Source organism: Dendrobates tinctorius, unplaced genomic scaffold, assembly GCF_039654945.1.
Source record: "Dendrobates tinctorius isolate UK_male_01 unplaced genomic scaffold, ASM3965494v1 ptg000223l, whole genome shotgun sequence".
NCBI lineage: Eukaryota > Metazoa > Chordata > Amphibia > Anura > Dendrobatidae > Dendrobates > Dendrobates tinctorius.
The window spans coordinates 6,416,045-6,560,223 of NW_027361890.1; the positions used below are offsets into that span (position 1 = coordinate 6,416,045).

At 44.4% G+C, this 144,179-nt stretch overlaps 1 protein-coding gene across 3 annotated transcripts; it reads right to left on the reverse strand.

Moving 5' to 3' along the window:
- Nucleotides 1-20,875: 20,875 nt before the first annotated feature.
- Nucleotides 20,876-94,412, reverse strand: RPN2 (ribophorin II). 3 transcript variants are annotated; one of them, XM_073555286.1, is made up of 18 exons: nucleotides 94,228-94,412; nucleotides 86,129-86,322; nucleotides 84,662-84,757; nucleotides 84,402-84,577; nucleotides 38,120-38,195; nucleotides 37,406-37,540; nucleotides 37,127-37,303; nucleotides 36,627-36,745; nucleotides 30,493-30,598; nucleotides 29,885-29,976; nucleotides 29,695-29,809; nucleotides 26,141-26,335; nucleotides 25,438-25,524; nucleotides 24,346-24,441; nucleotides 24,108-24,183; nucleotides 23,893-24,022; nucleotides 23,551-23,621; nucleotides 20,876-21,303 (listed from the first exon to the last, which is right to left on the reverse strand). In XM_073555286.1, exons 2-17 carry the CDS (start codon nucleotides 86,192-86,194, stop codon nucleotides 23,570-23,572), a joined length of 1,794 nt encoding a protein of 597 aa, XP_073411387.1. In that variant the 5' UTR covers nucleotides 86,195-86,322; nucleotides 94,228-94,412; the 3' UTR covers nucleotides 20,876-21,303; nucleotides 23,551-23,569. The 3 variants fall into 3 exon arrangements, with proteins under 3 accessions (XP_073411387.1, XP_073411385.1, XP_073411386.1); XM_073555284.1 differs by having other exon boundaries at nucleotides 94,171-94,412; XM_073555285.1 differs by lacking the exon at nucleotides 23,551-23,621 and having other exon boundaries at nucleotides 94,171-94,411.
- Between the last annotated feature and the right edge of the window lie 49,767 nt (nucleotides 94,413-144,179).

Sequence of the window (144,179 nt, forward strand, 5' to 3'; positions counted from 1 at the left end):
TAATTTTGCATAGCTCCCGAAGGATGGTATAATTACAGTTGTGGCCAAAAGTATTGACACTCCTGCAATTTTGTCAGGTAATACTCAGTTTCTTCCTTAAAATGATTGCAGTCAAAAATTCTTTGGTATTATTATCTTCATTTAATTTGTCTTAAATGAAAAAACACAACAGAAAATGAAGCAAAACATTGATCATTTCACACAAAACTCCAAAAATGGGCCAGACAAAAGTATTGGCACCCTCAGCCTAATACTTGGTTGCACAACCTTTAGCCAAAATAACTGCGACCAACCGCTTCCGGTAACCATCAATGAGTTTCTTACAATGCTCTGCTGGAATTTTAGACCATTCTTCTTTGGCAAACTGCTCCAGGTCCCTGATATTAGAAGGGTGCCTTCTCCAAACTGCCATTTTTAGATTTCTCCACAGGTGTTCTATGGGATTCAGGTCTGGACTCATTGCTGGCCACCTTAGAAGTCTCCAGTGCTTTCTCTCAAAACATTTTCTAGTGCTTTTTGAAGTGTGTTTTGGGTCATTGTCCTGCTGGAAGACCCATGACCTCTGAGGGAGATCCAGCTTTCTCACACTGGGCCCTACATTATGCTGCAAAATATGTTGGTAGTCTTCAGACTTCATAATGCCATGCACACGGTCAAGCAGTCCAGTGCCAGAGGCAGCAAAGCAACCCCAAAACATCAGGGAACCGCCGCCATGTTTGACTGTAGGGACCTTGTTTTTTTCTTTGAATGCCTCTTTTTTTTCTCCTGTAAACTCTATGTTGATGCCTTTGCCCAAAAAGCTCTAGTTTTGTCTCATCTGACCAGAGAACATTCTTCCAAAACGTTTTAGGCTTTTTCAGGTAAGTTTTGGCAAACTCCAGCCTGGCTTTTTTATGTCTTGGGGTAAGAAGTGGGGTCTTCCTGGGTCTCCTACCATACAGTCCCTTTTCATTCAGACGCCGACGGATAGTACGGGTTGACACTGTTGTACCCTTGGACTGCAGGGCAGCTTGAACTTGTTTGGATGTTAGTCGAGGTTCTTTATCCAACATCCGCACAATCTTGCGTTGAAATCTCTTGTCAATTTTTCTTTTCTGTTCACATCTAGGGAGGTTAGCCACAGGGCTTTAAACTTCTTGATGACACTACGCACGGTAGACACAGAAACATTCAGGTCTTTGGAGATGGACTTGTAGCTTTGAGATTGCTCATGCTTCCTCACAATTTGGTTTCTCAAGTCCTCAGACAGTTCTTTGGTCTTCTTTCTTTTCTCCATGCTCAATGTGGTACACACAAGGACACAGGACAGAGGTTGAGTCAACTTTAATCCATGTCAACTGGCTGCAAGTGTGATTTAGTTATTGCCAACACCTGTTAGGTGCCACAGGTAAGTTACAGGTGCTGTTAATTACACAAATTAGAGAAGCATCACATGATTTTTCGAACAGTGCCAATACTTTTGTCCACCCTCTATTTCATGTTTGGTGTGGACATATATCCAATTTGGCTTTAGGACAATTCTTTTTGTGTTTTTTCATTTAAGACAAATTAAATGAAGATAATAATAACAAAGAATTTGTGTTTGTAATAATTTTCAGGAAGAAACTGAGTATTATCTGACAAAATTGCAGGGGTGTCAATACTTTTGGCCACAACTGTATCCAAATGGCTCCCAACAGAAAAATGGTTCCCCACCCCTGATTTAGCTGACGGAAACCAGCACGGATACACCCCTAGTCATCTCATCCCTGGCCGCACTTCCAACTATTCTTTTTTTCAAATGCCAGAATAAAACATAGATGGTTTTCATGCAGGAGTAGTCTGTGATTCCTGCTGCCCATGGTTCAGGCATCAAGAATCAGCGGACACTTTCTTCTTAAGTATAATTTCAGTCCAAACAACATATTCCTGTAGCAAATCTCCTTTGCTGTAATGTTATAGTTTCTGAAAATATGCAAAACTTTAAGGTCTTGATGTTCCCAGTTCCACAAGTGATGCATAAAGTAAACCTGTATATTCAAGCACTAATGCACATTTATGGCACATGGTTGAGAAAGAACATTTCACACCAAAGTCATCACATTTCAAGGAAACAAAATTCCCAGAATTTTCAACTTGAAAAAGTCTATTAAAGCCAATCTATCAGCAGGATTACACTGATGAGAATAAGGATTACACTCCAGTTCAAAACCCTAACCATGACGTACAAAACCATCCACACCCTGCGTCCTCCATACACCTGTAACCTGGTCTCCCGGTACTTACCCGCACGAAACCGTCGATCCTCACAAGATCACCTTCTGTACTCCCCTTTTATCTCCTCTTCCCACAATCGCATACAAGACTTCTCCCGCGCATCCCCCCTACTCTGGAACTCTCTACCACAACATATCAGACTCTCGCCTACCATGGAAACCTTCAAAAAGTACAACAACCTGCAGTAACCACCGATCCACCAAACCGCTGCACGACCAGCTCTACCCTCGCCTATTGTATCCTCACCCATCCCTTGTAGATTGTGAGCCCTCACGAACAGGGTCCTGTCTCATCCTGTACCAGTCGTGACTTGTATTGTTTAAGATTACTGTACTTGTATGTATTATGTATACCCCTCTTCACATGTAAAGCGCCATGGAATAAATGGTGCTATAATAATAAATAATAATAAGTTTGCATCCAGTATAAGGACTCTGTTCACATTGCGGTTTAGCCTATGGTCAATGGCTCCATCAGGGCTTTTGTCTGAAGCCCTGGAAAAACAGGATTCAGTCATATGGACTGATGGGGCCATTTACTGTAATGATACTAACAAATTCATTGTGTACAGTGTCAAAAATAATTTTGGCCATATGCACATATTTGTGATGGGCACCAAAGACGCTGTAAATGCGTGTAACCATGCCTTGGAGACCGCTACAAATACATGTATATGGCTGAAAATGTTGTACAACAGAGCACTCAGTGACTCCGATTGCATGATTACTGTAAATGGCCTTGTCAGCCCATACACCCATTCCCGTTTTCTAGGACTACAGACATAAGCCCCAACAGAGCCAATGACTGTAGACTAAAGCTTAGGATGCATGTAAGAAATGGTGGTGGTCTCAAACAGGACAGCAATTCTACATGGTTATTTGAGGCATGTGTAAGGGGAGGGTGGTGTATGTTATAGAAGTTATACATATGTTTAGCCTGAGCATTCTTACAGTTTTATACTTAGACTTAAAGTCATAAAATCAATCTGTCACCGGCTTTTTTAACACAATGATGGTAAACACGGACACGGTACTATTTTTTCACGTACGTGTTTAAACACAGAATGACTGCTGAAACCAAGTACAGGCACTCGGGTGCTTCATGGTTGGGCCAAACATTTAAGTCCTTGTTTTCAATATATCTCCACCATTCACTTGCTCTATGAAGCTAGAAATGTCAAAGATGAGGGATAGAGAAAGAGGGAAAACAAGTTGAGGTGTATATAAAAGATATGCCCCGCCGTGATGTACCGAGCGCCTGTGCTTGGTTTGAACAGTTATTATGTGCTGACAGAGTCCTTTTAATTTGTAATCTAAGCCATCTCTCCATGACTTACATGCATGACGTCTCATGTGTCACTCAGTCTTCTGCCCAGATCTGCCTACACACAGATAGGGATTGATGCATCTGTCTATAACTGGGAGTTCCCAATCTGCATGCATGACTCCCAATTTATAGAAGACTGTAGATGACATAAAAAGCGATATCTACATCAGTCATCAAGATGGGTTGGGTTAATAATAATAAATTTTATTTTTATAGCGCCAACATATTCCGCAGCACTTTACATTTCAGAGGGGATTTGTACAGACAATAGACATTACAGCATAACAATAATCACATAGATCATAACAGATACCAAGAGGAATGAGTGTCCTGCTCGCAAGCTTACAGTCTATGAGGAAAAAGGTAGACACGAAAGGTGGGTGGTAACAATTGCCCTGATTGTATGGACCAGCCATAATGTTAAGTGTGTAACAGTACAGACACAGAGGGCTAATGGATGCATAAAGCATGTGGGAACATGATGCGGGGAACCTGGTTATGGCAAAACTTTTGGCTGTGCCACACAGGGATAGATTAGGTTACAGATTAACGACACTTCCAAGCAGCGTATACACCCATCGGACACTTTAGCCCTCCTTTACAAATGACGTAGAAACGAAGGAATGTACTAAAGTATATTAAAGCAAATTATGTATACATGTAAAAGCATAGGAGTATACATATTAGTCCATGAATAACCTATACTGCAAGGTTACACTCCGTATCACACTACATTTATCAGAACCCAAAGAAAACAGAGAACATGGAGTGAAGAGAATAACGAAAATTTTATTACACATAAAAAGACAATTAAAAGGATGCCTCACGTCAGACTAAAGGCACATCAACCAACTGACAACCCTTATGTGGTCACATATGTTTGCTTTAAGCTATGTGGGCCTTTAATATAATTTTGTATTCCTTAGTATACAATTTTAAATAACCACTATTGAGATTGGTATATATGCAAAAAAGAACGTAAAGAAATGTTCCCACTTTGGTTGCACCAGTCCAACATTTTCTTGTCACCTAACCCCCTTCCCATGCATGCGTTGACCCACACTCATACATATGCACACACTGACTCTCACACACGCACACTCAACACACTTTTCCTTTTCTCTGTCCACCTTCCCATCCCACTCACTTACCACTCCACAAAGCTACCATTCTCTTACATCTGCACTTATATATATCATATTGATGTGGTCCCTTGTTTTTTTTATACTATATATACTTGGTAACACCGAATGTGCAAGGTTTCACAATATGGAGTTTAAATCCTCTGACCATTCATTTAAGTATGAATGCAAAACTGGTTCTCTTTCCACTATTCCTTTTATTATTTTTATTTGCCTCAGTTTTTCAATCACTAATATGCCAACCATTTCTTATACAGCGACACATGATTAGCACCATATCCTTGCACTAACTTAGTTATCCTATTTACTACATTTCCAGGATCACCACCAACACACCTCCAGCATTAGGGTCTCCACAATGTCCTCTCCTTACTCGTGACTAGTCATAGTCAGTGCCCATGCACCACCGGTGTCACGCCTCTGGCACTCGATGGTAGCGGTGACTTCTGCCCAGCTTAGGCAGAGTGGAATGCATGCGTTCCATTGAAACTGAAAGTGGGAGGTTCCTTGTGGTGACACCAGCACAGGATGCGCCATAAATTCCCTGCACCAAGGAACACAGCGAGCATGCATAGAATGACGATGTCAATATTACATATTCTTACATAGACATCACATGTCCACAAGGCACTTTTGGATTGGTCCACGGGCATTTCAGAAGAAGAATCGGCGAAACACGTTGGGGTGGGAGACACAACAACCTCTGACTCACAGCCCAGGTACAATTAACTGCCCTAAGCATTACTCTATGTGGTTCAAATTTGTTTTCTACAATGCTTTGTATACACATATGCATCTGAGCACTTTAGTTTTGCTGCTATTAGCACTTGTTTATATCTTTCTCCGTGCATATAAATGCATCTCCACATAGCTTAATACACAACACTTCGTGGGATCATTTGCACTTAGGCACTTTAGCACTGCGGCCATTGATTTACATCCTTCTTTGTGCATATATGAATGCATTTCTTTATAGCATAAGACACAACCATTTGTAGGATCATGGGCACTTAGACACTTTAGCATTGTTGCCATGAACATTGGTTTACTTTCCTCCTGTGTGTATATGAATGCATTTTTGTATAGCACAAGACATTACTTTTCGTTGGATCATTTTTCACCTAGGCACTTTAGCATTGCTGCCACAAGCATTTGTTTACATTCTTTTTTGCAATATATATATATATATATATATATATATATATATATATATATATATATATATATATATAGTTCCCTCTTACCCCGCAATGGGCTATTTTTAATATTCTAGAGGAGACCCCAAGAGTATTACCAAAGCACACCAAGGCCATGTTAGTGATTTGGGCCTCAGCAGTAAGAAAAAGTATATTACATCAATGGTTAAACTCAAATGTTCCATCAAAATCATTACTATTGACAAAAATTAATTTTCCGTTTAAAATGGACTGGTTGGAAACCTTGACTAACAAAGAAAGGTTAACAGAGAAGTTTTCAGCAGATGGTCATTTCTTATTTCCTCCTTGGATACAGAGTCTAGGAACGGACTTAGGAAACAATTCGCGAGAACCAGATGGTACTTGCTACAAAGCATTGGAGGACACGCACCAATTTAAGGAATCTTTTTAAATGATGACATTTGCAGGAAGGGGAGGGGGGTGGGATAAGGAAAAAGTGGGATTATGGTTTAATGTAATGTCATGAACATACTGTAATTGCTTGTACCCCTTTTCCTTGTTAAATTAATAAAAACATTTAAAAAAAAAAAAAGCAGACAAGACCTGAAAGGGGACAATTAGAATAGTAAACTGCAGATTACCTAAACGGAGGTTATTTTTCCCTTGAATGGACTTATAGAGCGGAGAAGCCAGGAGGATGTCTCAATGAAACAATTTATTAGCAATCTTGGTCTTTTCTGCGAGGCAGTGGGAAATTAGCAGTGCTATACGCTGGGTCATAGCGATTTCCAAAAACCATTCCTCCATAGATGGAGCGGTCGCTGATTTCCAGTGATGTGGAATGATCATTTCCACTGCTTGAAGCAGGTGTCTCTAGAGCAATCTTTTAAAGATAGGACCTGACATACAGAATATGAACAATAGAACTGCCTCTGGTCTTTTGGGAACTGTCACTCTGGTAACTTCTAAGATCAGCTCAAACACTCCCTTCCAGAACGATACAAGTGCTGGGTAAAACCACTAGATGTGGGTCATTGTACCCATTAAGTCTATGTTTATTCATTCTGCTATGAATGCTGCGTCCCACGTACTGAAAACCGCACTCACACTCCAGTAAATAAATGACAAAGGATGAATTACAATTCAAAAGTTAACAGGAAAGACCACTCTCGTTACGGTATATTGAAAGTTTCTCCAACCTTGCTTCAGCAAAGTGCAACATAAATGTTTGGCGTTTCCACACTTATAGACCCCCCCCTTAATTCTCAGGAATAGTAGAGACTGACCAGGTGTCTTACCTGGTCTCTTGGTTCCAAGGATACGACTATGGGCAATGTAGTTTTTATACTTCTATTCCTTCTAAAATAATATTGGGAGTTCTGGCAAATTCGTAGCAATAATAGGATTATTCCCCAAAATTAACTAATATTTTTTCAACAGGCCTCTAATGACATCATGGGACTTGATGAAAGTAATTTTGGGAGGTAACCTCTGGAATAAATGGAAATAACTGTTGTCATCCACCTTCTTGAAATGCTTGGACATATAAATCTCACCATCATTGTTTTTTAAGATAACCAGATCAAGGAATTAAATACATTTTATAGAGAAGGTGGCAGAGAATTCCAACCCCCATGGATTTTTGATTAGATTACCAAAGGACTGAGCCTGATGTTGGGTTCCTGTCCAAATGAAGAATAGCTCATCCAGAGATCACCTACAAAAGAGGATATGACCCACCGCCCAATGTGTAGGGACTCAAATCGCCCCATAAATAGGCTGGCATAGCTGGATGCAAATCTCGTCCCCATGACACATAGGATTGTATTTCTGGCCCACGTCCTATGCCAATGTCTTGAGGTATTTTTGGATTTGAAGGAGTTTGTTCATAAACACACTATAAATTGGGAAGGGGCGTTTTGGAGGATTCTAGGATTGAAAGATCTGATTAATGAAGGGGTTAACTATGTCCCCTTTGGGTGTCCCCAAACATGTTGATGAAAGGGGGCGGTCCAAGTTCTATCCTATACACCATCAGGGTAGTCATTTGGATACCATTCATTACCTTATATTAAAAGAACTTTTACCCAAACTAAGGGACAGGATAATCTAACCCCAGTCCAGTGTCAAGCCCTTAGATCCTTGAAATCAAACAAGCAAATTTTGATAAGTGCTGACAAAGGGGGCGGGGTGATTATATTGGATAAAGCATGGTACATTGTGGAGGGACTTCTATTATTGGGTGATGCCAAGTATTACTGTGAATTGGAAAAGGACCCTTCATCCGAGTATTTTGCACAATATAATGAATTAGTGAACAGTGCGGTTGTTAACAATACTTTAAACCAAAGAGAAAAATATTTTTTTCCTGTGTCAAACACTATAAATTGCCATATTTTTATTTTCTGTCTAAGGTCCATAAGAGTCTTACTCACCTCCTTTGGGTGCCTCATTATATCAGGTGTAAAATCCTTTGCCTCGAACCTTTCTCACTACATTGATCTTCTCAAGAAATATGTTACTGAACTTAATAAGGAACGGGAAATTCATTTCCCCGAGGGGCCACATGAGATCGTGACTGTTGTGGAGGGCCGATCCAATAAGCTAAAATTAATTATGCTCAATAGTAATATTAATATACTGTATTTATTATTTTTATAGTAATTGTATCACTTAATATTGAGTATACTGACATACCCCTATATACCGTTTGAGCCTGCCCACAGACCCCTATGTACCATGTGCCAACACACATCCCCATTATACCGTAAGAGCCTACACACAATCCCTATATACCGTAAGTGTCCCCACATAACCTGTTATATACAGTATGAGCCCCACATAGCCTCTGATATACAGCATGTGCCTCACATAGCCTCTTATATACACCATGTGCCCCACATAGCCCCTATGTACAGTATGAGCCCCACATTGTGCTCTATATACAGTGTAGGGATCTGTACTCACTCAGCTGCTCTTGAGGTAGGCACAGGAGACGGTTTTCATGCAATAGTCCAGGCAAGTTTATTTCACTTCATAAACTGCTCCAGGAAAAACAAAATAGAGCCTTTTCTGGCACAAAGTGGAAACAAAACTGAACACAAATAGTTCATGTGGTATTGTGGGACCACCAGCTCAGGTCAGTACCTTTAGCAACACACACAAAAGGTTAACACTAACTGCAGGTAATAGTCCATATAGCCCTCCAGGTCCACCCGCCCAGGTCAGTGTCTTTAACAACACACACTGGAGGTCTCCACACCTCCAGCCACAGACACTGAATGACAGACTTGGCTTCCATTCTTTCTGCCAAACCACGCCTGTGGGGTTGGGATATGTGAGCGGTCATTCCCACCCATCTCCAATGACCACTCGTAAAACACGGCCCTAGAATGGCCCAAATAACTCTCAGCACTATAGGTTCTGGAGCATACTTCCAAGCTCACATCACCGCAGCTATGAGTCACAATGACACATATCGCCCCTCAAGGACATGTCCAGCAGCCTTCTTACATACCCTCACCCTCTGACCAAAGTCTGGGGGCTTGGCACCTTCTGCCAATCTACAGTGGACTCTCGACAGAGCATCAGAATTGCCATGCAGTTTCCTTGACCTATGCTCGACATGGAGGTTAAAATCTTGAAGTGCTAGGAACTACCTGGTCACTCGGGCAATGTTGCCTTTTTTCTCTCTTATCCACTTCAGCGAAGAGTCCAAAGCCCACTTGATGGCTAAACATTCCTTCTCCACTATGGAATAGTTTTACCTTGCAGGATAACAACTTTTGGCTAAGATACATGATGGGGTGCTCTTCCCCGTTAACCTCTTGAGATAGGACAGCGCCCAACCCGACATCCGACGTGTCATGAGCACTGGCTGTTTGCACAGGGCCAGCTTCAGTACCTGGTAGACCGTCTCAGCTTCTGGAGACCACTTAGCCATAGCTGACTCTGACCCATTAAAGAGGTCTGTCAGAGATGCAGCTACCATGGCGAAGTTTGGGATAAACCGGTGGTAATAGCCTACAATGCCCAGGAATACCCTGACCTGCTTCTTTGAAAGGGGTTGTGGCCAGTCCTGAATTGCCTCAACTTTATCTGGGGCTTTATTTTGCCCCTGCCTACAACATAGCTCAAGTATCTCGCTACCTCCATTCCCAAAGCACATTTTTTCAGGTTCTAGAAAACCCCGCCTTCCGTAGAGCATCGAGCACCGCTTGCACTTTGCTCAGATGGCTCCCCCAATCCTGGCTAAGATTACAATGTTGTCCAGGTAGGTCGCTGCGTACCTTTTGTGAGGGGCCAGTATCCGGTCCATGGCTCTCTGGAATGTAGCGGGAGCGCCTTGTAACCCATACGGCATCCTTATGTAATGGAAGCACCCATCTGGCGTTGAAAAGGCAGTCTTCTCCTTGGCATCTTGGGACATAGGGATTTGCCAATACCCTTTTGTGAGGTCAAGTGTAGGAATGTATTGAGCTGGCCCTAGCCTCTCAATCAGTACATCGATCTGGGGCATTGGGTAAGCATCACACTTAGACTTCGTTCAGCTTCCTATACTCAGTGCAAAACCGCCATTCCCCATCTGGCTTTGGCACCAAGACTATTGGACTGGACCTGCCACTTTTGAACTCTTCGATGACTCCCAGGCTCAGCATCCGCTTTACGTCCTTCAAGATTGGCTCTCGACGAGCTTCAGGAATCTGATACGGTTTCATGTTGACCCGGACATGAAACTCCATCAGAACCTCATGCTCTATAATCTTCATACACCCCAGGAGTTCTGAGAACAGGTCTCTGTTCTGCTGCAGTAACTCCAGGCACTGCTGCTTATGCGGGATAAGGTGTCTGCCACCTTGACATCTGTACTGGCCTTGGACTGGGCCAGCAGACATGGGGTTTCATCAGGTTCCCTGTCCTGCCACAGTTTGATAAGGTTCACATGGTACACCTGGTAAGGCTTCCGCTTCCCCGGTTGGTGGATTTTGTAGTTTACCTCCCCAATTTTCTCCAGTACCTCATAGGGACCCTGCCACTTGGCCAGGAATTTGGTCTCAACCGTGGGCACCAGCACTTGATCCCCTGGGTTGAACTGTCTCACCCTCCCACGTCTCTTTTGCTACATCGAGGAGTCCACGTGGGTTCGAGCCATACAACAGTTCAAATGGGGAGAACCCCGTAGATGCCTGCAGGACTTTTCTGCTGGAGATTAAAAGATATGGTAATAGACAGTCCCAGTCCCGACCGTCCTTCTCCACAACCTTCTTCAACATGGCATTCAAGGTTTTGTTGAACCTTTCTACCAAGCCATCCATCTGTGGATTATAGACTGAGGTCCGGAGTTGTGTAATTTGCAGGGTTTTGTACAACTCCATCATCTTTGACATAAACGGGGTCCCTTGGTCTGTCAGGATCTCTTTTGGTAACCCCGTTCTAGAGAAAACCTGGACCAACTCTCAGGCGATACCCTTGGCGGAGGAGTAATGTAGTGGAATGGCCTCTGGGTATCGCGTAGCATAGTCCAGTATCACTACGATATACTGATGCTCTCTGGCAGACTTGACCAGAGTTCCAACTAGATCCATGGCTAAGCGATCAAACGTAACCTCAATAATGGGCAATGGCACCAAGGGGCTATGAACATGGGCCACTGGGGTGGTTAGCTGGCAGGTTGGACATGACCTACAAAAGTTCAGAATATCACTGACAACCAGGCCAGTAGAACCTCTGGAGGATCCGTTCCTGGATATTCTCCACGCCTAGGTGACCACCTAACATGTGTATGGGCCATGTCTAACACTGTGTCTCTACGGCCCTGGCACAGAAACTGCTCAATTACCTCCCGTCAGCTTGTGGACGCGATATATAACCTCCCCATACATGGAAAAATGTTGGCATCGACCGTCAGCCCCCAGCTCTTGATCTACACCATTAAGTATTGTTACATTATTAAATGCCCCTTTTAGAGTTAAATCCCCGAGTTGGGAGATTGCAGTTTCCCCTGGACACCTCCAGCTCAGGGACGCTGGAGTCAGTGGATGTGGCCTCATCCTCATCAAGCACACAAAATGGAAACCTGTCATCTGTAGCCTGCGACAAGGTTTCTTCAGAAGCAACCCAACTGTCGACCGGGCAACCAGACGTCCTCCCTTTTCCCCACAAGTCCCGAAATAACACAAAGTCCCGCCCTATTATAATAAGGTGCAATAGGTCCTTGACCATGCCAACCTCATGGGACTTGGTGCCAGTTTGTGTTTATGACCACCTGGGCTACAGGGTAGTCTATTGCGTTGACATGGATACAGTAGATGCCCACCCTCTTTCCAGGATTCATCTTATATCAACCCTGCCGGCATCACTGCATGGCCTCCCATCCCCCACCTGCCTTACACACCAACTTACTCACTACTCCAGGCCATGCGGTGAGTTCTGTCTTCTGCTGGGTCCATGCTGTATATGCCTCATGCCTGCTCTCTGCATACTTCCTGGCTGTGTGCATATGGGGGTGGTGCCAGAACTCTAGCTCTTATTGAGTGTGCACCTGCCTAATGTGTCCCCGGCAATTTGTCAAGAGGTCTCCAGTACTTAAGGCATCCTCGCCCATAGGTTGATGCCTGAGCAACGCCTTTACTCAGTTAGTGTCTTGCTACTTAGCTGCCATTTCCTGTCCTGTATTTCGCCTTCTCTGGAGGCTTGATTCCCAGACCTGTATCTGTACCTGTCTGTTCTGCCAACCAAGAGGCAGTATATCCTGGTCTCTGTGTCCTTGTTCCTAACCTTGTCTCATACCTGTCCTCTCTGCCCTCCAGGAGGCAGTATATCCAGGTCTCTGTTTTTGTTCCTGCACTTTGCCTCATACCTTTAGGCTGGGTTCACATTGCGTTAGGGGGTATGCGCTGACGGGATGTTACATAGCGGCACTAACGCTATGTAACGGATGCGTTAGCGCACCCATTGCCCGCAATGACAGTAGCGCATCCTAACGCATTCCAAAATCGTTACTTCATGACGCACCCTCGAACGTGGACTGCAGCGTTTTTGGGTGCGTCGGGACTAGCGCACAGCGAACGGACCCATTCGCTGTGCATAGACTGTATGGGCTAACGCATGGTACCGAACTGCTACCATGCGTTAACACATACCGTTAGCGCTAGGGCACAAAAGATGTCAAAAATGACATCAGCGTTAGCTCTTCCGTTTAACGGATGCCTTAACGCAATGTGAATCTAGCCTTACCTTGTCTGAACTCAGTCCTACCTCTGTCTGTTAGTCTCCTTGTCTGTGGCTTCTTTCCCTGCTGTCTATCCTTGTGTCCTCTCCGTCTGCCTGTGCTCCACACCCTCGCGGCTCTGCGTTGCTCCGTTCCTGCTGCAGAACCTCTTGCTGCAGCTCTCTACATACCTTGCGGTTCCGCTTGTTCAGCTCCTGCTGCTGCAGAACCTCTTGCTGCAGACTGCAGCTCCTCTCCGCAGCCTTGCGGTTCTTCTCCGCTACGCAACCCTGCAGTTCTGCTTTACTTCCGTTCCGTGTCTTGTGGATCCTTGTCCTACCCGTCTGTACTGGTTCCTAGTCAGTACCGGCTTCTCCAGTGTGAACAGGTCCAAACCTGTTTCCTCAAACCTGTCTATATTTCCATCCTTCCTGAACCAGTTCCTGCACCTCCCGTGTGAACAGGTCTCTACCTATTCCAAACACCACTCTTTCCTGCCCGTGTCCCTGTGCCTTCCCAGTCAGTTCATGCCCCTTATGTCTCAGCCGTGCCCACCTGCCAGGGTCTCAGCCGTGCCTGCCTACTCATCCGTCTATCAGCCATGCTCACCTGCCTGTCAGTTTTGCCTGTTGCCCGCACCTGTCCTAGCGTTCCATCCCCCAGTGGGACCAGCAGCCAAAGCCAGACACCACCCCGGAGTGGCACCTGGCAGCTCCCTGCCGCACAAGCCTGACCTCACCATCAGAGGCTCCAGTGATCACCAAGGTAGCTGCTTAGTTACACCTCTTCCAGTCTGGTTTGTGGCACAGTGGGCCCATAACCCCCTTGCTCACGCCATCCAGTCAGGATGCGAGCGTGACAGTTTGCTCAGGCCATGGACCCCGCTGAGTCATGTCCTTTCACTTTCAGAGATTAACTTTTTCCTTGCACGTATGAGCAACCTGAACTTTTTTCTGCCAAGGGTAGTTCAGATTATCGATACACCAGACCCAATCATAGTCTCCAATGCAATCTTCAATCAACTCCTGGCTTACGAGAAGCTCGACCCAGCAGATCCACCAACGTTCAATGGGAATCCTAAGGAGTGCCAAGGATTCCTGGAGCAGTGCTTGCGGTACATCGAGTGGAATGCAGCCTGTTTCCCCTCTGATTAGGTCAAGGTGGGATACATAATGTCCTACCTAGCAGGAGATGCTTTGATATGGATCAGCCCCCTCTGGGAAGCAAGGGATGCTATTGTCACGGACGTGGAGGCCTTTCGTAGAGCCTTTGATGTGCCTTGTCCAGCTGCTCCTGCAAAATCTTCCCTTTCTAGATCCGAGTGGCGCTCCAGACGGGCAAAACCTTTAAGGAGACTGCCACGTCAGACCACGACCTTCCGAAAACGCTCCTGTTCCTCTACCTGTTAAGGCAGCTACCCGAGTAAAACCCAAGTGGGCAGGCAAAGCACCAGTCTGAATCCAGTCGTAAGAAGGGCATACAGTATCGCTGCGGTTGTGTGGAACACCTGGACGGTCTCTGTCCAAAGGAGCTAAAGCTCCAGAACCTTGGGCCAGTAGGAGAGGCTGCCCTTGGTGAGAGTACCTCCTCTTCGCTAAACTCAAAGACTGTTTCCGGTCCTTCTGGCAGCTTTGGTGTTTATAAGCAGTCAGCCATACGGAGTCAGTATGTGGTCTGTTTTGCAGTTCCAGAGTCCAGTGAGGGTGTTGCCTGATGACGGCCGAGCCCTACTCAAGAGCAGTCTAGTCCTGCAAGGACAACTACAGCTCCAAGTCGGAGCTCTATACATGGAAAGGTTCATCTTCCACGTGCTGACCGGTATGCCTATCAGTCGTTCTGAGCCAGGTACACTACTGCCCGTTCTGGTCTGGAGACCCAGCGTGGTGCTACGTTTGGAACTACCTAGTCACGGAAGATGTCTCGTTCCAATATGTCAAGGTCAGTCTACAGAATCGTCATCTTCACCAGATCTGATGGTCGTCGAGTCAAGATGTGCCAACATTACTGAAGGAAACTAAGCAGTGGCGCTCTCGCCACACATCTCCAGCGACTATATCAGTGACCAGTTCCCAGGAGCATCCCTGTCACTTGAAAATTTTCCTCTGGACCATGAGCAGAAGATGGATCCTGAGAGGATTCCTTCAGAATGTATTTGGCAGGTGGATGAAGATGTTGAAACAGAAGCTTTTGTATCTGTTTTCCAACAACCTGGAGGAAGAGGTCCAGTTTTCTTTGGATAACGAGCAGAAGATGTATCCTATGTGGGTACCCTCAGCTTCCATGTGGCCGGTTGGTGAAGATACCAAAACGAAAGTTTCATCACCTATGCTTCCCTCTGATCTAGAGGAGGAGGTCCTGTTTTCTTGGGATAACGGGCGGAAGTTGGACCCAGGGCGGGAGTCTTCAGTTTCCAGGTGGCCGGTTGATATAGAGGTCAAAACAGAAGCTTCCAAGTCACTTCTTTCTACCAACCAGGAGGAAGAGGTCCAGGTCCTTGGATCTTCAGTGTTGGGAGCTGACCTCGCCAGGCACAAAGAGACTTTGCAATCTGGGATTCCTGATATCACACCTGCCTCATTCTACCTGAGGGATGTCGTGATGGCTCTGATTGTGTGTGCTCCTATTCTTCTACAGGTCGTTCTGGTGGGCTTGAAGAGGGGGCGTTAAGGGGGGTACTGTAACAACCCTGCAGGCATCACTGCATGGCCTACCATCCCTCACCTGCCTTACACACCAACTTACTCACTACTCCGGGCCATGCGGTGAGTTCTGTCTTCTGCTGGCTCCATGCTGTATGCCACTTGCCTCCTGCCTGCTCTCTGCATACTTCCTAGCTGTGTGCATAGGGGGCGGCGCCAGAACTCTCTGGCTTCTATTGAGTCAGTGTGCACCTGCCTAATGTGCCTGGCCAATTGTCAAGGTCACCAGAACTTAAGGCATCCTCGCCCATAGAAGGATGCCTGAGCAATGCCTTTATTCAGTTAGTGTCTTACTACTGAGCTGCCAGGTCCTGTCCTGTATTTCACCTTCTCTGGAGGCTTTATTCACAGACCTGTATCTGTACCTGTCTGTTCTGCCACCCAGGAGGCAGTATATCCTGGTCTCTATGTCCTTGTTCCTAACCTTGTCTCATACCTGTCCTCTCTGCCCTCCAGGAGGCAGTATATCCGGGTCTCTGTGTCTTTGTTCCTGTACCTTGTTTCGTACCTTTACCTTGTCTGAACTCCGTCCTACCTCTGTTAGTCTCCTTGTCTGTGGCTCCTTTCCCTGCTTTGTCTACCCTTTTGTCCTCTCCATCTGCCTGTGCACCGCACCCTCGCTGCTCTGCCCCTGCAGAACCTCTTGCTGCAAACTGTAGCTCCACTCCGCAGCCTTGCGGTTCTTCTCCGCTACGCAACCCTGTGGTTCTGCTTTACTTCTGTTCCGTGTCTTGTGGATCCTTGTCCTACCCGTCTGTACTGGTTCCTAGTCAGTACCGGCTTCTCCAGTGTGAACAGGTCCAAACCTGTTCCCTCATACCTGTCTATATTTCCATCCTTCCTGAACCAGTTCCTGCACCTCCCGTGTGAACAGGTCTCTACCTATTCCAAACACCACTTTCCTGCCAGTGTCCCTGCGCCGTGGTAGAAGCAAAGGTACTGCAGATGCCACGTACTTTGTCATAAGTAATGAAAAACATTATGGATTCTAAAAGGTAGGTGGTAGAGCAAGGCGGAATAAAACCGGATTGACGACGGCTAAGATCTTAAAAGGACCGATCAACCTGGAGACCCAGTTTCCAAGACGGAACCTTCAGCTTAATGTTCCTCGAGGACAGCCACACCAAGTCACCAATACACAGGTCTGAAGCCACCAAATATCTCCAATCAGCCACATCATGCTTGGAACCCATCTTTCACAAATTATTAGTCACCCCCTGCCAAATGGTAGAAATGGAAGATGAAAACCGTTCCTCCTCCGGTAATCCAGAAGGGTGATTACCATTGAAAGAACTAAACTGCAGATGGAACCCATATGCCCCGAAAAACGGGGACTTACCCGTTGATTGCTGACAATTATTTACAGCAAATTCAGCCAATGGTAAATAGGCAAATTCTGATTAACCCGTTTAGTCTGCCCGTTAGACTGTGGGTGAAATGCAGAAGAAAAAGAAATGGATTCCCCAGACGGGTGCAAAACGCCCTCCAAAATATGGAGATAAAGTGCACCCCCTGATCAGAAACAATATTGGAAGGAATCCCATGCAGTCTAATTATTTCCGATGAAAATTGGCACCAGAGATTTGGCAATAGGCAAAGCAATAAAGTGAGACATTTAACTGAACATGTCCACCACCACCAGGATTACAGTGTTCTCTGCAGATACGGGTAGGTCCGTAATAAAATCAACCGACAAATGAGTTCAAGGTCTGCTGGGAATCTCCAATGGTTGGAGAGCCTCTGACAGATGAGTATGGGAGGTCTTAGAACGCGCACAGATACAGGCAGGTAGGCACATATTCCCAAACATCCTTATGAGCACCTGGCCACCAAAAACGCCAAGTAGATCCGCGGTGGCCTTAATTCCAGGATGCCAAGCCAACACTATCATGATGACCACTAAGGACCCTAAAACAGAGATTGACTGGAACAAACAGCTTACCAAGTGGACAGGTAGCAGGGGTGCCCCCTGAGCGCTAGCAACCTCTCTTTCAAGATTGGAGCATATAGACGCCATCACTACCTCTTTTTTGGAAAATAGGAACTGGTTTGCACTTATCTCCTCCCCGGGAGAGCAACGGGACAAGGCATCTGCCTTAACATTTTTGCTCCCCGGCCTAAAAGTAACAAAAAATTTAAACCTGGTAAAGAATAATGCCCATCTTGCCTGTCGTGGTGTAAGATGCTTCGCCGACTTCAAGTATACCAGATTTTTATGATCTGTGATAACCATCACTGGGTGAACCTCTCCCTCCAAAGAATGACGCCACAAAAGAAAAAAGGCCCCTACCAATCCAAATCAGTGTTGAATCCCCTGAAAGGAAACAAACTTTAAACCGTATTTCAGTGGTCCTTTGTGGTCATAAAAAAAAAAAAAGCAAACTTGTATTTACTTTATTTGCTCACTAATATAGAGAGCAATAAAAAATAAACATGAAAACAAAATTAAAGACCCAAATATCACACCACCATGCAAAAACAATTATCGGAACGATTATTATTATTCTTTTACAGCTCTAAAAGCTGCATGTATGAAAGAATAAAAATGTGCCTGATCATGAACGGGGGCAAATGGCCTGCTCGTAAACTGGTTAAAGACATTTTAATTGGATAACCACTATAGCAAACGTATTTGTAAAAGCTGTATTTCATACATGAACGGATCTTAACATGCAGTCATGGGGCAAAGTCTATGTGCAGAAGGTATGTAAGCTAAATCTATGTCATAACCTAAACTAGCGGTATATTTATAGATATTAATTAGTTCATATGTTTAGGATAGAGCATCATGGATCATTCAGCTTCAAGACTGATTCTTGTTCAGATCCTCGTATTCTTTAATGTGCTTCTTTTACAAAGAGCCATAGTGCACTTACAAGATGTAGGGAATTCTTAGATTTTATTCACAATGCATCTTAGATTTACTTTCTCTGTATCTTGTAACCAGTTCATCATTGAATCTGGTTACCAGCCACAGAGTTAGCATTCAAAACCATGTGTCTGAGATAATAGCTCCCAGACCTTCGTAACATCATTATAGAAATGGGGCAGTTACTGCAATTTTAGACTATTCTCACAGTTCAGTGACATCTCCGCTTCCAGTTCTCAAACCGCACCGTAGTACTGGGCATGTAGGAATCTTACTGCCCGAGATCAGGAATATCAATCTAAATCAGACATGAGGAAATGGATAAAAAAAAGAGTTTTAGGCAGGAGTTGGAGAAATGCTACAAAGCAAAAATATTTTCCAAAATAGAAGTGTTAATATTTTGTATCAATTAACAAAATGGAAAGTGAATGAAGAAAATAGAAATCTAAAATCACATCAATATTTGGTGTGACTGCCCTTTGTATTCAAAACATCATCAACTCACGTAGGTACACTTGGACACAGTTTTTGAAAGAACTCAACAGGGAGGTTGTTCCAAACATCTTGGATCTTAACCCCTTTACGACCTATGAGTCTATGACGCATAGGTACATCATAGGTCATCTCCCTGTTCGATGTGGGCTCTGGAGTTGGCATGACAACCCGGGGTCTGCAGGAGACCCTTGTGGTTGTCATTGCCCGATGAGCATGCTATGAGCATTTTAGCTACACATAGGGCTGAAGCCCTGCTATGCTTAGCAAAGGCGATTGGATAATCGCAGATTCTAGTCTTTCATGGAGACTGTTGAAGCCAGTAAAAAAAAAAAAAGTTTTAAAATTAAAAAAAAAAAAAAAAAAAAATGTATAAAAAAGTTCAAATCACCCACCTTTTGCCCCATTCAAAATAAAATAATGAAAAAATACACATTTGGCATCGCCGAGTTCAGAATTGCCCATTCTATCAATATATAAAAAGCGATAATCAGATCAGTAAACAGCGTAATGAGGAAAGAAAAATCAAAACTCCAGAACTACGATTTTTGATCGCCGCAACATTCCATTAAAATGCAAAACATCGTATTTTTTTCCAGACAAATTTTGTACTTTTTCCAGAACTTAATAAAAAAAAAGATCCTTTAAATGTTTGGTATCGACAAACTCGTAATGACCTGTAGCATCATAACGACAGGTCAGTTTAGCATTAAGTGAACATGGTAGGAAAAAAAAATTGTGGAATTGCACACTTTTTTGGCAATTTCACCGCACTTTGAACTTTTTTTCTCCGTTTTCCAGAACACTATATAGAAAAACCAACAGTTTCTTCCAAAAGTACAACGCGTCTCGCAAAATACAAGCCCTCACATGGTCATATTGACGGAAAAATAAAGTTATGGTTCTGGGAAGAAGGGGAACAATAAACGAAAACTCAAAAGCAGAAAAATCCAAGGTGGTGAAGAAGTTAATGTGGGACCCATATCACTTCCAGGACTCTTGCTCTTGTTCTTCTTTCATGTCACGGGTCATACACAATGGCAAGACTGAATACAGCAAGAAGAGAAAAGGTAGTTATACTGCATCAGCAAGGTCTCTCCCAGGACAAGATTTCAAAGCAGACTGCAGTTTCAAAATGTGCTGTTCAAGCACCAAGAAATGGGCAAAGGGTGGAGATCGGTACAATAATGAGTGTCTGCAGGCTAAACATACGTTTTCCTGATTGAAATGCAAATATCTGTCAGTATTTCTCAGCACTGAATACACCATGAACCTGGACCAAATCCCCAACTACATTTGCTGAAATGCCGCCGCAAAATTGCAAGGAACCTCCACTATGCTTCACTGTTGCCTGAAGATACTCTTATACGCATCTCCAGCTTTTCAGCCGCCCTTCTATTACAGCCAAATTCCTTGAAAAACCTGTGCACCAGTGTACCTAGAATAATTGATGTATTTATGGCATTTTGAAGACAAAGGGTGATCACATCAAATACTGAATTGATTTCTGTTTTGTTCATTCACGGCATTTTATTAATTTCTAACAATTAATACTTTTATTTTGCAAAATATTCTTACTTGTAGCATTTCTTCCACGCCAGACAAACTCTCGTACTGTACTGTGTATATAATGTATGCATATATTATAACTTGAGAATTTTCTTTTAAAGTCTTTTTTTTTTATAGAAACTAAATTTTTTTTAATGTAATACACAACAAAACAGTCCCGTTCACCTTCCATTTTATTAACAAGGGAAGAAGTTTTCAGAAGTCCTATTTCATCTTCTTCCAATTTCGTTCTTCACATTACCCCCCCAAAAAAACATGCTGCCAATTCCCATGCCACCCAAAATCTCGGTTGTCTTTCAGTGTGTGAAAATGCTCAGGCAAAAACATGCCAACAGCTAGTTCACTGCCTGCACCTGGCAGAAAGATGTCAGTGTACGAAATATCTGGAATGGATATCACAGTGGTTTCAATGAAGAGGGGCGGTCACTCAACAAATCAGTGCTTAGGAAACATTCTGGGCACATAAAAAAAAAAATAAAATTAAAAATGGACTGCAATTTTTCAACGTGTACAGATGAATTGACACTGGCATCTTAGGTTGTTTTAACTTTTTATAAACCTGGTCTCACTTCACTTTTCTGACCTGTTGAAACAAAGATGATACTTGTTACACACTACACAAAAGTTCCACATAAGGACAGTCACATTATACACTGCTCAAAAAAATAAGGGAACACTTAAACAACAGAATAAAACTCCAAGTAAATCAAACTTCTTCTGTGAAATCAAACTGTCCACTTAGGAAGCAACACTGATTGACAATCAATTTCACATGCTGTTGTGCAAATGGAATAGACAACAGATGGAAATTATTGGCAATTATCAAGACACACTCAATAAAGGAGTGGTTCTGCAGGTTGAGTCTGGAGATGCAGTGGAGAGCAATCTGCTGCCTGCAACATCCTTCAGCATGACCGGTTTTGTAGGTGGGTCAGTAATGGTGTGGGGTGGCATTTCTTTGGAGGGCCGCACAGCACTCCATGTGCTCGCCAGAGTAGCCTGACTGCCATAAGGTACCGAGATGAGATCCTCAGACCCTTTGTGAGACCATATGCTGGAGCGGTTGGGCCTGGGTTCATCCTAATGCAGCACAATGCCAGACCTCATGTGGCTGGAGTGTGTCAGCAGTTCCGCAAGATGAAGGCATTGAAGCTATGGACTGGCCCACCCGTTTCCCAGACCTGAATCTGAGCACATCTGGGACATCATGTCTCACTCAATCCACCAACATCATGTTGAACCACAGACTGTCCATGAGTTGGCGGATGCTTTAGTCCAGGTCTGGGAGGAGATTCCTCAGGAGAACATCTGCCACCTCATCAGTACCATGCACCCCAGGCATTGTAGGAAGGTCATACAGGCACGTGGAGGCCACACACACACTAATGAGCATAATTTTCCTTGTCTTGAGGCATTTCCCCTGAAGTTGGATCAGTCTTTAATTTGATTTTCCACTTTGATTTTGAGTATCATTCCAAATTGATATCTCCATGGGATATTAAGTTTGATTTATGTTGATCATTTTTATGGTTTTACTGTTCTCAATACATCCCATTATGTAATGAAATAAAGATTTGCAACTGGAATATTTCATTTAGTAATATCCAGGATGCAATATTTTAGTGTTCCCTTTATTTTTGTGAGCAGTGTATATTACAAATATTTAATCACATTTCGTAAAGGTGGTCAAAAAGAAGAGGCGTCATACTGAGTGAGGCCATACATACCTGCTCACGTTTTTATGAGAAAAGGCTTGTTTCCAATAATTTGTTGAGTATGATCACTATAGCCCCTCACTGACTACATTTAATATATTATAGCAATCTAGCAAGTGAACAGTCACAAACCAGTCTGACCAAACTGGATGCAGAAAATAGAGGGAATTGCAAAAAAGATCAACTATCTTTGATTATGGGCCATGTCCGGCTGGAGCACACTTTGTTTTCTTTACAGGGAGCTCATCAATTTAATAAACACAGCCAGCATGAAATCTCAACTGAAAAAAAAAAACAAAAAAAAAAACCCACAACTCTGAAATGTTGTCACAAATATTTTTTAAACTTCCCCAACTGGCTGGGTACACCATTCAATCAAGCCAACCAGACCGGAAAAAGCCTTGCAGCAGAATCTTCTAGTACCAGACTGGCGTCTCATGTGCCTGCCTTAGTACAGAGTCATCTGGTGTAAAATGTACACAATGTATTAGGAGGCACAGCCCTCTTAATGAGATGCATTTTTGATACTTAAACCTAAAAAGGAGCAAATTTTGGTCCAGATTACCATTCTGGAGAAGAGTCAGTGGTAAATTCCTCCCGTATGTTCTCTGAAAAGTAAGAAGTGGCTGTCCGTAAACCAGTGGGCACTGCTGGGATTTCATGCTGTCCATGGTTCAGGCATCAAAAAACTGATGTCACGATTCCTCTTTAATTTTTTTTTTTTTTAAAGAAAATCTAATGTTATTGTACCAATGTTCTTCTGTATTGGCTTGTACATGAACATATTTAGTTCCTTAATAGAAACAATGTATGAAATCGATTCACATTGAGACACAAGTGAAGGCTGTGCTGGAAATGCCGGTGGAGCACGTTAGGAGAGGAAAGTGGGGTGGCTCTTTTGTGGAGCAAGATACACAGTCCATTGCACTTGAGAGGATTAAAGCCACACATAAAGGGAGTGCACCTTGAAATTAATTTCCTATGCAATAGCAACCGACACATGACAGCACGTCGTTAGTCATAAATGTGGACACGAGGTGCGGGTTTTAGGATATGGAGCATGGTTGGCATGCATGTTGGGCAAGTATTAAAATGATTTGGTAAGGCAGCCTTACTTCATGGGACGCCCCCAGATTACCGAAGTGTTCTATACTTTGCCAACCTACTGCTCTGTTCAGCTGCAGTCCTGAGAGAAAGGAGGAAGGAGACAGAAACAGAGGAAGAGAAGGTAAAAGCCTGGGAGTCACAGTGAGGGCTCTCAGTAAAGACAAGATTACAACGGAGCAGGCAGATTATAAAGGAAGATATGTCTTGGATCTGAAATACTCCTGACAGACAAGAATTGTAAAGCAAGTGCTAATTGTACGTATATAAGGAACATAAAAGAAGCCATTTTAGTTTCAGTTTGGCAATCTGGTTCCATCTGAAAGTAAAGAAGATGACAATGATTATTTTACCTTTTGACTGCTTTATGGGCGAGCATGCGGTTTCCAGCCAGGAACGTGACAATTCCCAGTAGGGCCAAATATTTCAATGTCTGGAACATGTTCAGTTGAGTCCAGTAGACATACATCAGGCCCAACATAGCTAGAAAACATAATACAATTATGTAGGAAATGATACGCCTTTTGTATTTGGAACACATTGTAAGTAATAGCATGTGGAAACATACCTGCGTGTCCCAGATGGAAGATCAGTGTGCTTGGAGAAAAGCTGAAGTTGGAAATATTCACACCAATCTTGACCCACTGGAAAAAATAATCTATTACATGACATCTGGGAATTTTTGTGTGTGCGCCACTTGGAAGCTGAGGCATGCTACTATAAATAATCGTGAATGTCCGTTTCTTCAATGTTTAAGCGGTGTGGAACAAAAAGCGTAATTTAATAGAATTAGTATTGTAACTTACAAGAATAAAAAGCAGGAGCAATGGTGCCAGGACCAGGGCGGTGAAAGTATTCGATACAACAGTAGGTGGCCTCTTCTCAGGCTCCCGGAATAAGTGCTGCACATACAAACATATACATTAGACAAGTCATACATACAGACAAAATATATCTAGCAACTCACGCTAGCACTAGAAGAGTACAAAGAGCAATTGGGAAGAGGAAACTGATCTCCAGTGAAGGAAAATAGGACAACATTTCTAAATCTTTTCTTAGGAACCATTTCTTTCTCCCATGATTAAAGGGTTATGCAAACCATAGTAAGTAGTAACACTGCGCTACTGAGTGATCGTCTGCAGTGCTGTGCAAGAGTAGAAAATGAAGAGGTCCAGTAATCATAATGTTAAGTCCTATCCTAGCCTTATGTCAAATGATCGGATGAGAACAACCTTTGAACAGAAACATCAAGAGGATCAGGTTAGTCAGGATGATTTGTTAAGTAGCTATCCGCTTGGCAAATGATTATAAACTACATTCTGAGATTCTATCATGGGTGTCGGTGAAGTGCAGAATTTTATCTACTGTCATTTGTATGCAATATAGTATTCAATTTCTCATTATTGAATAAGTCATCTTGATAAATGTGCTTTCCATTAAATAGCCAGGAAAGTTAACAGACACATTTTCTCTAACAATGTGAACCCATCTAGGTATGTGCATGCGATCAGTAAATGCTGCAGGTTGGACGCTGCGCACTTGTGAAGTGTCCAGATGTTACAGCATAGTGGATGGGAGTTTAAGAAATCCCATGCCCACTATGCGTTCACAAATGCCTGTGGCCCACCCGCAGAGACGGACAGGCGTCATCTCTCTTCAGACTGCAGCATGCCTATTTATCATCCGGAGACTAGAGTCTATGCAAGAGAAATTTCACCAATAGAATGTACTGGATGCGGTAAATCCACACGTTTCAGTGAACACATGCGGATTCACCCGTGTTCAACAGATGGCAGCACTTTGGACGCAATGAACATGCACTGCATCCAAAGTGCTGCCAATTCCGGATTGCCTGCACATACCCTTTGACTTCACTCATATGCCATGAATCCAGTTACCTGAATGTCTGGCTTGGGGGTGAATAGGTTCTTGCTTTGGACAGCGGTTGGGGCATCTTCTTCAGGGAATTTAATGACTACATCAGCCTAAACCAGGATTTAAAAAGATAAATAAATAAAAAACTAAACATTTTATTAAAGGGAATCTGTCACCCCTTTTTTGAGATATCATATAATGATATCATTCAATTGTGTGTCACATAAGGATTCTCTTAGCACTTTTGCTTCCCCCTGACCCCACACCTTTCATGCATAAATACATCTAAACCGATATAAAAAAAGGTATGTAAACTGCCACGGTCTGGTCCGATGAGCGGGGCTTATTCACCTGCTTCCCCCCTCCTTGTCTTGCTCTACACAAGAAGAAATGCGTAGAGCAAGACAGGGAGGGGGGAGGAGCAGGTGAATAAGCCCCGCCCAGCTGACCAGACAGCGGCAGTTTACATACATCTGAACCGATATAAAAAAGGTATTTATGCATGAAAGGTGCGGGGTCAGGGGGAAGCAAAAGTACTAAGAGAATCCTTATGTGACACACAATTGAATGATACCATTATATGACATCTCAAAAAAGGGGTGACAGATTCCCTTTAACATGACACATGTCCTAGCCAGTTAAATGCCATTTCAGCCACCACCTTTTTATTGCTAGACATACAAGGCTATGGTTAATAACTATTTTATAACAGTGCCTACACCATACCATATTCCACAGGATGGGATTCTCCAGAGTGGCATCGCCTACAATCAAGTACAGCGTGTAAGTGCCAGACGCGGAGTCAAACTCTGACTTCCTCTCAGATGGATCAAGCTCAAATCTATATGTGCCCTTATTGTCAGGCTCAGCAACAAACACCACTTCTTGGCTAGTCTTCTGGTTATGAAGGCGAACAAATGTCTGGGAATCAAGCAGAAAAATAAGCTAACATTTACCAAAATGCAATCTGAAATTAGTTGTAAAGATTTCCAGTAGCATATAGTGGCTTTGTCTGTGATTTATAGTATTAATGGGTTAAAGAGGCTTGCCTAACATGTCTGTTTCAGAAAATAACTGCAATCACCATAAAATAGAGCTTCATTTTATAATGTATTGTGATTTACCTTTACTATTACCCCTAGCAATGTATGAATACACTGAAAACTGAGCATGTCTGACACTACCCAGTCAATGTCTGACTGTAGGCACCCTACTGGTAAGGAGCTGCTTTGTATCTCCAATTTTTCAATGAACTTACACATTTACAGGAGGAAGAGCATGAGTCATGAGAGTCAGAGGTCCGCTTTCACAGCACTGAAGACTTAACAACTATAAGCTACACTTAAGAATATCAGATTCAGGATGGGGTGGAGGCTGACATCCTTTCCGATCAACTAGTATTAAAAAGCTATTTCCATCTTTAAGATCCTATCCCAATAGGTAGTAGGTGTAATAATAATAATATTAGCAAATACCTCCAATTAGAAATGTATAGTACTTATGATTTGCTATGTCATGTACCTCATGTAGGGCATTACAGTAGCCAAGGTTAACAACCACAAAGAGCTGTATAACTGTCACTATATGAGTGGCCGTAACCATGGATGGATACCGAAGCTACTGCAATACCCTACATGAGATAAGTGATATAGCAAATCAGAAGAACTATACTACATTTCTAACTGAAGGCATGTGCTAATATAATTACACCTACTACATACTGGGATAGGATCTTGGAGATGAGAATACCCCTTCAAGTTGAAATCTGCAGATCAGCTTGTATACATTGAATGGAACCTGTGCAGCATCACCTCTTTTGCTGTGGCTGCTATATAATATAGTTTTCCCACTCTCTTTTGGTACATTTTGTTTTAGTAGGATCAGACAGATTTGAGTAAATTGGAGAATTGGGCTGAAAAATGGCAAATGAGGTTTAACACAGGTAAGTGTAAGGTTATGCACATGGGAAGGAGAAACAGATGCTACAATTACTTACTAAATGGGAAACTGCTGGGGAAATCAGACATGGAAAAAGACTTAGGCATCTTAGTCAATAAGAAGCTAAATTGGAGTGCCCAGTGTCAGGTAGCTGCCACCAAAGCAAATAGGGTGATGGGATGCATTAGAAGAGGTCTGGGGACACGAGATGAAAACATAATTCTCCCTCTGTACAAATCACTCGTCAGACCACACTTGGAGTATTGTGTGCAATTTTGGACGCCGGTGCTCAAGAAAGACATTACTGAACTTGAAAGGGTTCAAAGGCGGGCTACTAAAATGATAAATGGAGTTGGTTCACTACAATACCCAGAAAGGTTATCAAAATTAGGTCTATTTACTCTAGAAAAAAGAAGACTTAGGGGAGACTTAATATATATGTACAAGTATATCAGAGGGCACTACAGAGATCTCTCCAATGAACTGTTTGTACCAAGGACTGTGACAAGAACAAGGGGGCATTCTCTTCGCTTGGAGGAAAGACAATTTCTGTACCAGCATATAAGAGGGTTCTTCCCGGTAAGAGCAGTGAGGCTCTGGAATTCTCTTCCTGAGGAAGTGGCGAGGGCCAACTCACTGAATGAATTTAAGAAAGGAATGGATGCTTTTCTTGTGAGTAACAGTATAGAAGGTTACGAATAACAGAATATTATAGGTAGATGGTTGACCCAGCTTAGGGGAAGGAATTTTTTTTTCCCTATCGAGAAAATTGGCTTCTACTCTGTGGGTTTTTTGCCTTCCCCAGGATCAACAATGCAGAACAGCTGCACTAAAAATAGGCTGAACTAGATGGACATAAGGTCTTCCTTCAGCCTTCAAAACTATGTTACTAGGTTACCCAACCATTGCTTACATGGGATCACATTAAAAATAAATTTGACACTCTGGAATTGATGCAAAGATTATAGACTTTTATTTTATAATCTTTGCATCAATTCCGGAGTGCCAAATTTATTTTTTACTTATTGTGGAGTGGAATCCTATTTGAGCACCCTTAATAGGAGTGCAGTGCAGCCTTTTTTTATATGTGGGATCAAGACACAAACTTTACTTAATGACTATCCCAAAAATAGGTACCGTATATACTCGTGTATAAGCCGAGATTTTCAGCCCATTTTTTTGGGCTGAAAGTCCCCCTCTCGGCTTATACACGAGTCATATACAGGGGGTCGGCGGGGAAGGGGGAGCGGGGGTGTCAGATCATACTCACCCTTCTCTGCAGCTCCCCTGCTTGTTCCATGTTTGTCGGCGCTGCTCTCTTCCTGCTTCAGCTGTCAAATGGCACCCGCTCATTAAATATGCACATATTTAATGAGCGGGTACCACGTGACCGCTGAACCAGGAAGAGAGCAGCGCCGACAAACATGGAACAAGCAGGGGAGCTGCAGAGACAAGCGCCAGGACCCGGTGAGTATGAATGGGGGGTTGGGAGGCATATTCACCTGTCCCTGCGCTCTGCTGTCTTGCGTCCTCTGCAGTGACATTCAGGTCAGAGAGCGCTATCGCGCTCTCTGCCTGCACAGTCACTGCAGCGCGCAACGCTGATGAGCAGGGGGCAGGTGAGTATACAGTTTTTTTGTTTTTTTTTGTAAGGGAGTCAGGGGCAGCAGCAACATGATGGGGCCACTCACTGTGCATCATAACTGGGGCCACTCACTGTGCATCATAACTGGGGCCACTCACTGTGCATCATAACTGGGGCCACTCACTGTGCATCATAACTGGGGCCACTCACTGTGCATCATAACTGGGGCCACTCACTGTGCATCATAACTGGGGCCACTCACTGTGCATCATAACTGGGGCCACTCACTGTGCATCATAACTGGGGCCACTCACTGTGCATCATAACTGGGGCCACTCACTGTGCATCATAACTGGGGCCACTCACTGTGCATCATAACTGGGGCCACTCACTGTGCACCCTCGGCTTATACACGAGTCAATACGTTTTCCCAGTTTTTTGTGGCAAAATTAGGGGTGGGTCGGCTTATACTCGGGTATATACGGTAGTTAATATTATATGCTCGGACAACTCCTTATAGAAACTATTAATGCATTGATAACCTTCTGTTTTTTCTGTTCTTTTTGTAGCGACTGCCATTGAGGCATAACATTGCATTAATCTCACAGGACTTCACTACATGGATCTTCAGCTTGATGTGTGAAGAAATACTGTATATAGGATGTTCTGGACTGGCTTTTTCCTCAGAAACAATGCCATGTCAGTCAATGTCCTAATTGTTGGTGGCAGCATGGGACAAGTGTTACAGGACATGTACCTGATGAGGTGTCAGGCTGGCTCCTGTGTTCACATCAGTAAGCTGGAAAGACAGTGCAAAATTCTGGTGGCTGTCAGCAGTAAATGGTCCTTTGGCTTTAGAAGGGAATGCCACCCTAAAGAAAGAAATCTTTAGTTTTTTTCTAGTTTCTCACACACCCGATAATACTGTGAACTGATGCTACAATTACCTGGTAGTTTTAGGAGAAATACTCTGGTCTTTATCCACAATGGAGAGATCGACATTGCTGATTCCGACTTCTGTTGACACCTTCACCTTAATCTGTAATAGAGACAGTTTACAGTCCAGTTCACTTTTCTATAATAATGAACTGTTCACACACAGACATTGTGTTCTCCGCAACTGTTTTCATGGCTAAACTTGAAGAGCCACCTAAGGGTTAATACTAATTCATATTATCCATCTCCAGTCTCTGCTCCCATGGCATATAGAATAGCTACAATTTTACCAGTGAAAGACAAACTGCTGCCTTGCACTTATTTAAAATGGAAGAATGAGGGCACAATGTCCCTTAGCCTTGTACAATTTCATTCAAGAGTCTCTTGCTCATCTCAAGGGGCTCAGAACCTGGCAAAGTAAAGATTCAGAACCATCATTTTCTGTTCACGTCTTTCATATGCAGACATTCCAAGTGGATAATTAGGATAATTAGACCCGAGCAATAAAAATGAAAAGGCCCTGGAAAGCTCTACATCACATTATGCAGCACATTTGCTAGATGAGTTGGCACTATTAATTATAGGTCTCCGTGTCAGACAGATTTCAGGTCATACACACCTCCACCTGGCTTGCCAGGAAGCGGCTGTCACCCTCCACGCTCACAGAGAAGTCATAGTAGCCGCTCGCTGGCTTCGAATCCATAAAATTTAGTTGAAACATGTCTCTATAAAAGGAAAAAAGAAGGGAATTATGTTGTATGAGCGTGAATATATTCAGTAGTTAGTGGTTGCTGAGCAGACAAGTCCACAGATCAGAGTGACAGCAGCAGAATAAACAGATTCCGGGGAAATTAACCTATACAGAATATTCATGTCTCGTCCCACCAATTAAGGACACATTGGAAACGTGGAGGAGCGCAGTAAATAATGAAGCCACTCATATTGTCAGCCCAATGTTAACTACATATAGAGAAAACACCGTATGCACTACTGAAGAAGGTGCCAAAGTAGGTTCCTACACTATATATATACTACTTGCTGAACAACATTAACTATTCTGCACCATAAGCTGAGCGCCAAGTCTACTCTTTTCAATGTTAACTACATGACGTCTGACTACCCTTAAAATGGAGGTTTTCTCTTGCTCCGTGTTCAGAAGTTGGTCCCAAATGTTCTCCCATGCTGCAAGCAGAGGCGGCATCGGAGGAGTGCACGCTGGCCAGATCCAGCCAAGTTTAGACGAGTGCTTACAAGCGCTCTAGCAAAGAGCATGTAAGTGCTGTGTTAGTTGCCTAGGAGACTGCCACCGCTGATAGGCTGCAGACGTGGCTGGTAACCTAGTACAATGAGCCATAAACTGTAAAATTACAAATCTCTATTTCTAGAAAATAGAGAGAAGTTTAGTTAGAGGAAAACTGCAATGTTACCCATTTAAGGAGATGAGACAACCCTTTTAAGGATCAGGTGATTTTGTTTTTTTTTTTACTTTCCATTTTCCACCCATTTTTCCCACAGCTATGACTTTATTTACCCGTTGACAGTCGTATGAAGGCTTGTTTTTTACAGAGCAAGTAGTAGTTTTGTCTGGTACTTTACTAGGCTTTTCACACCACATGGGCTTTTTTTTTTTGTTCAGTGCATTACATGGTAAAGTCCACAACTCTACATTTTTTTTTTTTTTAAGAGTTTTGTATTTACAGAGTTCAAAGCTTGGTAAAAATGATGTGACATTTTCTGTGTCAGTATAATTATGGTGCTATCAACCTTGTATAGTTTTATTTCATTCAAGTGGCAAAAAATTGGGGAAATTTGAAAAAGGAATATAAAAAAAAATTGTTTGTATTGCCATTTCCTGAGACCCGTAGTTCATACATTTCCAACAATGGACCTGTATAAGGCCTTTTTTTTTTTTTTTGTCAAGCTGATGGTTTTATTGATATTATTTTAGAGCAGGGGTCCCCAACCGCCGGTCCGCGGCCCAGCACCGGGCCGCTGCAGTGCCCTTGCCGGTCCGCGGACACAAGGGGAGCCAGGGGCGGTCAGTGGCGTAGCGGGGGCTGGGGCGGCGTGCTGCAGTTCTTAGCGGCGGCCAGGGAGCGATCCAAGCAGCTCCGCTGCCTGCAAGAGGGAATAGCAGGAGCGGAGCTGCAAGGACCCGTCCAGCTTCCTGCCCGCCGCCCGCGCTTCCTGTCTGACTGACACAGAGAGGAGAGCGCGGCTGCTGTGTCAGAGCGAGGAAGCGCAGGCGGCGGGCAGGTGAGAGGAGAGAGGTGGTGTCTGTGTGTGTGTGTGTAGCCTGGCCTGTGTGTGTGTGTGTGTGTGTGTGTGTGTGTGTGGCCTGGCCCTGTGTGTGTGTAGCCTGGCCGTGTGTGTGTGTGTGTGTGTAGCCTGGCCCTGTGTGTGTGTGTGTGTGTGTGTGGCCTGGCCCTGTGTGTGTGTGTGTGTGTGTGTGTAGCCTGGCCCTGGAGGAGATGGGGACATGAGGAGAAGGCCATGAGGGGAGTGATGGGGTGAAGGCAATGATGGGGAGAAGGGAGTGATGGGGTGAAGGCAATGATGGGGAGAGGGGAGTGATGGGATGAAGGCAATGATGGGGTGAAGGCAATGATGGAGAGAGGGGAGTGATGGGATGAAGGCAATGATGGGGAGACAGCAATGATGGGGAGAAGGCAATGATGGGGAGAGGGGAGTGATGGGGAGAGGGGAGTGATGGGGAGAGGGGAGTGATGGGGAGACAGCAGTGATGGGGTGAAGGCAATGATGGGGAGAAGGGAGTGATGGGGTGAAGGCAATGATGGGGAGAAGGCAATGATGGGGAGAGGGGAGTGATGGGGTGAAGGCAATGATGGGGAGACAGCAGTGATGGGGTGAAGGCAATGATGGGGAGACAGCAGTGATGGGGTGAAGGCAATGATGGGGAGAAGGGAGTGATGGGGTGAAGGCAATGATAGGGAGAGGGGAGTGATGGGGTGAAGGCAGTGATGGGGTGAAGGCAATGATGGAGAGACGGCAGTGATGGGGTGAAGGCAATGATGGAGAGACGGCAGTGATGGGGTGAAGGCAATGATGGGGTGAAGGCAATGATGGGGAGACAGCAGTGATGGATTGAAGGCAATGATGGAGAGACGGCAGTGATGGGGTGAAGGCAATGATGGGGAGAAGGGAGTGATGGGGTGAAGGCAATGATGGGGAGAAGGGGGTGATGGGGTGAAGGCAATGATGGAGAGATGGCAGTGATGGGGTGAAGGCAATGATGGGGAGACAGCAGTGATGGGGTGAAGGCAATGATGGGGAGAAGGGAGTGATGGGGTGAAGGCAATGATGGGGAGACAGCAGTGATGGGGTGAAGGCAATGATGGGGAGACAGCAGTGATGGGGTGAAGGCAATGATGGGGAGACAGCAGTGATGGGGTGAAGGCAATGATGGGGAGACAGCAGTGATGGGGTGAAGGCAATGATGGGGAGAAGGGAGTGATGGGGTGAAGGCAGTGATGGGGTGAAGGCAGTGATGGAGAGACGGCAGTGATGGGGTGAAGGCAATGATGGAGAGACGGCAGTGATGGGGTGAAGGCAATGATGGGGAGAAGGGAGTGATGGGGTGAAGGCAATGATGGGGAGACAGCAGTGATGGGGTGAAGGCAATGATGGGGAGACAGCAGTGATGGGGTGAAGGCAATGATGGGGAGAAGGGAGTGATGGGGTGAAGGCAATGATGGGGAGAGGGGAGTGATGGGGTGAAGGCAGTGATGGGGAGAGGGGAGTGATGGGGTGAAGGCAGTGATGGGGTGAAGGCAATGATGGAGAGACGGCAGTGATGGGGTGAAGGCAATGATGGAGAGACGGCAGTGATGGGGTGAAGGCAATGATGGGGAGACAGCAGTGATGGAGAGATGGCAGTGATGGGGTGAAGGCAATGATGGGGAGAAGGGAGTGATGGGGTGAAGGCAATGATGGGGAGAAGGGGGTGATGGGGTGAAGGCAATGATGGAGAGATGGCAGTGATGGGGTGAAGGCAATGATGGGGAGAAGGGGGTGATGGAGCACTCATTCAAAACCTATGGTGAGTTGAGTCACATTATAAATGTTATTTAATTATAAGTATGCACTGCTACACTACAACTGCGTCCATAGCCTCGCCCCCTTATGACCAAAGCCCCGCCCCTGCCACACCTCCATCCCCGCCCTGCCGGGCCATGGAAGAATGGTCTTGCTTGAAACCGGTCCCTGGTGCAAAAAAGGTTGGGGACCACTGTTTTAGAGTACCACAATCTCCATTTTATTGCAGTTTTTTGCAGAACCAAAAAAAAAAATAAAAAAAAAAAAATGACAAAACCAAATCATGGTGTTTTATTTCTCCGTTTCAAAGTTGACCATATGGGGTAAATATTTTAATTTTTTACTCATTCAGGCAATTTTCCATAATCAATACCAAATGTGTATTTTTTTTTAGCAATTCACTATTTATATCTTTGTAGCTCTTATTAGTTCATGAAGCTATAATACTAGGAATATATCTACACACGTGGTCAAAATTGTTGGCACCCCATGTTTAATGACAGAAAAACCCACAATGGTGACAGAAATAACTTGAATCTGACAAAAGTAATAAAAAATCTATGAAAATGAACAAATGAAAGTCAGACATTGCTTTTCAACCATGCTTCCACAGAATTTAAAAAAAAAAAAAAATAAAAAATAAACTCATGAAATAGGCCTGGTCTGAAATGATCGTAACCCTGAAAATAATGTGACAAATGGACATGTTAAATCAAGGTGTGTCCACTAATTAGCATCACAGGTGTCTACAATCTTGAAATCAGTGAGAGGGCCTGCATAGAGGGCTACAGATACTCACTGTGATGTTTGGTGACGTGTGTATCACACTCAACATGGACCAGAGGAAGCGAAGGAAAGAGTTGTCTCAGGAGATTAGAAAGAAAATTATAAACAAACATGTTAAAAGTAAAAGTTATAAGACCTTCTCCAAGCAGTTTGATGTTCCTGTGACTACAGTTGCACATATTATTCAGAAATTTAAGCTCCCTGGGACTGTAGCCAACCTCCCTGGATGGGGCCGCAGGAGGAAAATTGATGACAAATCAAAGAGACGGATAATACGAATGGTAACAAAAGAGCCCAGAAAAACTTCTAAACAGATTAAAGGTGAACTTCAAGTTCAAGGAACATCAGTGTCAGATTGCACCATCCGTCGTTGTATGAGCCAAACTGGACTTCAAGGGAGACGACCAAGGAGGACACCATTGTTGAAAAAAATCATATAAAAGCCAGACTGGATTTTGCCAAACTACATATTGACAAGCCACAAAGCTTCTGGGAGAATGTCCTATCCACAGATGAGACAAAAATGGAACTTTTTGGCAAGGCATATCAGCTCTATGTTCACAGACCAAAAAATAAAGCATATTAAGAAAAGAACACTGTCCCTACTGTGAAACATGGAGGAGGCTCTGTTATGTTCTGGGGCTGCTTTTCTGCATTTGTCACAAGGTGTCTAGAATATGTGCAGGGTACAATAAAATCTCAAGACTATCAAGGGATTTTAGAGAGAGATGTGCTGCCCAGTGTCAGAAAGCTTGGTCTCAGTCGCAGGTCATGGGTCTTGCAACAGGATAATGACCCAAAACACACAGCTAAAAGCACCCAAGAATGGCTAAGATTAATACACTGTATTAGTCTGAAGTGGCCTTCTATGACCCCTGACCTAAATCCTATTGAGCATCTTTGGAAAGTGCTGAAACATGCCATCTGGAAAAGGCAACCTTCAAACACGAGACAACTGGATCAGTTTGCTCTTGAGGAGTGGGCCAAAATACCTGTCGAGAGGTGCAGAAGTCTCATTGACAGTTACAGGAATCGTTTGATTGCAGTGACTGCCTCAAAAGGTTGTGCAGCAAAATAAGTTAAGGGTACCATCATTTCTGTACAGGCCTATTTCAGGAGTTTCATTATTTAAAAAATTCTGTGGAAGCATGGTTGAAAAAGAATGTCTGACTTTTATGTGTTTATTTGCATAGATTTTTTGATTATTACTTTTGCCAGATTCAAGTTATTTATATCACCATTGTGGGTTTTTCTGTCATTAAACGAGGGGTACCAACAATTTTGACCATGTCTGTATATTAGGGATGAGCGAGTGGCTTCGGATAAGTCCTTATCCGAATAGCTATAGTGCTTACCGAATAGCTACTTCAGGAACCCAGATAACTGGAGCGCTCCCAATAATCAGCTGTTATGTGTCGCAGCTGTGTGACAGTCACAACACATGCATGAAGAGCCCAATAAACAGGCTCTCCATGCATGTGTTGTGACCGTCACACAGCCACAACACATGCAGCTGCGGCGCCAAACAACATAACATCAGGAGCGCTCCAGGTATCCGGGTTCCCGATGCAGCTATTTGGTAAGCACTATAGCTAACAAGGACTTATCCGAAGCTATTCACTTATCCCTAATCTTTATCTTCTCAGACTGTCCATTTAGGAAGTTAAACTGATGCGACTGGAACCATAAAACACAGTAGCTATCCTTGCTGTTCAGCTTCTGAGCCTGCTCCATACAGCGATGCTACATGACCGCCTTACATTTTCTGGGTGTGTAGCCAAGTGGTTGATGACATCCTTACAGTACACTACGTAATGACAATTGACAAATTAACAAGTTCTCTTGAAGAAAAAAACATATGTAATTAGAATAGATTCAAACTGGGTGCCTGACATGAAGAACTTCTCTTACCCAGACGAAGAAAATGCTGCCTGCTCCAGAATTGTGGCTTTAGTGCTACTAGACTTTGCTTCAATCAATTTCACTTTGGCATCTGTTAATCTTTGCGAGAGAACGTTGGTAACCATAAGCTATGTAGTAGAGAGGAGAAAAAAGGCGTATTTTGGCTAAATTAGTTTAAAACAATATTACAAGCAAAATCTGTTAAAAACTAACTAAAGTTGGATCTTCAATCTATAGTTTCTATGAAATGCTGGAGCAGTTACGCAGCCAGCTCTAATTAATGCTCCCTGTGGTTTGGGCAGCATTAATCATCTGACAGGTTTCCTTTAATTTGGGTCTCACAGCTTCACATCTCTTTTTATTTAACATGGTAAATCTGATGGAATAGAACCACAACACCCACGTGAATAAAACTTAAGACAAAAATTGATCTGGTCTACAGCCTCTACCGTGTTGTAAAATGAACAGACAACTCAGCCAGGTCTTTCAATTCTGGCAAGAATACGTACTTTAAGGAGTGGTTGTTTGTGAGACACAGCAGCAGGTCCATCAGGCACCACAATGAGTGGAAGGTGATAGCGATTGTGGGACAAGGCAGAGGCAGCAAAGGCCACGCTGAAGGCTTCTGAGAGGGAATCAAAGCTCTTCCTGCTGAAGATGGCATTTACCAGCTGGACAATCTGGTCCTGGGAAACCGAAGAGTTATTGTTGAGAAACAAGTCAAAGGAAGCACCCACAAATAGCTAAACAAGATTAGATATAGTACGAATACTTAGAGCTTTTGTTACCTCTTTTAAGGCAGGCTCCACACCAACATGATCGGACAAGCTGTATGTAGCAGCCACAAACAGAGCAGTAGCTTCCAGTCCTTCCTCAAACTGCAGATACTGACCACCCAGGTCATCCAGGCGTGCCACTAGATCCTATGAAAGAAAGAAATCAGTTTCAGCTAGCTTCCAAAAGAAAAAAATAGCAACCATTAATTATGACAATTATAGTTTTAGCTTATTCACTGCACAAAAAAAGTTATCCAATGTGTTTAAATGTATTGATAATTCCCTGATAAGTAGATTCGCTACATGCAGTGCGCACTGACTGACCATTCTGACAGTCTGCATTACACTTTTCAGCCGCTGTCATTTGGTCATGCCACGCTGTGTGTATGTCACTGGCCAACAGAAACCAGGTGACATAAAGGATGGCTTCTCATATGATTTACGGTAGATTAAAAGAAAAAAATACACATGGCGTGACAAGAGCATGGAAGAAATCATGGCACGACCGCAGCTTAATAAAAATGTGTATCAGCAGCTAAAGTCTGTAAAGTGCAATAACAATGAAGCTCAATAAAAGTGATATTAGAAACAGGGAATAATGGAATTTATTGAAGCATTTGTTTTTCCAAAATGTACTTTCCACAAGCAAAACTTCAATAAAAATGTACTACAGCGCAGAACACTATAAAACTTTTCCACATTCCTCTGATATTATGTTGCCGTTACCTCTATTTCCTCCACAATCCCACGTAGGTCAGCTTGTTGGGACAGCATAGAGGCAGTTAAGAGAGCTTCAATCGTTCTACAGAAAAACAGACATGGAAATGAGAACTATTGGGAGTAGTGGGCTTCTGAACTGCAATAACTGTACAACATAACACAAATGGATGAAGAGCAGAATCCAGGCATCACAGATGCAGGAGAAATGAAAGATTAATGCACATCCACACTGGATGAGATACTCACGAATGAGGGAACGGAGAATCCCCATTTCACCATCAAAAGCATTGTACCCCTTCCACAAGGGTGATTAAGAAGTAGCCTTTATATAATATGGCTTTCACAAAACTCTCTTGCTGCTTTAGAGTAAGGCTGGCCATAACCATTACCCTATGTTCACACGTTGCGTTTTTGCTGTGTTTTTTTACATGCAAATTTTAAAGGTGAGTTTCAGCTACTTACAAAAAGCAGGTTTTGCTGAGATTTCCGTGCGTTTATATTGCTGCCTCTTGCGCATGTTGATACACAAAAACTGCCTTAGGTTTGTGCACTGAAAACCCGTCAAAAACTGACACCTACGTTGTTTTGCACTTACCCATTGTTTCCTATAGGTGAAAAAACGCTGAGAGAAGAGACAAGTTGTAGCTTCCAAAAATGCATATTCCCCCCCCCCCCCCCCCCAAGAGAGTCAAGAAAACAAAACCAATGTGTGTGCATGAGATTTCTGAAATCTCAGACTTAGCTGGTACTGTAAAACGCAGCTTAAAATTGACATAAACTCAGCAAAAATGCAACGTGTGAACATAGCCTTAGGCCATGTGCACACGTTGCGGATTCTGCTGCGGATCTGCAGCGTTTCAGGCTCTGCGGGTCCACAGCAGATTTAGCTGCTGCGTTGTACAGTACCATTCTTTGCAATGGTAAACTGAAAAATGCTGTGCAGTGTGCACATGCTGTGGATTTTTCAGCTCGGATTTGCTGCGGGTTCAAATCCACAGCATGTCAATTCTTTGGGCAGAATCCGCAGCGGTTTCACACCTTCTCCATTGCAGAGGTGTGAAACCGCAGGGTTAAGAGCCCGTTACACACAGCGATCTCGCTGGCGAGAACGCTGATTTTGTGACACATCAGTGATCTCTCCAGCGAGATCGCTGTGTGTGACATCCAGCAGCGATCGGCCTCCCCACGGGGTATCGCTGATCGTCCTGGGCCATTTTTTCATCGCTGGTCTCCCGCTGGCCAGCGCGCATCGCTGCGTGTGGCAGCGGGAGCCAGCGATGAACGACACACAGACTGGAGTAGCTCTGCTACTCCAGTCTGTCAGACCGGAGTAGCAGATAGCAGAGCTACGCCAGTCTGTCTGTGCGCCGTTCTGCCTCCACCTTCCGCCCTGCCTGCAGTGCAAGCTGGTATCTAGGGTAAACATCAGGTTTCTAAGGGCCCCGCAGCCCTTAGAAACCCGATGTTTACGTTGGTAACCAGCGTGCTCGCTGGTCCTGATCGCTGGAGGGGCTGTCTAAGTGACAGCTCACCAGCGATCAGCTAACAATGTCCCAGCGACCCCATCCACGTCGGATCATTGGTGGGATCGCTGGGACATCGTTATGTGTAACGGTACCCTTAAACCGCAGGCTAATCCGCAGGTCTTTTGACCTGAGATTTTACCTGTGGATTTTTCCAAATCCGCAGCACCTAAAACTACGTGTGCACATAGCCTTAGATGGCAGTCAGCTGAACCAATTTCAGCCAACACTCCTAACACAGGCTTGCTCCTCTGTTCTCCATGAGACAGCCAGTAACTGACATCGGCTGGCTGCTTATCTCAGGGAGAGCAATGCAATTCGCAATCTGAAATCAGACATGTCTGATCATTATCTCTCCCAACCATCAGTCAGAAAGTGCCTCCATACACATTAGACCTTCACCAACATTAGGCTGGTTTCACATTTGGGGACGGAGGGCTGCGGACTTCCTCCGTGAAGCCCCCCGACTCCTCCGGTTAGCTCCGCCCATTTCTGCATGCGACCTGCGTACCCTATCTTTAACATTGGGTGCGGATGTCGCCGCATGCGTTGTTTTGACGGTGCGGCGACCCGCGTAGATTGCATCATGCTGGAATTTTATGTGGGCGCCGCACTGTCAAAACGACACATGCGGCGGCATCCGCATACTGCAGCACGGACTGCGCACCCAATGTTAAAGATAGGGTACGCAGGTCGCATGCAGAAATGGGCGGAGCTAACCGGAGGTGGGGCAGGGGCGGGGCTTCATGGAGGAAGTCCGCAGCCCTCCGTCCGCAAGTGTGAAACTAGCCTTAGTCTAATGTTTATGGGGGTCTTAAGTGCCCAAAATTACTAAAAAAAAAATGCAAAAACGATCCTATCTGGCAGTTTATCTAATTACTGCACAAGCTGCTGAATGGTGGCTCGCATGCCAGTTCCTGATAATGGTATAAAAAGCAATGCAAGACAAAAGTTAATTTAGACAGGCCAACTATGGCTGTTAAAAGACTACTGAGTAGTTGCCAGATTAGACAGGTGATCCACAGAAAAATCTGATTCTTTCAACTCCAGTAGATGTAACGAGTTGCAGGGCTGAATAGAATTGCTCTGGCTGCTGCTTAGGTTAATAACGTAACAGTGGGGGGTGCCAGGAGTTAGATAATTGGTATTGGATCGGGGGGTCCATCCCGAGGTTAGGTCCTCAATATCATTAGTGAAAGGACGCTTTTTTGCCTACACTACTGCAGTGTGATGTGGGTCAACTCCCAGGTGGCGCCTCTCTATAGATACAATAGGGCCATAGAGTAGAGGGCAGACTGCTGAAAGCACTGGGCAGCCAGGGCTGTGGAGTCAGAGTCGGAGTTAGTTTTGGTTGGAGTCGGAGTCGGTAGAAATGTACCGACTCCAGCTTTAAAAAAAAGGTATTAATATTTCATAATTGAACTTTCATATGAATTTTATAAATGTTACTCAAATATATATGTTCTATCAAACTATGAACAACAGTGATAAGCAGTTCTGCTGGAGATAGAGACATTTCTTACTTCTTGTGTGTCACTGTTCTCCACTGCCCTTATCTAATCTTATGCTTGGTTAACCTCATGCTGCCCCAACCCCCCTACTTACAATGTATGAAACTGAAAGTGAAAATGTGTTGCAAATTCTTAGTAGTAAAGCTCCTCCTCTAGACTAGATCATACTAGGTGTGCATCTTCCAAGCATCTCACAGCTGCCTGCTACTCAGAAGAGGAAGACTGTAAGAAGTATTATCCTTTCAACAAACTTTGCATCAGTTAACTGTGAGTACATGAGGAATAATAACAGTATTATTGACCACTATATATTAGTTGTACGACCTGGCAATAATTTTGTACAATTGTTTTTAGGAAAAACCATTGTCATTTGGATTGTGAATGCAGAATTAAAAACCTGAGAATGTCAAAGAAGCAACACATTAAATCAGCTGTATTTGAACATTTCACCATCACTCAAGATAGAAAACATTATGTCTGTCAGTGTATGACAAATGATCCAGACGAAAACAAATGCTGTGAAGCCAAGATGAGTGCATATTCAGGCAAAGATAAAAATGCTCCTACCAGAGCTTCTAATGTAAAGAGACATTTACAGCGCTTTCATACAGAAGTACTGAAAGCAGTGGATGAGAAAGACTGAATCCAAACCAATGAACCAGTGCCCAGCTCTTCCAGCCAAACAAAGGAGCAGAGAACTTTGCAGCCATCAGTTGCAAGATATTTTGTCAGTGACAAAGTTACTGTGACAATGACAGTAGATACATTTAAAAAACAGATCATAGAGCTTGTTGTAAAGGATAGTGTGCCTATTTCATTATTTTCACGACCAGCTTTTATGTGTCTGAATGGGGAAATGGCCCGCAAGCTTGGTGTTTCTCTGGAGAGAAAGAGTATTAGAAAATTAGTAATCGAAGAAGCTTTTAAACAAAAGGAAGAACTTAAAAAAACTCTCAAGGGACGCTTTCTGTTTCTTAAAATGGATGCCTGCACACGTCACAGAGTGAACTATTTTGCCATCAATGTCCGATTTGTTTGTGACAAAAATGAAATAGTTACCAAGACATTGGCAGTAAAAGACACCAAAGCTCATCACACCAGTGAGTTTCTCCAGGTCTTGGTGGAAAAGGTTCTGCAAGACTATGAACTTAAAAAAGAGCAAGTTCTTTCTGTCGTAACTGACAATGCTTCAAATATGATAAGTACTATTAAGCTAATGAATGAGAGTAATGATGGTGACCAGCAGCTAGAAGAACATTCTGGGTCCACAGACACAGAAATGTTTGAAATAGAGGAACACAGTATTGTAACTGAGGAGCAAACTGAAGTTGCTTCAGATGAACAGCAACATGATAGTTTAGATGATCTTGCTGAAACTGTGTCAATATGTTCTTTCATTCATCACATGCGCTGTGTTGTGCATACGCTACAGCTGGCTATAAGAGACAGTCTGCAAGAAGGACATGCTGCTGCACTGATTGGCAAGGTGAGAAAATTGGCTACTGTTGCCAGAACCCCTAAAGTTGACTCAATTTTGAAGAGACGTGCTGGAAAAGGGGCAATTATTGATCAAGCCACACGATGGGGCAGTACTTAATGATTCAGCGCTTGGTTGAACTGAAAACCTTTCTTGTAGACATGGCTAACCTTCAACTGACGCTAAATGAAAGTCAGTGGAATTAGGTGACTGAGCTGGAAAAATTGCTAGCGCACCCATTTACAGTGACTAAAAAATTACAAGCAGAGGACTTAACTCCAGGTATTTTCTTAAAGGAGTGGAAGAACCTGATGTTTCGCCTGTCCCAAAGAGGAGGGTTAATTGCAAGTGGCATTGCTACATCAATGAAACGGAGAGAGGAGCTACTATTACAAAATAACATTCTTTTGGCAGCTGTTTATGTAGACTCAATGCATCGGATTCTTCTAGATGATCAACAGCTAAGTAAAGGAAAAGAAGCTCTGTTTGAAATAGCAGTAAGGATGAAAGGGTTGCAGAACAGTCAGGAGGAACAAGAAGAATTTGGTCGTCCTGCCACATCTTCACCCTCATCATCAACTGATGAATTTAATTTCGAAAAATATTTGGATCACAAGGACCGTGCAAAGCGTTCCCGCATAGAAGAGTCATCCCCATCAAGGAACACAGCCAGTACATTTCAGCAGAATTTTTCATGTGCACTAAAAGAAATTGAGAAATTTGACCGTTCATCAAAAATAACAGTGCAACAAGCGATTCCTCTGTATCCTGACATTGTCAGAGATGTTGCCCGAGTGGTTACTGCTTTGCCACCAACACAAGTTAGTGTAGAGAGGTTGTTCTCTGCTCTCAAAATAATTAGATCAGATTTGAGGGCATCCATGAAGGAGGATCTGACAGAGGCAATACTTTTTCTGAGGACAAATTTATAGATTTCTTCTTATTAACTGCATAAAAGTGTTTATTGCATATTTACTTACAGTTTAGAAAAGTTTATAACAGTTATTTGCTATATTCTAATTGTATTCTAATAAATGTAGTTTTTGCTCTAAGTGGTCTGATTACTTATATGATGGTGAGAAACTGAATAAGCACGATGTTTAATATTTTACAACAGTAAATTTGTTGTTATGAATTGGCCATTTATGAAGGAGTCGGAGCCTGATAAAATCCAGGAGTCGGAACTGTGGCTTACCGACTCCACAGCCCTGTGTGCAGCAATACAGCGGCGTCACTTGCATTACTGGTTCTGATCACAAGGTTACCTCTGGGTTTGGATTTAGATGAATATATGAATAGAAAATATAGAATGGATTGGATTAATTGAATCCAACATTCCCAATACTAAAGCTATGGATATCCATACGACAGTCAGTCTTGTCTTGGAATTGTCTGGTTTGGCAATCATTACCTAATATGGGGTGGCAGCTTTAGCACAGGACATAAACCTGTAACATGCCCTGCAGCATACAGTCTATGACTAAAAGCTCCAGGCCGAAAGTCATCTCTCCTGACTGCCCCAAACACAGGAACACTTGGCTAACCAGAAGGCTCCAAACAAGCAATGTTTACACCTGCTGACCCAGCTTATGGATCTGTAATAGATTGCACATTATTAGGATGATGTGCTCCAGAGAATGAGAGGTTTTTTGGTACAGCACAAAAGATCATCTTACCATCAAATTAGTATTTTACTCGATCTCCAGCCTATTTAGAACCGCAAGATTAATATGAAGCAATCATAACTAATAATGATTGCTTATGATAATCTTTCAGTGTAAGTGGACAATATTGGCAGATTCAGAGGACTTATCTATTGTGTGTATGACAGACTGCTACTCAATATTATATGTATAGGATAGACATTGTTAAAGTTTTCAACCTCATATCAGTGACAATACATAGGTGTATGCGGAAGACAATTACTTTTTTCTGTTTGCTGCAAAAAGCATTTCCATGCGTATGTGACTTCAACATCACAAAACATTATTAGAAGGGAAATACGCAACGCTTATGTGGGAAGGATCCCACCCAAAAGGGAAATTGTCCTGATCTATACATGACAGCCTCATTTCCATGACAAATGTACTGGGTTCCCCATGGGAAGGGAAGGGGCAGAAGAGATCCGAAGCATTAGCTTGCAAAGAAGTAGAATGACAGTCTTCTCCTGATCCATATACTAAAAGGAAAGCGGCTCGGGCTGTGACAGCTCTCTAGTCACCAGGGGCTTTTTATCACACTACGAGGTGCATTTAAAAGTATCTTGGAAATTGCTTTTTCATTCTTGTTCAGAATTAAACATGTTGTTAGCATTGTCATTTATATGGAGAGTAGCTATTTACATTACAGTCTTGAATCACCCTTAAACACAAAGTGACTCAATTCTAGCACTACCGTTAATGGGGCGCTCTGCGTATGAGGAAATGACTGTATAATACCCTGACAAACCCAGATAGTCAGGACAGGCGTGAGGAACACTGCAGTGACATTACACAGGCAAGACATTGTATCCAACCTAGTAACCCAAGTACACATTTTTACATCAAATCATATGACAGTACCCCAACACCCATTATTTGACTTTGCAGTATGGAGCAACATCGATCCTGAGGCCAACTATAGCAGATCTACTAATGAAAAGTCTAATTATTGCTCAATTTCTATACTAGTGACTTCTCAGAAAAGAAGGATAACAGGTCAAAAATACAAATACATTATGCTCATCAACTGGACAACAACGAGATTTTGACCTTTAACCCCTTATTGACGGAGACAATTTTGGACTTAATGACCAGGCCAATTTTTACAATTCTGACCACTGTCCCTTTATGAGGTTATAACTCTAGAACGCTTCAACGGATCCCGCTGATTCTGAGAAATCTTTTTCGTGACATACTGTACTTCATGATAGGGGTAAAATTTCTTTGATATGACTTGCATATATTTATGAAAAAAATGGAAATTTGGCAAAACTTTTGAAAATTTTGCAATTTTCAAACTTTTAATTTTTGTGCCCTTAAAACAGAGTCATATCGCACAAAATAGTTAATAAATAACATTTTACACATGTCAATTTTACATCGGCACAATTCTGGAAACAATTTTTTTTGTTAGGATGTTATAAGGGTTAAAAGTTGACCAGGGATTTCTCATTTTTCCAACAAAATTAACAAAACCTCTTTTTAGGGATCACCTCACATTTGAAGTGAGTTTGGGGGGGGGGTCAAAATGACAGGAAATACCCAAAAGTGACACCATTCTAAAAGCTGCACCCCTCGGTGCTCAAAATCACATTTTCAAGAAGTTTATTAACCCTTCAGGTGCTTCACGAGCAGTAAAGCAACATGGAAGGAAAAAAAAAAAATGAACATTTTAGTTTTTTCACAAAAAATTTACTTTAGACTCAAAGTTTGTTGTGTAATTTCCAGAGTACACAGATACCCCGTATGTGGGGGAAAGCCACTGTTTGGGTGCATGGCAGGGCTCAGAAGGGAGGGAGCACTGTTTTGACTTTTTGAACACAAAAGATGGATTTTTGGTTCTTACCGTAAAATCTCTTTCTTGGAGCCTTCATTGGGGGACACAGATTACCATGGGTGTATGCTGCTGCTGCTAGGAGGCTGACACTATGCAAAACAAGAAAATTAGCTCCTCCCCGGCAGTATACACCCACCGACAGGCACCAAGCACTTCAGTTGGTGAAAAAGCAGTAGGAGAAGCAACGAGAAAACTCTAAACATATGTACCAACCCAACAAGGGACTCTAAGACCCAACATGGTACAACTTAAACAGGGAGGGTGCTGTGTCCCCCAATGAAGGCTCCAAGAAAGAGATTTTACGGTAAGAACCAAAAATCCATCTTTCTTTATCGCCTTATTGGGGGACACAGATTACCATGGGACGTTCCAAAGCAGTCCCAAGGGTGGGAACAGCAATAAGGAACGAAAGTAACGGAAAGGCTTAGGTCGGCCGGTGAGCCACCGCCGCCTGCAGAACCTTCCTACCAACAACAGCATTAGACGAGGCCTGGGTATGAACCCTGTAGAACCTCGTGAAAGTGTGCAAAGATGACCAGGTTGCGGCCTTGCAAATTTGCATGGCCGAGGCCTGGTGACGAGCAGCCCGCGAAGCCGCCACAGCCCGGGTGGAATGAGCTCTTACTCCCGGAGGGGGTCGCTTTTCCTGAAGACGATACGCCTCCAGAATGGTAGAACGAATCCAGCGAGCGATCGTGGATTTGGAAGCCGGAAGGCCCTTCTGGCGACCTTCAGAGATGATCAGCAAGGAATCGGACCGACGAAAGGAAGAAGTCCTGGCGAGATAGACACGCAGGGCTCTAACTACGTCCAGTTTGTGGAGAGACTTCTCAAGAGGATGAGATGGAGCCGGACAAAAAGAAGGAAGGACGATATCCTCATTGATATGGAAAGCGGAAACCACCTTTGGAAGAAAAGAAGGAACGGGCCTGAGAACGGCTTTGTCCTGATGGAGAATCAGGTAAGGGGAACGACAAGACAAGGCCGCCAATTTAGAAACTCTTCTGATGGATGAAATGGCGATCAAAAAGGTGACCTTCCAAGAGAGAAGGGACAAAGGGATGTCCTGGAGAGGCTCGAACGGCGCCTTCTGGAGAGCGCCAAGAACGAGGTTGAGATCCCACGGGTCTATTGGCGAATGATGAGGAGGAGCCATGTGGGAAACCCCTTGCAGAAAGGTTTTGACCTGTGGTAGAGAAGCTAGCTCTCTTTGGAAGAGGATAGAGAGAGCGGAAACCTGGCCCTTGAGCGTACTGAGGGACAGACCCGCGTCTAACCCAGACTGAAGAAACCCAAGAATAGATGGGATAGAAAAGGACATTGGGAAGACTCATCGCACCAACGGAAAAAAGCCTTCCAGTACCTATAGTAAATGCGGGAAGAGGCTGGTTTCCTGGCTCTGATCATAGTTTGAATAACCTGACTGGACAGACCTGATTCCTTCAGAATTGCGGTCTCAACGGCCATGCCGTCAAACTCAGAGACTGAGAATTCTCGTGGTAAAGGGGGCCTTGCGAGAGAAGGTCTGGACGGTCTGGAAGCCTCCAGGGGACGTCCGCGAGCATGTTGACCAGTTCCGCGTACCAAGGCCGTCTTGGCCAATCTGGAACGACTAGAATCACTGGTACGCCTTCCGATGTTATCTTTTTGACCACTCGAGGGATCAAGGCCAGAGGCGGGAACAGATACGGAAGTTGAAACTGGGACCACGGAGTCACCAGTGCGTCGCATGCGACGGCTAGAGGGTCCCTGGACCTGGCTACGAACTGCGGCACCTTGTGGTTCATCCAAGATGCCATGAGATCGACATCCGGGGTGCCCCAACGGTCGCATATCTGAGAGAAGACTGCGGGGTGCAGGGACCATTCGCCGGACGCTAGGCCCTGGCGACTCAGAAAGTCGGCTGCCCAATTTTCCACCCCTGGAATATGGACGGCGGAGATTGTCGGAACATAACGTTCTGCCCAGCGGAATATCTTGGCCACTTCTGATATTACTTGCTTGCTGCGCGTTCCCCCCTGATGGTTTATGTACGCCACGGCCGTGGCGTTGTCCGACTGAATACGGACCGGCTTGCCGGACAGGAGGGGCTGCCAATGAAGAAGGGCCAGGAAGATTGCTCTGATCTCCAGAAGATTGATTGGGAGGAGTGACTCCTGTGGCTTCCAGCGTCCTTGGGCCGCTTTCTGATGGAACACGGCCCCCCATCCTAGAAGGCTCGCATCGGTGGTGATAACTTGCCACTGAGGCGGAAGGAAGGACCTCCCTTGGAGAACTGACGCTGGCCGTAGCCACCAAGTGAGAGACTGCCTCACTCTGAGAGGAAGCCGAATAGGACGGTCCAAGGACATCGTGGTCTTGTCCCAGGCTGAAAGCAGAGACAGCTGGAGGGGCCGAAGATGAAACTGCGCAAAGGGTACTGCTTCCATGGAAGCCACCATCTTCCCCAGGACCTTCATGCAGAACCGAATGGGAGCAGGCCTCTTGAGAGTCCTGATGCCCTTGGAAAGAGTTGTAAATTTTTCCCTTGGAAGAAAAACACGGGCTAGCTTCGTATCGAATTCCATGCCCAGAAAGGTCAGACGCTGGGTGGGGATCAGAATGGACTTCTCCTTGTTGACTAGCCAACCTAGGCGGCTGAGAGTGTCCAGAGTTATCTGAAGGCTCTGGAGACAGTCCTAGCGAGACGAACCCTTGATCAAAATATCGTCCAGATAAGGGATGATGAGGATCCCTCTGGAGCGAAGGATGGCCATGACGGTCGCCATAACCTTCGTGAAAACATGGGGCGCTGAAGCTAGGCCGAAAGGAAGAGCTGTGAACTGAAAGTGGTCTCCCTGAAACGCAAATCGAAGATACTTCTGATGCTGCGCACAAATTGGAATGTGCAGATAGGCATCCCGAATGTCCATCGAGCAGAGGAATTCCCCGGGTTCCATGGAAGCAATCACCGACCGAAGAGACTCCATTTTGAAATGAAGAATCTTCACGTGGCGATGAGCAATTTGAGGTCCAGAATAGGACGAAGAAAGCCGTCTTTCTTCGGGACTACAAAGAGATTGGAGTAGAACCCGGAAAACCGTTCGTTTGAGGGAACGGGAACAATGACTCCGGCGGAAAGAAGGGAGGAAATGGCCTGCAGAAAACCCGGAATCTGGGCCCGCTGTCGCGGAGGCCGAGACCGGAAAAACCGTCTGTTCGGGAGTGAAGCAAATTCGATCTTGTATCCGGATGCGACGAGTTCTCTGACCCAAGCGTCGTCGACAACGGACAGCCAAGCATCCGCAAAAGAGGAAAGTCTGCCTCCCACCCTGGAAGAAATTCCAGGTGGGGGTGACCCGTCACTTAGATGAAAATCTGCCGGAATTGGCGCCTGCAGATCTGGAAAATTGTTCTCTAGATCTCCAGCGAGGAGCGGGTTTGTAGGAAGGTTTCCTCTGATCCCGCTCCCTGGTGGCGGGCGGCCGATCCTGTTGAGTGGCTCTCTCCGTGGCAGAGAAGGGACGAAAGGGCCTGAATGGTCGAGAACCCTTTCTGTTCAAAAAACGTTTTGGTCGAGATTGGGGAAGCGAAGTACTTTTACCTCCAGTGGCATCGGAAATTATCTGATCCAGCTTTGCTCCAAAGAGTCTAGAGCCATGGAATGGCAGATTGGTAAGCGACTTTTTTGAAGTAGTGTCCGCATTCCATGACTTTAGCCAGAGGACTCGGCGTACAGCTACTATGTTGCTGTTAGCCCTTGCTACGCAGCCGGCCGCGTCCAAGGAGGCGGCCAAAAGGTATTTACCCGCATGGTTAATCTGATCTGCAAGATCCGCCAACTCGTCTTGAGGAGCTGACGCTAAGATGCCTCTGCGAAGAATTTTTGCCCAAGCGGAAATGACTTTCGCCACCCAGGCGGATGCGAAAATAGGGCAGAGAGAGGCGCCAGATGCCTCAAAGATAGATTTAGCTAGAGATTCAATCTGCCTGTCAGAAGGATCTTTGAGCGATGCCCCATCTGGTAGAGAGAGCACCGTTTTTGAGGCTATCCGGGAAACTGGAGGATCCACCTCGGGAGCCTTGGACCACTTTGAGAGCAGTTCTGCGTCAAAGGGGTACAGAACGTCCAAGTACTTGCGGCTTGAGAAACGTTGCTCAGGGCGCTCCCAGTGTTTGGATAAGGTAGTATCGAAATCGTTGTGATTGGGAAAGGTTCGAGACGGAGGTCTTGCTCGTTTAAGGAGAACCGAGCATTCCTGAGGTGGAGCCTCATCCTGTTTAATTTTTAGTGTTTGGAAGATAGCTGCAATAAGACTATCGACCATGTCCCGCGTTTTAGAAACGCTGTTCCCCTCAGAACTAGCTTCCGATTGAGAATCGTCTGACTGAAGGTTGTCATCCGAGGAAGGAGAAGGAGGCCTGGGAGCGGAAGGGCCCTGCGAGCTCGAGGATGAAGTGGACAGAGCCCGCTTCCTAGAAGTCCTACCCTGTCTGTCTCTCTGAAGGTCGCGGTCAGGTGCGGACGACTCACCCCGAGAGGCGGTCGGGGCAGAGGTGGCTGAGGATAGCTGAGGTAATCGTTCTAAGACCTGGACCAGCGACTGTGATACTTTTGTCAAATCAGAAACAGACTGTGACATTGTAACGGCCCACTCCGGGGGGAGAGAGGAGGGAAGAGCGCCCTCAGGCTGGGACTCTGTGCATTCCTGAGATGCTGACATATTTGAAGGACTGCAGGGGGGGCAGAATGGGGACGACCGACCCGATGCCCACTTCTTTTTACAGCGCACAGGCGTAATAGGTAGCGGTGGGCCTGAAGCAGAGATCCCCTGAAGGGTTGGGCATAAGTAAACTGCACTGAATGGCCGCAGGAATTAGGGAATAACTGCCGAGGAGAGCTAATCCTTGCCTCAGAGCAGAGCCTACCGAGATTCTGTGCGAGCAGCAGAAGAAACGCCAAAGTGTCCCCCAAGCAGCGCAGGAAGGAGTGATTAGGAACAGGAGATCCTTGTGCTGGAAGATGGGGGCGGAGCTTAGCGGCTGCGCCGTGAGTGGTTAATAGCGACGGAGAGGGCATGGCAGAAGGGGGAGGCTGGCATCTCAAAGAGAAAGAAGCCCTGTGATGGGCTAGAAAAGGCGCGCTGAAAGGAGCGCGCTAGGAAGGGAGGAGGGAGCAGAAGAATTCCCTGCGCTGAGGGGAAAGTGAAAGCGAAAGTGACGGCGCCGCAGCCCCATGCCGACCCCGACATACCGCGCTAAGGAAGTGGCCATCTGACCGCGGTCCTGCTGCTTGCGACGCTGCGGTGAGTGAGGGGAACCCCAGAGTCTCCCTGACTAGAGCAGGGGAAGGGGAGGACCGCAAGCGGCTGTGTGAGCGCGCGGCAGGCAGAAAGGGCGGGAGATTCAAATGCTGTGGACCTCACCAAGGTCCTTTTTTTTCTTCTCCCATGCACTGAAGCTTATGCGGGGCCGGAGGGAACGTACAGGCACTTACCTGACGTCCCAGAAGAGGATGACCACAGGGGCCCACGGGGAAACGGCAGGCCGCTGGGAGGGGAAGGAGTCCTCTGTACCCGCATCCTGCAGAAGACGGCTTGAAACACCTGCGATCGCCGTCTTCCTCTCAGCCCTGTCCCGAGAAAGGGGTGAGGAGGGGGATTCGGCAAGGACCAGCCACCTGTCCACAACCCTTATCACCGGAAGGTGATAGGGAAAAGTCCTGCCTGCGGTACTGAGAGTTGCGATGTGGGTGACACCACACTGCTCGCTCAGCCGCATGATATAGGAAATCAGGGTGATAACTATACCGTTTCCCACTGGAAAAAACCTAAAAGATAAAAGAAGGAAAAGATTAAAAAGTTCAAGCTAAACCTGAAAGAAAAATTGGATTAAAAACTGCGGATCTGGGGAGATCCCGGTCCGCCTCCTACAGACACTAAACACAAACTGAGGTGCTTGGTGCCTGTCGGTGGGTGTATACTGCCGGGGAGGAGCTAATTTTCTTGTTTTGCATAGTGTCAGCCTCCTAGCAGCAGCAGCATACACCCATGGTAATCTGTGTCCCCCAATAAGGCGATAAAGAAATTGTACCTAACAGTGGAAACCCCCTAATTCTCACTATAACCCCAGCAGCCCAACCCTAACCCCAACCTTAACTGAAAAGAATGGAAAAAAAACAATTTTTTTTTAAAATTTTATTACTTTTACCTAACTGGGGGGGACAAAGGGTGGGTTTGAGTTACTATATATTTTTTTTATTTTGATCACTGTGGTAGAGTCTATCACAGTGATCAAAATGAACCAATAGGAAAAAACTCCTATTGCTGCTGGGTATCGGCCGTCAGATCTCAGCGGGCGCACTGCACATCCATCCGCCATTTTCTACCAGGAAGACTCTGAGGGTTGGGAGAAAGAGCCAGAGGGTCCGGGGATGGTGGAGGTACCCGGGGGGGGGGGGGGGGGGCCACATCCAACCCTTTGGCTGTTCCTTTCCAGACAGTGGACAAGGATGGCTAAAAGCAGACACCATACAGCTGTCCTCACCCGCCCGGCATCTCAATTTCAGCTGTATCTGTATGGTCAGGATGCAGATAATGGTGAATATAATTGTGGAGAAGGAAGTTGCCGGTTCCTCCATTCAACCTGTGTAAATAGAATCAGACAGCGGACGCGATGACGCCACTAGATTAGTGTGCACAGGGAAAGAATGACTGGAGCAGATTGTCAGGGAAACAGGTGCAAAGTTTTTTTTTTTCTTTCTTCAATTGTCACTCAATTTGTAGAATGAACGTGTGGGAGCATCACACTATGTGGTGGAGGACTCATACAGTGTAAGGACGCGCTGGGAGGACTATCATAGCATGTGGAAGGGAGCTGTGAAGACCATTATACTGTGTGTGCATGTGGGGGGGCAATGTGAAGCCCATCATACTGTGTGTGTGTGTGGGAGAAGAGGCTGTAGAGGACCATCATAACGTGTTTGAGGAGTGCTGTGTGGACCATCATACCGTGTAGAGCTATGAAGGCCCTCATACTGTGTGTGGTGACATTATACTGTTTGTGGGAGTGGGCTGTAAGGACATCATAATTGTGTGTGTGGCAGTAGAGCTGTTGAGGTACCAGTACTTAATAACGAGTATACGATTTATAAAAAGCAGAAAATTATATGATTTTGATTAGCTGCTACTAACAAGAATACAGGTTATAGTAAGCTCGATTGCAACATGTGTAAGCCGTAAAAGCCAGTCACACTTATTACTGCTCAACATTAAGTGATACTATCATATAACTAGAACTGTGAGTAGAATCAATATCAGCCTATTGCTTCTGCCCTACACAACAGTCACAGTCTCTCATATGGCTGGATGAGAAAACTAATTGCCCGCCCCTGATTTTTAAGATAGGTCATCAATATCAAACAAGTGGGGAGGTCCAGTGATTAATCCCTGGCTCAAAAACTTCCAAGGGTACTCCCATAGTGGCAGGTCTTGGAAAATGCAAGTAAAAGAAAAACGGACCAATTATTTTGGTCTGAGAGTCATAGTTTTCTCTGGTATACGTGAGTGTGGTCCAATTTTTTTTTTTTCTTTACAGACCTATAGACTGTATTGCTAATTTTGATCCGACATACCTCCGCTTCTTTAAATGGACCACTCTGTCCAACGAAAAGAAATCATACATGTGAACAGTCCCATAGAATATCATATGTATGAATGTTATTCATGAAACCCACGGATAGCACTCTTACGAGAAAAATGGACATTTGAATGAGTCCTTGGGCAAAGATTTGAAGAGTGTATGAAAAAAATATGGTTTCTGATATACTCGTAACACTAGATTTCACGCATCACTCTTGCAAAGTTAAAGGGAGTTGTCTGGTCTTAAGCTACAAGTCTGCTGTCACTCGATGTGACGGCAGACTTAGGAATCCTCACACAGAGCACTGAGAGGATTCTCCGATGCCTAGCAACATGACCGCAAGTAAGCGATTTGCAGAAATGCAGTCGCGTGCAGACTAGACTGGCGCGGCCTCAATCAATGCCAGTGAACTGAGCAAGGCCGGATACAGTCTATTCGGAACAGATGCCCCTTTCAGGGGCGGGGTTGGTCTCTGCTTTTTTTTTTTTTAGCTTGCCGGGTTATCTCCTTACAGTGTGCACCAACAGTGAGCTCTGGTCGGCGCATCACTTCTCTTCAAACTGGTGAGGGTCTGAACGGTCACTGTGCATTGAAAAGAATATTGCACAAGATCCTACTGAAACTATGTCGGAAATGACAACCAACGCATGCCCAGTACAGCAAGGACTAACCCAGCCCCTGAAACAGACATCATTGATGACACTTCATTTCAGGGTGAGGATAAAGAAAGAAGCAGTGAAGCCTCTGTCCTCTGATGACGTCTCATTTGAGCATCCCAGGGTATATACCCCACGAATCTCTAATGGAATGCCATTAAATAAAAGAGTGGTAAAAAATAAAATAGTCAAAGAAGAGAGGGAATGATAGGGAATCATTAATTGAAATATATTAGAAAAGCAATTAGATTATTACATTAACCCCTTTACCCCCGAGGGTGGTTTGCACGTTAATGACCAAGCCAATTTTTACAATTCTGTCCACTGGTCCCTTTATGAGATACTAACTCTGGAATACTTCCATGGATCCCGATGATTCTGAGACTGTTTTTTCATTACATATTGTACTTCATGTTAGGGGTAAAATTTCTAAGATTTCAAACAGAGTTATGTCACATAAAATAGTGAATAAGTAACATTTCCCACATGTCTACTTTACATCAGCACAATTTTGGAACCAATTTTTTTTTTGTTAGGAAGCTATAAGGGTTAAAAGTTGACCAGCGGTGTCTCATTTTACAACACCATTTTTTTTGTAGGGACCACATCACATTTGAAGTCACTTTGAGGGGTCTATATGATAGAAAATACCCAAAGGTGACACCATTCTAAAAACTGCACCCCTCAGGGTGCGCAAAACCACATTTAAGAAGTTTATTAACCCTTCAAGTGCTTCACAGGAATTTTCGGAATATGGAAAAAAAATGAACATTTAACTTTTAACATGGAAAAGGACTTGAGGATCCTAGTTAACGATAAACTTACCTGGACCAGCCAGTGCCAGGCAGCGGCTGCCAAGGCAAACAGGATCATGGGATGCATTAAAAGATCTGGATACACATGATGAGAGCATTATACTGCCTCTGTACAAATCCCTGGTTAGACCGCACATAGAGTACTGTGTACAGTTTTGGGCACCGGTGAGAGCGAGTATAATGGAGGGCAACAAAATTAATAAAGGGGATGGGGAAACAACAATATCCAGAGGGATTAGCAAAATAAGGATTATTTAGTCTAGAAAAAAGACGACTGAGGGGCGATCTAATAACCATGTATAAGGGGACAATACAAATATCTCTCCGAGGATCTGTTTATATAAAGGAAGGTGACTGTCACAAGAGGGCATTCTCTGCGTCTGAAGCAGAGGTTTTTCCACCAACATAGAAGAGGATTCTTTACTGTTAGGGCAGTGAGAACCTGGAATTCCTTGCCTGAGGAGGTGGTGATGGCGAAATCAGTCGAGGGGTTCAAGAGAGGCTTGGATGTCTTCCTGGAGCGTAACAATATTGTATCTTACAATTAGGTTTTTAGAAGGATGTAGATCTGGTGATTTATTATGACGGAATATAGGCTGAACTGGATGGACAAATGTCTTTTTTCGGCCTAAGTTACTATGTAACTTATTTTCACAATTTTTTTTACGTATATACTCGAGTATAAGCCGACCCCCTTAATTTTGCCACAAAAAACTGGGAAAACTTATTGACTCCAGTATAAGCCTAGGGTGGAAAGTGCAGCAGCTACTGGTAAATTTCAAAAATAAAAATAGATACCAATAAAAGTAAAATTAATTGAGACATCTGTAGGTTAAATGTTTTCGAATATCCATATTGAATCAGGAGCCCCACATAATGCTCCATACAGTTCATGATGGCCCCATAAGATGCTCCATACAAAATACACCCCATATAATGCTGCACAAAGGTTAATAATGGCCCTATAAGATACTCCATAGAATAATATGCCCCAAATGCTGCTCCATAAAGGTTATGACTCCATAAGATGTTCCATAGATTATGCCCCATATGATGCTCCCTAGTTTATGCCCCATATGCTGCTCTATAGATTATGCCCCATAGATTATGCCCCATATGCGGCCCCATAAAATGCTCCATAGATTATTCCCCATATGCTGAGCACTACTATGGAGGACAAGTGCCGGTGTCACTGCTGGCTCAGGGCCTCAGCACCTGTGATATTCACCTGTCCCCGTTCCACCGTCGCGCGCCGCTCCGTCTTCTGGGTCCTCTGTCAGTGCCTAACCATGTCATCGTGCCCTCTGACCTGAACGTTACAGAAAGAGGACAGAGAGGCGCGTGGCGGTGGAACGGGGACAGGTGAATAGCGCATATGCTTACCCCCTCCTGGCACCGTCTCTGCAGCCCCCTGCTTCTCCCACGGTCTCCGGCAGCTCTTCCTTCAGCGGTCACACGGTACCACTCATTAAAGTCATGAATATGCGCATATCCATGACTTTAATGAGCGGTACCACGCGACCACTGAACGCAGGCGCCCAAGACCTTGGGAGAAGCAAGGGGCTGCAGAGACGTGCCAGGAGGGGGTATGATCTGAAACCCATGCTTCCCCCCCCCCGCTGATCCCCTGGCGTATATGGCTCGAGTATAAGCCGAGAAAGGCACTTTCAGCCTTAAAAAATGGGCTGAAAATCTCGGCTTATACTCGAGTATACACGGTACTTCAGATCCATTTTTTTTTTTATTTTGACATGGGTAACAGGAAAAAATGGACCCCAAAGTTTGTTTTGTAATTGTACTGGAAAGAGCACCATTTGACTTTTTGAATGCGAAATTTGCTGGAACAATTTGCGGACGCCATGTCGTGTTTGGAGCGCCTCTGATGTGCCTAAACAGTAGAAACCCCCCACAAATGACACCATTTTGGAAACTAGACCTCTCAGGGAACTGACCTAGACATGTAGTGAGCACAATGAACCCTCAGGTGCTTCACAAAAGTTTATAATGTTGAGCAGTAAAAATAAAAAAAATTTTTTTCCCCAACAAATGTTTTTAGCACAAAATATTGCATTTTCATAAGGGCAACAGGAGAAATTGCACCAATTTGTAGTGCAATTTCTCCTGAGTACACAGATACCCAATACGTGGGAGAAAATTACTGTCTGGGAGCACAGCAGGGCTTGGAAGGGAAGAGCGTCATTTACTTTTTGAATGTAAATTTTCATGGAATCATTAGCGGACATCATGTCCCATTTGGAGAGCGCCCCTGATGTGCCTAAGCTATGGATACCCCCAAGTGACCCCATTTTGTAAACTAGACCCCTCATGGAATGTATTTAGATGTGTGGAGAGCACCTTGAACCCCCAGGTGCTTCACAGAACTTTATAATATTGAGCAGTGAAAATACCAAAATCAGATTTTCCTCATAAATGTTATTTTGGCCCCACATTTTGCACTTTCATAAGGGTAACAGGAAAAATTTCAATATACAATTTTTTTGTGGAATTTCTCCTGAGTACGCCTATTCCTCATATTTGCGGGAATACTACTTTTGAGGCAAAGTGCAAAGCTCAGAAGGGAAGAGGCACCATTTTAAAGTTCAGATTTTGCTGAAATAGTTTGAGGGTGCCATGTCACATTGGCAGAGGTGGCAGAAGAACAGAAACCCCCTATATATGTGAACTCTTTTTACAAAATACACTCTCCAATGAATTCATCTAGGGGTGCAGTGATCATATTGACATTATTACATGTGCCTCATAGAATTTTATACCACTGAGCGGTGAAGAAAGAATAAATTACATTTTTAACACTAAAATGTTTTAGCCTCAAGTTTTTCATTTTTCTAGGGGCTAGTAGGAATTTTTTTTTTTTACAACAAATTGAGGCCCATGTTTTCCTGAGTGCACAAATACCCTACATGTAATCGGGAAATATTTTTTAGGCACAATGCAAAGCTCAGTAGGCAAGGAGCGCCAGATTTCACTGTTATGGTTTGCAGGTGCCATGACCCACTGGGAGAGCCCATGAGGTGCCAGAACAGCATAACCCCCCATAAGTGACTCCATTTTACAAACTACACCTCCCAATGAATTCATCTAGGGGTGTAATCATATTGACACTACGAGTGTGTCACAGAATTTTATACCATTGGGCAGTGAAGAAAAAAAATACATTTGTACCAACAAAATTTTGTTTTAGCCCCAGATTTATACTGTCACACAAGTGGGTAAAAAATGGCACCAAAATTTGCCCCACAATTTCCAGTGAACGTGGCAATACCCCATATGTGGCTTTACTGTACTACGGAGAGACTCGGGAGGAATGGAGAGCTATGCACTGCGCATGATCAGCAAGTTTCCTAGATCTGGTGACCCGGATGCTGTCATGACCATGGCAACGATCGGGACTCCATGTCACACCATTGGCTCTCTGATCCAAAGGCAGAGAGGCTCTCTCAGCCCTCTGCTGGCACCTGGAATGCTGTGATCATGTTCAATCGCAGCATTTCGGGGGGATAATGTGTCGGGAGCGGTGTGTGACCACTCCTGGTACTTCGTGCTGGGTGTCAGCGGTCAGAATTAGCACCCGATGGCTATCACCCCGTGCACCACCGGTGTGCGCGGGCGATCGAAATTACGTAATAATCTGTCCCTGGTCAAATAGGCCCAAAGAACAGGGATTATTACCTCTGATGTCAGAAAGGGGTTAATGTACTGTCTAAATTTTATACTATACAATTTTTATGTTATCTGATCATTAGAACAATTTTGCTTTGTGTTTTTTTTTAAACTATACAATTTGTGTTCTGATCATTAGAACAATTTTGCTTTGAGTTTTTTTAAATATATTTTTGCATGTTTGATCATAAATTGACATCTGTCAATCAAAATGACCTTCTCCCAACTAAGCTTTTACTAAAAAGAAAATGGCAATATTTTTGTTTATTTATAGTACCTTTGCTCACGTTGTTGTAGGTTTTACAAAACTGAAGAAAGGGTTCTGTAATCTTTGTAAAGCAATTTTACTTCATAGATATACAATATCTGAACTTGACATCAAGTTTGGAATTCCTTTAATGAAGAATTCGGAATGTCCCTAATGTTTGGGATAGACAATGCCAGTAAGGCCTGTTTCACACTTCAGTTTTTTGACGTCAGTCAAAATCCGCCAGTTTTATAAAAAAACAGATCCGCCCCTTTTTTTGACGGATCAGTTTTTCCCCCCATAGACTTGCTTTAGCGGCGGATTTTTCCTGACGGTCGTCCGTTGCATCCGTTTTTGGACGAATCCGTTTGCATTGTAGCGGATCCCGGGCGGAGCAGACGGACTTTGAAAGGTTTTTTTGTAGTGACGGTCCGCTTTTTGCAAGTGCGCATGCCCGGAAGATTTACTCAGAGAAGCATTTTAACCCTGATTAACGTTCTGGCAGCAGCGTTAAAATATTCTCTGTCTCTCTACAGCGGTTCCTTTAAGTTTCCTGTCCTTTGCAACTTCGGCGGATCCGTCCAAAAAACAGTCCGCTGGCATTCGTTTGATCCGTTTTTTTTTTTCCATCTTTGGCGGATTTCAACTGATCACAAAAAACTGAAGTGTGAAAAAGGTCTAAGTTGTTCAAGTCAGTTACTACTTTATCAATAATCTGATGGGGAGCGCGGCAGACCCCAGCTCACTGACCAACAGGTGTCAGGATGCATACAGTGTGCTGCTCTGTACATTGCTTAGTGGTCAGAACTGCAGATAACCTCCTATTCAAATTGAACTACAGTTTTTGGTTATGGTCACTAAAGCATATACAAGGCTGTGTGTCATGAACTGGGGGTGTGAGGTTGCCTCCAGTTGTCAGGGATTTATTATATCCCACCAATTGTCTCAAATTTACTATTTATTAGTGGTCGTGGGTCCTATAACCACACACAACTTTTGTTTCCACCTTCAGTTCCGGTTTTGGAACTTGCAGCTCTTTGGCGGCCCCCCACCCCCCTTTACCCTCAGGTCAGTCCAGGAACTACACCTAGGATAAGTAGTCGCCAGAAAGGCTGCCTTGCCATGTACTGGCTATTGGGCACTCTGCAGTGAGGGCGGTATGTATGTCCTCAGACCCAGGGCGGATAATACACACACAAAGCCTCCGTCACTGCCAGAGTCACCCAAATCCCCAGAACACTGTGCTGCTGCCACCAGCTCCTCTTTCTACATAAAATGAATATCGAGTCAGGAGCCAAGCGTGGGGAACGTGGCGGTACGTTACAGAGCAAGGAAATCGAAACTGGTAAATTTATAGATTTACTCCAGAAAGTATAAGCAGTGTTTACAAATATATAAAAGGTGTTACAAATGAGACAAGACAATATATACAGGAAATTAGAAAATAAAGTGGATTAAAAGAAGAAACTTACATATCTCAGTCAATGGCGTGCCATGTGGAGGAGGGGGAGGGGAACCTTCCCAGAGCGACAGGTCAAAATGCACAGCTTTCCATAGCTGGTTCCCCGGGCAAAAGACCCCCCCCTTTGTCTGGGCCTCTGAGCTTTAAAACTTTGCCCAAAACTAAGGGTCTTCCCTCTGGATGACCTCACAGGGTGGGCCGAGCTATGAATGTACTCCCCTTTTCATAACTTACTAAAAACTTCTGCGGCCCCTATCTCAGGCTGCGAGTCTCACAGTGTGCACGTAGGAGTGTTATCGTTTTTCTGACAAAATTAGCTTTCATTTAAGTCTAAACATGACGTGGCTGTGTGGCACGGTCAGGTAGAAATCCGTTTCTCGGATACTGGTGCTTGCAGAAGTCGCCAAACGCTGTGTTGAATAGCTTTAATGATGTAGATCCCAAAAATATAAGTTTCCTGCCTCTATGAATATTCTGTGTTAATATATTCGATCCGGAATGAACAAAAGAACTTCCAAAACCATGTGCTGCAGACAGACTGCCTCTATGAATATCCTGTGTTATTATATTAGATCCGGAATGAACAAAAGAACTTCCAAAACCATGTGCTGCAGACAGACTGCCTCTATGAATATCCTGTGTTATTATATTAGATCCGGAATGAACAAAAGAACTTCCAAAACCATGTGCTGCAGACAGACTGGATTTGCCTTTTCAAAAGCCACATTCCTGAGGGAGGGGGAAGAGTGGGGAAGAATTACACAGTGCAGGCATAGAGAACCGCATGCAGTGTACATGGAGAAACGAAAGGGGGGGTGGGGGGGGAAGGGCAGCATGTCCTCTTACAAACCAAGGAGATGCAGCAGAAAGCACAGTATGTGTAGTCGAAATCATGAAAAACGAGTCATTTTCCTGACACTGTTGCTGCTCAGCTTCACACATGGTATGCATCCGCTGCCAGTGGAGCTGATAATATTTATCATCTATTTTCATGATATCAAGAAGAGAAAAAAATATTTTATCCGGCACACCATCCCAGTATGATAAATCAAAAAACCTTCTTTGAGGCATGTCAAGCCATAGTTAAAAGTGCATAAAAAAAAAAAAAATGAGAAACAAACCAATCAGTAAATCGCAAGCTTAATTGAAACCGTATGCACAGAGTGTGCGACGACATAACATGTAGGATATCATCCTGATCAGTGACAGGCACCGTAAGTATTTTTTTTATAATGGATTTAATTTCATGAAATTGTGGACTGTATGTTGTTGATAACGCAACCATGTATTGTGTATTATTAAGGGAAGGAGAAGGCTTATTATGAGAAAAAAAAAAAAAAAGGTTTTCCCCATCCCTGGCTATTCTTTACATGTCAAGGTGGGAGAAATTTACATCTTTACTGAAATTAATCCTTTCTACAATGCCATAAATTGGTCTGGGAGATATGTGGAGAACTGTTGCTTGTATGGCAGGGTGGCATATCCGATGTGGAAAAGTTTAAACACCTACCTGAATTCTAATGAATTAAACTTGAAGTTTACTAGAAGCATTCCTACAATTGAAACTCCATTTTAAGATATTTATCTAACCGGCAACCCTGCTACTCATAAAGTAACAACATCCCTTCCTTGAAAGGATCTTTGAGGCAATACGGTATTATTATCTTCATCTTCCCATCCTCATCACACCATTTGGAGACATACCATACGGGGAATTTAACCGTGTCAAATGAATTTATTCCACAAATAAACTATTTTTTTCAAGAAAGCAAGGTCATTAGTAAACGTCAGACTGAGAGGGGCTACAATAATCTTGACATTAAATATGCTTTTAACAAAGTATCTTACAAATCCAGTTCCTTTTTTTCCCCATAAGCAGCCTTCTCCTTCCCTTAATAATACGTAATCCATGGTTACTTTTTCAACAAAATACAGTCCACAATGTAATGAAATTAAATCCATTATAAAAAAAATACTTACCTGTCACTAAACAGGATGATATCCTCCGTGAAATTACAGATAATGGTTGTAGATATGTGGCCCGGAGGCGTCTTACTCTAGGTAATTCTTTATCCCCAGTTTCATCAAACAACCTAACAACACTGGAACATGGTTATCTGTTGCAGGCTTCCACAAATGTGCCGGCAACAGATGCAACGTTTGCGCATTTACTTTAGATAGAACTAAAATCAATTCGTCTGGCTTCTGGTAGAGTCCAAAATATTACAACTTTCATTAACTGTGACACCAAATATGTCTTATTGCATTAGCTGTCTTTTTTCCCAATTAAAATATATCGGGTACACTACCCGCAAGTTGAAAAAAAAGAACAGCAGAACACAAAATATCAACACTAAAAATGGCTAATATTCAGGAACATCCAAACATTTTGTTAATGTTCACAAAGGGTACACCACTCACCTTGCGTTTTCAGGAAGCTTTTTGGATTTTGAAATTAGATACTAAATAACCGAAATGGATGAATTTCAGAAATGATTTATTCTATAATAAATTTTATTTCTATAGCGCCGACATATTCCGCAGCACTTTACATTTCAGAGGGGATTTGTACAGACAATAGACATTACAGCATAACAATAACCATATAGATCATAACAGATGCCAAGAGGAATGAGGGCCCTGCTCGCAAGCTTACAGTCTATGAGGACAGAGGTAGACATGAAAGGTGTGTGGTAACAGTTGCCCTGATTGTTTGGACCAGCCATAATGTGAAGTGTGTAACAGTACAGACACTGAGGGCTAATGGATGTATAAAGCATGTGGGAACATGATGCTGGGAACCTGGTTATGGTAAAACTTTTGGCTGTGCCACACAGGGATAGTTAGGTTAATATGTTGAGGCGGTAGGCCAGTCTGAATAAATGGGTTTTCAGGGCACGCTTAAAATTGTGGGGATTGGGGACTAATCATATTGACCTGGGAAGTGCATTCCAAAGAATTGGCGCAGCACGTGTAAAGTCGTGGAGACGGGAGTGGGAGGTTCTGATTATTGAGGATGCTAACCTCAGGTCATCAGCAGAACGGAGGGCGCGGGTAGGGTGGTATACTGAAACAAGGGAGGAGATGTAGGGTGGTGCTGAGCCATGGAGGGCTTTGTGGGTGAGGGTAATAAGTCTATACTGAATTCTGGAGTGGATGTTTAGCCAGTGTAATGACTGTCACAAGGTAGAGGCATCGGTATAACGATTGGTGAGGAATATGATCCTGGCTGCAGCATTCAAGACAGATTGGAGAGGGGAGAGTTTGGTAAGAGGGAGACCGATTAGAAGAGAGTTACAATAGTCGAGACGAGAATGAATAAGGCCTGTTTCACACATCCGCTTTTCCCCATCAGTCAAAATCTGCCGTTTTGCAAAAAAAAAAAAAAAACGGATCTGCCATTTTTCTTGGCGGATCCGTTTTTTTCCCCATTGACTTGTATTAACGGCGGATCTTGACGGATGGTCATCCGTTCGATCCGTTTTTTTTACGGATCCACCAAGATTTTGCCGTACGCTGAGCGGACAGGACGGACAATGAAACATTTTTTTCCCCGGCCGGATCCGCATTTTCTATTGTGCATGCCCAGGGCCGGATCCGTTAAAACAACCGTCCGGTGGCAAACGTTGAGGTCAGTCCATAAACAGATCCGCTTTCCACCATTTTAGCGGATTTTAACTGACAGAGAAAACTGATGTGTGAAACAGGCCTAAGAGAAACAGTAAGAGTTTTTGCAGAGTCAAAAGTAAGAAAAGGTCGAATTCTAGAAATGTTTTTGAGGTGCAGATGAGAAGAGCGAGCCAGTGATCGTATGTGGGGGACAAAGGAAAGCTCGGAGTCAAGTATGACCCCAAGACAACAGGCATGTTGCTGGGGAGTAAGTGGAACCACAAACGGAAATGGCAATGTCGGGTATAGGTACATTAGTAGCGGGAGGAAACACAAGGAGTTCAGTCTTTGACAGGTTCAGTTTCAGATATAGTGAGGACATGATGTTAGACACAGTGTTTAGACAATCGCAGGTGTTTTCTAGAAAGGCTGGCATGTTGTCAGGAGAAGAAGCGTATAATTGGGTGTCATCAGCATAGAGATGATACTGGAAACCAAATCTACTGATTGTTTGACCAATAGGGGCAGTGTACAAGGAGAAGAGGAGGGGGCCTAGAACCGATCCTTGAGGAACCCCATCAGTAAGGGGAAGGTGAGAGGAGGAGGAAAAGATACAGTAAAGGAGTGGTCAGAGAGATAGGAGGAGAACCAGGAGAGAACGGTGTCCTTGAGGCCAATGGAACGGAGCATAGTGAGGAGGAGCTGCTGATCCACAGTGTCGAATGCTGCAGAGAGATCCAAGAGAATTAGCATGGAGTAATGACCGTTAGATTTAGCTGTTAGTAGATCATTAGAGAATTTCGTGAGGGCAGTTTCAGTAGCGTGTAAAGAGCGGAAATCGGATTGGAGAGGGTCGAGAAGAGAGTTATCAGAGAGCTAGCGGATAAGATGGGAGTGGACCAGGCGTTCCAGGAGGTTAGAGATGAAGGGAAGATTAGAGACAGGTCTATAGTTAGCGGCACAGTTTTGGTCGAGGGATGTTTTTTAAGTAGTGGATGTATAATGGCATGCTTAAATGAGGAGGGAAAGATACCAGAAGAGAGAGAGAGGTTAAATATTTTAGTTAAGTGAGGGATGACAGCAGGGGAAAGGGACTGGAGGAGATGTGACGGAAATGGGTCACTGATGCAAGTGGTTGGGCGAGAAGATGCAAGGAGCCTGCTTACTACTTCTTCTGTGACTGGTCCAAAATCAGAGAGCGAGCTAGATGCAGTGGGGGATGGAGGACAGTGCATGGTATGAGGTGATTGAGAGATAATTTCCTGTCGAATCTGGTCAATTTTTTCTTTGAAGTAATTATAGAATCATAGAATCGTAGAGTTGGAAGTGACCTCCTGGGCCATCTGGTCCAACCCCCTGCTCAAAGCAGGATTTGCTAAATCATCCCAGTCAGATGTCTGTCCAGCCTCTGTTTGAAGACTTCCATTGAAGGAGAACTCACCACTTCTCGTGGCAGCTTGTTCCACTCATTGATCACACTGTCAAAAAGTTTTTTCTAATATCTAATCTGTGTCTCCTCCCATTTAGTTTCATCCCATTGCTTCTAGTCTTTCCTTGTGCACATGAGAATAAAGTTGATCCTTCTGCAATGTGACAGCCCTTTAGATATTTGTAGACAGCTATTACAGTGCCTACAAGTAGTATTCAACCCCCTGCAGATTTACACATTCGGAATTAACTTGGCATTGTGACATTTGGACTGTAGATCAGCCTGGAAGTGTGAAATGCACTGCAGCAAAAAAGAATGTTATTTCTTTGTTTAATTTTTTTTTAAATTGTGAAAAGTTTATTCAGAGGGTCATTTATTATTCAACCCCTCAAACCACCAGAATTCTGTTTGGTTCCCCTAAAGTATTAAGAAGTATTTCAGGCACAAAGAACAATGAGCTTCACATGTTTGGATTAATTATCTCTTTTTCCAGCCTTTTCTGACTATTTAAGACCCTCCCCAAACTTGTGAACAGCACTCATACATGGTCAACATGGGAAAGACAAAGGAGCATTCCAAGGCCATCAGAGACAAGATCGTGGAGGGTCACAAGGCTGGCAAGGGGTACAAAACCCTTTCCAAGGAGTTGGGCCTACCTGTCTCGACTGTTGGGAGCATCATCCGGAAGTGGAAGGCTTATGGAACTACTGTTAGCCTTCCACGGCCTGGACAGTCTTTGAAAGTTTCCTCCCGTGCGGAGGCCAGGCTTGTCCAAAGAGTCAAGGCTAACCCAAGGACAACAAGGAAGGAGCTCCGGGAAGATCTCATGGCAGTGGGGACATTGGTTTCAGTCAATACCATAAGTAACGTACTCCACCGCAATGGTCTCCGTTCCAGACGAGCCCGTAAGGTACCTTTACTTTCAAAGCGTCATGTCAAGGCTCGTCTACAGTTTGCTCATGATCACTTGGAGGACTCTGAGACAGACTGGTTCAAGGTTCTCTGGTCTGATGAGACCAAGATGGAGATCTTTGGTGCCAACCACACACGTGACGTTTGGAGACTGGATGGCACTGCATACGACCCCAAGAATACCATCCCTACAGTCAAGCATGGTGGTGGCAGCATCATGCTGTGGGGCTGTTTCTCAGCCAAGGGGCCTGGCCATCTGGTCCGCATCCATGGGAAGATGGATAGCACGGCCTACCTGGAGATTTTGGCCAAGAACCTCCGCTCCTCCATCAAGGATCTTAAGATGGGTCGTCATTTCATCTTCCAACAAGACAACGACCCAAAGCACACAGCCAAGAAAACCAAGGCCTGGTTCAAGAGGCAAAAAATCAAGGTGTTGGAGTGGCCTAGTCAGTCTCCTGACCTTAACCCAATTGAAAACTTGTGGAAGGAGCTCAAGATTAAAGTCCACATGAGACACCCAAAGAACCTAGATAACTTGGAGAAGATCTGCATGGAGGAGTGGGCCAAGATAACTCCAGAGACCTGTGCCGGCCTGATCAGGTCTTATAAAAGACGATTATTAGCTGTAATTGCAAACAAGGGTTATTCCACAAAATATTAAACCTAGGGGTTGAATAATAATTGACCCACACTTGTATGTTTAAAATTTATTAAAATTTAACTGAGCAACATAACTTTTTGGTTTGTAAGATTTATGCATCTGTTAATAAATCCTGCTTTTGTGTGAAGTTTGAAGGCTCTAACTTATTTGCATCTTATCAAACCTGCTAAATCTGCAGGGGGTTGAATACTACTTGTAGGCACTGTAAGTCTCCTCTCAGTCTTCTCTTTTGCAAACTAAACATTCCCAAATCCTGCAACCTTTCCTCATAAGACAGGGTTTGCAGACCGGTCACCATTCTGGTCGCTCTTTTCTGAACTTGCTCCAGTTTGTTGATGTCTTTTTTAAAATGTGGTGCCCAAAACTGGACACAATATTCCAGATGAGGTCTGACCAAAGAGGAGTAGAGGGAAATAATGACTTCACGTGATCTAGACTGTATGCTTCTGTTAATACATCCTAGAATTGCATTTGCCTTTTTTGCTGCTGCATCACACTGTTGACTCATATTCAGTCTGTGATCTATTAGTATACCCAAGTCTTTTTCACATGTGCTGTTGCTTAGCCCTATTCCTCCCATTCTGTATATGCTTTTTTCATTTTTATTGCCCAGATGTAGTACTTTGCATTTTTCCCTGTTAAAAACCATTTTGTTAGTTGCTGCCCACCGCTCCAGTTTATTGATATCTTTTTGAATCCTCTCTCTCTCTTCTCTAGAATTAGCTATCCCTCCTAGCTTTGTGTCATCAGCAAATTTAATCAGTTTACCCTCAATTCCTTCATCTAAATCGTTGATAAAGATGTTGAACAATACAGGGCCCAGGACAGAGCCCTGTGGTACCCCACTTGAGACATTCTTCCAACTGGATGTGTGCCATTTACGACAACTCTTTGGGTCCGATCACTAAGCCAGTTATGAATCCACCTAACAGTTGCCTTGTCCATTCCATACTTAGTCATTTTTTTCAATAAGGATTGTATGAGATACTTTGTCAAATGCTTTGCTGAAGTCAAGATATACTATATCTACAGCATTTCCTTGATCCACCCAATCAGTGATTCCATCATAGAAGGAAATTAAGTTAGTCTGACATGACTTATTAGTTACAAACCCATGCTGACTCTGTTTAATCACTTCATTCTTATCCAGGTATTGACATACATGTTGTTTAATAATTTGTTCAAAGATCTTTCCTGGTATAGAAGTCAGACTCACCGGCCTATAGTTGTCTGGGTCCTTCTTTCCCTTTTTGAAGATAGGAACAACATTTGCTCTTCTCCAGTCTTCTGGGACTTCTCCTGTACTCCAAGAATTTTCAAAGATTATGGAGAGGGGTTCAAAAATTTCTTCTGCTATCTCCTTCAGTACTCTGGGGTGTAATTCATCTGGACCTGGAGACTTGAATTCATTTAGGTTAGCTAAGTGTTTCCTCACTATCTTTCTGTTTATAGATATCCTGGATTCTTCAATTCCCTTAATAGGACAGTGAAGAACAGTTGATGTTACATTTCCTTTCTGAGAGAAAACAGATGCAAAATAGGAATTTAAAAGTTCGGCCTTCTCAACATCTTGTCTTACCATTTCATCATTTTCATCCTGTAAAAATCCTATAGCATCTTTGACTTTTCTTTTACTTTTGACATATCCCCAAAAACCTTTATTATTGCTTTTGACATCTCTTGCAAGCCTCAATTCATTGTCAGCTTTAAATAATATGATTTGTGCCCTGCAGGTTCTGCAGACAGCATTATATTCTTCTTTAGATATGCCTCCCTCTTTCCATTTTATAAACATTTTTTTCTTCCTTTTTAGCATGTGCTTAAGTTCTGTGTTCATCCATCCTGGCTTTCTTAAATGCTTCCTATTCTTCCCTCTTTTCGGAATTGTTAACAATACTGCATGGAGAATTTCATTTTTCAAGATTTCCCATCCTTCCTGGACATTTTTGTCTTTAAGGATATCCAGCCATTGGATCCCTCCAATTCTCTTTCTGAATCCCTTAAAATCTGCCTTTCTGAAATCTAACCTTGACATCTGAGTCTTCACAGGTCTTCGTCCTCTAGTTATCCAAAATTCTAAAATAGCATGGTCGCTACCTCCTAGGGTCCCAGCCACTTTTACCTCCTCAACCATTTCCTCCCTGTTTATAAGGATTAGATCCAAGGTAGCAGTTCCCCTTGTTTTCTCCCCTACCTTTTGGAAGATAAATTTGTCAGCAAGAGAGGATAAGAATTTCCTTGACCTGTTAGTTTTGCCTGAGAGAGATTCCCATCAAATGTCTGGATAGTTGAAATCTCCCATGACAACTGTGTCATATTTTTTGGAGAACTTGGCCATTTGATGCATAAAGAGTTCATCCATGTCTTCAGCTTGCACAGGCGGCCTGTAGTAAATGCCTACAATGGTGTCCTTTCCATTGGTCTGTCCTTGTATTCTTACCCAGTTTCCACAGAACTCCCAGTCTCTGAAGCATCAATCTCTGTGCAGATATACGCGTTTCTAACATACAAAGCGACACCTCCTCCTCGTTTATCAAGTCTGTTTCTTGCAAATAAGTTGTATCCTTCTAGTCTTGTATTCCAATCATGTGTATTGTCCCACCAAGTTTCAGTGATTCCAATGACATCATATTTCTTTTCCTGTGTTAGTAGTTCCAATTCTCCTTGTTTGTTGCCCATGCTTTGTGCATTAGTATAGAAACATTTTAGTTTGTGATTGGTTTCTCTTTCTCCAATATTTTTATTAATTAGATTCTTTTGACTTTGTTCTTTCTTTCCACTTCTAATAGCAGAGTTCTCAATAGCATTTGTCAGGTGTATGGCTTTTTCAGGTCTTTTGCTTCCCTTCCCATGTTGTTCTAGTTTAAAGCTCTCCTTACAAGTGTAGCAAGGCGACTTCCAAATACATGTTTTCCAGTCTTCGTAAGGTGCAGCCCCATCTCTAGCAAGTAGTCCATCGTAAAGGTAATTCACTCCGTGATACATAAATCCAAATCGTTGCTGACGGCACCATCGACGTAGCCAGTTGTTCACCTGCTGAATCTTATTCCACCTCCTTGTTCCATGGCCATCCACTGGGAGGATGGAAGAGAAGACCACCTGCGCTCCCAGTTCTTTCACTTTCTTGCCTAAGTCTTCAAAGTCTCTGCAGATGGTTTCCAGGTCATTTCTTGCGGTGTCATTTGTCCCCACATGTAGTAGCAGGAATGGGTAGTCATCTGTAGGTCTGAAGAGTCCTGATATCCTGTCAGCCACATCTTTAATTTTTGCACCTGGAAGACAGCACATCTCTCTTGAAGTTATATCCGGTCTGCAGATAGCGGCCTCTGTTCCTCTCAACAGGGAATCCCCCATGACCACCACTCTCCATTTCTTCTTCACAACATTTTTCTTTCTCCATCCAGGAGGACTCTGAAGGCGTACAAGGTTGCTGTTTGTGGGCAAAGTCTTATCCTGATGTATTTCTTCATCGCTTTCCTGCGTGAGAGCCTGGTACTGGTTCCTGAGAAGTATGGGTGCTGACTGCCTCCTGATCCTCCTGCTTCTCTGGGTCACATGTCTCCATTCCTCTGTTTCTTCAGGTGCACTTCGAATTTCTTCTCTTTCTGTAACATGGAGATAATTCTGCTCTGTCTAAGAACTCTTCACCTTCCATAATGATCTTCAACGTAGCTAACCTCTCTTCGAGATTTTGCAACTTTTCTTCCAACAGGGACACAAGCTTGCATTTGTGGCAAGTGAAGTTTGGCTTTTCCACTGTTAAGTCTGTGTACATGTAGCAAGAAATGCAGCTCACCAAATGGCTCCTGGCCTCTTCCATATTAAGATTTCTTAAAAACGATGAAAGATGAGCCAAAATTCGGTTTTCCGATTTCCTCTTTTCAGCTGTAACGGCCAAAACCCAGTGATCGTTGAGCTCGTGGAGACTCTTCACTTATCCCAGAAGGCACTGGGAATATGCAAATGATCTCAAGACTCTTCCCCTGGTTTTGGCCAGATCGTCAGCTCGGAGCTCCGTGGTTGGGGCCTATACTCTTGGGTTGAATAGAGAATGAAAAGTGTCAAAGAGATGTTTCAGGTTATTGGACAGTGAGGTGATGAGGGTGTTGAAATAGGTTTGTTTTGAGAGGTGAAGGGCAGTGTTGTATGTTCGAAGCATAAACTTATAATGGATGAAATCTTCGTGTAGGTTGGATTTTCCCCACAGACGTTCGGCGCACCTGGAGCACCGCTGCAGGAAACGTGTTTGCAGGGTTTGCCAGGGTGTTCGCCGTCTGTGTTGTGGTGTTCTATTTATAGGGGGTGCAAATTCATCCAGGGTACTTTGAAGTGTTTCATTGTAATGCTTCAGTGCAGAATCAGGACATGAGAGGGAGGAGATAGGGGCCAATGAAGACTGCAAGTTCTTCAGAAGTTTCTGGGTGTTAATGGCCTGTATGTTTCTATAAATATGGACAGTGGGGGTGACCTGAGCAGCCTGGCAGTTCTTGACATATATTAACTAAATTTTGTCTCCTTTGTAACCATCTGTCTCTGTTACGTCAGTGCGGCACACTCTCTGTGCATACTAATGCAATTAGGCTTGCGATTTGCTGATTGGTTTGTTTCTCATATATGGTATATGTTTGTATGCATTGCCATGCATGTATCGCACCAGATGTTTTTTTTTATCCACTTTTAACTATGGCTTGTCATGCCTCAATAAAGGTTTTTTTATTTTATCAAACTGGGATGGTGTGCTGGATAAAATGCTTTTTCTCTTCTTGATATCTGTGGCTGTGCTCACCAGCGGGATCGGCACCCACCTGTATCTCATCGCACTCAGCCTCATTTTGACACATCCACTGCTATGTTGGAAGCTCCCTGACCCTCTCTACTATTTTCATGATAGTCTACTTTGATATTATTAACCTATTTTTTATACTTTATTTGTTTTAGCATTCTGGATTGTCAAACTCTATTTTTACGTCAGTGTGCATAAAAGGGGCTTGTTTTTTGTGGGGCATATTATTCCATTGCGGAGTAATGAAACATTATCGTTTATCAATTTAATCTTGGGGGGACAACCCCCCTCCCCCACCTTTTCACCAAGGTCTTATTTCACACTTATTCACTGATATGACTTATGGGTAATTATTTCAATTCCAGATTGTTACTGATATAACAACAAATATGTGGGGGAAATTTCCAAGTAATATAGATTTTAGTAAAATTTATTATTTTATATTGCTTTTCGTCCCATTCACACGTGGCTATTAGGGCAAACAAGTATATCCTAAAAGGCAAACACGTAAGACACTCATAAGTATTTATTTTTTTTAGATCTGGGTTCTCTTCACTATGACACCAGCCCCAGAGATTTCTTCAGCGAGGGACCGTCTCGAACATACAGTGCTGTGATCATGTAGACTTCAAACTATTTTTTATCACTGGTTTATCTGCCCAGATGTGGACAAATCCTAAAAGCCCTACATATCACAAATAGCACCTACATTTTTGTGCTGCTTGATTGATTTCTAATACATTTCTTGCTGTTGAGCAATAACTGCTATTTAAATGGGTTTTCCTCATCATAAAAAGGTTACAAGTACAAAATTCTTGCAAAAACAAACTTTGAAATTTATACATTATCTAACCCCTTCACAACATATGTGCATTTACATACAAAAGATAGAGGCTGATGAGAATAATTCAGCTAACAGAATAAATTAAAAAAAAAAATTAAAAAATTGTCTGATCATGAAAGGGTTAAAATCCTTTGGTTTCAAGAATGAAAATATATATATTTTTTTTAAACACTCATTGACTAGGATTCTGGCCATTGCTGTAGTCTACTAGCAGTAGCGAGTCTCCTAGGCAAGAAGTGCAGAGCTTACAAGCTCTTTCCAATTGCATGGGAGTGCACACACTATCAATCCAGTAGGAACCCATCACAGAACAGCAGGCAGGAACCCAGGAGGCAGGGAAGCGGAGCATTTCTGAAGACTGATGAGACCATTCCTTCACTAAGTCAAATGGAAATTTGTCATGGCATTATTGAATCTGCACTGAAAATGCCCATCAAATGACAGGACAAAGCATGGCACATTTTAGGCGAGTAGAAACATGCACAACAGATATGATTTTAAGTTCCAAGTTAGTTCTATGTTATGGTGGACATCTACTCAGCAAAATTTATCAGAATCCTGGTTCAATTTGTGCTAAAAAAAAAACCCCAAAAAACAAAACAGGGAATAAAGCACCAGAACACCAGCCCTGATAAAGGTTATCCTCTACTCCTCTTCACTGACTAATGCATGGAAAGGATTGATGAGGTATTCATAATAGAGAGGGAATACAGCATGGAGTGGTGAAAAAAAATATATATACACAATATAGTGTACATACATTAATTTATACACACACACACATACTCTCTCTAATCTCCCCTTCATCTCTAAAATCCTGAACATTTGATCCACTCCCGGCTAATCCATTATCTCTCACATATTTCTCTTCTTGACCCTTCACAATCCGCTCTTTACCCTCTACTGAAACTGCCCTCACTAAAGCCTCTAATGATCTATTAACAGCTATATCAAAGGGCTCTTGTGCATGGCTGTATTCTTGGTCTGAGTGCGATCGGACAAAACATTGGATCGCGCTCGGACTAATGTTATTCTATGGGGGCCGTGGACATGCCCGATTTTCCCCTCAGACAGCTTGTCTGAGGATAAATTTGCATCATGCCAGAGTTTGATGTGATATTCGGATCACACTCAGCCGAGTCAATGAGTCCATGGAAAGCATCTGACTGCACTCGGATGACATCTGAGTACATTCTGATTTCCAAGGACTGACTGAATGGAGAAGATGGAGAAAGTTTTTCCTTCACCTTCTCATCTGAGAGAAATCGGATCACACTTTGCATAATGGACCAGATTCTCTCAGATGAAATAAAATATGCTAGCGCAACCCTTGCCTAATGGTCACTTCTTGTTGCAGATTCTCCTGGATCTCTTTGCTGCATTTGACACTGTGGACCACCAGCTCCTCCTTAATATGCTCCGCTCTATAGGCCTCAAAGCACCTGCCCCCTCTATTCTCCTACCTCTCTGACTGCTCCTTCACTGTATCATTTACCAACCTATCTTCCTGGCATCTTCCCCTTATTCTCGTGGTTCCTCAAGTCTCAGTCCTAGGCCCCCTCCTCTGCTCCCTATATAGTGCCCCTAGTGGACAAACCATTAGAAGATTTGGTTTCCAGTACCATCTATATGGACAGACAGGACACCTTTTCACCTGTCCTGTCTGCCGTGTCTAAAATCATGTCCTTCCTTTACCTGAAGCGGAATCTCTGAACGTACCTATACCCGATATAGCAATTTCCTTGGGTAGTTCAGCCATAACTCCTAAGCATCATGCTGGATGTCTTGGGGTCATATTTAACACAGAACTTTCTTTATTCCCTATATCCAATCACTCATTTGCTCATGTCACCTGCATCTAAAAAACATCTACAGAACACGACACTCTCTCAATTTTGAAACTGCAAAACTTTTATTGTCACTGTTATTCATTCTTGTTAGGACAACTACAACTCTCTACTGATAGATCTCCCTTTTCCCAAATTGTCTCTTCTCCAATCCATACTCAATGCAGCAGCCAGGATAGTGTATCTGTCCAGTCGCTACACCAATGCCTCCACTCTAAGCCAGTCATTGCACTGGTTACCCTTCCACTACAGAATACAATATACACTCCTTGCTCTTGCCTACAAAACTATCCACAGTTCTGCACCACCACACATTCCTCTTTAACCCCTTCATGACCAAGCCTATTTTGACCTTAATGACCAGGCCATTTTTTGCAATTCTGACCAGTGTCCCTTTATGAGGTAATAACTCAGGAACGCTTCAACGGATCCTGGCGATTCTGAGATTGTTTTTTCCTGACATATTGGGCTTCATGTTAGTGGTAAATTTAGGTTGATAATTTTTGCGTTTATTTGTCAAAAAATCAGAAATTTGGTGAAAATTTAGAAAATTTTGCAATTTTCAAATTTTGCATTTTTATTCTGTTAAACCAGAGAGTTATGTGACACAAAATAGTTACTAAATAACATTTCCCACATGTCTACTTTACATCAGCACAATTTTGGAAACAAAATATTTTTTTGTTAGGAAGTTATAAGGGTTAAAAGTTGACCAGCGATTTCTCATTTTTACAATAAAATTTACAAAACCATTTTTTTTTTTAGGGACCACCTCACATTTGAAGTCACTTAGAGGGGTCTATATGGCAGAAAATACCCAAATGTGACACCATTCTAAAAACTGTACCGCTCAAGCTACTCAAAACCACATTCAAGAAGATTATTAACCCTTCAGGTGTTTCACAGGAACTAATGCAATGTGGAAAGAAAAAATGGACATTTTAATTTTTCCAACAAAAATTTTCTTTTAGCATCAATTTTTTCATTTTCACATGGGAAACAGGATAAAATGGATCCTAAAATTTGTTGGGCAATTTCTCCTGAGTACAACGATACCTCATATGTGGTCATAAACCACTGTTTGGGCGCACGGCAGGGCTCAGAAGGGAAGGAGCGCCATTTGACTTTTTGAATGGAAAATATGCTGGAATATTTAGCGGTTGCCATGTCGTGTTTGGAGAGCCCCTGTGTGCATAAACATTGGAGCTCCTCCACAAGTGACCCCATTTTGGAAACTAGACCCCCCAAGGAACTTATCTAGATGCATAGTGATCACTTTGAACCCCCAGGTACTTCACAAATTGATCTGTAAAAAAAAAAATAACACTTTTTTCACAAAAAATTTCTTTTAGCCTCAGTTTTTTCATTTTCACATGGGCAACAGGATAAAATGGATCCTAAAATTTGTTGAGCAATTTCTCCTGAGTGCACAGATGCCTCATATGTGGTCATAAACCACTGTTTGGGCGCACAGCAGGGCCCGGAAGGCAAGGAGCACCATTTGACTTTTTGAATGGAAAATTAGCTCCAATCGTTATCGGACACCATATCGCGTTTGGAGAACCCCTGTGCACCTAAACATTGCAGCTCCCCCACAAATGACCCCATTTTGGAAACTAGACCCCCTAAGGAACTTATCTAGATGTGTGGTGAGCACTTTGAACCCCCAAGTGCTTCACAAAAGTTTATAACAGAGCAGTGAAAATAAAAAATATTTTTTTTTCCTCAAAAATGATTTTTAGCACACTATTTTTAATTTTCACAAGGCTAACAGGAGAAATTGGACCACAAATCTTGTTGTCCAGTTTGTCCTGAGTACGCTGGTACCCCATATGTGGGGGGGAACCACTGTTTGGGCACACAGCAGGGCTCAGAAGGGAAGGAGCGCCATTTGACTTTTTGAAATGCAAATTACTTCCAATCGTTAGCGGACACCATGTCGTGTTTGGAGAGCCCCTCTGTGCCTAAACATTGGAGCTCCCCACAAATGACCCCATTTTGGAAACTAGACCCCCTAAGGAACTTATCTAGATGTGTGGTGAGCACCTTGAACCCCCAAGTGCTTCACAGAAGTTTATAACACAGAGACGTGAAAATAAAAAATATTTTTTTTCCTCAAAAAAAATGAATTTTAGCCAGCAATTTTTTTTTTCACAAGGGTAGCAGGATAAATTGGACCCCAAAAGTTGTTGTACAGTTTGTCCTGAGTACGCTGGTGCCCCATATATGGGGGGGGGGGGGGGGGACTATTGTTTGGGCACACGTAAGGGCTCGGAATGGAAGTAGTGGCGTTTTGAAATGCAGACTTTGATGGAATGGTCTGCGGTCGCCGTTACGTTTGCAGAGCCCCTGATGTGCCTAAACAATAGAAACCCCCCACAAGTGACCCCATTTTGGAAACTAGACCTCCCAAGTAACTTATCTAGATGCCTGGTGAGCACTTTGGACCCCCAATTGCTTCACAGAAGTTTATAACGCAGAGACGTGAAAATAAAAAAAAAAAAAAAAAAAAATTTCCACAAAAATATTTTTTTAGCCCCCAATTTTTTAATTTTCCCAAGGGTACAAGGAGAAATTAGACCCCCAAAGTTGTTGTGCAATTTTTCCTGAGTACGCTGATACCCCATATGTTGGGGTAAACCACTGTTTGGGCACACGTCGGGGCTTGGAAGGGAGGAAGCACCGTTTAACTTTTTGTACGCAAAATTGGCTGGAATCAATGGTTGCACCATGTCGCGTTTGGAGACCCCCTGATGTGCCTATACAGTGGAAACCCCTCAATTCTAACTCCAGCCCTAACCGCAACACACCCCTAACCCTAATCCCAACCCTAACCATAACCCTAACCCCAACATACCCCTAACCCTATCCGTAACCCTAATCCCAACCCTAACCACAAGTCTAACCCTCATTCCAACCCTAACCCTCATTCCAACCCTAACCCTCTTTCCAACCCTAACCCTCTTTCCAACCCTAACCCTCTTTCCAACCCTAACCCTCTTTCCAACCCTAACCCTCTTTCCAACCCTAACCCTCTTTCCAACCCTAACCCTCTTTCCAACCCTAACCCTCTTTCCAACCCTAACCCTCTTTCCAACCCTAACCCTCTTTCCAACCCTAACCCTCTTTCCAACCCTAACCCTCTTTCCAACCCTAACCCTCTTTCCAACCCTAACCCTCTTTCCAACCCTAACCCTCTTTCCAACCCTAACCCTCTTTCCAACCCTAACCCTCTTTCCAACCCTAACCCTCTTTCCAACCCTAACCCTCTTTCCAACCCTAACCCTCTTTCCAACCCTAACCCTCTTTCCAACCCTAACGGAAAAATAAAAATATTTTCTTTATTTTATTAGTTGAGCCTACCTATAGGGGTGATAATCGGGGGGTATATTTACTTTTTCTTTCATTTTGATCACTGTGCGATTGATCAAAATGAAAGAATGGAATCTGCAGCCGGCAGATTCGGGCGGGCGCACTGCGCATGCGCCCGCCATTTTCCAAGATGGCGGCGCCCATCATCCGGCCCCGAGGGACACCGTGAGTGACGGGGGGGATCGGAGGCTGGCGGGGAGCAGAGGGAATGGGAGGGGGGGCAGATGACAGCGGCGGCAGATTGCCGCTGTCATTCAGTTGCGGGGCGGGGGGGGCGATCGCCGGTAGGGGGGGGTGGAATCGGTGTCTCCAGCCATGTCCGATGCTACAGCAGCGTCGGACATGGCTGGATTGTAATATTTCATCCATTTTCATGGATGAAATATTACTATCACTGATTGGCTGTTTCACTTTTAAACAGCCAATCAGAGCGATCGTAGCCACGTGGGGGCGAAGCCACACCCCCTGTGGTGAATTACAAAGCCCCCTGTATCTGCGGGTCGGGTGACATTTCAGTGACCCCGGTCACCCGACCCGCAGGGGGGCTTTAAAGTCATGACGCCACATAGGTGTCACTGGTCAGATTTGTACCAGGTTTCATGACGCCTATGTGGCGTCGTTGGTCGTGAAGGGGTTAACCTCTGTCTATCACTTTACACAAGCTCTCCATTCTGCAACTGATCTAAGACTAGTATCCTGCATAATCCGAACCTCCATCTTCCATCTCCAAAACATATCTAGTGCTGCACCAGTTTTCTGGAATGCACTACCCTGAAACATACTATTAATACCTAGCTCATATATTTTTAAGCGGGCTTTAAAAACATATCTTTTTAGATGGCTTACCACCTCCCTTCACTAATCTAACTCTGCATGTTACCCATTATAATTTTTCCTCAGAATCTGGTCCCTTAGGGTGTTTCCACGGGCTGGAATACTTCAGTATTTGCTGCGGATTGGACGCTACGTACAGGTGCAGCGTCCAAATGTTACAGCATAGTGTAAGGGACTTTATGAAATCCCGTCTCCACTAAGCGTGCAAACACGCAGTAGGCAGACCTGCGTAATTGGACATGCGGCGCGGCTTTCAAGACCGCAGCTTATCTTGCGGAGACGCTCCGTCTCCGCAAGATAAATAACCCAGTCTATGGATACGATGCGGTGATTCCGCATGTGTCCAATGAACACATCTGGAATCACCGCGCATACAATAGAGAGTGGCGCTTTGGGCAGAGCGGGGTATCCGCTGCGTTCAAAGCGCAGGGATTACACCCCGTGGAGACATACCCTTAGGGTATGTGCACATGATCAGGAATGGCTCAGTATTTGCGCATGATTTGACACAGGTGAAATCTGCACCAAATCTGCATCTGAGGTCACTGGCAAATCACCTGCGTTTTTGATGCGTTTTTTTTCATTGCATGCATTTTTTTGTCACTTGAAATAAAGCTAATTGAAAGACGTCTTCTGGGAAGGAAAATAAAAAGTGATTTCCTGTTTGCAGATATATTGGGGTACGTTCCCACGGTCAGTAAACGCTCTGGGTTGGACGCTGCATACATCTGCAATGTCCAACCTGCAGCATCCAGATGTTACAGCATAGGCCTGTTTCACACTTCCGTTTTTTCAAATCCGTCAAAATCCGTTGGTTTCCGTAAAAAAACGGATCCGCCATTTTTTTGCAGGATCCGTTTTTTTTGTCCCATAGACTTCCATTAGTGGTTACCGCGGATCCGTCAAAAAAACGGATCCGTTTTTTAAAAAACGGATCCGTTTGCATCAGTTTCCGTCAAAAAAACGGAAACGGATCCGTTTGGCGGACACAAAAACGGAAGTGTGAAACAGGCCATAGTTGATTTCAAGAAATCCCATGCTCACTATGCATGCACCGATGCCCGCGGGTCACCCGCAGAGACGGACATGCAGCGCGTCTTTCCAGACCGTAGCATGTTAATTTATGTAGCGTTATGTTATGTAAATTACCCATACACTTTCATTAGATGCGGTAAAAAAGCATTGTTTCCAGTAACATGCGTATGAAGTAGCTTACTGCGCATGTGTACTAATTTACATAATGGTGAATCTTGTGATACAGCTGGAAGTACAAGACACAAGAAATGGAGGAAAGCACAGGGACAGGTCGGTCCTCTCCTTTTTAATAAATATTTAAAAAAAAAAAAAAAAAAATGGCGTGGAGTCCCCCTATATTTGTTAACCAGCCAGAGTAAAGCAGACTACTGGGACTGGTATTTCAGGCTGATAAGGATTCAATATCCATTAACATTACCAGCCTAAAACCAGGCGGCAGCAGTCTGCTTACCTTGGATGGTTTGCAAAAATAGTGGGATCCCCTCCAAAAAAAATGGCTTCGGGTCCCCCTATATTTGTTAACCAGCCAGAGTAAAGTAGACTACTGGGACTGGCATTTCAGGCTGGTAAAGATCCAATATCCATGAACCTTACCAGCCTGATAATATAAGGCCGCAACAGTCTGCTTACCTTGGATGGTTAGAAAAAAAAATAGTGGGATCACCTCCAAAAAAAATAACGTGGGGTCCCCCTATTTTTGTTAACCAGCCAAGGAAAAAGCAGACAGCTACTATCTGGCATTCTCAGGCTGGCGAGGCCCATGGATTTTGGCCCTCAGCCTAAAAATAGCAGCCTGCAGCTGCCCCACAATTGGCACATCCAAAGATGTGCCAATTGTGGCACTTTACCTGGATCTTCCTACTTGCCCTGTAGCAGTGGCAAGAGGGGTTCATATTTGTGGGGTTGATGTCACCTTTGTTTTGTCAGGTGACATCAAGCCCACAGCTTAGTAATGGAGAAGCACCTATAAGACAACTATCCATTACTAATCCTACAGTTACAAAATAAAGACACAGCCAGAATAAAGTATTTTAATTTAAATAATGACACGGACTCCTTTAATATATCTTAATTAAACCATACTTACTACTGAACACCAAATCAACCGAAGCCCTCGTTCTACTGTAAGAGAGTGAAGATAAAAAAGCAACAACATACCATACCTGTCCGCCAAGAAGATATGCAAACACGACATGTCCAGCTCTGCTACACCTGGAAGTCATTAAGCCACCATCCAGCCTGACATCCAGACACAGCTGAGCCTGAAGATTATCACCAGAGACAACTCAGCCTCCAGCAGTCACGTGCACAGCAGTTCTCATAATCTGCTGACCGTGAGAACTTGGCTAGTCACCGGAGATAACCCCGTCCCCAGCGGTCATGTGCATGGCAGTTCTGGCGGTCAGCTCAGCTCATCACGAGAACTGCAGTGGACGCAAACTTCCGGCTGTGGCACACACAAGGTACACCTTTATTTATATTAGTACACATGCGTAGTAAGCTGCGTTTCCGCACTTATGTGCATGACTATAAAGATAATGCGGTTTTACCGCATCTAATTAAATCCTATGGGTAAGGGTACCGTTACACCTAGCGACTCACCAGCGATCCCGACCAGCGATATAACGCGGTCAGGATCGCTGGGTGGTCGCTAGTGAGCTGCCACTCAGGCAGATCTCACCAGCGACATTGCTGGGGTCGGGGATCGCTACTTACCTGTCAGACGCGGCGATCCTGCGTCCTCCCGCCCGGCTCCACGTGTCGCTCGTCGTCACAGCAGGAAGCGCCACAGGAAGTGGACAACGAGGAATGGTCCAGCAGCTTCTCGCGCAATCAGCGGGGGAGCCGGTCGGAGGTAAGTATCACATGCAACGATATCGCTAGTAATATCGCTGTAACGTCACAAAATCGGTGACTTTACAGCGATATTGCTAGCGATATCGCAGTGTGTAACGGGGGCTTAATTTACGCTGCGGAGACTGGAAAGACGCTCCACATGTCCGTTTACGCAGGGAAGACGCGGGCGTCTCTGAACGCATAGTGGACATGGAATTTCTTGAAATCCCATCCACTATGCTGTAACATCTGGACGCTGCGGATGTATGCAGTGTCCAACCCGCAGCGTTTACTGACCGTGGGAACATACTCTTATTCATCTGTCTAAACATCTTCCATACACTCAATAGAACTTGGCAGCTGTACTTAGATATTGGCTGATGACCGGATCATACAGCTTTAGATCATAACTCCTAATATAATGATCGTTGGACCATACAATAAAAGCACACTCTTTTATGGCTTTCATATTTCCTCAAAGATTGTAAGCTTGGACCAGAGCCCTCACTCCTCCTGTAACTGTTAAACGCTGTAATTTCTTTGTCTGTACATGTCCCACATAACTATAAAATGCTGCGGAATAGGTTTGTGCTATATAAATAAAATTATTTCTATATTTTACACAGGGGTAGAGCAAGGTGTGCATACATCTACACTGTGTTCCAAATTATGCAAAAAATATTTCCTCATATTTTCTCTAAATTACCTATATGAATTGCAGTCATTGTTATTTTCCAGTCATCTAATATTCTAGTATAATTGCAATGTTTTTGAACAAACTGCCTATGAAAACAGTATATTTTTAAAAATAAACACTCAAAATGCATGTTCCAAATTATTATGCACAGCAGAGTTTTCAACCTATTTTTATTTTGAACAAAAAAAATGGTCAATTGTGAAATTGTAAGTATTATCACCTTATTACAAAATGAAATCAGTTTTCAAGTCAAAACTTTATTCTTGGTGATGTTACATTTGCACATAGGACCCCTTGTTGGAAAGAAGCTTCTGAACTCTCTCGTCCATTGAATTTGTCAGTTTTTGGATGGTTTGTGCTTCAATTGTTTTGCATGTGGACAGAATACCCTCCCAGAGCTGTTGCATACATGTGAACTGCCTCCCGCCATCATAGACACTCCTTTTGATGATGCTCCAGAGGTTCTCAATGGGGTTGAGGTCAGGGGAAGATGGTGGCCACACCATAAGTTTGTCCTCTTTTATGCCCATAGCAGTCAGAGATGCAGATGTGTTATTTGCAGCATGAGACGGTGCATTATCATGCATGAAAATTATCTTGCTGCGGAAAGCACGGTTCTTCCTCTTGAACCATGGCAGGAAGTGCTGTTTTAGAAACTCCACATAGATTATGGAGTTCATCTTTACCCCTTCAGGGATCCTAAAGGGGCCGACAATCTCTCTCCCCATGATTCCAGCCCAAAACATTACTCCACCTCCTCCTTATTGGCACCTTAGCAGTGTCTTCATGGGGTGTCCATCAACCAGCCATCCTCCACTCCATCCATCTGGACCATCGAGTGTTGCTCGGCACTCATCGGTGAACAAAACAGTTTGGAAGTCAGTCTTCATGTATCGTTTGGCCCACTGGAGCCGTTTCTGCTTGTGTGCAGTGGATAGAGGTGGTCGACAGGATGGCTTACGCACAGCTGCAAACCTCTGAAAGACCCTGCATCTTGTTGTTCGGGGGACGTTGGAGGCACCACCAGCTTCAAAAACTTGTCTGCTGCTATGACAAGGCATTTTTGCAGCTGCTCTTTTAACCTGACGCAATTGCCTGTTGGAAAGAGTCCTCAATTTTTCCTTATCAGCACGCACACGTGTGTGCTGGGAATCAGCTACATACTTCTTGATTGTGCGATGATCACGATGAAGTGTCTTGGCAATGTTGATTGTAGTCATGCCTTGACCTAAATACTCCACAATTTGTTGCTTCTCAGCAGCCGACATCCTTTTTCTTTCCCATTTTGGCAAAAAATGTAGGCTGCTTAATAATGTGGAACAGCCTTCTTAAGTAGTCTTGCTTTTATTTGGACACACCTGCCAAACTAATTTGCACAGGTATCTGCAATTGCTTTCAGTGATATAAAGAGCCCTGACACACATCACCATCAATGAGTTTAAATGACAAACCAAAAAATTCTAACCTTATCACTCCTAAACTCTTTTTGCATAATAATTTGGAACACAGTTTACATACACCCTGCTGTATACAGATACAAGGGAGAACTGTTTCTGCATCAGCATGCACAGGAGCAGTGTGCTCTCTGCTGAATGGAGCACCAACCACCCGCAGCAAGCTATGCCCACCCATTTTGAGAGCCAGGAACTCAGGGAGATTTTGACATGACATTATAGGAAGTCAAGAAATTCTAAGCCAGAGATCATTTGACCAGGAGAACAGCTCAGGTTACAGAAGAAATTGAGAAAGCAAGACATTTAATAAAGTGCTTATCTATGGCAGTTAGTTCTCATGAATACGACTTGTAAAATAGTGGTCAATCCTTTTAATTATGCAAATATCTACAATAAGGCAATATGGGAAAGTTAGCTTTAAATTGTTTTGTGGAGATACTTACGCCAGGACATTTTCTTCTTTACCAAGTCTGGTGGTCAGGGCACTGACAACTTCTTGTGAGGCCAGAGGCAGGCCAAAGCCATTGAGTGCCCCTACTGCATGGTAGATTTGGGTGACGGAGGAATCCTCACTGACAGCACCAAGCAGCAGGTCTCTGGTTTCATTAGAGATAGGTACCTAGGAAAATATAGTGGACATCAGAAGCCTGACACAACACTGAAGAATGAAGCAGAATAACCCATCCCACCTCTGATGACCTACCTCACATTGGGATAGGGCTTGACTGGATTGAGCAGCGTAAAACAGTGAATCCACATTACTGGTATCAACGTTGGAGCGAATAAAATTACAGGCAGCCTGTGAGGGGAGTAAAAGTAGATGCTGAAGAACAAATGCTGCACAACACTGCAACCACCAATATACATGTAACTGATGGGTATTACACATTTCAGAAGTACAGCATCATGGTGAATTATGTTAACCCCTTCCCTCTTGGGGAATTTTACTTTTTTTGTGTTTTTCCTCTATATAGCCATACGAGGCACAAAAGCATAGAGACTTGTCCGATACTGATCAGTGTGTTGGCTGAAACAAGTCTATAGGTGACGGAAGAGAGAGAAAAAAAAAACGGACACCACTTGGATGTTTCTCAAGGTTCTCTTATCAAGCAGTCTATGAAAAATGTTGCCCACACGGATGGCTACCATCAGTTACCGTATTTTTATCATCCAACAAACACTAATGAATAGCTGATGAAACTTAGATGGGACAAATTGAAACACTGACCAAAAACATTGCTGGTGAATGACAGTCTGACTAAACTCTGTCCGTTCCTTCATGTACGGGAATAATCAGTGACTTGTGAAGGAGCCGTAACATAGCTAGCATCCAGTGTGTTTGCAGCCGGCTGAGCTCCTGAGCCCGCTCCATACCCAGACACCAGACGTGTGATGTTCATGCATCGGGTTGATGCAGAGCTGACACCAGATGTCAAAAAACTATATATGTTAAATTGATATCTGGTGTACTTACTTTGTATTTCTTATTGAGAAATGTTACATTATGCACATGGAACACATTGCCACACCAGGTCTATACAGATAAAGTATGTAAAGCTACATTTTATACTAGTTTTGTTTTAGGCTTATAGGTGGCCAAATGGATAGGCAAAATCATCTGCATATACTGTATGTGTTAACATATTATAATAATATGTAATCAGTTTCTGTCACACTGTGGAAAACATACTTTGAAAAGCCAGCTAGGGGTTACACAGCTTGGATGACTAGTCCAAAAGGCCGGTACCAGTGCAACTTCTACCAGACAAGCTTCCCTAGACTGATAAGGTCATTCCGAGATGCATAGTCCTGGTCACTTTTTCAAAGTATGTGTTTTCTGAAACGTTGAAGTAACGTCGCTAGTATCCGATTCCATGCCTGTCGTGCTTCAGTTCAGGCAGCAGGCATTTCCTGTCCCGTTCCCTTTAAGCAGCTGGGTCAGTAATGGTAGCTCCCTTTGCACTACTCCACAGGCTCTGTGATTCCTTGGGGCAACTTTCCACTGAGTGACCAGCAAATTCAGAGACAAATTGTTCCAAGGCACCAGAGAGATGATCCTATACCAATATTCATCCAAAATGCATCATAAAAGCAATGATGCGGCCAACAAGCGGCATTTCTCAAGCAGAAACAAAATGACAGATGAAGCTTGGAAATTGCCTAGCCTCACCTTTTCATCTGCTAGACTTGCCCCAAGATGTTTAAAGCCTACAAAGTAGTAATATGCGTTCTCCATGTCAGATAGCGGGTATTTCAAGGCATCTTTTAGTCTCTCCACGTCGGCATGGGTCAGATAATGGCTGGGAGTCAAAGCATGTACGATAGCCAAGAGAGCGAGAACTAACAGGAACGCTGACTGTGAAACTGTAAAGAAAGAATTACATTCATTGTTAGCATGAGCTACAATATTAAAACCACAATACTCCATGTTTCATCACTTTGCTGAAGAAAAAGCAAAAGAATCTGCCTTTTTGGAAAAAAAAAAATAAAACTAAAAAAAGAGATGACTATTAAATATGTACTTAGAGAGTTATTCCCATCTCTATAATCTCATCCCAATATGTAGTAGGTGTAATGATAATATTACCAAATACCTCCAATTAGAAATGTAGTAAAGTTCTTCTGATTCGCTATGTCACTTACCCAATATGCAGAGCATTGCAGTAGGTTAGATAACCATGGTTACGACCAACAACACTTGTCACTATACGAGTGGTCGTAACCATGGATACCTAAGCTACTGCAATAGCTTATCAAAAGAACAATTCTACATTTCTAATTGGAGGAATTTGCTCATATTATTATACATATGCGGATAGGATATTGGAGATGGGAATAACCTTTGAGTTGTTCTTATCGGCCAGGCTATTAAGCCCTGACATCTGACGTACTATCCCGTCCACGGTACCCCGGCCCGTATGACCGGGGACGGGATAGTACGTCACAGGGATCAGCGGCGCTCATGGGGGGAGCGCCGCTGATAGCAGCCGGGTGTCAGCTGATTATCACAGCTGACACACGGCACTATGAGCCAGGGGTGGTCACGCACCGCCCCCAGCAGGGTGGATAAAAATCAATGTTAAAAAAAAAAAAAAAAAAAATCCGATTTTTTTTGTTTAAATCGGATTTTTTTCAATAAACTGCTTTTTGAGGAAAATATTTTACCATCCAAAGGTTCTTCCATCATGAGATAAAGCTGAGTTGTTTAACTCAGTAGAATAAAGGCTGTATGTGTGTAACATTCACAATGCCATGCTCTTCCAGAGGTTTCTGTAGGATTAGTGGGCAGTTTCTCTCCTATATTATCACAGTCGCTCGCTTTACTTACGCAGTTCTCAAAACTGAATTTGACTCCGCAGAGGTCCCAGCCTCTTCTTCAAGGCAAAAATGTTACAACATGAACAGAGTTGAGAAAAGACCTTAATCCTATTGTTCTACAAACCTATGAATACAGAATCAACCCCTTCAGTGCCAAGTCCAAGAAGTTAGACAATATGTTTCTGATTGTTTGGAGTGGAATAGATCTGCACAACACAAGAAGAATGTGAATCTAAGTGTGAGGAGGAGGAAGGGCAAGCAGACAAGAAAATGAAAGTGAAACTTTGAGCACAATACTGCAGCATAGCCACAGACAGACAAGTCTGGATCTGTTTGTGTGTACGATCTGAGGTTGATTACATTCTTTCTTTATAATGGCAGCAGGCCGTAAAAGAGACCCAGTTTGGGAATATTTTAATGAAGCTCCTTTGCCTATCGGTAAGGCAGGCATGCGTGCAAAATGCAAACGATGCAACAAAGAGATGCAAGGCCTGGTGGCGCGAATGAGGAAACATCATGAGAAGTGCGGTGATGAAGATGACCAAAGAAACACTTCTGAACAGGCAGGATCTTCAGGTTGGTAAACATTTTTATTGAATCCTATTTCTAAAGACTGAACTGTCATGTGTGAGAAAAATTATATTTCTTATTATTACTGCATGTTACTGTCATTTGGTAGTTATGAAGAAAAACAAATATTCCTTTTGGGGCAGGGGCAGTGATGTGTTGTGTACAATAAGCAGAAATTGTATAAACAATAAAATAACAGCATTGACTTTTTGTTTAGGGGAATTCATGGATTATGGAAACTATCCACCTCCAAGATCACCATCATCCTGTTCTACAGTTTCAGAGTTATCCATCCAGGATAGTGCTTCATTAGCAGCATCATCATCAGACACCCACAGCCACATATCACCATCACCCAAAAGGAAGAAAAAACCTTTACCTCCTGGAACCACCATAGATAGGTTTGTGATAAGAACTAGCAGATTAGAAAAAGAGTTGATTGATGAAAAAATTGCCCAGTTTATTTATGCAACGAACTCTTCTTTCCGTCTGACTGAGAACCCACATTTCATTAATATGGTTCAGTCACTGAGACCAGGATACAGTCCACCCAGCAGAGCTGATGTTGCAGGGAAACTGCTGGATCAAGTGTATGACAGAGAAATGGAGCAATGTGCAACAGCTCTGGAGGGTAAAATTGTTAACCTAAGTATTGATGGGTGGAGTAATGTCCACAATGATCCTATTGTATGTGCTTGTATAACAACAGAAGAAGGTAAAGTCTTCCTTGCACAAACAACTGATACGTCAGGAAATGCACACACAGCAGAATACTTACAAGAAGTGGCAGTAAAAGCTATAACGACATGTGAACAAAAATTCAAATGTCTAGTACGCAGTTTGGTCACTGACAATGCTGGAAACGTATCCAAGATGAGAAGAGATTTAGAAGAGCAGGGAGGGAATACAAAGCTGCTAATAACATATGGTTGCAGTGCTCATTTGCTGCACCTCTTAGCCAAAGACTTAAGTGTTCCAGAAATAAAGGCTAATGTTGTTGAAATTGCTAAATACTTCCGTAATAATCATTTTGCTGCAGCAGCTCTGAAAAGGATGGGTGGAACCAAGCTAACGCTCCCACAAGATGTTAGATGGAACTCTGTGGTGGACTGTTTTGAGCAGTATATCAAAAACTGGCCTATTCTGATGACACTTTGTGAAGAAAATCGAGATAAAATAGATGGCACTCTCACGGCCAAAATCCTCAACATTGGGCTTAAGAGAAATGTTGAACATATGCTGAGCTTCCTGAAACCCATCTCTCAAGCTTTAAACAAAATACAGAAAAATAGCTGTTTTATTGCGGATGCTGTTGAAATTTGGAAGGAACTGAGTGAACACTTAAAAACAGAACTACACATGGACAGAATTAAATTACAAGCAGTAAACAAACGAATGGGACAAGCACTGACTCCAGCTCATTTTTTGGCAAATATTGTCAATATCCAATATCAGGGTCAAAACCTAAGTGCTGAGGAAGAGGAGTTAGCTATGACATGGGTATCCAGCAATCATCCATCTTTAATGCCAACTATAATAAACTTCAGAGCTAAGGGGGAACCATTCAAGAAATATATGTTTGCTGAAGATATCACACCAGTAAACTGGTGGAAGTCACTTAAGCGCTTGGATTTAGAGACTGTTCAAGTAATGATTTCACTTTTAACAGCAGTAGCTTCTTCTGCAGGCGTTGAAAGAATATTCTCTTCCTTTGGACATTCTAAATTGAGAAATCGGTTGGGACCCAATAAAGCAGGAAAGCTTGTTTTTCTTTTCCAGATTATGAATAGGAACAAAGAAGAAGATGATGATGAAGATGACGACAAGTGAGCTACAGAGGACAGCAGGGACAGTAGTATTTAAGTTTTTCATGTGTCGGCTGGGCTGACAGTCTAAGTTTCTTAAAATATATATATATTTTGTTTAGCCAAATTAGTTAACAAACATGGATGTTTGTTTAAGCAAATGACTTATGCTGTAATGTTGTTATTGTTTCAGTTGAATAAATCTATTTAAATTGTTATTAAGGTCAGGATTATTTTTCTCCTTCCTAAGTACAACAGAACAGTGGTGTCCAAATATGAATGATTAACCCATTAAACTGGGGAGAAAAAAGTAATATAAAAAGTGATTCTAAAAATCTTCATCTACTTGCATGTTAAAGTAGCAAGAACTAGTTTAGGTAGAAACTTTGATTTAAATCACTGATTTAAATCGTGATTTAAATCAGTTAGATTTAAATCAAATCCACCCTGGCCCCCAGCACATTAACCTCCGGCACACTGCGATCAAACATGATCGCAGTGTACCGGGGGGGCACAGGGAAGAATCACGAAGGGAGGGGGCTCCCTACGTGCTTCCCTGAGCCCCTCGGAACAGCACAATGTGATAGCGCTGTTCCGAGGGTCTCCTCCCTGCAGGCCCCCGGGATCCAATATGGCCGTGGGGGCCTTTGGGGTCCTGCAGGGAGGCGTCTTTCTCAGTGCCTGCTGAGAGCAGGCACAAGGAAGCCTGCAGCAGTGGCTGTCAGATCGCTGATCTGACACTGCACTGCAAAGTGTCAGATCAGCGATCTGACACATTACAGTGATGTCCCCCCCTGGGACAATAAATTAAAGTTAAAAAAAAAAAAAAAAAAAAAATCAAGTGTAAAAATAATTATAAAAAATTAAAAAAAAAATCCTGAAATTATCATACCGCTGAACAAAAAGTGCAATAATGCGCGATCAAAAAGACATATATAAATAACCATGGTACTGCTGAAAACGTCATCTCGTCCCGAAAAAAACGAGCCGCCATACAGCGTCATCAGCGACAAAATAAAAAAGTTATAGCTGTCAGAATAAAGCGAAGCAAAATTATTTTTTATATAAAATTGTTTTTATTGTATAAAAGCGCCTAAACATAAAAAAAAAAAAAAAAAAAAAAAAAAAAAGAAATAAATGAGGTATGGCCCTAACCGTACTGACCCGAAGAATAAAGCCGCTATATCACTTTTACCACATGCGGAACGGTGTAAACTTACCCCCCCCAAAAGAAATTCATGAATTGCTGGTGTTTGTTCATTTTGCGTCTCAAAAATCGGAATAAAAAGCGATCAAAAAATGTCACGTGCCCGAAAATGGTACCAATAAAAACGTCAACTCGCCCCGCAAAAAATAAGACCTCACAAGACTCGGTGGGTCAAAGTATGGAAAAATTATAGCTCTCAAAATGTGGTGATGCAAAAACTATATTTACAATAAAAAGCGTCTTTTAGGCTATGTGCATACGTTCGGAATTGTTGCGGAGATTTCCGCAACTCCCTGCTGCGGGAAATACGCATGTGGAATTAGTATGCGTATTCCCGTTAAACACTAGCGTTTTGCAAGCGTAATTAGCTTGCATAATACTAGCGTTTTCCAAGCGATCTGTAGCATCAGTGGGAAATCTGATTGACAGGTTGGTCACACTCGTCAAACACAGTGTTTGACAAGTGTGACCAACTTTTTACTATTGAGGCCGCCTATGCAGCCTCAATAGTAAAAAGATATAATGTTAAAAATAATTAAAAAAAAAAAATTGTGATATTCTCACCTTCTGGCGGCCCCCGCAGCCTTCCCGATCCACGCGATGCTACCAGTAACTCCCGTTCCCAGCGATGCCTTGCGACAATGACCCCAGATGACGTAGCATCATGCGAGACACTGCGTCAAACCCACAGAGGGCAGATGTTACAGCACAGTGGATGGGATTACAAGAAATCTCATGTCCACAGACACCTGAGACTCACCCACAGAGACGAGAGCATCTGTAAGAGAAATTTCACCCATACAATGTACTGGACGCGGTGAATCTGCACGGTACAGTGATCATATGCAGATGCACTTGTGCTCATCAGACGGCAGCACTTAGGACCCAGCGAACATGCACTGTATCCAAAGTGCTGATACTTCCGGGTCGTGTGCACCCAGCCTAAGTCTTCGTCATTAGTCTTATCTTTCTAACATGTTTGAAAACTAATTTTTAAATGAATCAATCAAGAAACTGTGAAACTGGGGAGCATAAGCAAGAATTTGTTATCCCTCTACGACAGATTGTGTTATAAAAAAAAAAAAAAAAAACTGGGCGCAAACGGGTACTTGCAGAAAAAATATTCACACTGGTGTATATAGATGCTACTGGACAGGCGCTGCCATTTTGCTAGAGGAAAATAACGTTATCTCCGCTAAGATGGCACCGGCAGCACAGTAGGATGTATGGGATCACTGATAGATGCTACTACGCAGGTGCCACCGACACCATTTTGAGAGAGAATTTTTTTCTGAATACATCGACAGTATATCACCAAATAAAATAATTACATGGACATCATACATGCGATCATGCTACTTTTTTCCCCAAAACATATTATATTCAGTATGTAAAATAGGGGGCAGGTCAGGGAGGGATCAGTGACCTGTAATAAGCCATATAGATGAATATGTAAGGAGACCCCCACAGGCCGCCCCAGAGCGTGAGCATATCATTAACTGAGAAATTAAAATAAAGATTAAACAACAACCACAAGACGGGTATCATGTTAATCAGTATAACGGTGCCGACCTGACAGTGTGTGTAGGTTACTGAGCATGATCCTGCTGACAGGTGCCCTTTAAGCTAGGCAGTCTAGAGGGGGTTTTACACAGGGATATCGCTATAACGTCACCGATTTTGTGACGTTAAAGCGATATCGCTGTGTGTGATACTTACCTCAGACCGGCTCCCCCGCTGTCCATCGCTGATTGTGCGAGAATGTCCGGCTCCATTTCTCGTCGTCTGCTTCCTGTTGTGTGAGACGAGCGATGCGTGGAGGCGGGCGGGAGGACGTCAGGATCGCTGTGTGTGAAAGGTGAATATCGTGCGCTGTGTCGCTGCTGCATCGCTGTGAGGTCTGCCTGTGTGACAGCTCACTAGCGATCCTGACCGGGTCGGATCGCTGGTGCATCGCTAAATGTAAAGGGGCCTTAAAGAGCCACTGTGATAAATCTGGCGCATTTTACAACTGTACTATTTAGAATTATGCTGCAATTAGATGAGTGGACAATCAGTAAATGTGTGCAAATGATCATTCCTGCAGTCTGTGTAATGATACAAGCCTTATATAGAGCAAATGTGATCAGACCATTCATGTTGGCAAAAAACACTTACGGCGCAGGCTGAGTATGTGCATCTCCTCCCCATTCTTTGTCTGTGGGACTAACAGACATGGCCGAGAGCTGTACTCTGCAGCCCCATAGTCACTTAATGAGGTGCAGGCTGAGTATGTGCATGCCCTCCCCATTCATCGTCTATGGGACTGATGGAAATGGCCGAGACCTGAACTCTGCAGCCCCATAGAGAATGAATGCAGTGCACGCCCTCCCCTTTCATCGTCAATGGGACTGATGGACATGGCTGAGAGCTGTACTCTGCAGCCCCATAGAGACTGAATGAGGCGCAAGCCAAGTATGTATATGCCCTCCCCTTTCATCGTCTATAGGACTGATGGACATGGCAGAGAGCTATACTCTGCAGCCCCATAGAGACTGAAAGCAGTGCACGCCCTCCCCTTTCATCGTCAATGGGACTGATGGACATGGCTGAGAGCTGTACTCTGCAGCCCCATAGAGACTGAATGAGGTGCAAGCCAAGTATGTATATGCCCTCCCCTTTCATCGTCTATGGGACTGATGGACATGGCAGAGAGCTATACTCTGCAGCCCCATAGAGACTGAAAGCGGTGCAGGCCAAGTATGTGCACACCCTCCCCTTTCATTGTCTATGGGACTGATGGCCATGGCTGAGCTGTACTCTGCAGCCCCATAGACTGAATGCGGTGCAGGCCAAATATGTGCACACCCTCCCCTTTCATTGTCTATGGGACTGATGGACATGGCAGAGAGCTGTACTCTGCAGCCCCATAAGTCACTGAATAGAGGCGAGCATGTGCACCTCTGCTCCTGTCAGGATTCTACAGGCTCTCCCCATCCACCCGTGTGCTGAGGAACAACCTAAGTAGATGGACATGACCTCCTGCCTCTGAGCTCCTCAGTAGCACAGGACTAGGCTTTCATTTCCGAGCAAACACAAAGGATGAGAGGAGGCCCGCACACTCAGATGAGGGCTCCTGATCATCTATCGCGATAACGCACAGTGCACAGAGCTTCTATGTAGTCCCGACAGAAGGCTGAGGTGACTGCACAGCCTGGCGGCCCTGTCACACGGGGCGCAGCGCCCGCACACACAGGGCTCGGTGTCCCGCACCGACCTCTCTACACCGCGGTGCAAGGGATTCATTGAATGTCGCCGGGCTGCACTACTCACTCGCTGCCATGTTGCTCGCTCCCGCCCCTCACAGCGTCACTCGCACCGACCACTCACGATTTCCGGCGCTTCCTAGACAGACACGTAGACCGGGCGAAATAGGGGAGCAATTAATGTCTATACGAGAGCCGCGCAGTATATAACACCGTCCTCTGGGCGAGCTCTGAGATACCGAACACTGCGCCAATACAACATAGTATTCTATTGATTGCTACCAGTATGATGGAATATGTATCGGGTATACGAAAGACCTGGAGACCGGTGACCCCCTTTCCGGGCTGTAAATGGTCTCTCCCAAATGAGGCGGGGAAGCGACGCGCATGTGTCTGTGATTCACTGGCTACTTCGTCTGCCAATATTGCTAGTAGGCGGGGCCTATGTGGAGAACACATTTAGATTCGCTCCATGCTGCTGCGCAGCTGTGATTGACAGCCGGTGTGACCAATGATGCATTGTGAGGGAAGAAGTGACAGCCCGCTCTAATGACGCGTATTACTGTCACGTGGCGCCTGAGAGCTGACAGCAATTGTCTGTTCATAGGGAGCTGTGAGAGCCACATTGTTATGTATGGTGGGAATGTGCTGTGTAGTAAGGTGGTTGGGGAGACAGGGGGCGCAGTGGGTGCTCTCCTCTTCTGAACCAGGGCTCATCCCAGTTAGGCCTCTTTCACACATCAGTTTTTTGCCGTCAGGCGAGATCCGGCTTTTTTTTGTAAAACCGGATCTGGCGAAATGCAATGCCGGATCCAGTTTTTCCCCATTGACTTGCATTAGCGCCGGATCGCGCCGGATGGCATTGCGTTTCATCCGTTTTTTGCCGGATCCGGCTACTTGTCTCATTCCGGCGTCTGGAAAAAACGGCTACTGTAACGTTTTTTGTCTCCGGCGAAAAAGCCGGAAGCGCCGGATCCAACGCTTCCGGCTTTTTGCCACAATGAAAGTCTATGGGTGCCGGAATGTGCCGGATCCAGAAAAAGACGGATCCAGCCACCAGATCTGTTTTTTTAAGTCTGCACATGCTCAGATCCAATTGGCCAGCCCCCAGGAAACAGATATAACCTGCTAGACGGATCCGGCATAAAAACGGATCCGTTTCTACAGTTCTCCAAAATTTACGCCGGATCCGTTTTTTCTAAAAATAGCCGGATCCTGCCTGACAGCAAAAAACTGATGTGTGAAAGTAGCCTAAGTCTGCACTCCTTTCATGTGGCAGAGCACTACCCAGACCACACAGGGTGAGAGGAAACTGGGGCAATTACTGAACCACCAAATAGACGAACAGTCCCAACAATTACCCAAGATGGTGCAAATTACTGTCTCACCCTTCCGCTGACTCGTGGAAGGGTGAGGCACGTAAGGGGACTTCTTTTGCCGGGCACCCACAGAGATGAGGTAACGACAAGCCTAGGAGCTGACAGTCCATTGAGGCACGTGGCCAGGTGACTGGAGAGTCACAACCTGGCCTCCCCAAACGTCTCCATGGGTTCAGTAATGGTCAATGGAGCATATCTGTGTTCTCCCAGCTAGGGCCGAGGCCCCTTAAGATGGCACCCTGTAGAATGTCAAATCTGTGTTCCCCTCCATGATGCCTTGGCATTCCTCTAGAGAGCCTTCATTATAGAACCATGGTGTCCTGGCTGTGTTTGCGTAGAGATATAAGGATATAGGTCCTTTTTTTATACCCACACCTGTGGTTCAGGCCATCATCCACGTGTCGGGGGAAGGTGGGATGATGTTCAATTCATTGAGTCTTTGATCAGTCTAATTACACTAACGTTCTCATTCCAGAACCAATACAGCCAAAGAGAAGCATGATAGGAACAAGAACACAGGCTTCTTTACAAAGAGCTAAAAACATCTTTATTATGCGCTATTAAAACAAGGATCCAGGAAATATTTTTGCATTTGAGTCGGCAGGAGGAGGCAAGGGTTTGGATATGTGGCTTGAAAGAGAGGGCAGAGTTGAGGATCACCCCGAGGCATCGACCATGCGGGACTGGGGAAAGAGCACCCATTGACAGATGATAGATAATACCAAGCCCGATATTTAGTAGTAAACATAATAAAATGGTACATAAAGAGTTAAAGACACGCACACACACACGGGTTCACACTTGTGAGAAACTTGTATGAGTCTCGCACCTCAGTACCCAGCACTGCTGCCGGCACTTGGACCGGAGCGTTCAGCTGCAAAGAAATACATGCAGCCGCACACTCCGGTCCCGAGTGTCGATGGCATTGCTGGGTATTGAGGTGCGGGACTCGTGCAAGTTTCTCGCAAGTGTGACCCTGGCCCTAAACGCAATATCTGTTTAATTGAAAAAAAAAATTTCTGTGCCAGAGAGGGAAAGCCAGTGACTGTGGGCTGATGTTTATAGCCTGGGAAGAGGTTAATACCCATGTATCTTCCCAGGCCTTGAATATCAGCCCGCAGCTGTATATTTAGCCTTTACTGGCTGCAAAAATAGGGGGACCCCCAAAAAGACGACATGGAGTCCCCCTAAAATTAATAGCCAGAAAAGGCTACGCAGACAGCTGCGGGCTGATATAGCCTAGGAAGGGGCCATGGATATTGCCTCCCCCTGCTACAAACACCAGCTCATAGCTGCCCCAGAAATGGCGCATCTCTAAGATGCGCCAATTCCAGCACGTAGTTTCTTTCTTCCTACTGCCGTGTAACGGTGGCATATGGGGTAATATTTGTGGGGTTGATGTCACCTTTGTATTGTAAGGTGACGTCAAGCCTGGCTTTGTAATGGAGAGGCGTCAATAAGATACTTATCCATTACTAATCCTGCAGTTGGTAAAGGGATAAATAAACACAGCCAGACTAAAGTATTTTAATGAAATAAAACACTAAACATAGTTTCCCATCTTTATTATTACTCCAAATTCCTGTGACGCCCTCGATCACCTGTAAAAAAAATTAAATAAATCAACAGTATACTCCCTGTTCCGACGTAATCCATTTAATAACAAGTGTCCCACGACGATCTCCCCTATAGAGATGTCATATCAGGAGATGGCTCCAGCAGTGTTATCATTGAGGGTTCACTGGAGTTCATGCTCTCACTTTACGGCAGTGCTGCGTGAGAATTTTCTCACGCAGCGGTGCCGCAAGTGACAGTCTGAACTCCATTGACCTCTGACGGCGGAGTGATACACTGCGGGAGGATACCTGCCATCATTGTATCACCGGAGGACCCTGGAGAGCGGTCACATCTGCCGATGTTACAGCTCTCCATGGGAGATTGTCGTGGGACAATCGTTACTACATGGATTACATTGGAACAGGGCGTATACTATTGCTTTATTATTTTATTTTTTTTACAGGTGATCAAGGTCGCCGGGGATTAGCTGTATGGTGAGTATGTACTGTATGTGTTTTTTTTTACACTTGGAACACACTAGCCAGATGATGGGACTACTACTGTGCCATCATCGGCTAGCTGTAGCAGGCATAGCCGGATTTGATGCAATTCCGCACGTCCAAAAATGCTGCAGAAACATCAAAATCTGCAATGTGTGCACTAGGGTGACCGGATCTCATATGGGGGGGAAAAAATGTCAGAATCTTGTTCGTCTGGACCCCACAAAACGATTCCCCTTTCCAGATATTGAGAGAGCCAAAATTTGAGCTCGATCAATCGACGTTAACCCGTGCCGCTCGTTGCTCAAAGTTTGAAAAAATCCAAATTGAGGTATTTTAAGATTTAGGTATTTTGCTTAGTCTGTTAGACTATAAAGAATGTGACAACAACATTGCAGAAATAGCCCTGACCAAATTTTCGAACCATTTGTGGTATTTGAATGCAGAGTTGGTGGGATTGTCGTTTTTTGATCCCACCATTACAGACAATGAAAAGTTGTTAATGGCTAATAAATTGCTCAGTAGCACAGATGAACCATCAGAGCACGCTAACCTACATGAGTTGATAATTTTACATAGTTATCTAATCTATTCTAGAGCTTTTGTTAAAGTAGTTTTTGAAACGTCAGAATATAATGCTCGGCATTTGCTTACAACTTGCAGGACATATTGCTTTTGTTCTTCATCTTTTGTCAGAAGGTCGTTAAAGTCGGTTACTTCCTACCTCTTTTAATTTTTCTTTCCTAACTTTTGGATTTACAACCCTAGCGTGCTCTGATGGTTCATCTGTGCTACTGAGCAATTTATTAGCCATTAACAACTTTTCATTGTCTGTAATGGTGTGATCAAAAAACGATAATCCCACCAACTCTGCATTCAAATACCACAAATGGTTCGAAAATTTGGTCAGGGCTATTTCTGCAATGTTGTTGTCACATACTTTATAGTCTAACAGACTATGCAAAATACCTAAATCTTAAAATACCTCAATTTGGATTTTTTCAAACTTTGAGCGACGAGCGGCACGGGTTAACGTCGTTTGATCGAGCTCAAATTTTGGCTATCTCAATATCTGGAAAGGGGAATCGTTTTGTGGGGTCCAGACGGACAAAATTCCGACATCGATTTTTTGCGGTCACCCTAGTGTGCACATAGCCTTAGTGTGATTGAAAGGAGGTGTGTTCAATATAATAGCAGTGTGGAGTTCAATTAGTGAGGTCAATCATTCTGTGAAGATACAAGTGTGAATCAGGTGGTCCTTATTTAAGGGTGCAGCCAGGACATGTTGTACATGCATTTCTCCTTGAAAGCCTGAGAAATATGAGTCGTTCGAGACATTGTTCAGAAGAACAGCGTACTTTGAGGGTAAAACTTATAAAGAGATGCAGACAATGATAAGCTACTCAGCTAAAATGATCTCTAATGCTTTAAAATGGAAAGCGAAACCAGAGAGACGTGGAAGAAAGCAGAAGACTACCAGTCGAATGGATGGAAGAATAGCCAGAATTGCAAAGACAGTCTCAAGTTACCTGTGAGGACTGTGACAGTAAGAAGATGCCAATCTATTACCAAGAAGTCCCCACACAGTCCCACTGTTAAAAAAAAGACGTACTGAAGAGGATACAATTTGCCAAAGAACACATCAACTGGCCTAAAGAAAAATGAAGAAATGTTTTATGCACCGATGAAAGTAAAATTGTTCTTTTTGGGTCCAAGGGCTGTCAGATGATTCACAATCTTTGCATTCAAGCCACAGTACACTCTGAAAACAGTTGAGGCATGGTGATTTAAAGGGAATCTGTCACCCCATTTTAGCCCTATAAGCTGCTACCACCGCCATCAGGGGCTTATCTACAGCATTCTGTAATGCTGTAGATAAGCCCCCGATGTAACCTGAAAGATAAGAAAAACAAGTTAGATTATACTTAACGGGGGGGCGGTCCGGTGCGGTGGGTGACGCGGTCTGGCGCCTTCCATCTTCTAGTGATGACGTCCTCCTCCTCCTGCCGAGGCTCCTGCGCAGGCATACTTTATCTGCTCTGTTGAGGGCAGAGCAGAGTACTGCAGTGCGCAGGCGTGGTGAAAGGTCAGAGAGGTCCGGCGCCTGCGCACTGCAGTACTCTGCTCTCAACAGGGCAGATAAAGGATGTCTGCACAGGAGCCGAGGGAGTAGTTAGAAGGAGGATGTCATCGCTAGAAGATAGGAGGCGCCGGACCGGACCGCGACACCCATCGGACCGGACCCCGGGGTGAGTATAATCTATCTTGTTTTTCTTCTCTTTCAGGTTACATCAGGGGCTTATCTACAGCATTACAGAATGCTGTAGATAAGCCCCTGATGGCGGTGGCCGCAGCTTATAGGCCAAAAATGGGGTGACATTTCCTTTAAGCCTCATGATATGGGTACAGTAGCGTAGCTACTGGGGGGACAGAGTTGGACCCGTACCATGAAGGGCCCCACGTGGATCCATGGCTGCTTCTGTCATAAAGCTGCCTTGAAGGTGAGCACGGCAAATTGCCTGCTTTCCTATGTTCCTGGCTAGAACAGTGGCAGAGTCCTCAGTGCAGTGTAATGTGCAGAGGAACTCGCCATTTCTGACAGGCTCCCCTGTCAGTGTTCAGTCAGCTCCTGCTCTGACTCATGCAGGCTGGGGTTCCCTTGGGTCCTATTGCTCACCGTTGAGTTACCTCAGACACTGCCTGGGCCTGACCTCATCGCATGCTGTTAGCCTGCAGCACTTGGATCACAAATTGCTAGGGGCATCTATAACCCCTTAGTGACAGAGCCATTTGGCAGCTTAATGACCAGGCCAGTTTTTACAATTCTGACCACTTTCACTTTATGAGGTAATAACTCTGGAACGCTTTAACGGATCCCGCTGATTCTGAGACTGTTTTTCATAACATATTGTACTTCAAGTTAGGCTATGTGCACCCGCTGCGGATTCTGCTGCGCTTCCGCAGCGTTTTTGGCCCTGCGGAAACACAGCAGTTCCGCAGACATGGTACAGTATCATGTTAGCCTATGGCATTTCAAATCCACTGTGCTCACGCTGCGTTTTTTTCCGTGCGGTTTTGCTGCGGTTTACAAACCGCAGCATGTCAATTCTTTGTGCGGATTCCGCAGTGGTTTCACACCTTTAACATATGTGATAAAACACTCCGGGATCGGCTTTGCTGGGGTCAAAGGTCACGTGCGTTCAGCATGAAACTCAGGCACAGAGCTGGGATTCGGGTGTAACTGACCCTGGGTCAGGTTTATTAAAGGTGAAAGCAATGCAAAAAGGAAATAAGACATAAAACAAATCCTTGCCTGTCCGGCACTAACTAAACAATGGACAACCTAACTACCAACTGGCGGGCTTCTCCCGTCCAGCCAAACCACAGTTTCAGTGGGCACTGCTTCCACTCACGTGTGTCTCTCACACAGACAGGCTCTCTGTGTTCCCAGGCTGAGACACTAACACAACCACCTGGCAACCTTTTATATCCACCTCCCATTATTCATTAGCAAGCAGGTGCAATACTGACCAGACTAGGCCACATAGGAAAGGAATCTGGGCGAGATATACCTGCCCTCATCCACTATTCCCACATGATTCTCACATATCCCCCCCCTCTGCTCAGACCTCTCCGGTCGAGCAATGACACCCGCCAAACAGTGCACTCGGGACAGGGCATCTGCATTTCCCATCTGTACCCCTGGGCGGTGCTCCACCGTAAAAGTGTAGGCCTGCAGGGCAAGGAACCACCGGGTCACCCGGCTATTCCGTTCCTTGTTCAAGTGCATCCACTTGAGAGGGGCATGGTCAGTGATCAGCCTGAACTTTCGGCCCACCAGGTAATATTTGAGGGCCTCTAGAGCCCACTTAATGGCGAGGCACTCTTTTTCTATGACTGCATACCTTTGCTCGTGTTTATCCAGCTTCCTGCTGAGATAGAGGACTGGGTGTTCCACTCCGTCCCTCACTTGTGAGAGTACGGCCCCGATACCGGTATCAGAGGCATCCGTTTGTACCACAAACTCGCTGCGGAAGTCCGGAGTCACCAGTACGGGCTGAGAGCAAAGTGCCCGTTTTAGGCTATGGAAGGCTTCTTCAGCCGCTAAACTCCATTTAATCATGACGGAGTCTTTCCCTTTTGTAAGATCCGTCAGGGGGGTAGCGATGGCTGCAAAATTGGGTATGAACCGGCGATAATAGCCGGCGATCCCCAGGAAGGCTTGCACCTGCTTCTTGTTGACAGGTTGTGGCCAGTCCTGAACTGCCTGAATCTTATCAACCTGGGGTTTAACAACACCCCTCCCAATGACATACCCCAAATACCGGGCTTCTTCTAGCCCGATGTGACATTTCTTGGGGTTCGCGGTTAGACCTGCCTCCCACAGGTTGTCAATCACAGCTTGTACTTTCTGGAGATGAGTCTCCCAGTCCAAACTGTAAATGACAATGTCGTCCAAATAGGCCGAAACGTACTGCCTATGTGGCCTCAGGACTCGATCCATCAGTCTCTGGAAGGTCGCCGGTGCTCCGTGCAGTCCAAACGGCATATACACATACTGAAATAGACCTTCTGGGGTAGCAAATTCGTCTTTTCTCTGGCAGCCTCTGCCAGAGGGATCTGCCAATACCCCTTTGTTAGGTCTAGGGTCGTAATATACCGGGCTTTTCCTAACCGATCTATTAACTCGTCGACCCGGGGCATAGGGTAGGCATCAAATTTTGAGACCGCATTCAGTTTCCTGAAGTCATTGCCGAACCGGATGGTGCCGTCCGGTTTAGGAATTAGCACAATCGGGCTGGACCAAGCACTGTGCGATTCCTCAATGACACCTAACTCTAACATTGCCTTCACTTCTCGGGAAACGGCTTCACGGCGCGCTTCCGGGATTCGGTAGGGCTTTACGTGAATTGTGACACCAGGTTCCGTTACAATGTCATGTTTCATGAGCGTAGTCTGCCCGGGTTTTTCTGAGAAAAACTTTTGGTTGTGAAGTAGAAACTGCCTGACCTCAGTCTTTTGCCGCTCCGAGAGAGTCTCTGCAACCCGTACCTCCGGTACGGTATGCGAGCAGGCGGGACGGGCCAGCTCCGCTGACAAGGCAGACCGATCTTTCCAGGGTTTTATCAGATTTACATGATAAATCTGTTCAAGTTTCCGTTTACCTGCCTGGTATACTTTGTAGTTTACTTCACCAACTCTTTCCTTAATCTCAAAGGGGTCCTGCCACTTTGCCAGGAACTTACTGTCCACCGTGGGGACGAGGATCAACACCCTATCTCCGGGTGCAAACGTACGGATCTTGGCGCCCCTATCATAGATTCTTTTTTGGGCTCCATGAGCCTGTATCATGTGTTCTTTGACGATAGGCATAACAGCCGCAATACGGTCCTGCATTTGTGTGACGTGATCTATCACTGTTTTAAACGGAGTGACCTGACCTTCCCAGGTTTCTTTTGCAACGTCTAACAGTCCGCGAGGACGTCGGACGTACAATAACTCAAAAGGTGAGAATCCCGTGGAAGACTGGGGTACTTCCCTGATGGCAAAAAGCAAATACGGAAGTAAATAGTCCCAGTTCTTCCTATCCTTGTCTATCACCTTTCTCAGCATCTGCTTCAGAGTTTTAATGAACCGTTTGACCAACCCGTCTGTTTGAGGGTGATACACGGATGTGCGTAACGGTTCGATTTGTAACAATCGGCAGAGCTCCTTCATTACCCTGGACATAAAGGGGCTCCCCTGGTCGGTGAGTATCTGTTTTGATATACCGACCCGACTAAACACATGCACCAGTTCCTTGGCAATCGTCTTGGTGGCCGTGTTACCCAAAGGGATGGCCTCCGGGTAACGAGTGGCGTAATCCAAGATGACCAGGATATGTTGGTGTCCACATGCAGACCGTGGAAGGGGCCCAACTAAATCCATCCCAATCCTCTCAAACGGGACTTCAATAATAGGTAGGGGTACCAAAGGGCTACAGAACCGGGGCTTAGGTGCAGAGGCTTGGCAGTCAGGACAAGACTCACAATATACACGAATATCGTGATGCATGCCTGGCCAAACAAAACAGTGTAATATCCTTTCGGTAGTTTTCTGGACTCCCAGGTGACCTCCCATCACATGTCCGTGGGCCAGGTCCAGCACCTGCCGCCGGTAGGGTTTTGGCACGACTAATAGTTGCACCGTATCTTCCCCCTTTTTCTCATCTGATAGAGTAAATCATTCTCCAGAACCATGTAAGGATATGCCAGCCTAGAGCCAGGTTCTACGGGTACCCCATTTATCACTTTTACATTTGTCCTAGCCTGAGAAAGGGTAGGATCCTTTATTTGCTCGCTTTGGAAGTCATCTTTCTGAACTTCTAAATCCGGCAAACGGGGAGGTAGACGGCTGTCGGCCTCCTCCTCTTCCCTGGTCTCCTCCGTATCACCCGCCATGACTGAAAACGGGAACTGCAGGTCATTTCCCGCAGACTCTTCCCCCGAGTCTTCCGGGGAGACCTCTTCCAGGGGTTCTGGACCCACACGCGCCCTGGGAGAAGAACCATGTAGACTATTACCCGAGGGCATCAACTGATTCTCCCACAATTGCCAGAAGTGGGGAAAATCCCGGCCCAGAATAACATCATGCAATAACGCCGGGACGAGTCCCACTTTATGTTGCACAGACCCATAGGAAGTAGTAATGCATATGACCGTGGTGAGGTACGAACAGGTGTCTCCATGCACACACGTTACAGAAAATTTGTCTGATGGTCCAGTCGGGGCTGACACCAGACTGGCCTTCACCAGAGTCACCACACTTCCCGAGTCTAACAATGCCACCACATTTTTGCCATCAACAGTTAAATCACACAAGTGTTTTTCCACATCCTTTTGACCGGCATTCACACTCACTACCCGTGCAACCATAGACATGCGGTTTTTAGAGTCTGTGACGTCGCACTGCACGGGTTCAGTAGTGACCGGACAGTTCGCAGCAATATGTCCCATCTCTTGGCAGCGGAAACACCTAACGGGCCCCTTGCTTAGACCATAGTTCATTACTCTCGGCCTTGCAGTGCGGGCAGTCCCGTTTTCCTCCCCCACCGTCTTAGGGATTTTTCCATCTCCCCTACTCCCTGGAACTGTCTTACCGGTTCCACGTGGAGATGATGAAGAACGAGGTGGGGTAGCATCATCTCGGAGTCCTTCCGCCACGGAGTAACGTTCAACCAGATCCACCAGTTGATCTGCCGTCGTAGGATTTCCATGGCTTACCCACTTCCTCAGGGCTTTCTTCATACGATTCAGTCGCTTCTTTTCCACAACACCCGTGCGGTCGAGGAAAGTGTCGTCGTCGCTGTCGTAGAAATCCTCGGCCTCCCATTCTTTGGCTTTTCTTTTGCGCGACACGGCCTCCTGGCGGAGTAGCCCTCTCATGTCTAGCATGCGGCAGGCCTCCAGAGCGCACAGCCTCATGGCGTCCTTTTTCTTTCCTGAATGTACCACCTCCGCTACCAGCTGCTTCCCAGAAGAATCGTCCACGGGCAGCTTTACACTGCAGAGCCACGACGCAATGCCTCGTCCTTCATATTCGAAGTCCAGCTCTTCTCCTTCTCTATCAAAGAATCCCTGAAGCACCTTCTTAGGATTTCCAGAATACAGCGCTTTCACCACGTCCTCCATGCTCATGCTTGCAACGTGATGCCCGCATTCTCCACCACAATGTGATAAAACACTCCAGGATCGGCTTTGCTGGGGTCAAAGGTCACGTGCGTTCAGCATGAAACTCAGGCGCAGAGCTGGGATTCGGGTGTAACTGACCCTGGGTCAGGTTTATTAAAGGTGAAAGCAATGCAAAAAGGAAATAAAACATAAAACAAATCTTTGCCTGTCCGGCACTAACTAAACAATGGACAACCTAACTACCAACTGGCGGGCTTCTCCCGTCCAGCCAAACCACAGTTGCAGTGGGCACTGCTTTCACTCACGTGTGTCTCTCACACAGACAGGCTCTCTGTGTTCCCAGGCTGAGACACTCACACAACCACCTGGCAACCTTTTATATCCACCTCCCATTATTCATTAGCAAGCAGGTGCAATACTGACCAGACTAGGCCACATAGGAAAGGAATCTGGGCGAGATATACCTGCCCTCATCCACTATTCCCACATGATTCTCACACATAGTAGAGGTGTGAAACCGCAGGGCAAAACCGCAGGCTAATCCGCAGGAAAACCGCAGGTCACTTTACCTGCAGTTTTAACTGCGGATCCGCGCGGAAATACCCACAGGTGAATCCGCAGCGTGTGCACATAGCCTTAGTGGTAAAATTTCTTCTATATGACTTGTGTTTATTTATGAAAAAAATGGAAATATGGGGAAAATTTTGAAAATTTAGCAATTTTCAAACTTTAAATTTTTATGCCCTTAAATCAGAGAGATATGTCACACAAATTTCTTAATAAATAACATTTCCCACATGTCTACTTTACATCAGCACAATTTTGGAAACAAAATTTTTTATTGTTAGGAAGTTATAAGGGTTAAAAGTTGACCAGCGATTTCTCATTTTTACAACAAAATTTACAAAACCATTTTTTTAAGGATCACATCATATTTAAAGTCATTTTGAGGGGTGTACATGACAGAAAATACCCAAAAGTGACACCATTCTAAAAACTAGACCCCTCAAGGTGCCCAAAATCACATTCAAGAAGTTTATTAACCTTTTGCGTGCTTCACAGGAACAAAAGCAATGTGGATGGAAAAAATTAACATTTAATTTTTTTTGCCAAAAAATTTAGTTCAAAACAAATTTTTTTTTATTTTCACAAGTGGTAAAAGAGAAAATGAAACACAAAATTTGTTGTGCAATTTCTCCTGAATACGCCGATACCCCATATGTGGGGATAAACCACTTTTTCGGTGCACGGCAGAGCTCGCAAGGGAAGGAGCGCCGTTTGACTTTTTCAAAGCAGAATTAGCTGGAATTGAGATTGGATGCCATGTTGCATTCGGAGAGCCCCTGATGTGCCTAAACAGTGGAAACCCCCAACAAGTAACCCCATTTTGGAAACTAGACCCCTTAAGGAACTTATCTAGATATGTGGTTAGCACTTTGAACCTCCAAGTGCTTCACAGAAGTTTATAACGTCCCCAAATTTTTATTTTTAAGGGTAACAGGAGAAATTATATGTGGGAGTAAACCACTGTTTCGGCGCATGGCAGAGCTCAGAAGGGAAGGAGCACCGTTTGACTTTTTCAATGCAGAATTGGCTGGAATTGAGATTGGACGCCATGTCGCTTTTGGAGAGTCCCTGATGTGCCTAAACAGTGAAAAACCCCCACAAGTGACACCATTTTGGAAACTAGACCCCTTAAGGAACTTATCTAGATGTGTGGTGAGCACTTTGAACCCCCATGTGCTTCACAGAAGTTTATAACACAGAGCTGTGAAAATAAAAAATCTTTTTTTCCACAAAAGTGATTTTTTAGCCCCCAATTTATTTATTTACCCAAGGTTAACAGGAGAAATTAGACCCCCAAAGTTGGTAAATAGTGGAAACCCAATCTGAAAAATATAATCCTTAAAGGGTTCTCAAATCAAACTCATATATTAAATCCCTAAAACGATACTTTATTGTTTAAAAACCACAAATGTGGTACACACCAGAAAAAATGTGACAGTAAATGAAAAAATAGGTGTTCAAAAATTAGCCCACACTAGGGTCACCCCTATGAGTCCCTATTTGTTTACTGAGCTGTACCCTGCCTGGCTGCGGAGGTTGGCACCCTAAGGGGGGACGTTGTGGCGCCCCCGCTCACGATGGCTATCCCTGGGGGCCCTGACAAACCCTACAGCCACTAGTGGTCCCTTCTACCCGATATAAGGGAACCCCTAGTTCTAGACAGAGATCAAGCCTGCTCTATAGAGGACCCTGTGTCCCAAGAAAAGAGGTTAAAAACAATTTAGAACACACATGGCATGGGGTGGCATGTTAAAGTCCCACAAAAAGATACAAACAAACTTCAAGGCAGCCCAGTGGGGTATCTCAGTTCAGATCATGCCTAATTCTTATACACAAGATAAGGAGAGGCATCTTTTACTCAATTGAAAGCCATAGCTCAAAAATTGATTTAGAAATGGCTAAAAGATGCCATCAATAGTCTCCCACTAATAGAAATATATGGGGAACGCAGAGCTGCAACAGCGGTACTTATCTGCGTTTTTCGCCACCTGCCATCAAATCATGAATGCCTCAACGCGTTTCGCCTTCCAGGGCTCATCAGGAGGCCCGATGCTCCGATAATTCGTGTCCCATAAAGGTGCAAATAGCTTACCGATGTTCCATACTTCTCCACTCTTATAATCTGCCGCGCAGAGCCTAAGCTCCGCCCACTCCAATCCCATTGCCTCTCGCAGCACCACCCATTTGCTGCTGCCCCAATCGGTTAACAGATCTCTGATGCACCGTCATACTGACCAATCACGTGTCCTCACACACAGGGTTCCCCATAGCTCCCCTGTCATCCTGGCTTAGATTGGTTACTGCACCTAGCCTGCATGCAGCGTCACTGCTGACTCACCAATCCCATATCCTTAGACGGAGAGTCTCTCAGCAATCACCAATTACTGCGCCCCAGGCATATTGTCATCTCTGCGATTTAACCCCATATGTGCAGTAAGCGCTCCACAAACCAGGCGTATATACCCACATCGCTACATTTAAGAGCTCATGTCTGACGATCTCATTTAATATGTTACCCACATTATATTGATAATGATAATTAGCGTTTTGCTCGATATATACAAAACCGCATCATCGCCCACAGCAGTGTGAGCAGGCGTCTATAGCTACCTATCTCAATATATGTAAACAACATATGACACTCATACTTCGCAAAAAGATAGATATAAATCGCGTCACAACCTTTAATAATGTGAACAGGCGTCGATATGCAACTACCCCATCAAGTTCAAGGTATCTGCTCTCCCAAGATAGTCACTGTGAGGCAAATATGTACAGATATCTTACTTCTTTCTATCTTCAGATAGTCTACGCATTCTAAAGATGATCCACACCATGGATCACTTAAATAATATGCAACTGCCCCGTCAAAGTAATATATTGGGAGCCTTATTAAGAGGCAACAAGGGTTCAGATTCAAAATGCTCCTGAATCCTATAGGGATATACGTCTGCGGCAGTAAAGAGGGACTTTCTATGTATACAATATTCCACGCCAATACATGGAGATTCCACTATAGCAGGGAACCAATAGAACAAAATCAAGGAGGCTGGTATCCTCTAGAAAAGGAACATATAATTCAATTGTGGCTCATAAGAAGCAGGCATATGACAATTGCTCATTCAGCCCTCTCGGTTCGAGTGACTCCATCCTGAATATCCATTCACACTCTCTCCTAAGCATCACCTTATCCACATTTCCTCCTCTTGGGTTTACATGGACTACTTCTACAGCACAGAATTTTATGTCACCGAGATCACCATTATGATACATCCACATGTGCTTTGCAAGCGGGGTTTCTCTTTTATGTCTGATGTCTCCAAGATGTTCTCCTACTCTTCTTCTGAATTCTCTCCTGGTCTTTCCTATATAATTTTTAGGGCATGAGCATGTAGCCATATAGATGACCCCTGTGGTTTTACAGTTTGAGAAGCCACGATGAAAAAATATCCTACCAGTGCTCGCACTGCAGAAAGACTTCCCCGGTCTCATATAATTGCAAAAGCTGCAGTCCCCACATTTAAAAAAACCACATGGTCGCCTATCCAACCAGGTACCACCAGCCAGTGGTCTCCTATATTGGCTGTGGACCAACATGTCCCTAATAGATCTACCCTTTCTAAAGGTAATGTTGGGACGCTCGCCAATTATATTCTTCAAATCTGGATCCAACCTGAGAACATCCCAATGCTTAGATAGGACCTTTCTGACCTCCTGATGGTTAACGTCAAATGTCCCAATTACTCTTATTACTTCTGTCGAGTCTTTAATCTCACGTTTCTGCAGCAATTTAGCCCTATCTGCTTTTCTTGCAAAATCATATGCAGTGTCTAGAACATGTTGCGGATATCCCTTGTTCTTAAACCGACAAAACATATCCCCAGCTTGCCTTTGGAACAGGTCATTCCTGGAGCAATTCCTCCTCAACCGTAGGAATTGTCCCTTCGGAATACCTCTCTTAAGAGGGACTGGATGGTGGCTCTGCCAATGTAGTAAGCTATTCGTACTCGTAGGTTTCCGAAATATACTTGTAGAGATGCCTCCCATCCTATCTTTTTGGATTTTAATGTCCAGGAATGGTATTTCCGTTTTCTGAATTTCTGAGGTAAATCTCAAGTTAACACTATTTCGATTCAACTCTCTCACAAATTCTTCAAATTGATCTTTATCCCCTGTCCATACCATGAAGACATCATCTATGAACCTATACCACAGGGAAATCAAGCAGTGCCACCACTTCTCCTCTCCTCCAAAAACAATAGTCTCCTCCCACCAGCCCAGAAACAAATTTGCATACGAAGGGGCACAGGGGCACCCCATCGCGGTGCCCCTGAGCTGGTGGTAGAATTTGCCATCAAAGCAGAATGCATTGTGGGTCAATATATACTGCAAAAGGGAGGTCAAAAACCTATTGTGCCCTCTACACGCTATTGACCTCTGACTAAGAAAATGTCCCACGCCTTTAATGCCTACATCATGTGGTATGTTACTGTAGAGTGCTTCTATATCAATGGAGGCCAACCAAGCATTCCCTTCCAGATGAACGCCCTCCAATTTTAGCAGTAAATCTGAAGTATCCCTCAAATATGACGGCAAACAAACCACAAAGGGACGTAATATCTGGTCAATATACAGGCCACTATTCTGTGTCAACGAATCCACACCTGATACAATCGGCCTCCCCTTCAGGGGATTCAGGCCCTTATGTATCTTTGGTAATGCATAAAACGTGGCCACCAGCGGGAACTTAGGAAGAATAAAGTCAAATTCTGTCTTTGAGACCACGCCCTCTGCTAAGGCCCCACTAAGGATCAGTTGCAGTTCCTCTCTATAAGAGGCCATGGGGTTCTCTTTTAGCACCTCATATGTTGAATTGTCCTGCAGGATAGCATAGCACATTTCACGATATTCAATGTGGTTCAGAATTACCATATTGCCCCCTTTATCGGAGGGTTTAACCACTATTTGATCATTTTTCTTTAAAACCTCAAGTGTTAATCGCTCACTGGCCAACAAATTATCCTTCTTTTCCCACTCTGGTCCTGCTAATTTCTTCAGGTCCCTCTCCACCAAGCTGGCAAATATATCGATATTTCCCATATCACCTACAGGCGGCATCCTTTCACTTTTATTTCTCAAGGTAGTAAAGGGGCCCTTCCCAGCAGTGGGAACTCTATCATTTTCATTCAGAAGTCCAATGAGCGCCTCATATCCTTCAATATCCTCCTCATTGAGGCCCTGTTGTTTACAAGCCTCACGGCTATTGTGTCTAAAAAACTTTTTCCACTTGAGTTTTCTACAAAACAAATTCAAATCTTTAACCCATTCGAAGCAGTTGAACCTGTTCACTGGCACAAAGTTTAGGCCTCTAGAGAGGACACTCAGCTCATCTGTAGTGAGGACGTGCGAGGACAGGTTCACAATCTGACCTTTTATTGGTTGAACCGAGTTCTTAATTGGTAACCCGTTCTCGCACCTTGTTCCAAAAAAGAGGTAGAGGAGACAGTAGGAGTATACGACTGAGCAGAACCAGAACCAGATATCGAATTGGGGCCTGAAAAGGGAGTTAACACTCGTGTACCTCCCCTGTGTGGCCCTCTTCCCTTTCTCATGGATCTGCCTCTCCCACCTTGCCATCTCTGTTTCGACAGCGTATCTCTATACTGATGTATACCCCCTGGTGCCCTCTCCGTCCTTTCTGTGTCGGAGGTATCGATATCAGATGACGAAGCCTCAGACTGTCTTTCTTTCTGGTAGTTGAACACCTGATTATCACTAAAGTCCCTCAAATCCCTCTGGAACTGGAGATGCTTTCGTTCTTTTAATAGAGCCTGATATCTCTCAACAGAGGTTTGCAATAGCCCCTCCCTTCTATTAAAATCGGGATCCCCTTTAAACTTCAGGACTCGTTCAATCAATTTATTCAAATCCCCAGTAACCCTCTCAAGTAACTTTTTTTCTTCTGCCAACAGAATTTGCATAAATCTAAGGGATGACTCGATGGATTCCTTCATCCACACACTCATAAGCTCAGGTGAGGAAATTCTAGGGGAAGGATTGATGTTTATCCTCAGGCCTCTTGGAATTATCCGATTTTTTATATAGTTTTCAAGTGTCCTGAGTTCCCACCAGGATTTCAGAAATTCTTTATAACCTCCATATACATCATTGAATAGATTCTTGAGAGCCAAAGGGCCAGTATTGCTCTCAGACGACCCTGCTATGCTAAATGCCTGATTAGCATCTTCCATCCACAGATCTAAATTAATAGGACCTGCAAGGAAACCAGCCATCCCAGATTCGAATATTAACAATCTGAAAAATATAATCCTTAAAGGGTTCTCAAATCAAACTCATATATTAAATCCCTAAAACGATACTTTATTGTTTAAAAACCACAAATGTGGTACACACCAGAAAAAATGTGACAGTAAATGAAAAAATAGGTGTTCAAAAATTAGCCCACACTAGGGTCACCCCTATGAGTCCCTATTTGTTTACTGAGCTGTACCCTGCCTGGCTGCGGAGGTTGGCACCCTAAGGGGGGACGTTGTGGCGCCCCCGCTCACGATGGCTATCCCTGGGGGCCCTGACAAACCCTACAGCCACTAGTGGTCCCTTCTACCCGATATAAGGGAACCCCTAGTTCTAGACAGAGATCAAGCCTGCTCTATAGAGGACCCTGTGTCCCAAGAAAAGAGGTTAAAAACAATTTAGAACACACATGGCATGGGGTGGCATGTTAAAGTCCCACAAAAAGATACAAACAAACTTCAAGGCAGCCCAGTGGGGTATCTCAGTTCAGATCATGCCTAATTCTTATACACAAGATAAGGAGAGGCATCTTTTACTCAATTGAAAGCCATAGCTCAAAAATTGATTTAGAAATGGCTAAAAGATGCCATCAATAGTCTCCCACTAATAGAAATATATGGGGAACGCAGAGCTGCAACAGCGGTACTTATCTGCGTTTTTCGCCACCTGCCATCAAATCATGAATGCCTCAACGCGTTTCGCCTTCCAGGGCTCATCAGGAGGCCTGATGCTCCGATAATTCGTGTCCCATAAAGGTGCAAATAGCTTACCGATGTTCCATACTTCTCCACTCTTATAATCTGCCGCGCAGAGCCTAAGCTCCGCCCACTCCAATCCCATTGCCTCTCGCAGCACCACCCATTTGCTGCTGCCCCAATCGGTTAACAGATCTCTGATGCACCGTCATACTGACCAATCACGTGTCCTCACACACAGGGTTCCCCATAGCTCCCCTGTCATCCTGGCTTAGATTGGTTACTGCACCTAGCCTGCATGCAGCGTCACTGCTGACTCACCAATCCCATATCCTTAGACGGAGAGTCTCTCAGCAATCACCAATCACTGCGCCCCAGGCATATTGTCATCTCTGCGATTTAACCCCATATGTGCAGTAAGCGCTCCACAAACCAGGCGTATATACCCACATCGCTACATTTAAGAGCTCATGTCTGACGATCTCATTTAATATGTTACCCACATTATATTGATAATGATAATTAGCGTTTTGCTCGATATATACAAAACCGCATCATCGCCCACAGCAGTGTGAGCAGGCGTCTATAGCTACCTATCTCAATATATGTAAACAACATATGACACTCATACTTCGCAAAAAGATAGATATAAATCGCGTCACAACCTTTAATAATGTGAACAGGCGTCGATATGCAACTACCCCATCAAGTTCAAGGTATCTGCTCTCCCAAGATAGTCACTGTGAGGCAAATATGTACAGATATCTTACTTCTTTCTATCTTCAGATAGTCTACGCATTCTAAAGATGATCCACACCATGGATCACTTAAATAATATGCAACTGCCCCGTCAAAGTAATATATTGGGAGCCTTATTAAGAGGCAACAAGGGTTCAGATTCAAAATGCTCCTGAATCCTATAGGGATATACGTCTGCGGCAGTAAAGAGGGACTTTCTATATATACAATATTCCACGCCAATACATGGAGATTCCACTATAGCAGGGAACCAATAGAACAAAATCAAGGAGGCTGGTATCGAGCAAAACGCTAATTATCATTATCAATATAATGTGGGTAACATATTAAATGAGATCGTCAGACATGAGCTCTTAAATGTAGCGATGTGGGTATATACGCCTGGTTTGTGGAGCGCTTACTGCACATATGGGGTTAAATCGCAGAGATGACAATATGCCTGGGGCGCAGTGATTGGTGATTGCTGAGAGACTCTCCGTCTAAGGATATGGGATTGGTGAGTCAGCAGTGACGCTGCATGCAGGCTAGGTGCAGTAACCAATCTAAGCCAGGATGACAGGGGAGCTATGGGGAACCCTGAGTGTGAGGACACGTGATTGGTCAGTATGACGGTGCATCAGAGATCTGTTAACCGATTGGGGCAGCAGAAAATGGGTGGTGCTGCGAGAGGCAATGGGATTGGAGTGGGCGGAGCTTAGGCTCTGCGCGGCAGATTATAAGAGTGGAGAAGTATGGAACATCGGTAAGCTATTTGCACCTGTATGGGACACGAATTATCGGAGCATCGGGCCTCCTGATGAGCCCTGGAAGGCGAAACGCGTTGAGGCATTCATGATTTGATGGCAGGTGGCGAAAAACGCAGATAAGTACCGCTGTTGCAGCTCTGCGTTCCCCATATATTTCTATTAGTGGGAGACTATTGATGGCATCTTTTAGCCATTTCTAAATCAATTTTTGAGCTATGGCTTTCAATTGAGTAAAAGATGCCTCTCCTTATCTTGTGTATAAGAATTAGGCATGATCTGAACTGAGATACCCCACTGGGCTGCCTTGAAGTTTGTTTGTATCTTTTTGTGGGACTTTAACATGCCACCCCATGCCATGTGTGTTCTAAATTGTTTTTAACCTCTTTTCTTGGGACACAGGGTCCTCTATAGAGCAGGCTTGATCTCTGTCTAGAACTAGGGGTTCCCTTATATCGGGTAGAAGGGACCACTAGTGGCTGTAGGGTTTGTCAGGGCCCCCAGGGATAGCCATCGTGAGCGGGGGCGCCACAACGTCCCCCCTTAGGGTGCCAACCTCCGCAGCCAGGCAGGGTACAGCTCAGTAAACAAATAGGGACTCATAGGGGTGACCCTAGTGTGGGCTAATTTTTGAACACCTATTTTTTCATTTACTGTCACATTTTTTCTGGTGTGTACCACATTTGTGGTTTTTAAACAATAAAGTATCGTTTTAGGGATTTAATATATGAGTTTGATTTGAGAACCCTTTAAGGATTATATTTTTCAGATTGTTAATATTCGAATCTGGGATGGCTGGTTTCCTTGCAGGTCCTATTAATTTAGATCTGTGGATGGAAGATGCTAATCAGGCATTTAGCATAGCAGGGTCGTCTGAGAGCAATACTGGCCCTTTGGCTCTCAAGAATCTATTCAATGATGTATATGGAGGTTATAAAGAATTTCTGAAATCCTGGTGGGAACTCAGGACACTTGAAAACTATATAAAAAATCGGATAATTCCAAGAGGCCTGAGGATAAACATCAATCCTTCCCCTAGAATTTCCTCACCTGAGCTTATGAGTGTGTGGATGAAGGAATCCATCGAGTCATCCCTTAGATTTATGCAAATTCTGTTGGCAGAAGAAAAAAAGTTACTTGAGAGGGTTACTGGGGATTTGAATAAATTGATTGAACGAGTCCTGAAGTTTAAAGGGGATCCCGATTTTAATAGAAGGGAGGGGCTATTGCAAACCTCTGTTGAGAGATATCAGGCTCTATTAAAAGAACGAAAGCATCTCCAGTTCCAGAGGGATTTGAGGGACTTTAGTGATAATCAGGTGTTCAACTACCAGAAAGAAAGACAGTCTGAGGCTTCGTCATCTGATATCGATACCTCCGACACAGAAAGGACGGAGAGGGCACCAGGGGGTATACATCAGTATAGAGATACGCTGTCGAAACAGAGATGGCAAGGTGGGAGAGGCAGATCCATGAGAAAGGGAAGAGGGCCACACAGGGGAGGTACACGAGTGTTAACTCCCTTTTCAGGCCCCAATTCGATATCTGGTTCTGGTTCTGCTCAGTCGTATACTCCTACTGTCTCCTCTACCTCTTTTTTGGAACAAGGTGCGAGAACGGGTTACCAATTAAGAACTCGGTTCAACCAATAAAAGGTCAGATTGTGAACCTGTCCTCGCACGTCCTCACTACAGATGAGCTGAGTGTCCTCTCTAGAGGCCTAAACTTTGTGCCAGTGAACAGGTTCAACTGCTTCGAATGGGTTAAAGATTTGAATTTGTTTTGTAGAAAACTCAAGTGGAAAAAGTTTTTTAGACACAATAGCCGTGAGGCTTGTAAACAACAGGGCCTCAATGAGGAGGATATTGAAGGATATGAGGCGCTCATTGGACTTCTGAATGAAAATGATAGAGTTCCCACTGCTGGGAAGGGCCCCTTTACTACCTTGAGAAATAAAAGTGAAAGGATGCCGCCTGTAGGTGATATGGGAAATATCGATATATTTGCCAGCTTGGTGGAGAGGGACCTGAAGAAATTAGCAGGACCAGAGTGGGAAAAGAAGGATAATTTGTTGGCCAGTGAGCGATTAGCACTTGAGGTTTTAAAGAAAAATGATCAAATAGTGGTTAAACCCTCCGATAAAGGGGGCAATATGGTAATTCTGAACCACATTGAATATCGTGAAATGTGCTATGCTATCCTGCAGGACAATTCAACATATGAGGTGCTAAAAGAGAACCCCATGGCCTCTTATAGAGAGGAACTGCAACTGATCCTTAGTGGGGCCTTAGCAGAGGGCGTGGTCTCAAAGACAGAATTTGACTTTATTCTTCCTAAGTTCCCGCTGGTGGCCACGTTTTATGCATTACCAAAGATACATAAGGGCCTGAATCCCCTGAAGGGGAGGCCGATTGTATCAGGTGTGGATTCGTTGACACAGAATAGTGGCCTGTATATTGACCAGATATTACGTCCCTTTGTGGTTTGTTTGCCGTCATATTTGAGGGATACTTCAGATTTACTGCTAAAATTGGAGGGTGTTCATCTGGAAGGGAATGCTTGGTTGGCCTCCATTGATATAGAAGCACTCTACAGTAACATACCACATGATGTAGGCATTAAAGGCGTGGGACATTTTCTTAGTCAGAGGTCAATAGCGTGTAGAGGGCACAATAGGTTTTTGACCTCCCTTTTGCAGTATATATTGACCCACAATGCATTCTGCTTTGATGGCAAATTCTACCACCAGCTCAGGGGCACCGCGATGGGGTGCCCCTGTGCCCCTTCGTATGCAAATTTGTTTCTGGGCTGGTGGGAGGAGACTATTGTTTTTGGAGGAGAGGAGAAGTGGTGGCACTGCTTGATTTCCCTGTGGTATAGGTTCATAGATGATGTCTTCATGGTATGGACAGGGGATAAAGATCAATTTGAAGAATTTGTGAGAGAGTTGAATCGAAATAGTGTTAACTTGAGATTTACCTCAGAAATTCAGAAAACGGAAATACCATTCCTGGACATTAAAATCCAAAAAGATAGGATGGGAGGCATCTCTACAAGTATATTTCGGAAACCTACGAGTACGAATAGCTTACTACATTGGCAGAGCCACCATCCAGTCCCTCTTAAGAGAGGTATTCCGAAGGGACAATTCCTACGGTTGAGGAGGAATTGCTCCAGGAATGACCTGTTCCAAAGGCAAGCTGGGGATATGTTTTGTCGGTTTAAGAACAAGGGATATCCGCAACATGTTCTAGACACTGCATATGATTTTGCAAGAAAAGCAGATAGGGCTAAATTGCTGCAGAAACGTGAGATTAAAGACTCGACAGAAGTAATAAGAGTAATTGGGACATTTGACGTTAACCATCAGGAGGTCAGAAAGGTCCTATCTAAGCATTGGGATGTTCTCAGGTTGGATCCAGATTTGAAGAATATAATTGGCGAGCGTCCCAACATTACCTTTAGAAAGGGTAGATCTATTAGGGACATGTTGGTCCACAGCCAATATAGGAGACCACTGGCTGGTGGTACCTGGTTGGATAGGCGACCATGTGGTTTTTTTAAATGTGGGGACTGCAGCTTTTGCAATTATATGAGACCGGGGAAGTCTTTCTGCAGTGCGAGCACTGGTAGGATATTTTTTCATCGTGGCTTCTCAAACTGTAAAACCACAGGGGTCATCTATATGGCTACATGCTCATGCCCTAAAAATTATATAGGAAAGACCAGGAGAGAATTCAGAAGAAGAGTAGGAGAACATCTTGGAGACATCAGACATAAAAGAGAAACCCCGCTTGCAAAGCACATGTGGATGTATCATAATGGTGATCTCGGTGACATAAAATTCTGTGCTGTAGAAGTAGTCCATGTAAACCCAAGAGGAGGAAATGTGGATAAGGTGATGCTTAGGAGAGAGTGTGAATGGATATTCAGGATGGAGTCACTCGAACCGAGAGGGCTGAATGAGCAATTGTCATATGCCTGCTTCTTATGAGCCACAATTGAATTATATGTTCCTTTTCTAGAGGATACCAGCCTCCTTGATTTTGTTCTATTGGTTCCCTGCTATAGTGGAATCTCCATGTATTGGCGTGGAATATTGTATATATAGAAAGTCCCTCTTTACTGCCGCAGACGTATATCCCTATAGGATTCAGGAGCATTTTGAATCTGAACCCTTGTTGCCTCTTAATAAGGCTCCCAATATATTACTTTGACGGGGCAGTTGCATATTATTTAAGTGATCCATGGTGTGGATCATCTTTAGAATGCGTAGACTATCTGAAGATAGAAAGAAGTAAGATATCTGTACATATTTGCCTCACAGTGACTATCTTGGGAGAGCAGATACCTTGAACTTGATGGGGTAGTTGCATATCGACGCCTGTTCACATTATTAAAGGTTGTGACGCGATTTATATCTATCTTTTTGCGAAGTATGAGTGTCATATGTTGTTTACATATATTGAGATAGGTAGCTATAGACGCCTGCTCACACTGCTGTGGGCGATGATGCGGTTTTGTATATATCGAGCAAAACGCTAATTATCATTATCAATATAATGTGGGTAACATATTAAATGAGATCGTCAGACATGAGCTCTTAAATGTAGCGATGTGGGTATATACGCCTGGTTTGTGGAGCGCTTACTGCACATATGGGGTTAAATCGCAGAGATGACAATATGCCTGGGGCGCAGTGATTGGTGATTGCTGAGAGACTCTCCGTCTAAGGATATGGGATTGGTGAGTCAGCAGTGACGCTGCATGCAGGCTAGGTGCAGTAACCAATCTAAGCCAGGATGACAGGGGAGCTATGGGGAACCCTGTGTGTGAGGACACGTGATTGGTCAGTATGACGGTGCATCAGAGATCTGTTAACCGATTGGGGCAGCAGCAAATGGGTGGTGCTGCGAGAGGCAATGGGATTGGAGTGGGCGGAGCTTAGGCTCTGCGCGGCAGATTATAAGAGTGGAGAAGTATGGAACATCGGTAAGCTATTTGCACCTTTATGGGACACGAATTATCGGAGCATCGGGCCTCCTGATGAGCCCTGGAAGGCGAAACGCGTTGAGGCATTCATGATTTGATGGCAGGTGGCGAAAAACGCAGATAAGTACCGCTGTTGCAGCTCTGCGTTCCCCATATATTTCTATTAGTGGGAGACTATTGATGGCATCTTTTAGCCATTTCTAAATCAATTTTTGAGCTATGGCTTTCAATTGAGTAAAAGATGCCTCTCCTTATCTTGTGTATAAGAATTAGGCATGATCTGAACTGAGATACCCCACTGGGCTGCCTTGAAGTTTGTTTGTATCTTTTTGTGGGACTTTAACATGCCACCCCATGCCATGTGTGTTCTAAATTGTTTTTAACCTCTTTTCTTGGGACACAGGGTCCTCTATAGAGCAGGCTTGATCTCTGTCTAGAACTAGGGGTTCCCTTATATCGGGTAGAAGGGACCACTAGTGGCTGTAGGGTTTGTCAGGGCCCCCAGGGATAGCCATCGTGAGCGGGGGCGCCACAACGTCCCCCCTTAGGGTGCCAACCTCCGCAGCCAGGCAGGGTACAGCTCAGTAAACAAATAGGGACTCATAGGGGTGACCCTAGTGTGGGCTAATTTTTGAACACCTATTTTTTCATTTACTGTCACATTTTTTCTGGTGTGTACCACATTTGTGGTTTTTAAACAATAAAGTATCGTTTTAGGGATTTAATATATGAGTTTTAAATAGTGGAAACCCCTCAATTCTTACCCCAACGCACCCCTAACCCTAATCCCAACCCTAATCCTAATCCCAACCCTAATGCCTAATCCTAATTCTAACCCTAATTCTAGCCCTAACCCTAATTCCAACCCTAACCCTAATTCTAACCCTAACTCCAACCCTAACCCTAATTCTAACCCTAGCCCTAACCCTAGCCCTAATGGAAAAATGAAAGAAAAAATATTTTCTTTATTTCATTATGTTTGCTTAACTAAGGGGGTGATAAATGGGGGGAGGTTATTTACTATTTTTTTATTTTGATCACTTTGATAGTTTATCACATTGATCAAAATGAAGGAATGGAATCTGCCAGCCGGAGCCTGTAGATTCACTGGAGGAGGCAGGAGGAACCCTATTTCTCTCTCCTCGCGGCTTTTTTTTTTGCAATGGCCACAAAAGCGGGGTCGTAAAAACCGACCCGATTCATGTTCTCTGGGGTCTCGGATACTCCCAGCAGCCGAGACCCCAGAGAAAATCCGACGCTGGGGGGCGCTATTTACTTACTCCACAGCACTGTTAATTCACGGCGCTGTGGTTTAAGTACCCTTAACTACTGCCGTTAGAAGGTGTATCGGTGGTTATTAAGGGGATAAACTACCTGCAAACTTCATCTGAGGGCGGCCAGAATGTATTATGATAATTAAAGTCAGGTATGTAATGATCTTTGTGGGGTGAATGTGAGAGGATGGGGCAGGGTGGGAATTAAATGAGTAGTGGAGGGAGGACAGGGCGGGGGGCCTTATTATTAGTGTTTACTGTTTTGCTCTACATGCACTACAGGACATGGGCTGTTTGGGGGGCTGATGGGGAGGTAGGGGGCTTATTCTTACAGCCGGGGTCTGATTGTAAGCCCAACCTGTGAGTATAACAAGCCCCCATACAGTAATCATGGCATGAGCTGCATTTTATGTAATACTGTTACAGTAAGTGACTTATAATAAAGTTATTAAACCTCTCCTGACCAGTGATACAGGACTCTCATGGTTTGTGCAGCGTCTATCAGCAGCGGCTGTAGTGTCCCAGCTGGGTATGTTCCCACGGTCAGTAAACGCTGTGGGTTGGACGCTACTTACATTCACAGCACCCAACCTGCAGCGTCCAGATGTTACAGCATTGTGGATATCCCATGTCCACTATGCATGCTGAGACGCCCGCGGATCACCCACGGAGACCGACATGCAGCACGTCTTTCCAGACCGCAGCCTGTCAATTTATCTCATGGAGATACTCAGTCTCCGCAAAATAAATTTCCCCCGACAAGGTATTGGGCGCGGTGATTCCGCACAGTTCAGTGAACACATGTGGAATTGGATCACCCCCTGCCGCGATTAGCAGGGGCAGGGCCGTGGGGTACTCGGTACCGGGCCTCGTCATCTTCAATGGGAGTTGTCACGGTAGCTGTGACCCGGTCCATGGCCCTGGGCGTCCATTGTAAAAGGGGATGTGTTGAGCTTGTAGATGATGAGTAAAGTTTATAAGTGAATGATTTGTGACGCCACCTGTGGTGTTCGGGAATGAAGATGTTAAGCCGACGCTGCAGGCAGATCCTCTGGGACAGATGGTGTGGTGCAGCAGTGATATTATGGCCCTCCACAGGTAGGGCTGTAGTCCCAGGGCAGTGTAGATGAAGGGATAGGGAAGAGACGTAGATGGTGCAGTGTTAAGTACAGAGATGTGGCAGTGTCAAGTGGGTTTGGCGCAGGAATAAGCGGAGGACACCAGGGCATGTAGTTCCAAAGCTTTACTCACAGTCTGTTATGCATACAGGTGCCCACATCCGTGCTGTGTCCTCCAGGTCAGGAGCTCAGTCAACCTCCAGGTCAGATGAAGTACCCCGTTCCAACACTCCGCCAACATGTGCCTTTTCTGAACGTCTCCCTTCTAGCGCCTATGTGAAGTACTCACAGTACTGAATTATACTGGAGTTCCTCCTTTCAGATGTTCCTATGAACTCTACTTGTACGGCAGACAGCTGTAGCCTGCTTCGGGGACTCCTGGCTACTAAGTCCCGGCTCACTCACGATGCAGTTGTGCCCCCAAGTCTTGTGTGGGAATAAAGTGGTGACAACTTCTGTTCCTCCTGTGTCTGCTGCAGGACCATTAGTATCCATACAACCTCGGGGACCGGACCCCGGCCTTGTGCCTAGAACTTGAGGAAGGGTTCTCCTCTAACCCTAATCCTTAGTCCTCTTCTCCTCCTTACGTTCCATACAAAACTATCCTTCTTATGGAAGAATCAGACTTTCTGAATATCTCTTTCCTGTTCCAGCAGACCCAGGTCACTGAGGTCTGCTGCAGCACTTCCTTCATCCATCCCACTCAGGGGATCTTCTCTCACTGACTGACTCTGTCAGACTGACCCCATTCTAATATCTTCCCACTCTTTTGGTGCAGACTAAGCTCCACCCACCTCCCAGCACTCTTCGTGTCCCAAGCAGGGAGCCACCAAAGGATGCTTTGCTACACTACTATCTTGTGTGGGATGCAGGTGTTGGAGTGTGGTCAGGTGTCTCCACCTTACCTGGATGGTGGGGTACCACACCTCAGGAGGAGGTGCAGTACCTCTGTGGCGACTGAACCCTCAGGGGTGCCACAGAATCACCTTCGTTCAATAGACTTCATCGCTTTGGACAGAGCGGACGTGTGCTGTGTCCAAAGCACTGCCAATTACTGACTGTGTGCACCTACTCAAAAGCTGTGGCGTTTCAGAGAAAAACATACTAACTGCTGGGGAGCGAGCGGCGCTGTGCACTACTCCTACAGACAAGTCACTGTCTGCTTCTTCCCGCCCGCTGACAGTGTGGTGCTGTGCACTAGTCCTACAGACAGGTCTCCGGCGGCTTCTCCCCGCCAGCTGACAGTGCAGTGCTGTGCACTATTCCTACAGACAGGTCTCCGGCGGCTTCTCCCCGCCCGCTGGCGGTGCTGTGCACTAGTCCTACAGACAAGTCACCGGCGGCTTCTCCCCGCCCACTGACAGTGCGGTGCTGTGCACTATTCCTAGAGACAGGTCTCCGGCGGCTTCTCCCCCCTGCTGACAGTGCGGTGCTGTGCACTAGTCCTACAGACAGGTCTCCGGCGGCTTCTCCCCCCGCTGACAGTGCTTTGCTGTGCACTAGTCCTACAGACAGGTCTCCGGCAGCTTCTCCCCACCCGCTGACAGTGCAGTGCTGGGCACTATTCCTAGAGACAGGTCTCCGGCGGCTTCTCCCCCTCCGCTGACAGTGCGGTGCTGTGCACTAGTTCTACAGACACGTCTCCGGCGGCTTCTCCCCCCCGCTGACAGTGTGGTGCTGTGCACTAGTCCTACAGACAGGTCTCCGGCGGCTTCTCCCCCCCCCCCGCTGACAGTGCGGTGCTGTGCACTAGTCCTACAGACAGGTCTCCGGCAGCTTCTCCCCACCCGCTGACAGTGCGGTGCTGGGCGCTATTCCTAGAGACAGGTCTCCGGCGGCTTCTCCCCCTCCGCTGACAGTGCGGTGCTGTGCACTAGTTCTACAGACAGGTCTCCGGCGGCTTTTCCCCCCCACTGACAGTATGGTGCTGTGCACTAGTCCTACAGACAGGTCTCCGGCCCGCTGACAGTGACTGACAAGTCACTGCTACATGCACACGTAGGCTGACACTTGTCAGTCACTGTTAGTGGGCAGGAGAAGCCGGGGACCTGTCCATAGGACTAGTGCACAGCGCAGCTCCCTCCCCAGCAGCTATTAGTATATTTTTCTCTCAGACCCCGCAGCTTTACAGTGACATTCATACCTGGTGAGAGACTACAGCCGGGGCTGATACACGCTGCACATAGTTTGAGCAGCCTGTATCACCAGTCAGGCTTGGGATAAAAGTCTGCAGTCAATCTATGTGACTGCAGACTGCGATATAATGACAAGATGCAGTGCGCCTGCTGCCATGAGTCTGATCAGGTGTGATCAGCCGGTCATGCAAGCACATGTATGCTATTTGCACAAGCTGACTAGATACGGTTGGCATCTTTCAATAAAAAAAAGAATTGAGAGAAGCTGAAAGAGTGAAGTCGACACATGACTGCAAGTTGTATTCCGACGATCACATGACCGCCTACTCACATCACCGATACTGGGGCCATTATTACTGTACATGGGGGGACTCATGGACCATTATTAAATGTTAATATACGGTAAGTAGAACTCCACACTCAAGAGAGGAATGCAACAAGAATTACATTATATTCACAATCCAATTAGTCCAATGTGAATAAATTACAGGGGGCCCTCATATAGTGTGGGAGCCAATATAAAGTGTGGGGACTGCTGTGCATTATGCAGTGTGAGAGCTAATATGAGCTCCATTCTACATTTTAGGGGCCATCATATAGTGTGGAGACTACTGTAGAGGCCGGACCTATTTACCGCATAACAGGGATCATGGACCAATTTGCATATATTAAAATACGTGAAGAGGTCATGTTGCCTTACTCTGAAGAGGATATGCCCTTGAAATGGGTGTTTCAACAAGGCAATGACCATAAACACATCAGTAAGGCTACTTTCACACATCAGGTTTTCGCCGTCGGAGCGCCGGATCCGGCAAATGTTTTGTAAAACCGGATGTGACGGATCCGGTTTTCTGCTGGATCCGTCTTGCGCATGGCAGCCAAAACCGGATCCGTCTCGTCCGTTTTTCGATCCGTTTTTCGACGGATTACGCCGGATCCGGTTTTTAAAAACGCCCCTTGTGGCCTTCCAAACGGGATTGGCTTCTGAAAAACTATGTATACCGTGTTCCTACAGCCCTTCTTTGACAGGTTGTAGAGGAGAAAGTGCAGGTTGGAGAGAAGAGCAAGTGACTGGCGAAGATGGATGTTGTGATTGGAAATATTTTGAAGAACTTGGCGGATTTTACAGCGGAGGCGAATCGTTTGAGGGTGATTGTTCTGGAGAAGGAGAGAGCGAGACAGCAGCGCATCAGGCATCGTAGACGACGTTTGTGGATCCACCCCATCACAGCCAAGAGAATGACGCGTGGGGTCTATTCCTTACTCTGCATGGACCTTAGACGAAACCCGGAGAAATTTTTTGGATATGTTCGGATGAAAATGGAGAATTTTGATTACTTGGTGGAGCGCATTGCACACCTCATAAGAAAATCGGACACCTATTGCCGCTTCTCTCGTTTCACCCGCAGAGCGTCTGATGGTGACTTTAAGGTAAGCCACATTTATTGGATATGTTCGCATCAGAGCACACTTTCACTGCAATCTTGTTGGTGGTAGTTTGTATCTCCAAGTGTTATAGCTGAGTTTTGGTATGTAATGCTGTGATTTTAAACTAATTGATTGTTTTTTAATTCCCCACAGATTTCTTGCAACTGGAGAATCCCTTTCGTCACTGCATTTCCAGTACAGACTCGGGATTTCCACCATATCTGGAATAGTGAAGTACACATGCCGTGCACTGTGGGACTCCTTAGCTGAAGAGTTTTTACCAGAGCCCACAACAGAGAGGTGGATTGAAATTTCTGAAAAGTTTCTACAGATATGTCAATTTCCGAACTGCTTGGGCGCTGTGGACGGGAAACATATCCGCATTGTAAAGACAGCTGGATCGGGATCGGAATATTTCAATTACAAGAAATATTTTTCAATTGTCCTCATGGCCATCGCTGACGCGGAATACAAATTTATTGCTGTTGATATTGGGGCCTATGGTCGCTCAAATGACTCTCAAGTTTTCAAACTGTCTGCCATGGGGCGTAAACTGTATGGAAACACCTTCCAGTTCCCATCCCCTAGACCACTGCCGCAAACATCTGGTCCACCTATGGCATTTGTCTGTGTAGGGGATGAAGCCTTCCAGCTGTCAGAACACCTTTTGAAACCGTACGGTAGCAGAGGATTGTCAAGAAAAAAATGCATTTTTAATTACCGCCTCACAAGAGCAAGAAGAATGGTTGAATGTACCTTTGGTATTCTGACAGCCAAATGGCGGGTCCTATTGACTGCGATCAACCTCAAGACAGAAACTGTGGACGAGGTGATCAAAGCTTGCGTGGTACTCCACAATTTTGTTATCTACAAGGAACCCATTTCCATTGAGGACACCTCTGAAGAAACCACCTTGCAAGATTACCAGGACATTACCACTAGAAGTTCTGTGACGGTTTCAGTAATGAGGGACAATTTTGCACTATACTTTATGTCACCTCAAGGCAGAGTACACTGGCAGGATGACAGAGTGTGAAAGATTTGTGTCCTGTTATGATTGAGTCACCGTAGGAGGCAAAAACAAAATTGCTAGCTAAGTCCAGAAAACCAGAGAGGTTGGCAGCTATCGGATTGCAGACCCCTGATCCTATCACAACAACTAACAGTAGCCATGGGGGGTTCCTACGATGCCCTAGACCCCTCGATCACAGCCGGAGAATTAAATAGGCCTAAAGATAGAAAGGGGAAATCTAAACTGCCCCAGAGCAGACCCCAAAGCAATAGGCAGCCCCCAACATATAATGACGGTGAAGAAAGATGAAAACACTAACACAGACAGAAAGATAGACTGAGCAAAGACGGGGCCCAAACTACCTAGATAGGAAAGGACAGGAAGGCTGCTGTCTGCAATCCGTGAAAAACCCTATGAAAATAAGAGCCAACAGACTGACAGTGAAAAAGGCCCTGAAGACGCTAGGCTTCAAAAAAACTATGTCAGTACTCAGGAATATTCTGAAGACAGAGCAACAGGCAAAAGGAGATTCAGCTCATCCCAGCAGGGAATGGCAGAATCCAGAAAAGCAAGGAAAACAAACACAAAACATAAATGCAAACAGGCAAAGCAGAAACTTAGCTTTAGGGAAGCAGGAATCAGACTGGTGTCCTAGAAGTCCACAGAGAAATCACCCGCAGGGCAGAAGGGCGTCGGCAGCCTTATATCCAGTCAGTGACTCCACTCAGCCAGTCACCCTCATTAGACTCAGGTGCCTGATAATCAGGCTCATTACCTTCCTTTACCAGAATAGGGAGTTCACCAGACCTCAGTGACGAAGGGGAAAATGAACTCACAACAGTACCTCCCCCTTGAGGAGGGGTCACCGAACCCTCAACCACGCCACCAGGGCGATCAGGGTGAGCCTGATGAAAGGCACGCACCAATCTTTTGGCATGAATATCAGAGGCAGAGACCCAGGAATTATCCTCCTGACCATAACCCTTCCACTTAACCAAATACTGGAGTCTCCGTCTAGCCAGACGGGAATCCAGTATTTTCTCTACCTCATATTCCATGTTACCTTCAACCAATACAGGGTCTGGAGGTGCCACCCCAGGAACAACTGGTTCAACAAACCTCTTCAACAAGGACTTATGGAACACATTATGGATTTTAAATGTGACAGGAAGAGCCAAACGAAAAGAGACCGGATTAATAATCTCCAAAATCTTGTAAGGTCCAATAAATTTAGGCTTAAACTTAGGAGAAGCCACCTTCATAGCAATATTCTTTGAAGATAACCACACCATATCACCAATCTTAAACTGGGGACCAATGGTCCTATGTCGATTGGAAAACCGCTGGGCCTTTTCCTGGGAGAGAGATAACTTATCCACCACTTGGTCCCAGATCTGGTGCATTCTCTCCACCACAGTGTCAACACCTGGGCAGGCAGAAGGCTCCACCTGCCCTGAAGAAAATCGAGGATGAATCATAGAATCATAGAATCATAGAATCATAGAATTGTAGAGTTGGAAGGGACCTCCTGGGCCATCTGGTCCAACCCCCTGCTCAAAGCAGGATTCGCTAAATCATCCCAGTCAGATGTCTGTCCAGCCTCTGTTTGAAGACTTCCATTGAAGGAGAACTCACCACTTCTCGTGGCAGCCTGTTCCACTCATTGATCACTCTAACTGTCAAAAAGTTTTTTCTAATATCTAATCTGTGTCTCCTCCCATTCAGTTTCATCCCATTGCTTCTAGTCTTTCCTTGTGCAAATGAGAATAAAGTTGATCCTTCTACAATGTGACAGCCCTTTAGATATTTGTAGACAGCTATTAAGTCTCCTCTCAGTCTTCTCTTTTGCAAACTAAACATTCCCAAATCCTGCAACCTTTCCTCATAAGACAGGGTTTGCAGACCGGTCACCATTCTGGTCGCTCTTTTCTGAACTTGCTCCAGTTTGTTGATGTCTTTTTTAAAATGTGGTGCCCAAAATTGGACACAATATTCCAGATGAGGTCTGACCAAAGAGGAGTAGAGGGAAATAATGACTTCACGTGATCTAGACTGTATGCTTCTGTTAATACATCCTAGAATTGCATTTGCCTTTTTTGCTGCTGCATCACACTGTTGACTCATATTCAGTCTGTGATCTATTAGTATACCCAAGTCTTTTTCACATGTGCTGTCACTTAGCCCTATTCCTCCCATTCTATATATGCTTTTTCCATTTTTATTGCCCAGATGTAGTACTTTGCATTTCTCCCTGTTAAAAACCATTCTGTTAGTTGCTGCCCACTTCTCCAGTTTATTTAAATCTTTTTGAATCCTCTCTCTCTCTTCTCTAGTATTAGCTATCCCTCCTAGCTTTGTGTCATCAGCAAATTTAATCAGTTTACCCTCAATTCCTTCATCTAAATCGTTGATAAAGATGTTGAACAATACAGGGCCCAGGACAGAGCCCTGTGGTACCCCACTTGAGACATTCTTCCAACTGGATGTGCAGCCATTTACGACCACTCTTTGGGTCCGATCACTAAGCCAGTTATGAATCCACCTAACAGTTGCCTTGTCCATTCCATACTTAATCATTTTTTCAATAAGGATTGTATGAGAGACTTTGTCAAATGCTTTGCTGAAGTCAAGATATACTATATCTACAGCATTTCCTTGATCCACCCAATCAGTGATACCGTCATAGAAGGAAATTAAGTTAGTCTGACATGACTTATTAGTTACAAACCCATGCTGACTCTGTTTAATCACTTCATTCTTATCCAGGTATTGACATACATGTTGTTTAATAATTTGTTCAAAGATCTTTCCTGGTATAGAAGTCAGACTCACCGGCCTATAGTTACCTGGGTCCACCTTCTTCCCCTTTTTGAAGATAGGAACAACATTTGCTCTTCTCCAGTCTTCTGGCACTTCTCCTGTTCTCCAAGAATTTTCAAAGATTATAGAGAGGGGTTCAAAAATTTCTTCTGCTATCTCCTTCAGTACTCTGGGGTGTAATTCATCTGGACCTGGAGACTTGAATTAATTTAGGCTAGCTAAGTGTTTCCTCACTATCTTTCTGTTTATAGATATCCTGGATTCTTCTATTCCCTTAATAGGACAGTGAATAACAGTTGATGTTACATTTCCTTTCTGAGAGAAAACAGATGCAAAATAGGAATTTAAAAGTTCAGCCTTCTCAACATCCTGTCTTACCATTTCATCATTTTCATCCTGTAAAAATCCTATAGCATCTTTGACTTTTCTTTTACTTTTGACATATCCCCAAAATCCTTTATTATTGCTTTTGACATCTCTTGCAAGCCTCAATTCATTTTCAGCTTTAGATAATCTGATTTGTGCCCTGCAGGTTCTGCAGACAGCATTATATTCTTCTTTAGATATGCCTCCCTCTTTCCATTTTATAAACATTTTTTTCTTCCTTTTTAGCATGTGCTTAAGTTCTGTGTTCATCCATCCTGGTTTCCTTAACTGCTTCCTATTCTTCCCTCTTTTCGGAATTGTTAACAACTGTGCTTTGAGAATTTCATTTTTCAAGATTTCCCATCCTTCCTGGACATTTTTGTCTTTAAGGATATCCAGCCATTGGATCCCTCCAATTCTGTTTCTGAATCCCTTAAAATCTGCCTTTCTGAAATCTAACCTTGACGTCTGAGTCTTCACAGGTCTTCCGCCTCTAGTTATCCAAAATTCTAAAATAGCATGGTCGCTACCTCCTAGGGTCCCAGCCACTTTTACCTCCTCAACCATTTCCTCCCTGTTTATAAGGATTAGATCCAAGGTAGCAGTTCCCCTTGTTTTCTCCCTTACCTTTTGGAAGATAAAGTTGTCAGCAAGAGAGGATAAGAATTTCCTTGACCTGTTAGTTTTGCCTGAGAGAGATTCCCAACAAATGTCTGGATAGTTGAAATCTCCCATGACAACTATGTCATATTTTTTGGAGAACTTGGCCATTTGATGCATAAAGAGTTCATCCATATCTTCAGCTTGCACAGGCGGCCTGTAGTAAATGCCTACAATGGTGTCCTTTCCATTGTTCTGTCCTTGTATTCTTACCCAAACAGTTTCCACAGAACTCCCAGTCTCTGAAGCTTCAATCTCTGTGCAGATATACGCGTTTCTAACATACAATGCGACACCCCCTCCTCGTTTATCAAGTCTGTTTCTTGCAAATAAGTTGTATCCTTCTAGTCTTGTATTCCAATCATGTGTATTGTCCCACCAAGTTTCAGTGATTCCAATGACATCATATTTCTTTTCCTGTGTTAGTAGTTCCAATTCTCCTTGTTTGTTGCCCATGCTTTGTGCATTAGTATAGAAATATTTTAGTTTGTGATTGGTTTCTCTTTCTCCAATATTTTTATTAATTAGATTCTTTCGTCTTTGTTCTTCCTTTCCACTTCTAATAGCAGAGTTCTCAATAGCATTTGTCAGGTGTATGGCTTTTTCTGGTCTTTTGCTTCCCTTCCCATGTTGTTCTAGTTTAAAGCTCTCCTTACAAGTGTAGCAAGGCGACTTCCAAATACATGCTTTCCAGTCTTCGTAAGGTGCACCCCATCTCTAGCAAGTAGTCCATCGTATAAGTAGTTCACTCCGTGATCCAGAAATCCAAATCGTTGCTGACGGCACCATCGACGTAGCCAGTTGTTCACCTGCAGAATCTTATTCCACCTCCTTGTTCCATGGCCATCCACTGGGAGGATGGAAGAGAAGACCACCTGCGCTCCCAGTTCTTTCACTTTCTTGCCTAAGTCTTCAAAGTCTCTGCAGATGGTTTCCAGGTCGTTTCTTGCAGTGTCATTTGTCCCCACATGTAGTAGCAGGAATGGGTAGTCATCTGTAGGTCTGAAGAGTCCTGATATCCTGTCAGACACATCTTTAATTTTTGCACCTGGAAGACAACACATTTCTCTTGAAGTTATATCCGGTCTGCAGATAGCGGCCTCTGTTCCTCTCAACAGGAAATCCCCCATGACCACCACTCTCCGTTTCTTCTTCACAACCCAAAGTTACAAAAAAAAGGTGACATCAAAGTGGCAGAACTAGCTCTATTATTTAAAGCAAATTCGGCCAAGGGCAAAAATGAAACCCAATCATCCTGATCAGCGGAAATAAAACATCTCAAATACGACTCCAAGGTCTGGTTTGTTCTCTCTGTCTGCCCATTGGTCTGAGGGTGAAAAGCAGAGGAGAAGGACAACTGAATTCCCAGCTTGGAACAGAAAGTCTTCCAAAATCTAGACACAAACTGAACTCCTCTGTCAGATACAATGTTCTCAGGAATCCCGTGCAAGCGAACCACCTGTTGCAAAAACAGGGGCACCAACTCAGAGGAAGATGGCAACTTAGGGAGTGGTACAAGATGAACCATCTTAGAGAACCTATCACAAATCACCCAAATAACAGTCATTTTTTGAGAGACCGGCATATCAGAGATGATATCCATTGAAATATGGGTCCATGGCCTCCTGGGGACCGGCAAAGGCATCAACAACCCACTAGAGCGAGAACAAGATTTAGACCAGGGGCAAGTCCCACAGGACTGCACAAAATTCCTGACATCATGAGACAAGGTGGGCCACCAAAAAGAGCGACTCACCAGATCTCTAGTACCAAAAATACCTGGATGACCAGCCAATGCAGAGCAATGAACTTCAGACATCACTCTCTTCTTCCACTGGTCAGGAACATACAACTTTCCACTGGGACAACGCTCAGGTTTGTCCTCCTGGAACTCTTGCAGAGCAAGTCTCAAATCGGGCGAGATGGCAGAAAGAACTACCCCTTCGCCTAAGATGGTAGCAGGCTTGGTCACCACAGGAGAATCAGCAAAGAAACTCCTAGAGAGGGCGTCTGCCTTGACATTCTTAGTTCCAGGAAGAAAAGAAACCACAAAATCAAAACGTGTAAAAAACAAGGCCCACCTAGCCTGTCTAGGGTTCAAGCGTTTAGCCGACTCTAGGTAAATCAAATTCTTGTGGTCAGTGAGGACCACAACTTGATGTTTAGCTCCCTCCAACCAATGTCTCCACTCCTCAAATGCCCATTTCATGGCCAACAGTTCCCGATTCCCCACATCATAGTTACGTTCAGATGGAGAGAACTTTCGGGAAAAGAAAGCACAGGGATTCATTTTAGATGTTACAGGATCCTTTTGGGACAAAACAGCTCCTGCACCAATCTCAGAAGCATCCACCTCTACCTGGAACGGGAGTGAGACATCCGGTTGCCGCAAAACCGGGGCAGAGGTAAATCTTCGCTTCAGCTCCTGAAAGGAAGCAACAGCCTCCGGAGACCAATTCAACACATCAGCATCCTTCTTAGTCAGATCAGTCAATGGCTTGGCAATACTAGAAAATTTTGCTATAAATTTCCGATAAAAATTAGCAAACCCCAAAAACTTCTGGAGGGCCTTCAAAGAAGTGGGCTGAACCCAATGATAAATGGCCTGTACCTTGGCCGGGTCCATTTCAATAGTTGACGGAGACAAAATAAATCCCAAAAATGAAATCCTCTGTACTCCAAAAAGGCATTTCGATCCTTTGACATACAGGGAATTCTCCCTCAAGATCCGGAACACAGTCCGAATATGTTCCACATGAGAATCCCAATCCTTGGAGAAGATCAAAATATCATCCAGATAGATAATCAAAAATTTATCGACAAAGTCTCGGAAAATATCGTTCATGAAGCACTGGAAGACAGAAGGGGCATTAGTGAGCCCAAAAGGCATCACCAGGTACTCAAAATGTCCCTCCGGAGTATTAAACGCCGTCTTCCATTCATCCCCCTGCTTAATGCGGATAAGATTATACGCCCCCTGAGGTCAAGCTTGGTAAACCAGCAAGCACCTCTAACTCTAGAGAATAGATCCGAAATCAGGGGTAACGGATACTGATATTTAATAGTAATTTTATTGAGGGCACGATAATCAATTCAAGGCTTTAAAGAACCATCCTTTTTGGCCACAAAAAAAAAAACGGCACCTAAGGGTGAAGAGGATGGTCTAATATGACCCTTCTCCAACGCCTCCTTAATATAGGACCGCATAGCCTCATGCTCGGGTACAGATAAATTGAAGAGTCGACCCTTGGGAAATTTACACCCCGGGCTTAGTTCAATTGCACAGTCATAACTCCTATGAGGAGGCAAGGACGCAGACTCATTCTCACTAAATACATCATAAAAGTCCGCCAAATACTCAGGAACATCATGCGACTGAGGAGAGGTGGAAAAAACCGGAGCCTCACTAAAGGCACACCGACAACCCCAACTCACCACAGACACAGACTTCCAATCCAAAACTGGATTATGAATTTGCAACCAGGGAAACCCCAGAACAACGGCATCATGCAGACCATGCAACACCAAAAATCTGCAATTTTCTTGATGGTCTGGGGCGACCCGCATGACCACCTGGGTCCAAAACTGAGGTTTATTTTTAGCCAAAGGAGTAGCATCAATCCCCCTCAAAGGGATAGGCGTCTGCAGAGGTGTCATCGGAAATCCACAACGTTTAGCAAAATCCAAGTCCATTAGGTTTAGCGCTGCTCCCGAATCCACAAAAGCCTTGGCGGAAAATGTGGACAGGGAGCAGATCAGAGTAATTGCCAGAAGAAACGTAGGTTGAACACCACCAACAGAAAACGTGTGTGCAAAGCGTTTCTCTCGTTTAGGACAAACAGAAATAATATGCGAGGCATCTCCACAGAAAAAACACAGCTTATTACGCCTTCTGAACTCCTGACGTTGTGCCTTAGACAAAACTCTATCACATTGCATAGGTTCAGACATTTGTTCAACAGGTGGCAACATCTCTCGTGTAGTTTTGCGTTCACGTAAACGCCGATCCACCTGAATGGCTAATGACATAGAATCGTCAAGACCAGAGGGAACAGGAAATGCCACCATAGTATCTTTTACAGTTTCTGACAAACCCTTCCGAAAGAGGGCTGCCAAGGCACCATCATTCCAGGTAGTAAGGACCACCCACTTTCGGAATTTTTGACAGTACAACTCTGCCGAATCCCGACCCTGGCTTAATGCCAACAGGGTCTTTTCAGCCTGATCAATAGCATTAGGTTCGTCATCCAACAACCCCAAAGCTTGAAAGAATGCGTTCACATTAGAATAGGATCATCTGGTTTCAAAGAAAACGCCCAATCCTGGGGATCGCCACGCAGCAAAGAGATGACAATTTTAACCTGCTGCGCAGAGCTCCCTGACGAGTTAGGCTTCAAGGCAAAAAATAATTTACAATTATTTTTGAAACTCAAAAATTTAGATCGATCCCCAAAAAATACATCAGGTGTAGGGATCTTTGGTTCAACAGCATGCGAACGAGCAAGGTAGGCGGAAATTCCCAGCACTTCCGCAGCGAGCTGCTCCACACGATCAGACTATTGCTTTATCTCCATTGAGAGAAAAAAAAATTCCCCCTACGGCCTCAGAGATATAGAGGAAATAATATACACACACTTTTTTTTTTTTTTAAAACACAATTCTTTCCTGCTATTGAGTACCTTAGGATCTGCGGTATGGCGGGTGATTCTGTTATGATTGAGTCACCGTAGGAGGCAAAAACAAAAATGCTAGCTAAGTCCAGAAAACCAGAGAGGTTGGCAGCTATCGGATTGCAGACCCCTGATCCTATCACAACAACTAACAGTAGCCGTGGGGGGTTCCTACGATGCCCTAGACCCCTCGATCACAGCCGGAGAATTAAATAGGCCTAAAGAAAGAAAGGGGAAATCTAAACTGCCCCAGAGCAGACCCCAAAGCAATAGGCAGCCCCCAACATATAATGACGGTGAAGCAAGATGAAAACACTAACACAGATAGAAATATAGACTGAGCAAAGACGGGGCACAAACTACCTAGATAGGAAAGGACAGGAAGGCTGCTGTCTGCAATCCGTGAAAAACCCTATGAAAATAAGAGCCAACAGACTGACAGTGAAAAAGGCCCTGAAGACGCTAGGCTTCAAAAAAACTATGTCAGTACTCAGGAATATTCTGAAGACAGAGCAACGGGCAAAAGGAGATTCAGCTCATCCCAGCAGGGAATGGCAGAATCCAGAAAAGCAAGGAAAACAAACACAAAACATAAATGCAAACAGGCAAAGCAGAAACTTAGCTTTAGGGAAGCAGGAATCAGACTGGTGTCCTAGAAGTCCACAGAGAAATCACCCGCAGGGCAGAAGGGCGTCGGCAGCCTTATATCCAGTCAGTGACTCCACTCAGCCAGTCATCCTCATTAGACTCAGGTGCCTGATAATCAGGCTCATTACCTTCCTTTACCAGAATAGGGAGTTCACCAGACTTCAGTGACGAAGGGGAAAATGAACTCACAACAGTGCACTTAACCATACTTGTGTACCTTCTGTACCAACAGTATATACCTTTGCCAACCAAAGTTGGCTATCTTGTCATGGTCTTACTATTTTAACCTTTAGGCCACAGGTGTGTACCTGATTGTGTTTTATGCAAAGTATTTCACCTTTTAACAAAAGTTGTGTACATTGTTAGGAAATCACCAACAATAAACACAACTTTTTAGGTGAAATACTTTGCTTCAAACACAACCAGGAACACAACTGTGGCAAAAAGCTAAAATTTACCCACAGTTATATACCTGGTTTTGAATACCTTTTTACCTTTTAAATACCCTGTATTTAACCTTTTTTTTTTAACACATTTCGCCGCAGAAAGAAATGACAGACAACCAGTGTAAACGATAATTTAACTTTTATTTAATGTTTTTTTTGTGTAAACTGTTTCTCAAGTTACAAAAACTTTTTTAATAAAGGTTTTAAACCATAAAAATGTTCATTTTTATTAAAATACACACATTATAAATCTGTGTAGTGTGGGGTGGAAATACTGCTGGAGGGGCTGCGGGACACTTCGACACTGGGAGTGTGGAGAGAGGACTGGGATTGTGGTGGGGAAGGAACAGTTAGAGGTGAAGGTGTGGAAAAAGCTAGAGAATGGGTGGACATGTGGGAGGCAGAAGAGGTGGTGGGTGGTAGAGTGGAGGGTTGGGCAGGGACTGTAGGAGCAGATGATGTTGATGGAAAGTTGTATGGGGAAGGAGTTTGGTACGGGGAAGGAGTTTGGTACGGGGCAGGTTGCTGGAAGTGGGGAGGTTGCTGGTACTGGGGAGGTTGCTGGTACTGGGGAGGTTGCTGGTACTGGGGAGGTGGCTGGTATGTAATAGGAGGGAGAGGATGGAAAGTGGCTGGAGGGGGTGCAGGTGGAGGAACTACTGGGGTGGGAGGAGTAGGTTGGGAGGTAACGTGCTGGAGAGCACCGTGGCACAAACGCATTACATGCATCTGCTGGCTAGGAGAGAGCGTTTCCATGCGCTCCACAACAGACCTGAAAAAGGTGTGGTTTGGCGAAGATCTTGCTTCTGAATGCATGGTTTGCAGAAGTGTCTTCACCTCCAGAATGCTGGAGTTGATCTGCTGAAAGCCTGCGGAGATTTGCTCTGACAAGGCTTTTAGACAGTTCTGGAAAGATGCATTCAGATGCAAGAACTCTGGCGCATAAGTCTTTTCCTGACCCCTCTGCCGCTGCCGCCCAGTACCCGCAGGTGTACTAGAGGTGGCAGGGGCAGAAGGGTGGAGTAAAGGGAAAGCGATCTCCTCACCAGCAGCTTCATGTAATGTTGTCGGTCACGATGCTCCTGCGCTGGTGGATGGGACAGATGGCTGTAATGTGTGGGAAGGTGCAGATGTACCGGGGCGGTCGAAGTGTCCCTCGGTGCCGGTCTCCTCAGGGATCGCCTCAGAAGGGTCCAATCGTGCAGGCTCCCGAGTGCTGCTCACCGTGCTGTGGAATAAAGAGAAAAAAAACCAATTAAAATAGTGACATGGCATGGCCCTGGCTGAAAAATTTTTTTTACATCTAAACATTTTTTTTTTACATGTGGTGTGTAATATTTACCTTCTGGTGACCATTGTATCCCGGAGGAACGACAGGGCTCGTGCGTACTTGTACTTGCTCCTGCGTCCTCCAGATCCACTCGGGGCCCGCATCTCTTTATTGAACTCCTTCTTGAAACGATCCCTCACAGACCGCCACCGCTTCACAATTCTGTCCCCTGAAACGAGAAAGGACAAAGTGGTTAGTATACAACATCAGTGTTTCCCAAACTCCAGTCCTCATGGTCCCCAGGGGTCATGTTTTCAGGATTTCCAAAGTAAACAGAAATCCTGAACACATGATCCGTGGGGACCACGAGGACTGGAGTTCGGGAAACACTGGTTTACATCAAGCAACCGGTACTGTATATACTTACGCTCTTTAATCTGGGCCCGAGCATCGAGGTCCTCCCAGCGGTCCACAAGGAGCGAACAGATTTCCTTCCAGAGCCGTCGGGTAACAATCAGGTCAGCATGGCAGCGGTCAGCCATATTCCATAGCGGCTCCCTTTCTCTGACGAGATCGATAAGGTGGTCGACATCTATTCCTCCATCCTCACCGTCAGAGTCGGGAGCACGCTGTGAAGGCTGTTAAAGTAAAATAGAAAAATAGCAAAATTAGTCACCACACTTAAGACATGAAATTAAAAGTGTACCAAAATTTAACTTAAATATTATACTTACATGCTGGTGATCGCCACGTTGCTGTCGCCGACGACCCTGGGAGGCACTGCGAGGACCTCTTGGCCGAGCACCAGATTGGGAAGACTAGAGAAGAAAAGAAAAAAATGTACGTGTTTGGATGTTGGCATATTTGTTTGTGGTACATTGTTTTCTATGTGTTGTGTGTAGTGTGATGTTGTGTTTCTGCGTTTGATGAAAAAATCTTACCAATTGTGAGCCCACTCCAGGTGTCTGTCCACCCCTTCCTTCTTCTTCTGGGAGCTCCTCTTCAGCTTGTGATTCCTGTTTTGAAATAAAAGGCAATGAATAGACATATATTACAGAGAAGATGGATTTTGGAAATAAAAACTTACCATCAAACGCTGACGATGCGAGGGAGGGCTCCCAGAAGAAGATGTGGTGTCCTGTTGCTGGCCACACTCCATGGCTGTGGGTGGTGGTGCTGCTGCTGCTGCCAGTGCTGCTGCTGCTGCATCTCTTGGGCGGCTGTTGAATAAAGAGAAACAAAGGGCCAATGAATATCTTGATATTCCATGGCCCTAGTTTTGAGGAATGGGGAATTTGATAATTACCGTCTCTCATCTGCTGCTGGACTCCCCTCCCGTTCTTCAGCATGTTCCCTTTGCTGCTCCATTTGGGGTGGTGGTGGTGCTGATGGTGCTGCAGTGGTCTCCTGCCTTCTCCTGCGCCTGGTTCCTGTCTTGGGTGGCATGTTGGGTGTGGCTGAGGGTCCCATTGTCATGCTTTTATATATGTGTGCTGTGGGCAGAGCTACTGAGCATGCTCAGACCCAAAAAAACGGATCCGGCGCATTGCGGCGCTCATAGACTTTCATTGTGTGAAAAAACCGGACGCGCCGGATCCGGTGGGTCCGGCTTTTTCGCCGGAGACAAAAAACGTTACAGTTGCCGTTTTTTCCAGACGCCGGATTGCGACACATTGCCGGATCCGGCGAAAACCGGACGAAACGCATGGCAATCCGGCGTGATCCGGCACAAATGCAAGTCAATGGGGGGGAAACCGGATCCGGCATTGCATTTCGCCGGATACGGTTTTTGTCAAAAGAGCCGGATCGCGCCTGACGGCGAAAACCTGATGTGTGAAAGAGGCCTAAACGAGCTTAATCTTGTTTCCAGTCCAACAAAATGTGAAGCAGTTCTAAAAATCTGTGGGTATACAACTAAATATTAGGTTAGTGATTCACAGAAATGCTAAATCCTCAAAAAATAGTATATAGTATATATTGTGAATTTGTAAAGACAAATGCAAAGGCTGCTATTATTTAGAACAGCCCAATGTTCATTTTGTTCATTTTCTGTAAAGTACCGCAGTTAAAATTATCTACATTTCTCTTTTTGTTTTGAATTAGAAAACAGTGTGCAGTGTTCCCAATGCATGGAAATAAAAACTAGTATAAAGATTTTGTGATTGACTCATGTTTTTGAATACGCTGCTATTATTTTGGACACTACTGTGTTAGCACAATTTTACACTTTCTAAACGAAAAACTGAAACAGACCTTTAGTGAAGTTGGCGCATTTTACAAACATACTTAGTAACACCATCTTTTCTAGACTTTCTAAAAGTATCTATCAAACTGTAAAACCTTTACAACTATCTAAGGTTAAGTTGTCTAACTACTGGGGTGTTTTCACACAACGTCTCAGACGATTCCAAAGTTTTTCAAGCAGAAGAAGCTTCAGGAAACCGACTTTTTTATTTCTGAGGGATCGATTTTTCCGTCATTTCATGAGCATTTTTCTGATCAATAAACCTTTAGGTTTTTTTTATGCAAAAACTAAGTTTTTAAGCTCAAAAAGACGTCCATGCTCAAACTGGAGAAAGGTCGTCTTTAAGGATATTAATGTGGGAATGTTGTCACAAGGGTTAGATAGCAAACTTTATAAAGCTACGTCTTTGGTATGTTCAGAAAAGGAATTTCTGTGTTTTGTGGTATTTTTTTCTAAACTAGTATTCTCTGTGCTTTCTTTTATGTGAGTTTTTTTCCTATAGGTCCTTGAGTATGATGTGCCAAGAGTATACAGAAAAATACATTCCACACTGTATTTTTTTTTGCAGTTGGAGCCTATGGGCACAGAATCAAACAATATGCCCCTAAGAGATGTTTTGTAATCTGGGTTTTCAAAGTGAAAGTAACTATTATATAAAACTGATGGGGGTGGAAATGAATGCCACAAGCAGCTGCTTTTCATATAATGGTAACTTTGTGAAAGCATCCTTTTTCTGCCACTTTCATCATGTACACTAGAGGGTGCTGATGTTCTCTTCTTCAATTGCTGGTTTTGTACTTTCGAAGAGCGACCAAACTCACTAAACAGACCCCAGGTATGATATAATCCCAATACCATGAGGCTTTGGTCAAATGTGTAAATGTATGCCAAGTATGTAACGTTCTAGTGACCTAAGGACTTGTACACCTCTGGCTGAGTGAGCCCCCATATAATGTACTTATTTTTCCATCCTTGTGGAGCAGCAGTATCATCCAGAGCACAACCTAATGACATCATTCACATTCCATATATAAATAATACATTCCAAATTCCATCTTTATATAATCCAGGCTAGATAGGACATGTTTTTAGTATATACAGTATTATTGTAGAAGACATGCAAGGATTAAAGCACCACAGCTATAAGAGTATGTTACTGTAAATGGGGGCATCTACTAGTAGGAGGGGATGTTCGGTGGTTGAGGATTACCCCATCAATTACCCCATTCATAGTTACAAGCTGTATCCCCACTTATAGTGCCAACCATCTTGCTTGCAATACAGTGTTAATCACTGACTATGCCTGCAAAGAAAGTGACAGTGCCCCCCAAATACAGGCTTACTGCTGTCCTTATCTCTGGCCGTAGTGTAATCTGTGTGTTTTCTTCTGTCATAAATAAAACCTGCAACGCTCCAACGCTCCATCACACAACGCACATCATCTCTTTCGTGGGAAAAATACTGATGCGTGCAACTTTATTTTTTCCATTAAATATAGTGGAATCTGCACTGACGGTTACAAGGAGTTATGTGCCTAGTATTGAAAGGTGCCTTCCACTATTATGGTGTTGAAGACCTACCCTTGAGACCTCCATACATGTTAGACTAAAGTCAGAGAGATGTTGGTCGTGAGAGAGGTTGATCGCATATGTCTGGTTTTCAGACTGACGATCACATAGTTCTCCTTGAGTTAAGCTGCTGGCCGATGTGTCATACAGCGGCTTTCTCATAGACAATACAGGAACACTCAACCAAGTATGGGAACGTTGGCTGAGATGGCTGTCGACTGAACGATAGACCGAAGCATCATTCATCCAACAGACATCTAATGTGTATGGATGGGCAGCCTTACTATAGGTCATCGCTGTCAGAATAGTGGTAGGTCCAGCACCCTTACTATCAGCTGTTAGGTTCGGTAATCCCCAGTTGTAAAGAGTGTACAGAACCAGACACCACAGCTAAGTCACACTATTTGGTGGCCCCTCTGTTATGAATGAGTCACCGAGGAGGAAAAAACAAAAAGCAAGCTAAGCCCAGAAAACCGGAGAGGTTGGTAACTAGCGGATTGCAGACCACTGATCCTATCCACAACAACTAGCAGTAGCCGTGGAGCGTGCCTACGGTGGTCCTAGACGCCTCATCATGGCCAGGGAACTAAATAAGCCTAAAGAAAGAAAGGGAAAATCTAAACTGCCCCAGAGCAGACTCCAAAGTAATAGATAGCCCCCAACATGTATTGTCGGTGAAACAAGATGAAAACACAGACACAGATAGAAAGATAGGCTGAGTAAACGATGGGGCCCTCACTAACTAGAAAGGACAGGAAAGTAAAGCTGCTGTCTGCAATCATGCAAAAAACCCTGCCAAAAAAAGTCCAACACGTCTGATAGAAAAAGACCCTGAAGTCGCTAGACGTCAAATCACTATATCAGCACTCAGGTATATTCTGAACACAGAGCAAAAGAGATCAACTGATCAGAGACAAAATGGGGATTCAGCCCAGTCCCAGCCAGGGCTGGCTGAGCACAAAAACTAGGTAAACCAGACAAAAACTCATATGAACAATAGCAGAGAAAACTTAGCTTTAGGAAGGCAGTAACCAACTGGAAACCAGAAGCCACAGTCAGGAAAAATCACCAGCAAGAAACTAGGGAGTCGGCTGCCTTAAATCCAATCAGAAACTCCTGTTGTCCAATCGCAGTCCTCTTCCTCAGGTGGCCGGTCTCTGCCATTTAGATCAGCTTCATTACCTCCCTTCACCAACAGAGGGAGTCCAGATAGAGAACTCACTAATCCTCTGTCAGCACAGCCAGCTCCATAACCTTCACCAGAAGCCAGAGGCAAACCCGAAAATGAGCTCACAACAGTACCCCCTTCTTGAGGAGGGGTCACCGAACCCTCATCCAAGCCACCGGGCCGATCAGGATGGGCCCGATGAAAAGCACGAATCAATCTATCTGCATGAATATCAGAGGCAGAGACCCAAGAATTGTCCTGGTCATAACCCTTCCACTTGACCAAATACTGGAGTCTCCGTCTAGCCAGACGAGAATCCATTATTTTCTCTACCTCATATTCATATTACCTTCAACCAATACAGGGTCAGGAGGTGCAGCCATAGAAACTACTGGCTCAACATATCTCTTCAACAGTGAATTATGAAACACGTTATGGATCTTAAACATAACAGGAAGTGCCAATCGAAAAGAAACCGGATTAAGAATCTCAAAAATCTTGTAAGGTCCAATAAATCTTGGCTTGAACTTTGGAGAAGCCACCTTCATAGAGATATTCTTTGATGACAACCAAACCATATCACCCACTTTAAACAGGGGACCAATGGTCCTATGCCGGTTAGAAAACTGCTGGGCCTTTTCCTGGGAGAGAGACAACTTAGCCACCACTTGGTCCCAAATCTGCTGCATTCTCTCTACCACAGTGTCAACACCTGGGCAGGCTGAAGATTCCACTTGCCCTGAAGAAAATCGAGGATGAAACCCAAAGTTACAGAAAAAGGGCGACATCAAGGTGGCAGAACTAGCTCTATTATTTAAAGCGAATTCGGCCAAGGGCAAAAATGAAACCCAATCATCATGATCAGCAGATATAAAACATCTCAAATAAGCCTCCAAAGTCTGGTTTGTTCTCTCCGTCTGCCCATTGGTCTGAGGGTGAAATGCAGAGGAGAAGGACAACTGAATTCCCAGCTTGGAACAAAAGGCTTTCCAGAATCTGGAAACAAACTGAACTCCTCTGTCCGATACAATGTTCTCAGGAATCCCATGCAACCGAGCCACCTGTTGTAAAAACAAGGGTACTAACTCTGAGGAAGATGGCAACTTTGGGAGTGGTACAAGATGGACCATCTTAGAGAATCTATTACAAATCACCCAGATAACAGTCATTCTCTGAGAGACAGGAAGATCAGAAATAAAATCCATTGAAATATGGGTCCATGGCCTCTTAGGCACCGGCAAGGGCATCAACAACCCACTAGAGCGAGAACAAGATTTAGACCGGGAACAAGTCCCACAGGACTGCACAAAATTCCTGACATCACGAGATAAGGCGGGCCACCAAAAAGACCGACTCACCAAATCACTGGTACCAAAAATACCTGGATGACCAGCCAATGCGGAGCAATGAACTTCAGACATCACTCTCTTCCTCCACTGGTCAGGAACATACAATTTTCCCATAGGACAACGCTCAGGTTTGTCCTCCTGGAATTCTTCCAGAGCACGTCTCAAATCGGGCGAGATGGCAGAAAGAACTATCCCCTCACCTAGGATGGTAGTAGGCTTGGTCACAATAGGAGAATCAGCAAATAAACTCCTAGAAAGGGCATCTGCCTTGACATTCTTAGTGCCTGGAAGAAAGGAGACCACAAAATCAAAACGCGTAAAAAACAAGGCCCACCTAGCCTGTCTAGGATTCAAGCGTTTGGCCGACTCAAGGTAAATCAAATTCTTGTGGTCAGTGAGGACCACAACTTGATGTCTAGCTCCCTCCAACCAATGTCTCCACTCCTCAAATGCCCATTTCATGGCTAACATTTCCCGATTCCTCACATCATAGTTGCGTTCAGATGGGGAGAACTTTCGGGAAAAGAAGGCACAGGGATTCATGTTAGACGTCACCGGATCTTTTTGGGACAAAACAGCTCCTGCACCAATCTCTGAAGCGTCTACCTCCACCTGAAAAGGAAGTGAGACATCAGGTTGCCGCAAAACCGGAGCAGAAGTGAACCTCCGCTTCAGCGCCTGAAAGGCCGAAACAGCCTCTGAAGACCAATTCAGCACATCAG

Excerpts from the sequence above, each read along its gene's own strand:
- RPN2 (XM_073555284.1), bottom strand. Across the intron at positions 36,746-37,126 it reads ACAAACAACCACTCCTTAAA|CTTATGGTTACCAACGTTCT; the intron begins GTACGTATTCTT and ends TCTACTACATAG. Across the intron at positions 24,442-25,437 it reads CCCCCAAGCCAGACATTCAG|CACTTATTCCGGGAGCCTGA; the intron begins GTAACTGGATTC and ends TTGTATGTGCAG.